We start from the raw sequence: 144,179 nt of genomic DNA on the forward strand, positions 1-144,179 counted from the left end.
TCCAGGCATGCATGCCAGAGAGCTCTGCTACCCAATCTTTCCACATGGGGAACCAGTAGAAGGAATCCTCGCTGTTGGGAGCATGTCACAAGCCTCAGCGTGGGAAACTTCCCATGGCCTCTTGATGCCACCTCTCCATTTGTTGTTCATTATAGACAAAAACTCCAGTGTGAGCAAACATCTGTCATCCGCCCTTCCTCAGGTGCTAGATATCTTGAATAAGCTGCTGCACATTGGAACTGCCTGCCGCTTGGCACTGAATTTTACCATAGCTTGAGTTTACAATTCCATCCTCACCCTACTGGTCCCCAATACCTCTTGATAGGGAATTCCGGAGGAACAACGCAGCATTCTGCCTTCCTCATGGAAAGAAGAAGTGTCTGGTGAGTCTTCCCAAAAACCCCACATGAGGATCAATCTGTTTAGCCCTGATGGTATCCCGATTTATAGGATGCCCTGGCCACTAGTGCTGTGTCTGACAGAGCCTGAGCCCCGTCCTCGTTTCAGCCACCCAGAGAGTGGGGACCATATGAAGCATGTGAGACAGGCCATGGCCCAGGTCCATCCTCTCTATCCATCCTTGTTATTCCAGCATCTATCCCTAGACCTTTGCTGGAATCCCTGCCAAGAGGGGAACCTGAAGCACAATAGAGAAATTCTCCTTCCCAATGGCAGGAAACCTGGCTGTTGGGATGGTTGTCCCACCCTCAGAGTGGGAGAGAGCTGCATCACCAATGTGACCAGGCCCACTCCTGAGGGCCTGGGAACAAACAGGCATTGTGCCCTCAGCCTGAGCATGCTTTCAAACAATCCATCTCAGTTTCACCACCAGGATCCCACATTGCAGGCCTGGGATGGCCCTAGGCAACAATCCTAACCCTTTTTGGGATTTCAAAGCACAAAGAACCAGAGCCTGTCTCTGGAATCCCTCTTCTGCGGCACCCCTAAGATGGAAAAAAGCACTCTCCCTTTCCCCCCTAAACCACCCAACTATTGGTAGCCGCCAAGGAAAAAAACTCCCATGGACTCATGAGACCACACCTGCATTCAGAGGTGATCCTAGACACACAATCCAGATATAAAAACCTGTGCTTCTGCCTTCGAGTCCCACTAATTATATTTCCTGAGGAGCTGCCCTACAGGTGTACACATTGGGCCTGTGATCATCTTGCCACTAACCCTAACCCGAGTTTGTGTTTGCAGACTTCTCTCCCAAAATTACGGCTCACATATCCTCAAGGATGTGGTCTCTGATGCCACACCACAAGACTGTGCCTGCCATCACCAAGGAAACTGTGCCCATCACATTGGCCTAAACCCTCCAGATTAGGAGAAACCTGCAAGGCCACTGAGCCCACTCCACTATTGGAGTCTGCTCTGGATGCAAATGCACAGTCTGAAACACCCTGATCACCTATATCCAGGCAGACAGCCAAGTCAATGGTCCTGAGTCAGAACTTTGAACCTGACATGCCCCTAGGGCCTCATTGGAAACCTAGATTAGATTTTCAGACATCTGTTCTCAAAGGGCTGTTTTGCAATACCAACTTATGATACAACATGTGGTCCATGAGCTACACAGCAGAACATCTCCTGTCCCCAGAAGGAAACCGTTTTCTTGGACCTGTGTCAAACCCTCAGGGTAGGAAAAACCTGCATGTCGCCTTAGTCACGAGCACATTCTAATATCTTCCTTGTAACACCAGCACTGTGACACATGTGCAAGAGATTCCAAGTCAACTCAAAGCCTTGTTAATTCTCCCAAGAGCGAAGCCCAGAACAAACCTGCCATGATCTTTAGCTGAAATGGTCAATGGAGGTGTGCTTTCCTGGCATCCATGCAGGGGAGCTCCGCTACCCAAACTTTCCACATAGGGGACCCGGGAGCAAACAAATCAGACTCCACCTGTCCAGATGAAGGAAACCTTGTTGTTTGGAGCATCTCACAAGCCTCAGCATGGGAAATCCTCTATGGCCTCTTGATGATACCTCTCCATTTGTCAGTCATCATAGACACAAACTTCAGTGTGTGTAAATGTTTGACATCTGCTCTTACTCAGGTGTTGGATGCTTTGAATAAGCCACTGCACATTGGAATGCCTTCCGCTTAGCACTGAATTTAATGGTAGCTTGTGATTACAATTCCATCATCAACCGACTGGTCCCCATGCCCTCTTGATAGGGAATTCTGGAGCCACAACACTGCATTCTGCCTTCTCCATAGAAAGAAGGGTCTGGTGAGTCTGCCCAGAAACCCCACATGAGGATCAATCTGCTCAGCCCTCAAGGGTACCCCAATTTATAGGCTGCCCTGGTCATTAGTGCTGTGTCTGACAGAGCCTGAGTCCTGACCTTGTGTCAGCCACCCAGAGAGTGGGGCCCATATCCAGCACGTTAGTCCGGCCATGGTACAAGTCCATCCTCTCTACCCATCCTTGATATTTAGGCACCAGTCCCCAGAACTTTTCTGGAATCCCTGCCAATGGGGGAACCTGAAGCACAATAGAGAACTGCTCCTTCCCAATGGCTGTGGGGATGGGTGTCCAAACCTCAGAGTGGGAGCCAGCTGCATGGCCAATGAGACCACGCCCACTCCTGAGGGCTGCCCTGGGCAAAGCAGGCATTGTACTCTCAGTCTGAGCATGCTTTTAAACAAGCCCTCTCAGTTGCACCGCCAGAATCCTGCATTGCAGTCCTGATATGCCCCTTGAGCCAAATCCTAATCCTTGGTGGAATTTCTTGGTGCCGATCACAGAAGCCATCTCTGGAATCCCTGTTTTAGGGCACCACTGAGATAGAATCAGCACTCTTCCATCCCCCGAATGTGCACCAATCTATTGGGAACCACCAGCATCCTTAGAGAGGAAAAATCTCCCATGCAACCTTGAGACCACACCTGAATTCCGAGGCCATCCTGGACCCACAATTCAGATACCACCTTCAGGTGTTACCACCTTCAGGTCACCCTAATTACAGTTCCTGACGAGCTGAGATCCAGGTCTACGGACTGCACCTGGGATCACCTCGCCACTAACCCTAAACTGAGTTTGTGTTTGCAGACTACTCTCCGAAACCACAGCTCACACGACCTCCAGTATGGGGTCTTTGGAGCCACACCACAGGCCTGGGCCTGCTATCTCCAAGAAAACTGTGCCCATTATTAAGAGAAACCTGCAAGACCCCTGAGCCCACCCCACTATTGGTGGCCGCTCTAGAAGCAAATGCACAGTCTGAAACACCCTGATCACCGACATCCAGACAGACACCCATATCAATGGTCCTGAGTCAGAAGATTGAATCTGACATGCCCCTTAGACCTCATTGGAATCCTAGATTTGGTTTCAGGCATCTGCCCTCAGAGGCTTGTTCTGGAATACCAATTTATGATACAACATGTGGTCCCTGAGCCACACAACAGAACATCACCTGTCCCCAGAAGGAAACCGTGCTCTTGAACCTGTGGCAAACCCTCTGCTTAGGAGATCCTGCATGTCATCTTAGCCACCAGCATATTCTAAGATCTCCCTGGGAAGAAACCAGCACTGTAACCCATGTGCAAGATATTCCAAGTCAAATAAAGGCTTTGGTAGTTCGCCCAGGAGCCACGAGAATGAACATGCCATGTTCTTAAGCTGAAGTGGTCAATGGAGGTGTGAATTCCAGGCATCCATGCGGGAGAGCTCTGCTACCCAAACTTTCCACATGGGGGACCCTGGAGCAAACCAAGCAAACTCCACCTGTCCAGTAGAAGTAAACCTTGCTATTTGGAGCATCTCACAAGGCTCAGCGTGGGAAATCCTCCATGGCCTCTTGACGCCACCTCTCCATTTGTAGGTCATCATAGACATAAACTGCAGTGTGAGCAAACATCTGACATCTGCCCTTACTCAGGTGCTGGATGTCTCAAAGCAGCAGCTACACATTGGAACTGACTTCTGCTTGGCACTGAATTTAACTGAAGCTTGTATATACTATTCCATCCTCACCAGACTGGTCACCAAGCCCTCTTGATAGGATATTCTGGAGGCACGACACAGCATTCTGCCTTAACCATAGAAAGAAGAAGTGTCTGGTGAGTCTGCCCAAAAACCCCACATGAGGATCAATCTGCTCAGCCTTCAAGGAACCCTGATTTATAGTCTGCCCTGGCCACTTGTGCTGTGTCTGACAGAGCCTGGACCCCGACCACGTATCAGCCACCCAGAGAGGGGGTACCATTTCCAGCATGTGAGACCAGCCATGGCCCAAGTTTGTCATCACTACACATCCTTGGTATTCAAGCACCTGTACCAGACCTTTGCTGGAATCCCTGCCAATGGGGTAAGCTGAAGCACTATAGAGAAATCCTCCTTCCATATAGCAGGAAACCTGGCTGTTGGAATGGGTGTCCAACCCTCAGAGTGGGAGACAACGGTCTCATCTGTCTCAATGAGACAATGGTCTCATCTGTCCTGACATCGGTCCTGAGGGCCGCCCTGGGCACAAACAGTCATTGTGACCCTCAGCATGAGCATGCTTTCAAACAAGCCCTCTAAGTTGCACCATGAGGATCCCACATTGCAGGCCTGGTACGACCTTAGGCCCAAATCCTAATTCTTGGTGGAATTTTCCAGGCACCCAAAACCAGAAATCATTTCTGGAATCCGTGTTTTGGGGCACCCCTAAGATGGAAAACAGCACTCTTTCCTTCCGTGAAAAAGCCAACAAACTATGGATAGCCACCAGGATCCTAAGTGAGGTAATGTCTCCCATGGACCCAAGAGACCACACCTGCATTCAGTGTCCATCCTGGACACACAATCTAGATAGAAAAGCCTGTGCGACTGCCTTCCAGTCACCCTAATAACAGTTCCTGATGAGATGAACTCCAGGTCTATGCATTGGGCCTGCAATCACCTCACCACTAACCCTAAACCACATTGTGTTTGCAGACTTCTCTCACAAAACCATGGCTCACATGCCCTCCAGGATAAGGTCTCTGGATCCACACCATAGGACTGTGCCTGCCATCCCCAAGGAAACTGTGTCCATCAATGTTGCCAAAATCGTCCATATTTGGAGAAATCTACAAGTCCCTGAGCCCACCCCAATATTGGAGGCCACTCTGGATGCAAATGCACAGTCTGAAATACCCTGATCACCTATATCCAGGCAGACAACCAAGTCAATGTTTCTGAGTAAGACGATTGAACCTGACATGCCCCTAGGACCTCATTGGTACCCTAGATTAGGTTTCCAGGCATCTGTCCTCAGGGTCCTGTTCTGTAATACCAACTTAGGATACAACATGTGGACCCTGAGCCACACAACAAAACATCTCCTGTCCCCAGAAGGAAACTGTGTCCTTCGAACTGTGCCAAACCCTCAAGGTAGGAGAATGCTGCACAGCACCTTACACACCAGCACACATGCTGATTTTGTGAGTTACTCCAAACCACAATGTTTCCTTCTTCAGGACAGTCAAGTGCTGTTGAATGGCTGCAGGACGTCCCATACAGAAGGACTGGAGAGCAGTGTTCGAAGGATGGATGTCTGTAGAGCATACCTCGTATTCCCATTGGCTATTAGCGACAAGACATGTTTGAACTGCTGGCTCTGGGGCGACCTAACCCGGGGGGCTGAGTTGAAATGGACTCTCCTGAGGATGGGTCGTAATGTGGGTTTGTGTCCATGGAGACCTTGGAATGTGCTGGTGGCTCAGGGGCCTTGCAGAATTCGCCTACCCGAAGGGTTTGATACAACTCCAATAAGAAGGAACCCCGTGTGGAGGTGAGATAGGTTCTGTTTGGTCCCTCAGAAAAGCCCAGATGCTGGTCTTCAAAACCAGTCCTCTGAGGAGAGAAACCTTGAAACCAAAGCTAGGGTTCAGATTAGGGCCTAGGGGCCTGTCTTTTTCAAACTTCTGTCTCTGGGGACACTGTCTGAGTGTCTAAGTGGAGCTAGTTGCTCAGCTGGTGTCAGAGTGTCCCTCTTAGTCCAGGGTGGCCTACAGTATTGGGATGGCCTCGGGGGCCTTGGAGGTTTCTTCTAATCTGCAGGGTTGTGGCCAAAGTATCGAGCACAGTTTCCTTGTAGAGGACAGGAAGAGTCCTTCAGTGTGGGTCCAGAGGCCCTATCCTGGAGGGTGTGTGGGTCCAGGCTGTGGGCACAGAAGTCTGAAAACACAAACTCGGCTTAAGTGTGGCTCTGAGGGTATGGCAGGCCGGATTCCTAGACCGTGAGGGGAGCTCCTTGGGCTATGAAAGAAGGGCGAGTGAGAGGCAGTCCCTCAGGCTTTTGTCTCTATATGTTGTGTCCAGGATAGCCGTGAAATGTAAGGGTGGCCTCAGGGGCTATGGACGAGTCTCCCTCTCTGGGGATTTGGCCCAGCTCTGAAGAGTTTGGGGTCATTTTGGGGGAATGTTGGAGTCCTGTAGTCTGTCTCAGGTGTCTCTGCAAGTGAGGAGTTCCAGATCACAGCCCTGGGTACGGGCAACTGGAAAACACAAACTCTGGTGAAGTTTGGGAGCATAAGGGCTTGGCAAGCCCCATATACGGACTCTTAGTCCAGGCCCTTAGAGGACTTACTTTGACATGGGGCTCACACTGAGGGTCAAAATGCGAGTTTGTGCACAAGGCCACACTCAAGTTCGGGCGTGGCCTCAGGGGACATGAAGGTTCTCCTACCCTGAAGGTGTGATTACATGCCAACAGCAAGATTTACAGCCATGGGGAAGGAGGAGTACTGATTTGTGAATCAGGTAGTCACATGATCAGGGATTGGATATAATGTCTAGGTTCAGATATCTGAAAACCCAGGTTGGGAAGAGATGACAGCAAAAGGCCATGGCCTGTCCTAGCTGCTGGGTGTGCTGCAAGCTGTCTCCTTGTCTGTCGAGATGTCTGGCCTCAGGCTGTGTCAGAGCATTAGTGCCCAGGGAAGCCTATCCAACTGGGGTGCGGTTGCGGCCCGAGCAGGTTGATACTCATTTGGCTTTGCTGAAGAGCCCCATAGGGCAACGTTTTCTTCTAGTGGGCTGGAAGATTGCTGTGTTGTGGTTCCAGAATTTCCAGTCTGGAGGGCTTGTTTGCCAGGAGTGTGAGGAAGGAAGTCTGAAAACACAAGCTAGTGTTAGGTTTGGGGACAAGGGTACGGCAGGCCCACTCTGCAGAGGCTGAATCTAGATCTCCTGCATCTGAGGTCAGGGTGAGTATCAGACGTTGCCTCAGGCTGGAGTTTGTGTCCATGATAGCCCCTCCCTGAAGGGATTGGGGGTGCCATGAGGCCAGAGAGGTTTCCCTACACTGGGAGTTGTGAGCTGCTCCAAACCTCAAGGTTTCTTTCTGCAAGATAGTCGAGTCTATTGGATGGTTCCAGGAGGCCCCATTCGGAAAGACTCGAGAGCAGGGTTATAAGCATGAATGCCTGGAAACGCCACCTCACATTCCCACTGGCTGGGTCAGGACAAGGCAGGCTCAATCTTCGGGCTCTTGGGCTATCTACCCAGAGGGCTGAGTTGAAATGGACTCTCCTGAGGATGGGTCATAATGTGGATTGGTGGCCATGGAGACCTTGGAATGTGGTGGTGGCTCAGGGTCTTTACAGGATTCTCCAACCCTAAGGGTTTGACACAACACCAACAAGGAAGCTTCCCATGTTTGGACGAGAAGTGTTCTGTTTGATGCCCCAGGACAGCCCCATATGCTGGTCTTCGAATCCAGGCCTCTGAGGAGTGACACCTGGAAACCAAAGCATGAGTTCAGATTAGGGTCTTAGGGGTCTGTCCAGTTAAATCTTCTGTCTCTGTGGACATCTGTCTGCATGTCTGCATGGAGGTAGTTCCTCAGCTTGTGTCAGAATGCCCCTGTTTGTCCATGGTGGCGAACAGTAGTGGGATGTCCTCGGGGCCTTGAGGTTTCTCCTATTCTGTAGGGTAGTGGCCAATGGAATGGGCACATTCTCCTAGGAGAGAGCAGGACAGTCCTCTGGTGTGGCTCCAGAGCCCCAAGCCCGGAGGCTGTGTGGGCCAGGGCTATGGGGACAGATGTCCAAAAACACAAACTCGGCTGTGGTTTGGGGTCGATGTTATGGAAGACCTGATCTACAGTCTGTGAGGGGAGCTCCTCGCGATATGAAGGAGGGCTAGCGGTCGTTCAGGCTTTTGTCTCTGGATGGTGTGCCCATGATGGTCGTTTAATGTAGGGGTGGCCTCAAAGGGCCGTGGGAAAGTCTCCCTTTCTGGTGATTTGCCCAGCTCCCAAGAGTTTGGGGTCATTCTGTGGGAAGGGAGGAGACCTGTTTTCTGCCTCAGGTGTCCCCCCAAGTAGAGGGATTCTAGAGCAGAACAGTGGGTATTGACAACTGGAATACCCACCCTCTGGTTAGGCCTGGGTGCCTATGGGTATGGTAAGCCCCATATGCAGGCTCTTGGTCCAGCCACTGAGAGGCGTTAGTTGAATAGGAGACTCACGCTGAGGGTCATAATGCATGTTTGTGCCCAAGGCGCCCCTCAAGGCATGGGCGTGTCCTCATTGGCCATGCAGGTTTCTCCTACACTGAACATTGGACAACATGCAAACCAAAAGGTTTCTCACCATGGGGAAGGAGGAGTTCTGATTTCTTCATCACGTTCACCTCTGCGCAGTGATTGGAGATAAGGTTTAGGTTCTGAAGCCTGAAAACCACGGTTGGGAAGAGATGACAACTTAAGGCCATGGCGGGTCCGATGTGTTCAGTTTGGGGCCAGCTTTCTGGGTGTTGTTCAGGAGGTCTGGGTCAGGCTGTGCCAGATAGGGCATTAGTACACAGAGAGGTTGTATAATTGGGGTACAGTCGAGTGGCGTGCAGAAGATAATCATTTGGGTTGTGTGGATAGCTCCATAGGGCAGTTTTTCTTCTGGAGGTTAGGCAGAGTGCTGCATTCTGGCTACTGAATTGCCATACTGGAGGGCTTTTGGGCCAGGAGTGGGAGGATGGAAGTCTGAGAACACAAGCTAGGCTTAGGTTTCAGGACGAGAGCACAGTAGGCACACTTTGCAGAGCTGAATTGAGATCTCGTGCATCTGAAATCATGGCGAGGATAAGACGTTGGCTCAGGTTGGAGTTTCTGTCCATGATGGCCCCTTCATGAAGGGGGGTCATCACGAGGCCATGGAGGTTTTTCTTTAATGGGATTTGTGAGATGCTCCAAAGCACAAGGATTTTCTGCGGGACAACTGAAACCTGTTGGATGGCTCAAGGATGTCCCATAAGGATGGATGCCTGGGCAGCCCGCCTCACATTCCAATTGTCTCCTAGCGAAAAGACACATTTGATCTGCTGGCTCTGGCGTAGCAACTGATTGGGCTGAGTTGAGATGGACAGTCATGAGGATGGGTCATAATATGGGGCTGTGTCCATGGAGACCATGTAATAGGTTTGTCGCACTGGGACCCTGAATAATTCTCCTAACACGAGGTTTTGACACAATTCCAATGAGAAAGTTTCCCATAGGGAGATGATATTTGTTCTCTTGGTGCTTCAGGAAACCCCCATATGCTGGTATTGGAAAACAGACCTCTGAAGAGAGATGCCTAGAAACCAAAGCAATGGATCAGATTAGGGCCTAGGGGCCTGTCCGTTCAATCTTATTCTCTGGGGACATCTGTCTACGGTATGAATGGAGGTAGTTGCTCAGCTGGTGTCAGACCATCCCTGTTTATCCCAGGCGGCCTACAATATTGGGGAGGCCTTGGGGACTTTGGAGGTTTCTTCTAATTTGTACAATTGTGGACAATGGAATGGGCAGAATTCCCCTGGAGTGGGCATGCACAGTCCTGATGTGTGGCTCCAGGGGCCACAGCCTGGAGGGTGTGTGGGCCAGTACTGTGGGGACAGAAGTCTGAAAACACAAACTCAGCTTAGGTTTGGGGACGTAGGTATGGCAGGCCCGATCTACAGACTGTGAGGAGAACACTTCTGGATATGAATAATGGGCGAGTGTGAGGTGCTTGCACAGACTTTTGTCTCTGGATTTTGTGTCAACGATGGCTGTGGAATGTCGGGGAGGCCTCATAGGCCATGGACGAGTCTTCCTCTCTGTGGATGTGGCCCGATCCCAAGAGTTTTCGTTCAATCTGTGGGATGGGAGGAGTCCATTCTGTTTTGTTACCTCAGGTGTCCCACCAAAAGAAGGATTCCAGAGAAGAGCCCTGGGGAGGGGTGACCAGACAACCCGAACTCTGGTTAAGAATTGGGGACTAGGGGCATGGCAAACCCAATATGCAGTCTCTTGGTCCAGACACTGAGAGGCCTTACTTGAGGACAGGACTCACGCTGAGGGTCACACTGCGTGTTTGTGCCCTCGCCGTGCTCATGCATCTGTGAGGCCTCAGGGGCCACGATGTTTTCTCCTACACCGAATGTTGAACAATATGCCAACCAAAAGATTTATTGCCATGGGGAAGCAGGAGTTCTGATTTCTGCATCTCTTTAACCCCTGGGCAGTGATTGGAGATAAGTTCTAGGTTCTGAAATCTGAAAACCGAGTTTTGGAACAGATGACGACCTAAGGCCATGTCAGGTACGATGTGCTCAGTGTGCTGTCAGCTGTCTGGGTGTCGATCGGGAGTTCCGGGCTCAGGCTGTGTCAAACAGGACATTAATGCCCAATGTAAATTGGATAATTGGGGTATAGTCGAGTGGTGTGCAGGTTGATCCTCATTTGGCATTTTGGGGTAGCCTTATAGGGCAACGTTTTTCTTCTGCAGGGCAGACAAAGTGCTGCATTGTGGGTCCGGAATTCCCAAACTGGAGGGTTTGTGGGCGAGGAGTGTGAGGACAGAAGTCTGAGAACACAAGTTAGGCATAGGTTTGGGGGTGAGGGCACGGCAGGCACCCTCTACAGATCTGAATCAAGATCTCATGCATTTGAAGTCACACGAGGATCAGACGTAGGCTCAGGTTGGAGTTTCTGTCCATGATGGCCCCTTATGAAGGGGGCGGCATCTCGAGGCCATGGAGGTTTTCCCAAGATGGCAGCTGTGAGATGCTCCAGACCGCAAGGATTCCTTCTTATGGACAATTGAGACCTGTTCGATGGCTCCAGGATGTCCCATATGGAATGACTCCAGAGCACGGTTCTAAGGATGGATACCTGGGCAGTGGGCCTCGCATTCCAATTGTCTCCTAGCGACAAGACGAGTTCGATCTGATGGCTCTGCGGGAAAAACCAATGGGGCTGAGTTGAAATGGACCCTCCTGAGGATGGTGCCTAATGTGGGTTTGTGTCCATGAGGACCTTGGAATGGGGCGGTGGCACCAGGGCCCTGAAGGATTCTCCTAACTGGAGGTTTTGACACAGGTCCAATGTGCAAGTTGCCCATGTGGATATGAGAATTGTTCTGCTGGATGCCTCAGGAGACCCCCATATTCTGGTTTTGGAAAGCAGGCCTCTGAGGAGAGATGACTGGAAACCAAATCAATGGATCCGATAACGGCCTAGGGACTTGTCTGGTTGAATCTTCTTCTCTGGGGACATCTGTCTATGGGTCTGCATGGAGGTAGTTGCTCATCTGGTGTCAAATCGCCCCTGTTTGTCCTGGGCAGCCTACACTATTGGGATGGCCTTGGGTACATAGGGGGTTTCTCTTATTTGTATGGTTGTGGCCAATGGAATGGGCAGAATTCCCTTAGAGAAGGCACACACAGTTCTGAGGTATAGCTCCAGTGGCCCCAGTCTGTAGGGTGTGTGGACCAGGCCTATTGGGATAGTTGTCTGAAAACACAAACTCGGCTTAGGTTTCGGGACATAGGTATGGCAGATATGATCTACCGACCATGAGGAAAACTATTAGGGATATAAACAAAAGGCGAGTGTGAGGTGCTTGCTCAAGCTTTTGTCTCTGGAGTTTTAGGCACTGATGGACTCAGAGGCAATGGATGAGTATCCCTGTCTGGGGATTTGGCCTGATCCCAAGAGTTTGGGGTCCTTCTGTGGGATGGGAGAAGACCTTTCTTTTTTTATACTTCAGGTGTGCCACCAAAAGAGGGATTCCAGAGCAGAGCCCTGGGAGGGGCGACTTGACAACCCGAAGTCTGGTTAACATTGGGGGCCTAGGGGCATGGCAAGCCCCATATGTGGGCTCTTGGTCCAGGCACTGAGAGGCCTTACTTGAGGACATGGCACACGCTGAGGGTCACACGGTGTGTTTGTGCCCATCAAAGCCCTCAAGCTTTGGCGGGGCCTCATGGGCCATGCTGGTTTCTCTTACACTTAATGTTGGACAATATGCCAACCACAAGATTTCTTGCCATGGGGAAGGAGTAGTTCTGATTCTGCATCACGTTCACCCCTGGGCAGTGATTAGATATAAGGTCTAGGTTCTGAGGCCTGAAAAGCAAGGTTGGGAAGAGATGACTACCTAAGGCCATGGCGGGTCTGATGTGCTCAGTGTGTGGTCAAGTGTCTGGGTGTTGGTCAAGAGGTCTGGGCTCACGCTGTGTCAGACAGTGCATTAGTGCCCAGGATAGACTATATAATTTGGGTACATTTGAGTGCCGTGTAGGTTTATCCACATTTGGAGTGTTTGGATAGCTCCAGAGGGCAAGAGTTTTCTTCTGGAGAGCAGGCAGAGTGATGCACTGTGGGACCGGAATTGCCAGACTGGAGGGCTTGGGGGCCAGGAGTGTGAGAACAGAAGTCCGAGAACACAAGCTAGACTTAGGTTTCAGGGCAATGGCAAGGCAGCACACTCTGCAGAGCTGAATTGAGATCTCGTGCATCTGAAGTCCAGGTGAGGATAAGACATAGGCTCAGTTTGGAGTTTCTGTCCATGATGGCCCTTTCATGAAGGGTGTGGCATCATGGAGCCTTTGAGGTTTTTCCACTTTGGGAGATGTGAGATGCCCCAAAACACAAGGATTCCTCTACAGTACAATTGAGACCTTTTAGATGGCTCTAGGACATCCCATACAGAACGACGCTAGAGCAGGGTTCTAAAGATGGATACCTGGGCAGATCGCCTCACATTCCAATTGTCTACAAGCGACTAGACAGGTTCGATCTGATGGCTCTGGGGGAGCAGCCAAGGGGACTGAGTTGAAATGGAATCTCCTGCGGATGGGTCCTAATGTGCGTTTGTGTCCATGGAGCCCTGGAGTGGGGCAATGGCACCAGGGCTTTTAAGGATTCTCCTAACCAGAGCTTTTGAGACAGCTCCATAGAGCAAGTTTCCAACGTGAAGACGAGATTTGTTCTGATGGGAGCCTCAGGAAACCCCCATATGCTGGGATTGGAAACCAGGCTTCTGTAGACAGATGCCTGGAAACCAAATCAATAGATCCGATTAGGGCCTAGGAGCATCTCCGGTTTAATCTTTTTCTCTGGGGACATCTGTCTATGGTATGAGTGGAGGTAGTTTCTTAGCTGGTGTCAGACTATCCCTCTTTGTCCCGGGTGTCCTACACGGTTGGGATGGCCTCGGGGACTTTGGAGGTTTCTCCTAATTTGGACAATTGTGGACATTGGAATGGGCAGAACTCCCCTGGAGTGGGCATGCACAGTCCTGATGTGTGGCTCCAGGGGCCCCAGACTGGAGGGTGTGTGGGACAAGATTGTGGGGACCCAAGTCTTAAAACACAAACTCCACTTAGGTTTGGGGACATAAGTATGGCAGGCCCGATCTACAGACCATGAGGAGAACTCTTCAGGATATGAATAAAGAGCAAATGTGAGGTGCTTGTGCAGACTTTTGTCTCTGGATTTTGTGTCTATGATGGCCATGGAATGTTGAGGAGGCCTCATGGGCCATCGACGAGTCTTCCTCTCTGTGGCTTTGGCCCGATCCCAAGAGTTTTGGGTCAATCTGTGGGATGGGAGGAGTCCATTCTGTTTTTTTACCTGATGTGTCCCACCAAAAGAGGGAATCCAGAGCAGAGCCCTGGGGAGGAGCGACTGGACCACCTGAATTCTGGTTAAAAATTGGGGCCTAGGGGCATGGTAAGGCAAATATGCCATCTCTTGGTCCATCCACTGAGAGGCCTTGCTTGAGGACAGGACTCACGCTGAGGGTCACACTCAGGCATGTGTGGGGACTCATGGGCCATTCTGCTGTCTCCAAACTAAACGTTGGACAACATGCCAACCACAGGATTTCTTGCCATGGGGAAGGAGGAGTTTTGATTTCTGCATCATGTTCACCCCTTGGCAGTGATTGCAGTTAAGGTCTAGGTTCTGAAGCCTGAAAAGCTAGGTTGGGAAGAGATGGCGACCTAAGGCCATGGCAGGTCCGATGTGCTCATTGTGCTGTAAGCTGTGTTGTTGTCAGTTGGGAGGTCTGTGCTCAGACTGTGTCAGACAGTGCATTATTGCCCAGGGTAGACTGTATAATTGGGGTACAGTTGAGTGGAGTGCAGGTTGATAATCCTTTGGGGTTTCTGGGTAGAACCCAGGCAACATTTCTCTTCTGGAGGGCAGGCAGAGTGCTGTATTGTGTGTTGAGAATTGCCAGACTGGATGGCTTGTGAGCCAGGAGTGTGAGGACGGAAGTCTGAGAACACAAGCTAGGCTTAGGTTTCGGGGCAAGGGCACGGCAGGCACACTCTGCATAGTTGAATCGCGATCCCGTGCATCTGAAGCCAGGGCGAGGATTAGACGTTGCCTCAGATTGGAGTTTCTGTCCATGATGGCCCCTTTATGAAGGGGGTGGGGCATCATCAGGCCATGGAGGTTTTCCCATGTTGGGAGTTGTGAGATGCTCCAAACCACAAGGATTCCTTCTGTGGGATAATTGAGACCTGTTGGATGGCTCCAGGACATCCCATACGGAAAGACTCCAGAGCAGGGTTCTAAGGATGGATGCCTGGGCAGCCCGCCTAGCATTCCAAATTTTTCCTAGTGACAAGACAATTTTGGTGGGCTGGCTCTTTTGGAGAAAGCGTGGGGGTTGAGTTGAAATGGACTCTCCTGTAAATGGGTCCTAACGTGGCTATGTGTATGTGTATATGTGTATGTGTATATGGAGACCTTGGAATTGGGCTGTAGCACCGGGGCCCTGAAGGGTTCTCCTAAGAGGAGGATTTGACACAGCTCCAATGAGCAAGTTTCCAATGTAGAGACGAAATGTGTTCTGATGGGTACCTCAGGAAACCTCAATAGGCTGGTACTGGAAAACAGGCTTCTGAGGAGAGATGCCTGGAAACCAAAGCAATGGATCCGATAACGGCCTAGGGGCCTGTCTGGTTGAATCCTCTTCTCTGGGGACATCTGTCTATGGGTCTGAGAGGAGGTAGCTGCTTATCTTGTGTCAGACTGTCCCTGTTTGTCCTGGGCTGCCTAAACAAGTGGGATATACTCAGGGAGTATTTGGAGGTTTCTCCTACTTGTATGGTTTTGGCCAATGGAATGGATAGAATTCCCTTGGAGAGGGCACATACAGTCGTGAGGTGTGACTCCAGTGGCCCCAGGTTGTAGGGTGTGTGGGCCAGGCCTATGGGGACAGTTGTCTGAAAACACAAACTCGGCTTAGGTTTCGGAACATAGGTATGGCAGACCTGATTTACCGCCCGTGAGGAAAACTCTTCGGGATATAAACAAAGGGTGAGTGTGAGGCACTTGCTCAGGCTTTTGTCTCTGGAGTTTGTGTCACCAATGACCGTGAATGTACAGGTGGCCTCAGGGGCCATGGACAAGTATCCCTGTCTGGGGATTTGGCCCTATCCCAAGAGTTTGGGGTCCTTTTGTGGGTTGGGAGAAGTCCTTTCTGTTTTTATACTTCAGGTGTGCCACCAAAAGAGGGATTCCAGAGCAGAGCCCTGGGTAGGGGCGACTGGACATCGCAAACTCTGGTTAAGATTGGGGGCCTAGGGGTATGGCAAGCCCTATATGTGGGCTCTTGGTCCAGGCACTGAGAGGCCTTACATGAGGAAACGGCTCACACTGAGGGTCACAATGCATGTTTGTGCCCAATGCAGCCCTCAAGCATGGACGGAGCCTCATGGGCCACACTGGTTTCTCATACCCTGCATGTTGGGCAAAATGCCAACCACAAGATTTCTTGCCATGGGGAAGGAGGAGTTCTGATTTCTGCATCACGTTCACCCTTGGGCAGTGATTGGATATAAAGTCTAGGTTCTGAGTCCTGAAATGCTAGTTTGGGAAGAGATGACGTCCTAAGGCCATGGCGAGTCCGAGGTGCTCAGTGTGCAGCCGCTGTCTTGGTGTTGGTCATGAGGTCTGGGCTCACGCTGTGTCAGACAGTGCATTAGTGCCCAGGTTAGACTATATAATTTGGGTATAATCAAGTGCCGTGTAGGTTTATACTCATTTGGGTTGTCTGGGTAGCTCCAGAGGGCAAGATTTTTCTTCTGGAGGGCAGGCAGAGTGCTGCACTATGGGTCTGGAATTGCCAAACTGGAGGGCTTGGGGGTTGGGAGTGTGAGTAGAGAAATCTGAGAACACAAGCTAGACTTTAGTTTCAGGGCAAGGGCAAGGCAGGCACACTCTGCAGAGCTGAATTGAGATCTCGTGCATCTGAAGTCAGGGCGAGGATAAGACATAGGCTCAGGTTGGAGTTTCTATCCATGACGGCCCCTTCATGAAGAGGGTGGCATCTCGAGGCCATGGAGGTTTTCCCACGATGGCAGCTGTGAGATGCTCCAGACTGCAAGGATTCCTTCTGATGGACAATTGAGACCTGTTCAATGGCTCCAGGATGTCCCATACGGAATGACTCCAAAGCACAGTTCTAAGCATGGGTGCCTGGGCCGCCAGCCGCACATTCCAATTGTCTCCTAGCGACAAGACAGGTTCGATCTGATGGCTCTGTGGAAACAACCGAGGGGGATGATTTGAAGTGGACTCAGTTGAGGATGGTTCCTAATGTGGGGTTTTGTTAGCACCACGGCTCATAAGGATTCTCCTAATGGAGTTTTTGAGACAGCTCCATAGAGCAAGTTTCCAAAGTAGAGATGAGAATTGTTCTGATGGGTGCCTCAGGAAACCCCCATAGGCTGGTATTGGAATACAGGCCTCTGAGGAGAGATGCCTGGAAATCAAAGCAATGGATCCGATTAGGGCCTAGGTGCCTGTCCAGTTCAATCTTCTTCTCTGGGGATATCTGTCTACGGTAGGAGTGCAGGTAGTTCCTTAGCTGGTGTCAGACCGTCCCTGTTTGTCCTGGACAGCCTAGACGATTGGGATGGCCTTGGGGACCTTGGAGTTTTCTCCTAATTTGTACAATTGTGGACAATGGAATGGGCAGAATTCCCTTGGAGTGGACATGCACAGTCCTGATGTGTGGTTCCAGCGGCCCCAGCATGGAGGGTGTGTGGTCCAGGACTGTGGGAACAGGAATCTGAAAACACAAACTCAGCTTAGGTTTGGGGATGTAGGTATGGCAGGCCCGATCTAGAGACCGTGAGGAGAACTCAGGGATATGAATAAAGGGTGAGTGTGAGGTGCTTGCTCAGGCTTTTGTCTCTGGATTTTGTGTCAACGATGGCTGTGGAATGTCGGGGAGGCCTCATGGGCCATGGACGAATCTTCCTCTCTGTGGATCTGGCCTGATCCCAAGATTTTTGAGTAAACTTGTGGGATGGGAGGAGTCCTTTCTGTTTTGTTACCTCATGTGTCCTACCAAAAGAAGGATTCCAGAGCAGAGCCCTGGGGAGCAGTGACTGGACAATCCGAAATCTGGTTAAAAATTGGGGCCTAGGGGCATGGCAAGCCCAATATGCCATCTCTTGGTCCAGCCACTGAGACGCCTTACATGAGGACAGGACTCACACTGAAGGTCGCACTGCGTGTTTGTGCCCTCGCGGCACTTAAGCATGGACAGGGCCTCATGGTCCACGTTTTTTTCTCCTACACTTAAGCTTGGACAATACGCCAACCAAAAGGTTTCTGGCCATGGGGAAGGAGGAGTTATGATTTCTACATCACGTTCACCCCTTGGCAGTCATTGCAGTTAATGTCTAGGTTCTGAAGCCTGAAAACCTAGGTTTGGAAGAGATGACGACCTAAGGCCATGGCGCGTCCGATGTGCTCAGTGTGCTATCAGCTGTCTGGGTGCCAGTCATGAGGTCTGCACTTAGGATGTGTCAGACAGGCATTAGTGCCGAGGGTAGACTGTATAATTGGGGTACAGTAGAGTGGCATGCAGGTTGATAATCCTTTGGGGTTTCTGGGTAACCCCATATAGCAAAGTTTTTCTTCTGGAGGGCAGGTCGAGTACTGCGTTGTGGGTCCAGAATTCCGAAACTGGAGGGATTGTGGCCCAGGAGTTTGAGAATGGAAGCCTGAGAACACAAACTAGACTTAGGTTTCAGGCCAAGGGCAAGGTAGGCACACTCTGCAGAGCTGAATCGAGATCTCATGCATCTGAACTCAGGACGAGGATGAGATGATCGCTCAGGTTGGAGTTTCTGTCCATGATGGTCCCTTCATGGAGTGGGGTGGGGCAACAGGAGGCCATGGAGTTTTTCCCTAGATGGGAGTTTTGAGATGCTCCAAACTGCAAGGATTCCTTCTGTGGGAAAATTGAGACATGTTGGATGGCTAAAGGAAGTCCCAGAACAGTGTTCTAAAATTTGATGCCTGGTCAGCCCTCTTCATATTCCAATTGTCTCCTAGAGACAAGAGAAGTTTGATCTGCTGGCTCTGGGGGAGCAACTGAGAAGGCTGTGTTGAAATGGACTCTCCTGTGGATGTGCCATAATGTGGGTTTGTGTCCATGGAGACCTTGAAATGGGGCGGTGGCACTGGGGCCCTGAAGGATTGTCCTAACCGGAGGTTTTGACACAGCTCCAACAAGCAAGTTTCCCTGTGGAGACAAGATTTATGCTGATCGGTGCCTCAGGAAACCTCCATATGCTGATACTAGAAACCAGGCCTCTGTGGCGAGATGCCTGGAAACCAATGCAATCGATCTTATTAGGGCCTAAGGGCCTGTCCAGTTCAATCTTCTTCGCGGGGGACATCTTTCTATGGTTCTCAGTTGAGGTAGTTTCTTAGCTGGTGTCAGATTGACACTGTTTGTCCCGGGCGGTCTACAGCATTGGGATAGCCTCTGGCACTTTGGAGGTTTCTCATAATTTGTACGGTTTGGCCAATCAAATGGGCAGAATTCCTTTGGACAAGGCAGGCACAGCCCTGAGGTGTCACTCCAGGCACCCCATCCTTGAGGGTGTGTGGTCCAGGGGTGTGGAGACAGAAGTCTGAAAACGCAAACTCGGCTTAGGATTGGGGATGTAGGTATGGCAGGCCCAATCTACAGAATGTGAGGAGAACTCTTTGTGATATGAACAAAGGTTGAATGTGAGGCACTTGCTCAGGCTTTGATCTCTGGATTTTGTGTCACTTATGGCCATGGAATGTCGGGGTGTCCTCAGGGCCCATGAATGAGTCTCCCTCTCTGGGGTTTGGTCCGATCCCAAGAGTTCAGTGTCATTCTGTGGGATGGTAGGAGTCCTTTTTGTTTTTTTTTACCTCAGGTGTCCCACCAAAAGATGTATTCCAGAGCAGAGCCCTGGGGAGGGGAGACTGGACAACCCGAACTCTGGTTAAGATTGGGGGCCTAGGGGCATGACAAGCCCCATATGTGGGCTCTTGATCCATCCACTGACAGGCCTTAATTTAGGACAGGACTCAGGCTGAGGGTCACAATGCATGTTTGTGTCCAAGGAGGCCCTCAAGCATGGGTGGGGCCTCATGGGTCACGCTGGTTTCTCCTACAGTGTACGTTGGACAACATGGCAACTACAATATTTCTGCCCATGGGGAAGGAGGAGTTCTGATTTCTGCATCATGTTCATCCCTGGGCAGTGATTGGAGATAAGGTCTAGGTTCTGAAGCCTGAAAACTGAGATTGGGAAGAGATGACACCTAAGGCCATGGGGCGTCTGATGTGCTCAGTGTGCTGCCAGCTGTCTGGGTGTCGGTCAGGAGGTCTATGCTCAGGCTGTGTCATACAGGGCAATAATGCCCAGGGTAGACTGTATAATTGTGGTATAGTCGAGTTGCCTGCAGGTTGATCCTCATTTGGGGTTTCTGGGTAGCCCCATAGGGCAACATTTTTCTTCTGGAGGGCAGGCAGAATGCTGCATTGTGGCTCCGGTATTGCCAAACTGGAGGGCTTTGGGGCCAGGAGTGTGAGGACGGAAGTCTGAGAACAATAGCTAGGCTTATGGTACGGGGCGGGGCCTTGGCATGCACACTCTGCAGAGCAGAAACGAGATCTAGTGCATCTGAAGTCAGGCGAGCATCAGACGTTGGCTGAAGTTGGAGATTCTATCCATGATGGCCCTTTCATTAAGGGGATGGGGCATCACGAGACCATGGAGCTTTTCCCACAATGGGAGTTTTGAGGTACTCCAAACTGCAGGAATTACTTCTGTGGTACAATTGAGACCTGTTGGATGGCTCCAAAACAACCCATTCGGAACAAAACCAGAGCAGGGTTCTAAAAATTGATGCCTGGTCAGCCTGCATCACATTCCAATTGTCTCCTTGCAACAAGACAATTTCGATCTGCTGGCTCTGGGGGAGCCACCGAGGGGCTTAGTTGAAATGGACTCTCCAATGGATGAGTCATAATGCGGGTTTGTGTTCATGGAGACCTTGGAATAGGGTGGTGGCACTGGGGCCCTGAAGGATTCTCCTAACCGGAGGTTTTGACACAGCTTCAATGTGCAAGTTCCCCATGTGGTAACGGGATTTGTTCTGAGGGATGCCTCAGGAAACCCCCATATGCTGGTATTAGAAACCAGGCCTCTGAAGAGAGAGGCTTGGAAACCAAAGCAATGGATCTGATTAGGGCCTAGGTGCCTGTCCGGTTGAATCTTCTTCTCTGGGGATATCTGTCTACAGGTCTGAGTGGAGGTAGTTGCTCAGCTGGTGGCAGATAGCCCCTGTTTATCTCGGGCAGCCTACACTCTTAGAATGGCCTTGGGGACATTGGAGCTTTCTCCTAATTTGTTCTGATTGGTGCCACATCGACATTTCATGGCCATCGGTGACACAAAATCTAGAGAAAAAGGCCTGAGCAAGAGCCTCACACTCGACCCTGTTCATATGCCGAAGAGTTCTCCTCATGGTCTTTAGATAGGGCCTGCCACACCTACATCCCCAAACTTAGCTGAGATTATTTTTTCAGCCTTCTGTCCCCACAGCCCTGACCCACACACCCTCCAGGCTGGGGCCCCTGGAGCCACACCTCAGGAATGTGGCTGCCCTCTACAAGGGAATTCTGCCCGTTCCATTGGCCACAAACTTTCAAATTTGGAGAAACATCAAATGTCCCCAAGGCCATTCCAATAGTGTAGGCCAACTGGGACAAACAAGGGCAATCTGACACCAGCTGAGCAACTAGCTCCACTCATACCCATAGACCGATGACCACAGAGAATTAGTTTGAACTGGAAAGGCCCCTAGGCCCTAATTGGATTCATTGCTTTGCTTTCTAGGCATCTCTCCTCAGAGGCCTGGTTTCCAATACCTGCATGTGAGGGTTACCTGAGGCACCAATCAGAACAAATCTTATCTCCACATGGAAAACTTGCTCCTTGGAACTGTGTCAAAACCTCAGGTTAGGATAATCCTTCAGGGCCCCAATGCCACCTCCCCATTCCAAGGTCTCCATGTACACAAACCCACATTATAACCCATCCACATGAGAGTCCATTTCAACTCATCACCCTCTGTTGCATGCCTAGAGCCAGTAGATTGAACCTGTCTTGTCGATAGGAGACAATTGGAATGTGATGCGGGTTGCTCAGGCATCCATCCTTAGAACCCTGCTCTGGAGTCATTCCGTATGGGAGGTACTAAGCCATCCAAGAGTTCTCAATTGTCCTGCAGAAGGAATCCTTATGTTTTGGAGCATCTCAAAACTCCCAACGTGGTAAAACCTCCATGGCCTCGTGATGCCCCCTCCCCCTTCATGAAGGGGCCATCATGGGCAGAAACTCCAACCTGAGGCAATGTCTGATCATCTCCCTGTTTTCAGATGCACGAGATCTCAATTCAGCTCTGCAGAGTCTGCCTGCCTTGACCTCCACCCGAAACCTAAGCCTGGCTTGTGCCTCATAATTCCGTCCTCACACTCCTGACCCACAAGATCTCCAGTTTGTAATTCCAGAGCCACAATGCATCACTCTGCCTGCTCTCCAAAAGAAAAACGTTGCCCTATGGGGTTACACAGAAAACCCAAAAGGAGGATCAACCTGCATGCAACTCGATTATACCCAAATTATACAGTCTACCTTGGGCACTACTGCCCTGTCTGACACAGCCTGAGCCCAGACCTCCCATCCGACACCCAGACAGCTGGCCGCACACTGAGCAAATAGGACCCGCCATGGCCTTAGGTTGTCATCTCTTTCCAACCTCGGTTTTCAGGCTTCAGAAACTAGACCTTATCTGCAATCACTGCCCAGCGGTGAATGTGATTAAGAAATCCGAACTCCTCCTTCCCCGTGGAAAGAAACCATGTGGTTGGCATGTTGTCCAACATTCAGAGTAGGAGAAACCCGCGTGCCCAGTAGTCCCCACCCATGCTTGAGGGCCGCGTTGGGAACAAACACGCATGGTGACCCTCAGAGTGAGCCCCGTCCTCAAGTAATGCCTCTCAGTGGCTGGACCAAGAGCCCTCATATGGGGCTTGCCATGCACCTAGGCCCCCATTTTAAACCAGAGGTCGGGTTGTCCAGTCACACCTCCCCAGAGCTATGTTCTGAAATCCCTCTTTTGGTGGGACACCTAAGGTTAAAAAAAAAAAAAAAAGAAAAGAAAAAAAAATCTCCTCCCATCGAACAGAATGATCTCAAACACTTGGGATCGGGCCAAGTCCCAAGAAAGGGAGACTCATCCATGTACCATGAGGTCATCCTGACATTTCATGGCCATTGTTGACACAAAATCCAGAGACAATGCCTGAGGATGTACCTCACACTTGCCCTTTGTTCATATCCAGAGGAGTTCTCCTCATGATCTGTAGATTGGGCCTGCCATACCTATGTCCCCAAACCTAAGCCAAGTTTGTGTTTTAGACTTTTGTCCCCACAGCCCTGGCCCACACACCCTCTAGGCTGGGACCCCTGGAGCCACATCTCAGGACTGTGCCTGCCCTCTCCAAGGGAATTCTGTCCATTCCATTGGCCACTACCATACAGATTAGGAGAAACCTCCAAAGACCCCGAGGCCATCCCAATAGTGTAGGCAGCCCGGGACAAACAGGGGCAATCTGACAAAAAGGGGCCATGTTACACAAGGTGAGCAACTACCTCCACTAAGACCCATAGACTGATGTCCCCAGAGAATTAGATTGACCCGGACAGGCCCCTATGCCTTAATTGTATCCATTGCTTTGGTTTCCAGACATTTCTTCTCAGAGGCCTGGTTTACAATACCAGCATATGGGGGATTCCTGAAGCACTTATCAGAACAAATCTCATCTCCACATTGGAAACGTACTCTTTAGAGCTCTGTCACAATCTCCGGTTAGGAGAATCTATCAGGGCCCCGGATCCACCGCCCAATTCCAAGGTCTCCATGGACACCAACACACAATATGACCCATCCTCAGGAGAGTCCATTTCAACTTAGCCACCTTGGTTGCTTCCCCAGAGCTAGGAGATAGAACCTGCCTTGTCGCTAGGAAATAATTGCAATGTGAGGCGGGAAAACACACATCCCGAAGCCATCCAACAGTTCTCAAGGGTCCTATGGAAGGAATCCTTGTGGTTTGGAGCATCTCACAACTCCCTTCGTGGGAATACCTACATGGCCTCTTGAGAACCTCCCCTTTCATGAAGGCGCCATCATGAATATAAACTCCAACATGAGCCAACGTCTGATCCTCGTGCTGATTTCCGATGCACGAGATCTCAATTCAGCTCTGCAGAGTGTGCCTGCCGTGCCTTTGCCCCAAAACCTAAGCCTAGCTTATGTTCTTAAACTTCTGTCCTCACACTCCAGGCCCACAAGCCCTCCAGTTTGGGAATTCTGAAGACAAAATTCAGCACTCTGCCTGCCCCCCAAAGAAAAACGTTGCCCTAAGGGGCTACCCAGAAATGCCAAATGAGGATCAACCTGCACGTCACTCGACTGTACCCCAATTATAAAGTCTACCCGGGGCACTAATGCCCTGTCTGACAACCTGAGTCCGGACATCCGACCAACACCCAGAAAGCTGGCCGAAAACTGAGCACATCGGACCCGCCATGGCCTTAGGGCGTCATCTCTTCCCAACTTCAGTTTTGAGGCTTCAGAACCTAGATCTTATCTCCAATTTCTGCCCAGGAGTGAAAGTGATGCAGAAATCAGAACTCCTCCTTACACATGGCAACAATCCATGTCATTATCATGTTGTAGAATGTTCAGAGTAGGAGAAACCAGCATGGGCCATGAGGCCCCACCCATACATGAGGACCAGGTTGGGCACCAACTCGCATTGTGACACTCAGCATGAGCCCTGTCCTCAAGTAAGGCTTCTCAGTGGCTGGGCCAGGAGCCAGCATATGGGGCTTGCCAGGCCCCTAGGCCCCTATTCTAAACCACATGTCAGGTTGTATAGTCGCCACTCCCCAGGGATCTCTTCTGGAATCCCTCTTTTGTGGACACCTGAGGTAAAAAACAAAAACAAAAACAAAAGCAAAAGGAAAAAAAAAAACCATAAAAGACACCTCCCATCCCAAAGAATGACCCGTAACTCTTGGGATCGGGCCAAATTGCCAGAAAAGGATACTCGTCCATGGCCGATGAAGTCACCTCGACATTCAACGGCTATCGTTGATAGAAAATCCAGAGACAAAAGCTTGAGGAAGCGCCTCCCATTCGCCCTTTGTTCATATCATGAAGAGTTCTCCTCACCGTCTGTAGATTGTGTCTTCCATACCCACATCCCCAAACCAAAGGCGAGTTTGTGTTTTCAGACTTCTGTACCCACAGCCCTGGCCCACACACCCTCCATGCTGGGACCCCTGGTGCCACACCTCAGGACTGTGCCGGCACTCTCCATGGGAATTCTGCCCATTTCATTGGCCCCAACACTACAGATCAGGAGAAACTTCCAAAGTCTCTGAGGCCATCCCAATACTGTGTGTCGCCCAGGACAAACAGGGGTGATCTGACACAAGCTTAGCAACCACATCCACTCAGACCCATAGACAGATATCCCAAGAGAAGGAGATTGAACCGGACATGCCTGTAGGCCCTAATTGGATCTATTGCTTTGATTTCCAGGTATCTCTCCTCAGAGGCCTGGTTACCCATACCAGCATATGGGGATTTCCTGAGGTACCTATCAGAATAAATATCATCTCCACATGGGAAACTTGCTCTTCGGAGCTGTGTCGAAACATCCCTTTAGGAGAATCCTTCAAGGCCCCATAGTCAATGCCCCATTCCATGGTCTCCATGGACACAAACCCACTTTATGACCCAAACGCAGGAGAGTCCATTGCAACTCAGAGCACTCTTTTGCTCCCCCACAGCCAGCAGATCAAAACTACCTTGTCACTAGGAGATAATTAGAATGTGAGACGGGCTGCCCACACATCCTTCCTTAGATCCCTGCTCTGGAATCGTTCTGTCTGAGACGTCCTGAAGCCATCCAACAGTTCTCGACAGTTCCACAGAAGGAATCCTTGCGGTTTGGAGCATCTCACAACTCCCATCATGGGAAAACCTCCATGGTCTCGTGAGATTTTCCCCTTCATGAAGGGGTCATCATGGACTTAAACTCCAACCTGAGCCAACGTTTGATCCTCGCCCTGACTTCAGATGCACGAGATCTCAATTCAGCTCTACAGAGTGTGCCTGCCATGCCCTTGCACCAAAACCTAAGCGTAGCTTGTATTCTCAGACTTCCGTCCTCACATTCCTGACCCACAAGACATCCAATTTGGTAATTCTGGAGCCACAAATGAGCACTCTGCCTGCCCTCCAGAAGAAAAATATTGCCCTCTGGGGCTACCCACAAACCCCAAATGAGGATCAACCTACACGCCACTCGACTGTACCTTGATTTTACAGTCTACCCTGGGCACTACTGCCCTGTCTGACACAGCCTGAGCCCGGACGTCTGGACTGAATCCCAGACAACTGGCCGCACACTGAGCACATCACCTGCCATGGCCTTAGGTCGTCATTTTTCCCAACCTTGGTATTCAGGCTTCAGAACCTAGACCTTATATCCTAACACTTCCCAGGGTGATCATGATGCAGATATCAGTACTCCACCCTCCCCATAGCCAGAAACGTTGTGTTTGACATATTGTCCAACGTTCAGTGTAGAAGAAACCAGTGTGACCCATGAAGCCCCACCCATTCTTGAGAGCCGTGTATTTGCACAAACACGAATTGTGATGCTCAGTGTGATCCCTTTCCTCAAATAAGACCTCTCAGTGGCTGGAAAAAGAGCCCGCATATGGAGCTCCCATGCCCCTAGGCCCCCAATCTTAACCAGAGGTCGGGGTGTCCAGTAACCTCTCCAGGGCTCTGCTCTGGAATTCATCTTTTCGTGGGACTCCTGAGGTAAAAAAAAAAAAAAAAAAAAAAAAAAAAAAAAAAAAAAAAAAACAACCAGGAAAGACTCCTCCCATCGCACAGAATGACACCAAACTCTTAGGATAGGAGCAATCCCCAGAGAGGGAGACTCGTCCATGGCCCATGAGGCCAACTCAACATTGCACGGCCATAGGTTACACAAAATCCACAGACAAAAGCCTGAGCAAGCTCCTCATACTCGCCCTTTTTCATATACCAATGAGTTCTCCTCATGGTCTGCAGATAGGGCCTGCCTAACCTAGCTCCCCAAACCTAAGCCGAGTTTGTGTTTTCAGACTTCTGTCCCCACAGCCCTGGCCCACACACATTCCAGGCTGGGGCCCCTGGAGCCCAACTCAGGACTGTGCCTTCCCTCTCCAAGGGAATTCTGACCATTCCATTGGTCACAACTGTACAAATTATAGGAACCTCCAAAATCCCTGAAGTTATCCCGATAGTGTAGGTCACCCAGGACAAACAGGGGCGATCTGCCACCAGCCAAACAACTACCTAGACTCAGATCTGTAGGCAGATATCACCAGAGAAAAAACATTGAACACAACAGGCCCCTAGGCACTAATCAGATCCATTGCTTTGGTTTCCAGTCATCTTTCCCCAGAGGCCTGGTTTCCAATAACAGCATATTGGGTTTCCTGAGGCACCAATCAGAACAAATGTCGTCTCCATATTTTAAATGTGCTCTTTGGAGCTGTGTCAAAACCTCCAGTTAGGAGAATCCTTCAGGGCCTTGGTGCCACTTCCCCATTCTAAGGTCTCCATGGACACAAACCCACATTATGACCCATCCACAGGAGGTTCCATTTCAACACAGCTCCTTCGGTTGCTCCTCCAGAGCCAGCAGATCAAACCAGTCTTTTTGCTAGGAGACAGTTGGAATGCAAGGCGGTCTGCCTAGGCATCCATCCTTAGTCCTCTCCTCTGGAATCGTTTCCTATGGGATGTCCTGGAGCCATCCAACCGGTATCAATTGTACTGCAGAAGGAATCCTTGTGGTTTGGAGCATCTCACAATTCCCATCATGGGAAAACCTCAATGGACTCCTGATTGCCCCCCCCCCCAATTCATGAAGGGGCCATCATGGAAAGAAACTCCAACGTGAGCCAACGTCTGATCCTCCCCTGACGTCAGATGCACGAGATCTCAATTTAGCTCTACAGAGTGTGCCTGCCCTGCCCTCTCCCCAATACCTAAGACTAACTTGTGCTCTCAGATTTTCGTCCTCACACTCCTGTCCAAAAAGCTCTCCAATTTGGGAATTCTGGATACACCATGCAGCACTGCTTGCCCTCCAGAAGAAAAACGTTGCCTTATGGGGCTTCCCAGAAAACCCAAATGATGATCAACCTGCAGGCCACTCAACTGTACCCCAATGATACAGCCTACCCTGGGCACTAATGCCCTGTCTGACACAGCCTGAACCCAGACCTCCTGACAGATGCCCAGACAGCTGGCCGCACACTGAGCACATGGCACCCGCCATGGCCTAAGGTCATCATCTCTTCCCATCCTAGGTTTTCAGGCTTCATAACCTAGACCTTTATCTCCAATCACTGCCCAGGGGTGAACGTGATGCAGAAATCAGAACTCCTCCTTCCCCATGGCAAGAAAGCTTGTGGTTGGCATGTTGTCTAACATGCAGTGTAGGAGAAAACAGCATGGCCAATGAGGCCCCGCCAATGCTTTGGGGCTGCGTTGATCACAAACATGCATTGTGTCCCTAATAGTGAGCCCTGTCCTAAAGGAAGTCCACTCAGTGGCTGGAACAAGAACCCACATATGGGGCTTGCCATGCCCCAAGGCCCCCCATCTTAACCAGATGTCGAGATTTCCAGATGCCCCTCCCCAAGGCTCTGCTCTGGAATCCCTCTTTTGGTGGGACAACTTAGGTTAAAAAGAAAGAAAGCAATCAAGAAAGAAAGAAAGAAAGAAAGAAAGAAAGAAAGAAAGAAAGAATTCCTCCCATCCAACAGAATGAGCCCAAATTCTTGTATTGGGCCAAATCCCCAGAGAGGGAGACTTGTCCATGGCCCATGTGGCCACGCTGACATTCCACGGCTATCTTTGACACTAAATCCAGAGACAAAAGCCTGAACAAGTGCGTCACTCTCACCCTTTCTTCATATGCTGAAGATTTCTCCACGTGGGCTGTATTTCGGGCCAGCCATACCTTTGTCCTCAAACCTAAGCCAAATTCGTGTTTTCAGACTTCTGTCCCCAAAGCCCTGGTCCACAAACCCTCCATGCTTGAGCCCCTGGAGCCACACCTCAGGACTGTGCCTGCCGTCTCCAAGGGAATTCTGCCCATTCCACAGGACAAAAAGGGGCGATATGCCACCATCTGAGCAACTACCTCCACTCAGACCTGGAGACAGATATCCCCAGAGAAGAACTTTAACCAGACGGGCCCCTAGGCCCTAATCGGATCCATTGTTTGGATTCCAGACATCTCTCCCCAGAAGTCTGGTTTCTAATACCACCATATGGGGATTTCCTGAGGCACCGATCAGGATAAATCTCGTCCCCACATGGGAAACTTGCTCTTTGGAGCTGTATCAAAACTTCTGATTAGAGCAGTCCTTCAGGGCCCCTGTGCCACTGCCCCATTAAAGGTCTCCATGGACACAAACCCACATTATTACTCATCCACAGGAGAGCCAATTTCAACTCAGCACACTTGTTTTCTCCCCCAGAGCCAGCAGATCGAACCTGCCTTGTTGCTAGGAGACATTTGGAATGAGAGCGGGCTGCCCAGTCATCCATCCTTAGAACCCTGCTCCCCAGTCATTTTATATGGGACAATTCGGGGCCATCCAACAGGTCTCGAATGTCCCACAGAAGGAATCCTTGCTGTTTGGAGCATCTCACAACTCTCATCATGGGAAAACCCCCATGGCCCCGTGATACCCGTCCCCCGCCTTCATGAAGGGGACATCATGGACATAATATCCAATGTGAGCCAAAATCTGATCCTCTCCCTGACTTCAGATGCACGACATCTCTATTCAGCTCTGCAGAGTGTGCCTGCCCTGCCTTCCCCCCGAAACTGAAGCCTAGCTTGTGTTCTCCGACTTCCGTCCTCACACTCCTGGCCCACAGCCCTCCAGTTTGAGAATTTTGGACCCACAATGCAGTACACTGCCTGCTCTCCAGAAGAAAAAATGTTGCACTATGGAGCTACCCAGAAACCACAAATGAGGATCAACCTGCACGCCACTTGACTATACCCCCATTATACAGCCTACCCTGAGTACTAATGCCCACTGTGACACAGCCTGAGCCCAGACCTCCTGATCGACACCCAGACAGCTGGCCGCACACTGAGCACATCAGACCCACCATGGCCTTAGGTCACCATCTTTTCCCAACCTAGCTTTTCAGGCTTCAGAACCTAGACCTTATGTCCATTCACTGCCCAAGGGTGAATGTGATGTAGAAATCAGAACTCCTCCTTCCTCAGGGCCACAAACCTTGTGGTTGACATGTTTCCAACTTTCAGTGTAGGAGAAACCAGCCTTGCCCATGAGGGTTCATCCATGCTTGCCGGCCGCGTTGGGCACAAACACGCATTGTGATCCTCAGCGTGTTCCCTGTCCTCAAGTAAGGCCTCTCAGTTGCTGGACCAAGGGCCCGCATATGGGGCGTTCATGCCCTTAAGCCCCCAATCTTAACCAGAGTTCGGGTTATCCAATCGCCTCTTCCCAGTGCTCTGCTCTGGAATCCCTCTTTTGGTGGGACTCCTGAGATAAAAAAGCAGAAAGGACTCCGTCCATCCCACAGAATTAACCCAAACTCTTGGAATTGGGCCAAATCCCAGAGAGGGAGAGTCGACCATGGCCCATGAGGCCACCTCTACATAGCACGGCCATCGGTGACACAAAATCCAGACACAAAACTCTGAGCAAGCGCCTCACACTAGCCCTTTCTTCATATCCCAAAGAGTTCCCTCACGGTCTGTAGATCGGGCATGCCTAACCTAGCTCCCCAAACCTAAGCTGAGTTTGTGTTTTCAGATTTCTGTCCCCACAGCCCTGGCCCACACACCCTTCATGCTGGGGCCCGTGGAGCCACAACTCAGAACTGTGCTTGCCCTCTCCAAGGGAATTCTGCCAATTCCATTGGCTGAAATCCTACAGATTAGGAGAAAACTTCAAAGTACCCAAGGCAATACCAATAATGTAGGCCGCTCGGGAGAAACAGGGGCGATCTGACACCAGCGGAACAACTACCACCACTCAGACCCATAGACAGATTTCCCCAGAGAAATATATTGAACTGGACAGGCCCCTAGGCCTTAATCAGATCCATTGCTTTGGTTTCCAGGCATTTCTCTCAGAGGCCTCTTTTCCAATACGAGCATATGGGGTTTTCCTGAGGCACCAATCAGAACCAATCTCATCTCCACCTAGGAAACCTGCTGGTTGGAGCTTTGTAAAAACCTCTGGTTAGGAGTATCCTTCAGTGTCCCGGTGCCACCTCCCCATTCCAAGGTCTCCATGAACACAAACCCACATTATGAGCCATCCACAAGAGAGTCCATTTCAACTCAACCCCCTCGGTTGCTCCCCCAGAGCCAACAGATCTAACCTGTCTTGTCGAAAGGATACAAGGAAAACCTCCGTGGCCTCATGAGACACTCCCCTTTAAAAAGGGGCCACCATGGACAGAAACTCCAACCTGAGCAAATGTCTATTATTTGCCCTGGCTTCAGGTGCACGAGATCTTGTTTCAGCTCTGCAGAGTGTGCCTGCCATGTCCTCACCCCAAAACATAAGCCTAACTTGTGTTCTCAGACTTCCATTCTCACACTCCTGGCCCACAAGGCATCCAGTTTAGGAATTCTGGAGACACAATGCTGTATTCTGCCTGCCCTCCAGAAGAAAAACATTGCCCTATGGAACTACCCAGAAACCCCAAATGAGGACCAACCTGCATGCCACTCGACTGCAACCCAATTACACAGTCTACTCTGGGCATGAAAGCCCTGTCTTACACAGCCTGAGCCCGCATCTCCAGACTGACACTCAACATTTGGCCACACACTGAGCTCATCGGACGCACCAGGTCCCTAGGTCTTCATCTCTTCCCAACCTCGGTTTTCAGGCTTCAGAACCTAGACCTTATTATCTGTAATCACTTCCCAGGGGTGAACGTGATACAGAAATTAGAACTCCTGCTTCCCCATGGCCGGAAACATTGTGTTTGGCATGTTCCCCAATGTTTAGTGTTGGAGAAACCAGCGTGGCCCATGAGGCCCCGCCCATATTTGAGGGCCTCATTGGGCACAAATACGTATTGTGACCCTCAGCATCATCCCTGTCCTCAAGGAAGGCTGCTCAGAGGTTGGACCAATAGTCTGCATATGGGGCTTGTCATGACCCCAGGCCCCAAACTTAACCAGAGGTGGGGTTGTCCAATTGCCCCTCCGAAGGGCTCTGCTCTGGAATCCCTCTTTTGGTGGGACACATGAGGTTAAAAAACAGAAAGGACTCCTCCCATCCCACAGACTGTACCCAAACTCTTGGGATTGTGCCAAATCCCCAGAGAAGGAAACCCGTCCATGGCCCATGAGGCCATGCCGACATTCCACCCACATTGTTGACACAAATGCAGAGACAAAACCTGAGCAATCACCTCACACTCACCCTTTGTTCATATCCGGAAGAGTTCTTCTCATGGTCTGTAGATCAGGCCTGCCATACCTACGTCCCAAATCCTAAGCCGAGTTTGTGTTTTCAGACTTCTGCCCCCACTGTCCTGGCCCACACACCCTCCAGGCTGGTGCCTCTAGAGCCACACCTCAGGACTGTGCCTGACCTCTCCAGGGGAATTCTGCACATTCCATTGGCCACACCCTACAGATTAGGAGAAACCTCCCATGTCCCCAAGGCCATTGCAATATTGTAGACCATCCAAAATAACAGGGGAGATCTGACACAAGCTGAACAACTACCTCCCTTCCGACACGTAGACAGTTATCCCCAGAGAAGAAGATTGAACTGGATAGGCACCTAAGCCCTAACCAGATCCATTGCTTTTGTTTCCCAGCATCTCTCCTCCGAGGCCTGGTTTCCAATACCAGTATATGGGAGATTCTTTAGGCACTCATCAAAACAACTCTTGTCTCCACATAGGAAAGGAACTCCTTGGAGCTCTGCCAAAACCTCCCGGTATGAATATTCTTCATGTCCCTGGATCTACCGCCCTATTCCAAGGTCTCCATGGACACTAACACACATTATGGCCCATCCTCAGGAGAGTCCATTTCAACTCAGCCCCCTCAGTTGCTCACCCAGAGCCAGCAGATCGAACTAGCATTGTCACTAGGAGACAACTGGAATGGGAGGTGGGCTGCACAGGCATCCATCCTTAGAACCCTGCTCTGGAGAACTTCCTTATGGGTCATCCTGGAGCCATCCAACAGGTCTCAACTGTCACACAGAAGGAATCATTGCGGTTTGGAGCATCTCACAACTCCCATCATGGGAAAACCTCCATGGCCTCGTGAGACCCTCCCCTTCATGAAGGGGATGTCATGGACAGAAACTCCAACCTGAGCCAACGTCTGATCCTCGCCCTGGCTTCAGGTGCACGATCTCGAATCATCTCTGCAGAGGGTGCCTGCTGGGCCCTCGCCTCAAAACCTAAGCCTCGCTTGTGTTCTCAGATTTTCGTCCTCATACGCTTGGCCCACAAGCCCTCAACCCTGGCCCACAAGACACTCAACCCGCCATGGCCTTAGGTCGGCATCACTTCCCAACCTCAGTTTTCAGGCTATAGAACTTAGAGCTTATCTCCAATCACTGTAGAGGGGTGAACATGTTGTAGAAATCAGAACTCCTCCTTTTCCATGGCCAGAAACCTTTTGGTTGGCATGTTGTCCAATGTTCAGTGTAGGAGAAACCAGTGTGGCCCATGAGGTCCCACCCATGTTGAGGGCCTCGATGGCTCAAACACGCTTTGTGACACTCAGTGTGACCCTGTCCTCAAGTAAGTCGTCTCAGAGGATGGACCAAGAGCCTGCTTATGGGGCTGGCCATGCCCCTAGGCCACCAGTCTTAACGAGAGTTTGGGTTGTCCAATTGCCCATCACCAGGGCAGTTTCCTTGGGGATGGCATGCCCAGTCCTGTGGTGTGGCTCCATAGACCCCGTCCTGGATGACATATGAGCCATTGTTTTGGGAGAGTAGTCTGCAAACACAAATTCAGGATAGGGTTATTGGGGAGGTGACCACAGGCCCAATGCATAGACCTTTAAGGCAGCTTGTCAGGAACTGTAATTAGGTGACTCGAAGGCAGAAGAACAGGCTTTTGTATCTGGATCGAGTATCCAGGATGGCCTCGGAATGCAGTTGTGATCTCATGAGTCCATGGGAGATTTTTCCTCTCAAGGATCCTGGCGACTCCCAAAAGTTTGGTGGCTTTTTTGGGGAAGGGACACATGCTGTTTTCCATCTTAGGGGTGCCCCAAAACAGGGATTCCAGAGATATGCTCTGGATCTGAGCACTTGCAAAATCCCACCAAGGGTTAGTATTTGGGCCTAGGGGTGTCCCAGGCCTGCAATGCGGGATTCTGGTGGTACAACTGAGAGGGCTTGTTTGAAAGCATGCTCAGATTGAGGGTCACAATCCCTGTTTGTGCCCAGGGCAGCCCTCAAGAGTGGGCATGTTCTCATTGGCCGTGTAGCTGGCTCCCACTCTGAGGGTTGCTCACCCATCCCAACAGTCCAGTTACCTGCCATGGTGAAGGAGGAGTTCTCTTTTGTGCTTCAGGTTTGCCATTGTCAGGGATTCCAGCAAAGGTCTGGGGACATATGACTGAATACCAAGGATAGGTAGAGAGGACGGACTTGGGCCATGGCCAGTCTCACATGTTGGACATGGGGTCTACTCACTGGGAGGCTGACAGGAGGCTGGGGCTCAAGCTCTTTCAGGTACAGCACTAGTGGCCAGGGTAGCCTATAAATTCGGGTTCCCTCGAGGGCTGAGGAGATTTTTCCTCATGTGGGGTTTTTGGGAAGACTCACCAGGCACTTCCTCTTTCTATGGGGAAGGCAGAGTGCTGTGTTGTGTCTCCAGAATTCCCTACCAAGAGGGCTTGGGTACCAGTCGGGTGAGGATGGTATTGTAAACACAAGTTATGGTTAAATTCAGTGCCAAGCGGAAGCTATTCCAATGTGCAGCGCCTTATTCGAGACATCCAGCACCTGAGTAAAGCCGGATGTCAGACGTTTGCTCACACTGGAGTTTGTGTCTATGATGACCAAGAAATGGAGAGGTGGTGTCAAAAGGCCATGGAGGATTTCCCACGCTGAGTCTTTTGAGATGCTCCAAATAGCAAGGTTTCCTTCTACTGGACAGGTGGAGTCTAGTTTTTTGCTCCGGTGTCCCCCATGTGGAAAGTTTGGATAACAGAGCTCTCCCGCATGGATGCCTGGAAAGCACTCCTCCATTGACCATTGCAGCTGAAGAACGTGGAAGGTTCATTCTGGTGGCTCTTGGGCGAAGTACCAAGCCCTTGAGTTGACATGGAATCTCTTTCCCATGGGTCACAGTGCTGGTTTGTTACCAGGGAGATCTTAGAATGTGCTGTTGGCTAAGGTGCCATGCAGGATTCTCCTACCCTGAGGGTTTGGTACAGGTCGAAGTGTGCGGTTTCCTTCTGGGGCCAAGGATGTTCTGCTCTGTGCCTCAGGGTCCACATGTTGTATCCTAACTTGGTATTCCAGAACAGGCCTCTGAGCACAGATGCCTGAAACCTAATCTAGGGTTCTAATGATGTCCGAGGGGCATGTCAGGTTCAATTTTCTGTCTCAGGACCATTGGCTTGAGTGTCTGCCTGGATCTAGGTGATCAGGGTGTTTTATACCATGCATTTGCATTGAGAGGCACTTCCATTATTGGGGTAGGCTCAGGGGCCTTGCAGGTTTCTCCTAATATGTAGGATTTAGGCAACTGTGATGGGAAAAGTTTCCTTGGGGATGGCAGGCACAGTCCTCTGGAGTGGCTCCAGATACCCCATCCTGGAGGGCATACGAGCCATGGTTTTGGGAGAGAATTCTGCAAATTAAAGCTCAGATTAGGCTTAGTGGTGCAGTGATTGCAGGCCCAGTGCATCGACCAGGAGGGAAGCTTGTCAGGAACTGTAATTAGGGTGATTAGATGGCAGTAGCACAGGCTTTTCTATCTGCATTCTTTCTCCAGGATGGCCTCAGAATGCAGGAGTGGTCTCAAGGGTCCATGCTAGATTTTTCCTCTCGAAGGATCCTGGTGGCTCCCAATTGTTTAATAGCTTTTTCGGGGAAGGAAAGAGTGCAGTTTTTTATCTTAGGGGTGCCTCAAATCAGGTCTCAAAACAGACGGGCTCTGGGTCTGGGCGCCAAGAATTTCCCACGAAGGGTTAAGATTTGGGCCTTGGGGCGTACTTGGCCTGCAATGTGGGATCCTGGTGGTGCAATAGAGAAGTCTTGTTTGAAAGCATGCTCATTCTGAGGGTCACAATGCATGTTTGTTCCTGGGCGCCCTTCAGGAGTGGGCATGGTCTCATTGCCCATGCAGCTGGCTCCCTCTCTGATGGTTGGACACCCATCCAAACGCTAGTTTTCCTGCCATGGGGAAGGAGCAGTTCTCTATTGGGCTTCAGGATCCACCATTGGCAGAGATTCCAGCAAAGTTCTGGGGACAGATGGCCGAATACCAAGGATGGGTAGAGAGGACGGATTGGGCTATGGCCGGTCTCACATGCTGGATATGGTCCCCGATCTCTGGTTGGCTGACACGAGGTCAGTGCTCAGGCCTTGTCAGAAACAGAACTAGTGGCCTGGGAAGCCTATAAATCGGGGATCTGCATGGGCTGAGCAGATGATCCACATGTGGGGTTTTTGGACAGTCTCACCAGGCACTTCTTCTTTCTATGGGGAAGTCAGAATGCTGTATTGTGGCTCCAGTATTCCCTATCTAGAGGGCTAGGGGACCAGTAGGGTGATGATGGAATTGTTAACACAAGCTATGGTTAGATTCAGTTCCAAGCAGAAGGCAGTTCCAATGTTAAGCAGCTCACTCAAGACATCCAGCACCTGAGTAAGGGTGGATGAAAGATGTTTGCTCACACTGGATTATGTGTCTATAATGACCGACATATGGAGAAGTGGTGTCAAGAGGCCATGGAGGATTTCCCATGCTGAGGCTTGTGAGATGCTCCAAACAGCAAGGTTTCCTTCTACTGGACATGTCTAGTCTGGTATGTTTGCTATCGGGTCCCCCATGTGGAAATTTTGGTTATCAGAGCACTCCCGTATGGATGCCTGGAAAGCACTCCTCCATTCCCCATTGTCGCTGAAGAACATGGAAGGTTCATTCTGGTTGCTCTTGGGCGAAGTACCAAGACCTTAGTTTACATGGAATCTCTTGCAGATTGGTCCCAATGCAAGTTTTACCAGGGAAATCTTAGAATGTGCTGGTGGCTAAGGGGCCATGCAGGATTCTCCTACCCTGAAGGTTTGGTACAAGTTGAAGAGCACAGTTTCCTTCTGGGGACAGGAGATGTTCGGTTGTGTGGCTCAGGGTCCACATGTTGTATCATAAGTTGGTTTTCCAGAACAGTCCTCCGAGGGCAGATGCCTGAAAACCTAATCTAGGGTTCCAATAGCTCCTAGGGGCATGTCAGGTTCAATCTTCTCACACAGGACCATTTACATGGCTGTCTGCCTGGATGTAGGTGATCTGGGTATTTCAGACTGCACATCTGCATCCAGAGGAGGCTCCAACAGTGGGGTGTGATCAGGGGCCTTGCAGGTTTCTCCTAATCTGGAGGGTGTGGGTAAATGTAAAGGGCAACGTTTCCTTGGGAATGGCAGGGACAGTCCTGTGGTGTGGCTCCAGACCCCATCCTGGAGGGCATGTGAGCCATGGTTTTGGGAGAGAAGTCTACAAACCCAAACTCGGGTTATGGTTAGTTTCAGGATTTTCAGAGGGCAATGAGTAGATCTGGAGGGCTGCTCATCAGCAACTGTAATTCGGGTGACTCGGAGGAAGAAGCACAAGCTTTTATATCTGGATTGTGTGTCCAGGATAGCCTCAGAATGCTGGTGTGTTATCATGGATCCATGGGATATTTTTCCTAAGTATCCTGGTGGCTCCCAATAGTTTGATGGCTTTTTCGTGGAAGGGAAGAGTGTTATTTTCCATCTTAGGGGTGCCCCAGGCCAGGGATTCAAGAGAAACGACTGGGTCTGTGCCACTGGAAAATCCCACCATGTGTTAGCATTTGGGCCTAGGGGCGTAGCAGGCCTGCAATGCAGGATCCTGACAGTGCAACTGAGAGCGTTTGTTTGAAAGCATGCTCAGGCAGAGAATCACAATGCCTGCTTGTGCCCAGGCTGCCCCGCATGATTGGGCGTGGTCTCACTGGCCATGCAGCTGTCTCCCACTTTAAGGGTTGGATACCCATGCCAACAGCTAGGATTCCTACCATGGGGAAGGAGGAGTCTCTATTGTGCTTCAGATTTCCACATTGGCCGGGATTCCAGCAAAGGTCTGGGGACAGATGCCTGAATACCAAAGATGGGTAGATATGACAGACTTGGGCCATGGCCAGTGTCACATGCTGGATATGGGCCCCGATCTCTGGGAGGCTGACACTACGTCTTGGCACAGGCTCTGTCAGACACAGCACTAGTGCCCAGGGCAGCCTATAAATCGTGGTTCCCTCGAGCATTGAGCAGATTGATCCTCATGTGGAGTTTCTGGGCAGACTCACCAGGCTTTTTTTCTTTCTATGGGGAAGGCAGAATGTTGCTTTGTGGCTCCAGAATTCCCTATCAAGGGAGCTTGTAGAACAGGAGGGTGAGAATGAAATTATAAACCCAATCTATGGTTAAATTCAGTGCCAAGCAATAGGCAGTTCCAGTGTGCAGTGGGTGAATAGTAAATCCAGCACCTGAGTAAGGGCGGATGTCAGATGCTTGCTCATGCTGGAGTTTGTGTCTATGATGACCGAGAAATGGAGGGGTGGTGTCAAGAGGCCATGGAGAATTTCCCACGCTGGGGCTTGTGAGATGCTACCAACAGAAGGTTTCCTTCTACCGGACAGGGCCAGTCTGGTTTGTTTGCTCCAGGTTCCCCCATGTGGAAAGATTGGGTAGCGGAGCACTCCTGCATGGATGCCTGGAAAGCACACGTCCACTGACCATTGCAGGTTAGGAACATGGCTGGTTCATTCTGGTGGCTCTCGGGCGATGTACCAAAGACTTGATTTGATGTGGAATCTCATGAACATGGGCAACAATGCTGGTTTGTTACCAGGGAGATCTTAGAATGTTCTGGTGGCTAAGGGGCCGTGCGGGATTCATCTACCCTGAGGGTTTGACACAGGTCCAAGAGTACAGATTCCGTCTGGATACAGGAGATCTTCTGTTGTGGGGCTCAGTGACCACATGTTGTATCAAAAGTAGGTACTCCAGAACAGACCTCTGAAGACAGATGACTGAAAAACTAATCTAGGGGTCCAATAAAGTCCTTGGGGCATGTCAGGTTCAATCTTCTGACTCAGGATGATATACTTGGGTGTCTGTCTGGATGGAGGTGATAAGGGTGTTTCAGACTGCGCATTTGTGTCCAGAGCGGCCTCCAGTATTAGGATGGGCTCAGGGGCCTTGCAGGTTTCTCCTAATCTGGAGGGTTTGAGCAACTGTGACGGGAATACTTTCCTTGGGGAAGGCGCCATAGTGCTGTGGTGTGACTCCAGAGACCCCCACCTGGAGGGCATGTGAACCATGGTTTTGGGAGAGAAGTCTGCAAACACAAACTTGGGTTATTGCTAGTGGCGAGGTGATCGCAGGCCCAATGCATAGACCTGGAGGGCAGCTCGTCAGGAACTGCAAACCGAGTGACTTGAAAGTGGTTTCACAGGCTTTTTTATCTGGACTGTGTGTCCAGGATGGCCTCGGAATGTAGGCTTGCTCTCATGGGTCCATGGGAGATTTTTCCTCTCTAAGGATCCAGGTGGCTCCCAATAGTTTGGTGGCTTTTTTGGGGAAAGGAAGAGTGGTATTTTCTATGTTAGGGGTGTGACAACACAAGGATTCCAGAGACGGGCTCTGGGTCTGGGTGCCTGGAAAATCCCACCAATATTTAAGATTTGGGGCTAGCAGAGTACCAGGCCTACAATGCAGGATCCTCGAGGTACAATTGAGAGGGCTTGTTTGAAAGCATGCTCAGGCTGAGGGTCACAATGTCTGCTTGTGCATAGTGCAGCCTCAGGAGTGAGTGTGGTCTCATTGGCCATGCATCTGGCTCCCACTCTGATGGTTGGACACTCATCCCAACTTCCAGGACTCCTGCCATGGAGAAGGAGGAATTCTCGATTGTGCTTCAGATTCCCCCATTGGCAGGGATTCCAGCAAAGATCTGGGGACAGATGCCTGAAAACCAAGGATGGTTACAGAAGACAGACTTAGGCCATGGCCAGTCTCACATGCTAGATATGGGCCCTGATCTCTGGGTGGCTGACACTATTCTTGGATCATGCTCTGTCAGACACAACACTAGTGCCTGGGGCAGCCTATAAATCGGGGTTCCCTCGAGCACTGAGCAGATTGATCCTCATGTGGAGTTTCTGGGCGGACTCACCAGGCCCTTTTTCTTTCTATGGGGTAGGCAGAATATTGTGTTGTGATTCCAGAATTCCCTCTCAAGACCGCTTGTGGACCAGGAGGGTGAGGATGGAATTGTAAATCCAGTCTATGGTTTAATTCAGTGTCAAGAGAAAGGCAGTTGCAGTGTGCAGCGTTTGAATCGAAAATCCAACACCTGAGTTAGGATGGGTGTCAGATGTTTGTTCATGCTGGAGTTTGCTCAGGCTATGATGACCAACAAATGCAGGCATGGTGTCAAGAGGCCATGGAGGATTTCTTATGCTGGGGCTTGTGAGCTGCTCCAGACAGAATGTTGCCTTCTACTGGAAAGGGCCATTCTGGTTTGTTTGCTCCAGGGTGCCCCATGTGGAAAGACTGGGTAGTAGAGCACTTCTGCATGGATGCCTGCATAGGAATGTCCAGGTTAGGAACATGCAGCTTAGGAACATGACAGGTTCATTCTGGTGGCTCTGGGGTGAAGTACCAAGGACTTGATTTGACATGGAATCTCAAGAACATGGGGAACAATGGTGGTTTTTTACCAGGGAGATCTTAGAATGTGCTGGTGGCTAAGGGGCCGTTCAGTAATCTTCTACCCTGAGGGTTTGACACAGGTCCATGAGCAAGGATTCCTTCTGGGGAGAGGAAATATTCTATTATGGGGCTTAGCGACCATATGTTGTAACATATTCGTATTCCAGAACAGGCCTCTGAGGCCAGATGACTAAAACCCTAATCTAGGGTTTATATGAGGTCCTAGGGGCATGTCAGGTTCAATCTTCTGACTCAGGATCATTGACTGGGTGTCTACCTGGATGGAGGTGATCAGGGTGTCGAATGCACATTTGCTTCCAGAGCAGCCTCCCGTATTGGGCTGGGCTCAGGGGAATTGCATGTTCTCCTAATCTGGAGGTTTGGGGCAACTGTAACGGACACAGTATTTTTGGAATGGAAGGCACAGTCCTGTGGTGTGGCTCCAGAGACCCCATCCTGGAGGGCATGTGAGCCATGGTTTTGGGAGAGAAGTCTCAAACCCAAACTCGGGTTAGGGTTAATGGTGAGGTGATCACAGGCCCAATGGGTAAACATGGATGGCAGCTCGTCTGGAACTGTAAATCAGGTGACTCAAAGGCGGTAGCACAGGCTATTGTATCTGAATTGTGTGTCCATGATGGCCTCAGAATGCAGCTGCGGTCTCATGGGTCCATGGGAAATTTTTCCTCTAAGGATCCTGGAGGCTCACAATACTTTGGTGCCTTTCTCAGGGTAGGGAAGAGTGATGTTTTCCATCTTAAGGGTGTGCCCAAACAGGGATTCCAGTGACAGGCTCTGGGTATGGGCGCCTGGGAAATCACACCAAGGGTTAGGATTTGGGCGTAGGGACATACCAGGCCTGCAATGCAGGATCTTGGAGGTGCAACTCAGAGCGTTTGTTTGAAAGCATGCTCAGACTGAGGGTCACAATGCCTGCTTCTGCCCAGGGTGACCCTCAGGAGTGGGCGTAGTCTCATTTGCCATGCAGCTGGCTCCCATTCTGAGGGTAGGACATCAATCCCAAAAGCCAGGATTCCTGCCATGGGGAAGAAGGATTTCTCTATTTTGCTTCAGGTTTCCCCATTGGTAGGGATTCCAGCAAAGGTATGGGACAGATGCCTGAATACCAAGGATGGTTAGTGATGTTATCCATTGGCCATGGCCAGTCTCACATACTGGATATTGTCTCCGCCCTCTGAGTGGCTGACAAGAGGTCGGGGCTCAGGATCTGTCAGACACAGCACTAATGCCCAGGGCAGCCTATAAATCAGTGTTACCTCTAGGGCCTAGCAGATTGATCCTCAGGTGGGGTTTCTGGGCAGTTCACCGGGCCCTTTTTCTTTCTATGGGGAAGGCAGAATATTGCGTTGTGGCTCCAGAATTCCCTCTCAAGAGGGCTTGTGGACCAGGAGGGTGAGGATGGAATTGTAAACCCAATATAAGGTTAAATTCAATCAAATGAAAGGCAGTTCCAGTGTGCAGCAGCTGATTGCAATATCCAGCACCTGAGTAAGGGCAGACGTCAGATGTTTGCTCATGCTGTAGTTTGTCTATGATGACCGACAAGTGGAGGGGTGGCATCAAGAGGCCATGGAGGATTTACCACGCTGGGGCTTGTGAGATGCTCTAAGCAGCAAGGTTTCGTTCTACCGGAGAGTGGCAGTCTGGTTTGTTTGCTCCAGGATCCCCCATGTGGAATGTTTGGGTAGCAGAGGACTACCTCATGGATGCCTGGAATACATACCTCCATTGACCATTGCAGCTGAGGAACATGGCAGGTTCGTTCTGCTGGCTTGGGGCAAAGTACCAAGGCCAGGAGTTGTTATGGAGTCTCATGAAGATGGGTCACAACGCTGGTTTGTTACCAGGAAGTTCTTAGAATGTTCTGGTGGCTAAGGGGCTGTGCAGTATTCATATACTCTGAAGGTTTGACACAGGTCCAAGAGCACGGCTTCCATCTGGCGACAGGAGATGTTCTGTTGTGGGGCTTAGGGACCATATGTTGTAACATAAGTTGGTATTCCAGAAGAGGACTCTGAGGACAGATGCCTGAAAAGCCAATCTAGGCTTCCAATGAGGTAGTGGGGACATGTCAGATTCAATCATCTGACTCAGGATCATTGACTTTGGTGTCTGCCTGGAAGGAGGTGATCAGGGTGTTTCAGACTGTGCATTTGAATCCCGAGCGGCCTCCAATATTGGGGTGGGCTCATGAGCCTTGCAGGTCCTCCTAATCTGGAGGGTTTGGGCAACTGTGATGGGCACAGTTTCCTTGGGGATGGCAGGCACAGTCCTGTGGTGTGACTCCAGAGAACCCATCCTGGTGGGCATGTGAGCCATGGTTTTGGGAGAGAAGTCTGCAAACAGAAATTTGGTTTAGGCTTAGTGGTGAGGTGATCGCAGGCCCAATGCATAGACCTAGAGGGCAGCACATCAGGAACTGTAAATCAGGTGACTCGAAGTGTGTAGCACAGGCTATTGTACTTGGATTGTGTATCCACGATGGCCTCAGAATGGAGGTGTGGTCTCATGGGTCCATGGGAGGTTTTTCCTCTGATGGATCCTGTCAGCTCCCAATAGTTTGATGGCTTTCTCAGGGAAGAAAAGAGTGCTGTTTTCGATCTGAGGGGTGCCCCCATCAGGGATTCCAGTGAAGGGCTCTGGGTATGTGTGCCTGTAAAATCCCACCAAGGGTTAGGATTTGAGCATAGGGGCATACCAGGCATGCAATGCGGGAATCTGGAGGTGCACCTGAGAGCGTTTGCTTGAAAGCATGCTCAAGCTGAGGGTCACAATGCTTGCTTGTGCCCAGGGCGGCCCTCAGGAGTGGTTGTGGTCTCATTGGCCATGCAGCTGGCTCCCCAGTGAGGGTTAGACACCCATCTCAACAGCCAGGTTTCCTGCCATGGGGAAGGCGGAGATCTCTATTTTGCTTCAGGTTCCCCCATTGGTAGGGATTCCAGCAAATGTCTGGTACAGATGCCTGAATACCAAGGATGGGTAGAGATGATGGCCCTGGGTGATGGCCGTTCTCACATGCTGGATAAGGACCTCACATGCTGGGTGGCTGACACGAGGTCGGGGCTCAGCCTCTGTCAGAAACATCACTATTGTCCAGGCAAAGTATAAATCGGGGTTTCCTCGAGGGCCAAGTAGATTGATCTTCATGGGGAATTTCTGGGCAGATTCACCAGGCCCTTCTTCTTTCTATGGGGAAGGCAGAATGCTGAGTTGTGGCTCCAGAATTCCCTATTAAGAGGGTGAGCAGACCAGTAGGGTTAGGATGGAATTGTAAACACAAGCTCCTTTAATTTAGTGCCAAGCGAAAGGCAGTTCCAGTGTACAGTGGCTGATTCAAATATCCAGCACCTGAGTAAGGGCGGATGTCAGATGCTTGCTCACTCTGGAGTTTGTGTCTATGTAGACGGACAAATGAAGGGTGGCGTCAAGAGGCCATGGAAGATTTCCCACGCTGGGGCTTGTGAGATGCTCCAAACACCAAGGTTTCCTTCTACTGGACAGGGGGAGTGTGGTTTGTTTGCACCAGCGTTACCCATGTGGAAAGTTTGGTTAGTAGAGCACTCCTGCATGGATGCCTGGATGCACACCTCCATTGACCTTTGCAGCTGAGGAATATGGCAGGTTCATCTGGTGTCTCTGGGGCAAAGTACCAAGGCCTTGATTTGACATGGAGTCTCATGATGATGGGTCACAATGCTGGTTTGTTACCAGGGATATCTTAGAATGTGCTGTTGACTAAGGGCTTGTGCAGGATTCATATACCCTGAGGGTTTGACACAGGTCCAAGAACATGGTTTCTGTCGGGGGACAGTATATGTTCTGCTGTGGGGCTCAGGGAACACATGTTGTATCATAAATTGGTATTCCAGAACAGGCCTCTGAGTACAGATGCCTAAAAACCTAAACTAGGGTTCGAAAGGTCCTAGGGGCATGTTAGGTTCAATCTTCTGACTCAGGACCATTGACTTGGGTGTCTGCCTAGATGTAGGTGATCAGGATGTTTCTGACTGCACATTTGCGTCCAGAGCGGCCACCATTATTGGTGTCGGCTCAGGGACCTTGCAGGTTTTCCTAATCTGGATGGTTTGGGCAACTGTGATGGGCCCAGTTTCCTTGGGGATGGCAGGCACAGTCCTGTGGTGTTGCTAAAGAGACCCCATCCTGGAGGGCATGTGAGCCATGGTTTTGGGAGAGAAGTCTGCAAACACATACTCGGATTATCGATAGAGGAGGAGTGATCGCAGGCCCAATAATAGATCTAGAGGGCACATCATCAGGAAATGTAAATCAGGTGACTCGAAGGTGATGGCACAAGTGTTTGTGTCTGGATTGTGTTTCCACAATGGGCTCAGAATGCAGGTGTGGTCTCATGGGTCCATGGGAGATTTTTCCTCTCAAGGTTCCTGACGCCTCCCAAGAGTTTGGTGGCATTTTAGCGGAAGAGAAGATTGCTGTTTTTCATCTTAGGGGTGCCCCAAAACAGGGATTCCAGAGACGGCCTCTGGGTCTGGGTGCCTGTAAATTCCCACCAAGGGTTTAGATTTGGGCCTAGAGGCATACCGGGCCTGCATGCGGGATCCAGGAGGTGCAACTGAAAGTGTTTATTTGAAAGCATGCTCAGGCTGTCGGTCACAATGCATTTTTATGCCCAGGGTGGCCCTCGTGAGTGGGTGCAGTCTCATTGGCCTTGCAGCTGCTTCCACTCTGAGGTTTGGAAACCCATCCCAACATCCAGGTAATGGGCCATCTGGAAGGAGGCATTCTCTATTGTGCTCCCGGTTCCCCCATTGTTGGGGATTCCAGCAACGATCAGGGAACAGATGCTTGAATACCAAGGATATATAGAAAGGATGGACTTGGGCCATGGCGGGTCTCAGATTCTGGATATGGGCCCCGCTATCTGGGTAAATGACATGAGGCCAGGGCTCAGGATCTCTCAGAAACAGCACTAGTGGCCAAGGAAGCCTATAAATCGGGTACCCTCTAGGGCCGAGCAGATTGATCCTCATGTGTGGTTTTTGGGAAGACTCAGCAAGCACTTCTTTCTATGGGGAAGGCAGAATGCTGCGTTGTGGCTCCAGAATTCCCTATCAAGAGGGCTTGCAGAACAGTGGTGAGGATGGAATTGTAAACACAAGCTATGGTTAAATTCAGTGCCAAGCAGAAGACAGGTGGTGGGCCCAGTTTCCTTGGGGATGGCAGGCACAGTCCTGTGCTGTGACTACAGAGACCCCATCCTGGTGGGCATGTGAGCCATGGTTTTGGGTGAGAAGTCTGCAAACATAAACTTGGTTTAGGTTTAGTGGCGAGGTGATTGCAGACCCAATGCGAACACCTGACCGGCAGCTCCTCAGGAAATGTAATTAGGGGGACTCGAAGGTGGAATCACAGGCTTTTCTATCTGGATTGTGTGTCCAGGATGGCCTCAGAGTGCAGGTGTGTTCTCATGGCTCCATGGGAGATTTCTCCTCTCTAAGGATCTTGATGGCTAACAAATTTGGGTGCCTTCTTCAGGGAAGGGAAGTGTGTTGTTTTACATCTTAAAGGTGCCCCCAAACCGGGATTCCAGAGATGGACTCTGGGTCTGAGTGCTTGGAAAATCCCATCAAGGGTTAGGATTTGGGCCTAGGGGCGTCCCAGGCCTGCAATGCGGGATCCTGGTGGTGCAACTGAGACAGCTTGTTTGAAAGCATGCTCAGGCTGAGTCACAATGCCTGTTTGTGCCCAGGGCGGCCTTCAAGTGTAGGCGTGGTCTCATTGGCCATGCAGCTGGCTCCCACTCTGAGGGTTGGACACCCATCTCAAAAGCCATGTTTCCTGCCATGGGGAAGAGGCAGTTCTCTCTTGTACTTCAGGGCCCCCCATTGTCAGAGATTCCAGCAAAGGTCTGGGGACAGATGCCTGAATACCAAGGATGGGTAGAGAGGATGGACTTGGGCCATGGCCAGTCTCACATTTTGGATATGGGCCCCGCTATCAGAGTGGCTGACATGAGGCCGGGGCTTAGGCTCTGTCAGACACAGCACTAGAGGCCAAGGCAGCCTATAAATCAGGGTGCCCTCGAGGGCCGAGCAGATTGATCCTCATGTTGGGTTTTTGGGCAGACTCACCAGGCACTTCTTCTTTCTACGGGGAAGGCAGATTTCTGTGTCGTTGCTCCAGAATTCCCTATCAAGTGTGCTTGCAGAACAGTGGTGAGGATGGAATTGTAAACACAAGCTATGGTTAAATTCAGTGCCAAGCAGAAGACAGGTCCAGTGTGCAGCGGCTTATTTGAGATATCCAACACCGGAGTAAGCACGGATGTCAGACCTTTGCTCACACTGGAATTTGTGTCTATGATGACCGACAAATGGAGAGGTGACATCAAGAGATCATGGAGGATTTCCCACCCTGAGGATTGTGAGATGCTCGAAATAGAAAGGGTTCCTTCTATTGGACAGGTGGAGTGTGGTTTGTTTGCTCCGGGGTCCCTCGTGTGGAAAGTTTGGATAGTAGAGCTCTCCTTCATTGATGCCAGGAAAGCACAGCTCAATTGACCATTGTAGCTGAAGAACATGGCAGGTTCATTCTGGTGGCTCTTGGCGAATTACCAAGGCCTTGCTTTGACTCGGAATCTCTTGCACATGGGTCACAGTGCAGATTTGATACCAGGGAGATCTTAGAATGTGCTGGTGTCTAACACACTGTGCTGGATTCTCCAAACCTGAAGGTTTGGCACAGGTCCAAGAGCACGGTTTCCTTCTGGGGACAGGAGATATTCTGTTGTGTGGCCCAGGGACCATATGTTGTGTCATAAGGTGGTGTTCCAAAAGAGTCCTCTGAGGACAGAGGCCTGAAAACCTAATCTAGGGTTCCAATAAGGACCTAGGGGCATGTCAGGTTCAATCTTCTTACTCAGGAGCATTGATTTGGGTATCTTCCTGGATGGAGGTGATCAGGGTGTTTCAGACTATGCATTTGCATCCAAAGCGGCCTCTAAAAGTGGAATGGGCTCAGGGGTTTTGCAAGTTTATCCTAATCTGGAGTATTTGGGCCACAGTGGTGGGCACATTTTCCTTGGGGATGGCAGGCCCAGTACTGTGGTGTGGCTCCAGAGACCCCATCCCGGAGGGAATGTGAGCCATGGTTTTGGGAGAGAATTCTGAAAACACAAACTCAATTTAAGGTTAGTGGCGAGGTGATCACTGGCACAATGTGTAGAACTCGAGGGCAGCTTGTCAGGAACTGTATATCGGGTGACTCGCAGGCAGAAGCACAGGCTTTTTTACATGGACTGTGTTTGCAGGATGGCCTCGGAATGCAGGTGTGGTCTCATGGGTCCATGGGAGACTTTTAATCTAAGGATCCTGTTGGCTCTCCATAGTTTGGTGGCTTTATTGGGGAAGGGAAGAATGCTGTTTTCCATCATAGGGGTCCCCCAAAAGAGGGATTCCAGAGACGGGCTCTGGGTCTGGGCCCCTGGAAAATCCCACCAAGGGTTAGGATTTGGGCCTAGGGGCGTACAAGGCCTGCAAAGCGGGCTCCTGGTGATGCAACTGAGAGGGCTTGTTTGAGAGCATGTTCAGGATGAGGGTCACAATGCCTGTTTGTGCCCAGTGCGGCCCAGAGGAGCAAGTGTGGTCTCAGTGGCCATGAGGCTGGCTCCCACTTTGAGGGTTGGACAACCATCCCAACAGCCAGGCTTCCTGCCATGGGGAAGGAACAGTTCTCTATTGTGCTTCAGGTTCCCCCATTGGAAGGGATCCCAGCAAAGTTCTGAGGACAGCTGACTGAATACCAAGGATGCATAGAGATGATGGACGGGGGCCATGTCCGGTCCCACATGCTAAATAAGGGGTGTGCTCACTGGGTGGACGATATCGGGTAGGGACTCAGGCTCTGACAGACACAGCACTAATGGCCAGTGCAGCCTAAATAGGGGTATCCTCGATGGCCGAGCAGATTGATCCTCATGTAGGGTTTCTGGGCAGACTCACCAGGCACTTCTTTTTTCCATGGTGAAGGCAGAATGCTGCCCTGTGGCTCCAGAATTCCCTATCAAGTGGGCTTGGGGACCAATAGGGTGAGAATGGAATTTTAAACAGAAGCTATGGTTTAATTTAGTGCCAAGCAGAAGGCAGTACCAATGTGCAGTGGCTTATTTGAGATATCTAGCACCTGAGTAAGGGTGGACGTCAGATGTTTGCTCACCTTGAAGTTTGTGTCTATGATGACCGAGAAATGGAAGGGTGGCATCAAAAGGCCATGGAGGATTTCCTGTGCTGAGGCTTGTGAGATGCTCCAAACAGCACGGTTTCCTTCTAATGGACAGGTGGATTCTGGTCTGTTTAATCCAGTCTCCATTGTGGAAAGTTGGGTAGCAGAGCTCTCCCACATGGAAGCCTGGAAAGCACACCTCCATTGCCCATTGCTGCTGAGGAACATGGCAGGTTCATTCGGGTGGCTCTGGGGTGAAGGACCAAGGCCTTGAGTTGACATGGAATATCTTGCAGATGGGCTACAATGCTGGTTTGTTACCAGGGAGATCTTAGAATGTGCTGGTGGCTAAGGTGCCATGCAGGATTCTCCTACCCTGAGGATTTGGCACTGGTCGAAGAGCACAGTTTCCTTCTGGGGACAGGAGATGTTCTGTTGTGTGGCTCAGGGTCCACCTGTTGTATCACAGTTTGGGATTCCAGAACAATCCCCTGAGGAAAGATGACTGAAATCCTAATGTTGGGTTCCAATGAGGTCTTAGGGGTATGTCAAGTTCAATCTTCTGACTCAGGATCATTGAGTTGGCTGCCTGCCAGGATGTAGATTATCAGGGTGTTTCAGACTGCACTTTTGCATCCAGTGCAGCCGCCAATATTGGTGTGGGCTAAGGGGCCCTGCAAGTTTCTCCTAATCTGGAAGGTTTGGGTAACTGTGATAGGCACAGTTTCCTTGGGGATGGCAGGTACATTCTTGTGGTGTGGCTCCAGAGACCCCATCCTGGAGGGCATGTGAGCCATGGTTTTGGGAGAGAAGTCTGCAAACACAAGTTCGGGTTGGGTTAGTGGCAAGGTGATTGCAGGCCATATGCCTAGACCTATAGGCCAGCTCATCAGGAACTGTAATTAGGTTTACTGGAAAGCGGTAGCACAGGATTTTCCATCTGGATTGTGTGTCCAGGATGGCCTCGGAATGCAGGTGTGGTCTAATGGGTCCATGGGAGACTTTTCCTCTCTAAGGATCCTCATGCCTCCCTATAGTTTGGTGGCTTCTTTTGGTGAAGGGAAGAGTGATGTTTTCCATCTTAGTGGTGCCCCAAAACATGGATTTCAGAGACGGGCTGTGGGTCAGGGTGCCTGGAAAATCCAACCAAGTGTTAGGATTTGGGCCTAGGGACATACCAGACCTACAGCACGGGATCCTGGTGGTGCAACTGAGAGGGTTTGTTTGAAAGCATGCTCAGGCTGAGGGTCACAATGCCTGTTTGTGCCGAGGGTGGCCCTCATGAGTGGGCGTGGTATCAGTTGCCATGCAGCTGGCTTCCATCTTGAGGGTTGGACACCCATCCCAAGAGCCAGGTTTCCTTCTATGGGGAAGGAAGGATTCTCAGTTGTGCTTCAGATTCCTCCATTGGTAGGGTTTGCAGCAGTTATGGGGACAGATGCCTGAATACCAAGGATGGGTAGAGTTGATGAACTTGGATCATGGTTGGTCTCACATACTGGTTATGGGGCCCTTTCTGTGCGTGGCTGACACTAGGTTGGGGCTCAGGCTATCAGACACAGCACCAGTGGCCAGGGCACCCTATATATTGGGGTTCCCTCTAGGACTGAGCAGATTGATCCTTATGTGGCATTTTTCGGCTGACTCACCAGGCATTTCTTCTTTCTTTGGGGAAGGTAGAATGCTGCGCTGTGGCTCCATAGTAACCTATCAAAAGGGCTTCAGGACCAGTAGGGTGAGGATGAAATTGTAAAATAAGCTACGCTTCAAATCAATGCCAAGCGAGAGGCAGTTAAAATATGCAGTGGCTTATTTGAGATATCCAGCACCCGAGTAAGGGACGATGTCAGATGTTTGCTCACACTGGAGTTTGTGTCTATGAGGACCGACAAATGGATGGGTGGCATCAAGAGGCCATGGAGGATTTCCCATGCTGAGGTTTGTGAGATGCTCCAAACAGCAATGTTTCTTTCTACTGGACAGGTGGAATCTGGTTTGTTTTCTCCAGGTCCCCCATGTGAGAAGTTGGGTAGAAGAGCTATCCAGCATGGATGCCTGGACAGCACCCCTCTATTGACCATTGCAGCTGAAAAACATGGCAGGTTCATTCTGGTGGCTCTTGGGCAAAGTGCAAAGGCTTTGAGTTGACATGGAATCTCATGAAGATGGGTCACAATGCTGGTTTGTTACCAGGGAGATCTTAGAATGTGCTGGTGGCTAAGGTGCTGTGCAGGATTCTCCTACCCTGAGTTTTTGGTATAGGTCGAAGAGCACAATTTCCTTCTGGGGACAGGACATGTTCTATTGTGTGGCCCAGGGACTACATGTTGTATACTAAGTTGGTATTCCAGAAAAGGCCCCTGAGGACAGATGCCTGCAATATTAATCTAGGGTTCCAATGCGTTCCTAGAGGCATGTCAGGATCAATTTTCTGACTCAGGACCAATGACTTGACTGTCTGCCTGGATGTAGGTGTTCAGGTTGTTTCAGACTATGCTTTTGCTTCCAGAGTTGCCACCAGTATTGGGGTGGGCTCAGGGGACTTGCAAGTTTCTCCTAATCTGGAAGGTTTAGGGCTATGTGATGGGAACAATTTCCTTGGTGATGGCAGCACAGTTCTGTTGTGTGGCTCCAGACATGCCATGCTGGACGGCATGTGAGCCATGGTTTTGGGAGAGACGTCTGTTAACACAACTTTGGGTTAGGGTTAATGGCGAGGTGATTGCAGGCCTATGCCTAGACCTGGAGGGCAGCTTGTCAGGAACTGTAATTAGGACAGATGCCTGAAAACCTAATCTAGTGTTCCAGTGAAGTCCTATAGGCATGTCACGTTCAATTTTCTGACTCAGGACCATTGACTTGCCTGTCTGTCTGGATGTAGGTGATCAGGGTGTTTCAGAATGCACATTTTAGTCCAGAGTGGCCGCCAGTATTGGCATGGGCTCAGGACCTTGCAGGTTTCTCCTAATCTGGAAGGTTTGGGCACCTGTGACGGGCACAGTTTCCTTGTGATGGCAGGCACATTCCTGTGGTGTGGTTCCATAGACCCCATTGGAGGGCATGTGAGCCATGGTTAAGGAGAGAAGTCTGCAAACACAAACTCGGTTTAGTTTTAGTAGCGGGGTGATTGCAGGCCCAATGCATATATGTGGAGGTCAGCTCATCAAGAACTGTAATTAGGGTGACTGAAAGATGGTAGCACAGGCTTTTCTATGTGGATTGTGTGTCCAGGATGGCATCGTAATGCAGGTATGGTCTCATGGGTCCATGGGATACTTTTTCCCTCTAAGGATCCTGGCTGTCCCCTATAGTTTGGTGGCTTTTTGGGGGGAAGGGAAGAGTGCTGTTTTCCATCTTAGGCATGCCCCATAACAGGGATTGCAGAGTTGGGCTCTTGTTCTGGGCGCCTGGAAAAATCTCACCAAGGTTTAGAATTTGGGCCTAGTGGTGTACCAGGTCTGCAATGCAGGATCCTGGTGGTGCAAATGAGAGGGATTGTTGAAAGCATGCTTAGGCTGAGGATTTTAATGCCTGTTTCTGCCCAGGGTGGCCCTCAGGAGTGGGCATGGCCTCATTGGCCATGCAGCTGGCTCCCACTTTGTGGGTTGGACACACGTCCCAACAGCCAGGTTTCCTGCCATGGGGAAGTAGGTGCTCTCTCTTGTGCTTCAGGTTCCCCCATTGGTAGGGATTCCAGTAAAAGTCTGGAAACAGATGCCTGAATACCAAGAATAGGTAGAGATGACGGCCCTGGTACATGGCCAGTCTCTCATGCTGGATATGGGTCCCTCTATCTGGGTGGCTGACACAAGGTCGGGGCTCAGGCTCTGTCAGACACAGCACTAGTGGCCAGGCCAAGCTATAAATCTGGGTTCCCTCGAGCACCAAGCAGATTGATCCTCATGTGTAGTTTATGGGGCAGAATTACCAGGCCCTTTTGCCTTCTATGGGGAAGGCAGAATGCTGCATTGTGGCTCCAGAATTCCCTATCAAGAGGGCTTGTGGACCAGGAGGATGAGGATGGAATTGTAATCCCAAGCTATGGTTGAATTCACTGTCAACCAAAAGGAAGTTCCAGTGTGCAGTGGTTGAATCGAATATCCAGCAACTGGTAAGAGCGGATGTCAGATGTTTCCTCACGCTGGAGTTTGTGTCTATGATGACTGAAAAATGGAGGGGTAATGTCAAGAGGCCATGGAGGATTTCCACTCTGGGGCTTTTGAGATGCTCCAAACAGAAAGTTTCCTTCTACCGGACAAGGACAGTCAGGTTTGTTTGCTCCAGGGTCCCCATTGTGAAAATTATGGGTAGTAGAGCACTCTCACATGAATGCCTGGAAAGCACAATTCCGTTGAGCATGGCAACTGAGGAACATGGCAGGTTCTTTCTGGTGACTTCGGGGCGAAGTATCAAGGCCTTGAGTTGACATGGAGTCTCATGTAGATGGGTCACAATGCTGGATTGTTACCAGGGAGATCTTAGAATATGCTGATGGCTAAGGTGCCATACAGGATTCTCCTACCCTGAGGGCTTGGCACAGGTCGAAGGGCATGGTTTCCTTCTGGGGACAGGAGATATTCTATTGTGCAGCTAAGGGACCACATGTTGTATCCTAAGTTGGTATTCCAGAACAGGGTTCAAAGGAGAGATGCCTGAAAACCTAATCTAGGGGTTCAATGAAGACCTAGGGGCATGTCAGGTTCAATCATCTGACTCAGGATCATTGACTTGGGTGTCTGCCTGGATGGAGGTGATCAAGGTGTTTTCAACTGCATTTGCATCCACAGTGGCCTCCAATATTGGGGTGGGTTCAGGGACCTTGCATGTTTCTCCTAATCTGGAGGGTTTGGGCAACTGTGACGGGCACAATATCCTTGGGGATCACAGGCACAGTCCTGTGGTGTGGTTCCAGAGACCCAATCCTGGAAGGCATGAGAGCCATGGTTTTGGGAGAGAAGTCTGCAAACACAAACTCAGGTTTGGGTTAGTTGTGAGGTGATTGCAGGCCCAATGCATAGACCTGTAGGGCAGCTCGTCAGGAACTGTAAATCGGGTGAATCAAAGGCGGTGGTACAGGCTTTTGTAACTGGATTGTGTGTCCAGGATGGCCGCGGAATGTAGGTGTGGTCTCATGGGTCCATGAGAGATTTTTCCTCTCTAAGAATCCTGGTGTATCCCCATAGTTTAGTGGCTTTCTGGAGGAAGTGAAGAGTGCTCTTTTCCATTTTAGGAGTGCCCCCAAACAGGGATTCTAGAGGCAGACTCTGGGTCTGGGCACCTAGAATCCCACCAGGCGTTAAGATTTTGGCCTAGGGGAGTACCAGGCCTGCAATGCGGGATCCTGGAGGTGCAACTGAGAGTGTTTGTTTGAAAGCATGCTCAAGCTGAGGGCCACAATGCCTGCTTGTGCCCAGGTCGGCCCTAATGTGTGGGTGTGGTCTCATTGGCCATACAGCTGGCTCCCACTCTGAGGGTTGGTCACCCATCTCATCAGCCAGGATTCCTGCCCTGGGGAAGGGGGAGTTCTCCATTGTTCTTCAGGTTCCCCCATTGGCAGGGATTCCAGCAAAGGTCCGGGGACAGATGTCTGAATACAAGGATGGTAGAGATGACAGCCCTGGGCATGGCTGGTCTCACATGCTGGACATGGGCCCCGCTCTCCTGGTGGCTGACACTAGTTCGGGGCTCAGGACCTGTAAGACACACTACTCTTGGTCAGGGGTGCCTATAAATCGGGGTTCCATCGAGGGCTGAAGCAAATGAATCCTCATGCGGAGTTTCTGGGCAGACTCACCAGGCTCTTCTCTTTCTATGGGGAAGTCAGAATGCTGCGTTGTGGTTCCAGAATTCCCTATCAAGAGGGCTTGGGGAGTACTAGGGTGACGATGGAATTGTAAACCCAAGCTACAGTTAAATTCAATGCCAAGAAAAAGGCAGGCCCAGTGTGCAGTGGCCTATTTGAATATCCAGCACCTAAGTAAGGGCAGATGTCAGATGTTTCCTCATGCTGGAGTTTGTGTCTATGATGAACGACAAATAGAGGTGTGGCGTCAAGAGGCCATGGAGGATTTCTCATGCTGAGGCTTGTGAGATGCTCCAAACAGCAAGGTTTCCTTCTATGGGACAGGGGCAGTCTGGTTTGTTTGCTACAGAGTCCCCCAGGTGGAAATTTTGGGTAGCAGAGCACTCCCACATGGAAGCCTGGAAAGGACACCTCTGTTGACCTTTGCAGTTGAGGAACATCACAGATTCATTCTCGTGTCTCTGAGGCGAAGTACCAAGGTCTTGATTTGACATGGAGTCTCATAAAGATGGGTCACAATGCTATTTTGTTACCAGAGAGATCTTAGAATGTGCTGGTGGCTAAGGTGCCAAGCAGGATTCATCTACCCTGAGGATTTGGCACAGGTCGAAGAGCACGGTTTCCTTTATGGGACAGGACATGTTCTGTTGTGTGGTCCAGGGACCATATGTTGTATCATAAGTTGGTATTCCAGAACAGGCCTATGAGGACAAATGCCTGAAAACCTAATCTGGGTTTCCAAAGAGGTCCTATGGACATGTCAGGTTCAATCTTCTGACTGAGGATCATTGACTTGGGTGTCTACCTGGATGAAGGTGATCAGGGTGTTTCAGAATGTGTATTTGCATACAGAGCGGCCTCCAATATTGGGGTGGTGTCAGGAACCTTGCAGGTTTTTCCTAATTCGGGAGGGTTTGGGCAACTGTGACGGGCACAGTTTCCTTGGGGATGGCAGGCACAGTCCTGTTGTATGACTCAAGAGACCCCATCCTGGAGGGCATGTGAGCCATGGTTTTGGGAGAGAAACCTGAAAACACAAGCTCGGTTTAGGGTTAGTCATGTCGAGATCACAGGCCCAATGCATAGACCTGGAGGGCATTACACCTGGAACTTTAAATCAGGGACTCAAAGTTGGTAGCACAGGCTATTGTATCTGGATTGATTTCCAGGATGGCCTCGGAATGCAGGTGTGGTCTCCTGGGTCCATGGGAGATTTTTCCTCTCAAGGTTCCTGGCGGCTCCCAATTGTTTGGTGCCTTTCTCGAGGAAGGGTATCATGCTGTTTTCCATCTTAGGGTTGTCCCTAAACAGGGATTCCAGAGATGGGCTCTTAGACTGGGTGCCCAGCAAATCCCACCAAGGGTTAAGATTTGGGTCTAGGGGCATACAAGGCCTTTAGTGCTGGATCCTGGAGGTGCAACTGAGAGCGTTTCTTTGAAAGCATGCTCAGACTGAGGGACAATATGCCTGGTTGTGCTCTGGGCAGCCCTCATTAGTGGGTGTAGTCTCATTGGCCATGCAGCTGGCTTCCACTCTGAGGTTTGAACTTCCATCCCAAAAGCCAGGGATCCTGCCATGGGGAAGGAGGAGTTCTCTATTGTGCTTCAGGTTCCCCCATTGACAGGGATTCCAGCCAAGTTCTGGGGACAGATGCCTGAATACCAAGGATGGGTAGAGATGACGGCCCTGGGCAAAGGCTTGTCTCACATGCTGGATATGGGGTCTCCTGGGTGGCTGGGTCTCCTGGATATGGGGTCCCCTCTGGGTGGCTGACACGAGGTCCAGGCTCAGGCTCTGTCAGACACAGCACTTGTGGCCAGGGCAGCCTATAAATCAGGGTTCCCTCGAATGCTGAGTTTCTCCACTCATGTGGAGTTTCTGTCCAGACTCTCCAGGCATTTCTTCTTTCTATGGAGAAGGCAGAATGCTGCATTGTGGCTCCAGAATTCCCTATCAAGAGGGTGAGCAGACCAGGAGGGTGAGGATGGAATTCTAAACACAGGCTCTTTTTCAATTCAGTGCCAAACAAAAGGCAGTTCCAGTGTGCAGTGGCTGATTTGAATATCCAGCACCTGAGTAAGGGTGGATGTCAGATGTTTGCTTATGCTGGAGTTTGTGTCTATGATGACAGACAAATCGAAGGGTGGAAACAAGATGCCATGGAAGATTTCCCACCCTGGGGCATGTTAGATGCTCCAAAGAGAAAGGTTTCCTTCTACCAGACAGGGTCAGTCTGGTTTGTTTGCTCCAGTCCTCAAAGTGGGAGAAAGGCTAAGGCTAAGGCCCTGTCAGACACAGATCCACATGGAGATGTGGCAAGTTTGGGTGGCAGAGCATTCCCGTATAGACGCCTGGAAAGCACACCTCCATTGACCATTGCAGCTGAGGAACATGGCAGGCTCACTCTGGTGGTTCTGGGTCGAAGTATCAAGGCCTTGAGTTGACATGGAGTCTCATGAAGATGGGTCACAATGTTGTTTTATTACCAGGGAGTTCTTAGAAAGTGCTGGTTGCTAAGGGGCCATGCAGGATTCATCTACCCTGAGGGTATGACTCAGGTCCAAGTGCATGGATTCTGTATGGAGACAGGAGATTTCTGTTGTGTGGCTCAGGGACCCCATGTTGTGTCATAAGTTGGTATCCCAGAACAGGCCTCTGAGGATAGTTGCCTGACACCCTAATCTAGGGTTCCAGTGAAGTCCTAGGGGCATGTCAGTTTCAATCTTCTGACCCAGGACCATTGACTTTGGTGTCTTACAGGATGGAGGTGATCAGGGTGTTTCAGACTGCGCATTAGCATCCAGAACAGCCTCCAATATTGGGGTGGTCTCAGGGGCTTTGCATGTTTCTCCTAATCTGGAGGGTTTGGGCAACTGTGACAGGCACATTTTCTCTCGGGAAGGTAGGCCCAGTCCTCTGGCGTGGCTCCAGCGAACCCTTTCTGGAGGGCATCTGAGCCATGGTTTTGGGAGAGAAGTCTGCAAACACAAACTTGGGTTAGGGTTAGTGGCGAGGTGATCACAGGCCCAATGCATAGACCTGGAAGCAGCTCTCCAGGAACTATAAATCGGGTGACTCGAAGGCAGTAGCACAGGCTTTTGTATCTGGCTTGTGGGTCCAGTATGGCCTCGGAATGCAGGTGTGGCCTCATGGTTCCATGGTAGATTTTTTCCTCTCTAAGGATCCTGGCGGATACCCACGTTGGGTGGCTTTTTCGGGAAATGGAAGTGTGCTGTCTTCCATTTTAGGGATGCCCCCAAACAGGGCATCCAGAGACGGGCTCTGGGTCTGGATGCCTGGAAAATTTCCCCAAGGGTTAGGACTTGAATCTAGGGGCGTACCAGGCCTGCAATGCGGGATTCTGGTGCTACGACTGAGAGGGATTTTTAAGAGCATGCTCAGGCTGAGGTTCAAAAAGCTTGTTTGTGCCCAGGGTGGCCCTCAACCCTGGGCGTGTTCTCATTGGCCATGAAACTTTCTCCCACTTTGAGGATTGGATAACCATCTGAACAGCCAGGTTTCCTGCCATGGGGAAGGAGGAATTCTCTATTCTACTTTAGGTTCCCCAATTGGCAGGAATTCCAGCAAAGGTCTGGGGACAGGTGCCTGAATACCAAGGATGGGTGGAGATGATGGACTTTGGTCATGGCCGGTCTCACATGCTGGATATGTGGACTGCTCTCTTTGTTGCTGACACTAGGTCTGGGCTAACGCTCTGTCAGACACAGCTCTAGTGGCCAGGGCAGCCTATAAATAGGGGTACCCTCGAGGGCTGAGCAGATTGATCCTCAAGTGGGGTACATGGGAAGACTCACCAGGCACTTCATTTCACTATGGGGAAGGCAGAATGGAGAGTTATGCTCCAGAATTCCCTTCAAACAGGGCTTGGGGACCAGTAGGGTAAGGATGGAATGGAAAACACAAGCTAGGGTTCAATTCAGTACCACGCAGAAGGCAGTTCCAACGTGCAGCAGCGTATTCGAGATATCCAATACCTGAGTTAAGGCTGATGTCAGATGTTTGCTCACACTGGAATTTGTGTCTATGATAACTGACAAATGGAGGGGTGGCTTCAAGTGCCTATGGAGGATTTCCCACGCTGAGGCTTGTGAGATGCTCCAAACAGCAAAGTTTCCTACTACTGGACAGTTGGACCCTGGTGTGTTTGCTCCAGGGTGCCCCATGTGGGATGTTTGAGGAGCGAAGCTCTCCTGAATGAATGCATGGAAAGCACACCTCCATTGACCTTTGCAGCTAAGGAACATGGCAGGTTCGCTCTGGTGGCTCTGGGGCGAAGTACCAAGGCCTTGAGTTGACATGTAATCTCTTACAGATGGGTCACAACGCTGGTTTGTTACCATGGAAATCTTGGATTATTCTGGTGGCTGAGGTTCCCTGCAGGATTCTCCAAACCTGAACATTTGGCTCAGGTCGAAGAGCACGGTTTCCTTCTGGGGACAGGAGATGTTCTTTTATGTGGCTCAGGGACCACATGTTGTATCCTAAGTTGGTATTCCAGAACAGGTCCCTGAGTACAGATGCCTGAAAACCTAATCTAGGGTTCCAATTGGGTCCTAGGTTCAGGTCAGGTTCAATCTTCTGACTGAGGACCATTGACGTGGCTGTCTGCCTGGATGTAAGTGATCAGGGTATTTAATACTGCACATTTGCATCCAGAGCAGCTGCTAATATGGGGGTGGTTTCAGGGGCCTTGCAGGTTTCGCCTAATCTGGAGGGTTGAGCAACTGTGACAGGCACAGTTTCCTTGGGCATGGTAGGGACAGTGCTGTGGTGTAGCTCCAGAGACACCATCCTGGAGGGCATGTGACCCATGGTTTTGGGAGAAAAGTCTACAAACACAATTTTGGGTTAGGGTTAGTGGCGAGATGATTGCAGGCCCAATGCCTACATCTGGAGGGCAGCTCATCAGGAACTGTAATTAGGGTAGTACAGGCTTTTCTATCTTGATTGTTTGCCCAAGATGTCCTGGAATGCAGGTGTGGTCTCATGTGTCCATGGGAGATTTTTCCTCTCTAAGGATCCTGGCAGCTCCACACAGATTGGTGCTTTTTCAGGGGAAGGGAAGAGTGTTGTTTTTCATCTTAGGGGTACCCCAAAACAGGGTTTCCAGAGACGGGCTCTGGGTCTTGACACTTTGGAAATCACACTGAGGGTTAGAATTTGGGTGTAGAGGCGCAGCAGGCTTTCAATGCGTGATCCTGGTGGTGCAACTTAGAGGGGATTTTGGAAAGCATGCTCAGGCTGAGGGTCACAATGCCTGTTTGTGCCCAAGGCTGGCCCTCAGGAGTCAGCGAGGTCTCAGTGGAAATACAGATGGCTCTGACTTTCAGGGTTGGACACCCATCCCAACAGACAGGTTTCCTGTCATGGGGAAGGAGGATTTCTTTATTGTGCTTCATGGTCCTGCATTGGCAGGGATTCCAGCAAAGTTCTGGGGACAGGTGCCTGAATACCAAGGATGGATAGAGATGACGGGCGTGGGCATTGACCGGTCTCACATGCTGGATATGGGGCCCTCTCTCTGGGTGGCTGACACTACGTCTGGGCTCAGGCTCTGTCAGACACAGAACTAGTGGCCAGGGCAGCCTATAAATCGGGGTTCCCTAGAGGGACGAGAAGATTGATTCTCATATGGGGTTTTGGGACAGACTCACCAGGCATTTCTTCTTTTTATGGGGAAGGCAGAATGCTGCGTTGTGGCTCCAGAATTCCTCATCAAGAGGGCTTGGGGATCAGTAGGGTGAAGATGGAATTGCAACCATAAGCTAGGGTTCAATTCAGTGCCAAGTGGAAGGCAGTTCCAATGTGAAGTGACTTATTCGAGATATCGAGCACCTGAGTAAGGGCGGATGTCAGATGTTTGCTCACACTGGAGTTTGTTTCTATGATGACCAACACATGGAGGGGTGCGTCAAGAAGCCATGAAGGATATCCCACGCTGAGGGTTGTGAGATGCTTCCATCAGCAAGGTTTCCTTCTACTGGACAGGTGGAGCCTGTTTTTTTTTTTTTTTTTTTTTTTTTTTGCTCCAGTGCCCTCCTGTGGAAAACTTGGGGAGCACAGTGGCGAAGTACCAAGGCCTTGAGGTGACATGGAATGTCTTGGAGAGGGGCCACAATGCTGGTTTGTTAGCAGAGAGTTCTTATAATGTGCTGGCGGCAAATGTGCCATGCAGGATTCTCCTATCCTGAGGGTTTGGCACAAGTAGAAGAGCACGGTTTCCTTCTGGGGACAGGAGATGTTTTGTTGTGTGGCTCAGGAACCACAAGTTGCATTATAAGTTGGTATTCCAGAACAGGCTTCTGAGGACAGATGCCTGAAAACCTAATCTAGGGTTCTAATGGGATCCTAGGGGCATGTCAGGTTCAATCTTCTGACTCAGGACCATTGACTTGGGTTTCTGCCGGGATGGAAGTGATCAGGGTGTTTCAGACTGCGCATTTGCATCCAGAGCAGCCACCAATATGAGGGTGGGCTCAGGGGCCTTGCAGGTTTTGCCTAATTTGGAGGGTTTGGGCAACTGTGACGGGCACAATTTCCTTGGGGATGACAGGCACAGTCCTGTGGTGTCCAGAGACCCCATCCTGGAGGGCATGTGAGCCATGGTTTTGGGAGGGAAGTCCGAAAACAGAAGATCGGGTTAGGGTTAGTGGCGAGGTGATTACAGGCCCAGTGCAAAGACCTAGAGGACAGCTCGTTATGACCTGTAATTAGGGTGACTGGAAGGCAGTAGCACAGGCTTTTCTATCTGGATTGGGTGTCCAGGATGGCCTTGGAATGCAGCTGTGGTCTCATGGGTCCATGGGAGATTTTCCTCTCTAAGGATCCTGGCGGCTCCCAATAGTTTGGTGGCTTTTACAGGGAAGGGGCACGTGCAGTTTTCAATCTTTGGGGTGCCCCCAAACAGGGACTTCTGAAACAGGCTCGGGGTCAGGGAACCTGGAAAATCCCAGCAAGAGTTATGATTTGGGCCTAGGGGTGTACCAGGCCTGCAATGCGGGATCCTGGTCGTGCAACTGAGAGGTGATGTTGGAAAGCATGCTCAGGTTGAGGGCCACAATGCTTGTTGGTGCCCAGGGCGGGCCCACATGAGTGGGCATGGTCTCATTGGACATGCAGCTTGCTCCAACTTAGAGGCTTGGATACCCATCCCAAAAGCCAGGTTTCCTGCCATGGGGTAGGAGGAGTTCTTTATTGTGCTTCAGGTTCCCCCATTGGTGGGGATTCCAGCAAATGTCGGGGACAGATGGCTAAACACCAAGGATGGGTAGAGATGCCAGATGTGGGCCATGGCAGGTCTCACATGCTGAATATGGGGCCCACTCTCTGGGTGGCTTAAACTAGGTCAGAGCTCAGGCTCTCTAAGACACAGCACTAGTGGCCAGGGAAGCCTATAAATAGGGGTACTTTTGAGGGGCTAGCAGATTTATTCTCATGAGAGGTTTCTAGGCAGACTCACCAGGCCCTTCTACTTTCTATGGGGATGGCAGAATGCTGGTTGTGGCTCCAGAATTCCCTATCAAGAGGGAATGGTCCTTGAGGACCATTAGGTTGAGGATGAAATTGTAAACACAAGCTAGGGTTCAATTCAGTGCCAAGTGGAATCCAATGTCCAGCGGCTTATTCGATATATCCAGTACCTGAGTAAGGGCGGATGTCAGATATTTAATCACACTGGAGGTTATGTATATGATGACCAACAAATGGAGGGGCAGTGTCAAGAGGCCATGGAGGATTTCCCACGGCGAAGCTTATGAGATACTCCAAACAGCAAGGTTTCCTTCTTCTGGACATGTGGACCCTGGTTTGTTTGCTCCAGGTTCCCCCATGTGGAAAGTTTGGGGAGCAGAGCTCTCCTGCATGGATGTCTGGAAAGCACACCTCCACTGACCATTGCAGCTGAGGAACATTGCGGATTCGTTCTGGTGACCCTGGGGCAAAGTACTAAGGCCTTTTGTTGACATGGAATCTCTTGCAGATGAGTCACCATACTGGATTGTTACTAGGAGATCTTAGAATATGCTGGTGGCTAAGGTGCCATGCAGGATTCTCCTAACCTGAGGGTTTGGCACTGATCCATGTGCCCGGTTTCCTTCTGTGGACAAGAGATGTTCTGTTGTGTGGATCAGGGACCACATGTTGTATCATAAGTTGGTATTCCAGAAAAGGCCTCTGGAGACAGATGCCTGAAAGCCTAATCTAGGATTCCAATGATGTCTGAGCAGCATGTCAGGTTTAGTCTTCTGACTCATCACCATTGACTTGGGTTTATGCCTGCATGTAGGTTAACAGGGTCATGCAGACTGCGCATTTGCCTCCAGAACGGTCTCCAATATTAGAAAGGGATCAGGGGTCTTGCAGATTTCTCCAAATCTGGAGGGATTGTGCAACTGTGACAGGCACAATTTCCTTGGGGATGGCTGGCCCAGTCCTGTGGTGTTGCTCCAGAGACGCCATCCTGGAGGGCATGTAAGCCATGGTTTTGGGAGAGAAGTCTGCTAACACTATCTTGGGATAGGGTTAATGGCGAGGTCATTGCAGGCCCAATGCATAGACCTGGAGGACAGCTCGTCAGGAACTGTATTTAGTGTGACTGGAAGGCGGTAGCACAGACTTTTCTATTGGGATGTGTGTTCAGGATGTCCTCGAAATGAAGGTGTTGCCTCATGGGTCCATGGGATATTTTTCCTCTCTAAGGATACTGGTGGCTCCCCATAGTTTGGTGGTTTTTTCGGGGAAGGGAAGTGTTCTGTTTTCTATCTTAGGGGTGCCCCAAATCAGGGATTCCAGAGACAGGATCTGGGTCAGGGCGTTTGGAAAATCCCAACAAGTGTTAGGATATGGGCCTAGGGGCTCCCCAGGCCTACCATGTGGGATCCTGATGGTGCCACTGAGAGGGCTTGTTTGAAAGCATGCTCAGGCTGAAGGTCACAATGTCTCTTTGTGCCCAGGGTGGCCCTCAGGAGTGGGCGTGGTCCCATTGGCCATGCAGCTGTCTCCCACTCTGAGGGTTGGACACCCATATCAACAGCCAGTTTTCATGCCATGGGAAAGGAGGAGTTCTCTATTGTGCTTCAGGTTCCCCCATTTGCAGGAATTCCAGCAAAGGTCTGGAGAGGTGCCTGAATACCAAGTACGGATAGTGATGATAGTCTTGGGCCATGGCCCGTCCCACATGCTAGATATGGTGCCTGCTCTCTTGATGGCTGACACTATGTCGGGGCTCACGCTCGGTTAGACACAGTATTAGTGGCCAGGGCAGCTTATAAATTGGGGTTTCTTTGAGGGCTGAGCAGATTTATCCTCAACGGGGGTTTCCAGACAGACTCACCAGGCACTTCTTTCTATGGGGAAGGCAGAATGCTGCATCGTGGCTCGAGAATTCCCTTTCAACAAGACTTGATGACCAGTATGGTGAGGATGGAATTTTAAATACAAGCTGGGTTCAATTCAGTGCCATGCAGAAGGCAGGTCCAATGTGCAGAGGTTTGTTTGAGATATCCAGCACCTGAGTAAGGGTGGATGTCAGATGTTTGCTCACACTGGATTTGTGTATGATGACTGACAAATGGAGGGGTGGAGTTAAGAGGCCATGGAGGATTTCCCACGCCGAAGCTTGTGAGATGCTCATAACATCAAGGTTTTCTTCTACAGGACAGTTGGAGTCAGGTTTGTTTTCTTCAGGATCCCCCATGGTGAAAGTTTGGCTAGCAGAGCTCTCCAACATAGATGCCTGGAAAGCACACATCCATCGACCATTGCAGCTGAGGAACATGGCAGGTTCGTTCTGGTGGCTCTGGGGCAAAATACCAAGGCCTTAGTTGACATGGAGGCTCATAAATATTGGTCACAGTGATGGTTTGTTACCAGGGAGATCTTAGAATGTGCTGGTGGCTTAGAGGCTGTGCAGGATTCATCTACCTTGAGGGTTTGACACAGTTCCATGAGCACGGTTTCCTCTGGGAATAGGATATGTTCTGTTGTGTGGCTCAGGGACCCCGTGTTGTATCATACGTTGGTATTCCAGAACAGGCCTCTGAGGACACATGCTTGAAATCCTAATCTACAGTTCCATTGAAGTCCTGGGGCATGTCAGGTTCAATCTTCTGACTCAGGTCCATTGACTGGCTGTCTGCCTGGATGGAGGTGATAAGGGTATTTCAGACTGTGCATTTGTGTCCAGAATGGTGCCAGTAATGCAGTGGGCCCAGGGGCTTTGCAGGTTTCTCCTAATCTGGAGGGTTTAAGCAACTGTGATGGGCACAGTTTCCTTGGGGATGACAGGCACAGTCCTGTGGTGTAGCTCCAGAGACCCCATCCTGGAGGATATGGGAGCCATAATTTTAGGAGAGAAGTCTGCAAACACAGACTTGGGTTAGGGTTAGAGGCGAGGTGATTGCAAGATCAGTGCATTGATCTGTAGGGCATCTCATCAGGAACTGTAAATCGGGTGACTCGAAGGCAGTAGCACAGGTTATTGGATCTGTATTGTGTGTCCAGAATGGCCTCAGAATGCAGGTGTGGTTTCATGGGTCTGTGATAGATTTTTCCTCTCTAAATATCCTGGCAGCTCCCAATAGTTTGGTGGCTTTCTCAGAGAAGGGAAGATTGCTGTTTTCCATCTAGGGGTTTCCCAAAAAAGGGATTCCAGAGACGGGCTATGGATCTGGGCGCCTGGAAAATCCCACAGAGTGTTAGGATTTTTGTCTAGGGGTGTACCAGGCTTGCAATGTGGGATCCTGGAATTGCAACTGAGAGGGCTTGTTTGAAAGCATGCTCAAACTGAGGGTCACAATGCCTGCTTGTGTCCAGTTCGGACCTAATGAGTGGGTGTGGTCTCACTGGCTATGCAGCTGGCTCCTACTCTGAGGGTTGGACACCCATCCCAACAACCAGGATTCCTGCCCTAGGGAAAGAGGAGGTCTCTATTGTGCTTAGGTACCCCATTGGCAGGTATTCAGGCAAAGGTCTGGTGACAGATGCCTGAATACCAATGACGGGTAGAGATGATGGCCCTGGGCCAAGGCCTACCTCACATGCTGGATATGGACCTCCCACTTTGGGTGGCTGACACTAGGTCGGGTCTCAGGCTCTGTCAGACCCAGCACTAGTGGCCATGGCAGCCTATAAACTGGGGTTCCCTTGAGGGTCCAGCAGATTGATCCTCAGATGGAGATTCTGGGAAGACTCACCAGGCACTTCCTATTTCTATGGGGAAGGGAGAATTCTGCATTGTGGCTCCAGAATTCCCTATTAAGTGGGCTTGGGAACCAGTAGGGTGAGGAAAGAATTGTAAACCCAAGCTACGGTATTATTCAGTCCCAAGAAGAAGGTAGTTCCAGGGTGCAGTGGCTGATTCCAGATATCCATCACAGGAGTAAGGGCGGATGTCAGATGTTTGCTCACGCTGGAGTTTGTGTATATGACGACCGACAAATGGAGGGGTGGCGTCAAAAGGCCATGGAGGATTTCCCACGCTTAGGCATGTAAGAGGCTCCAAACAGCAAGGTTTCCTTCTACTGAACAGTTGGAGCCTGTTTTATTTTCTTCAGGGTCCCCCATGTGGAAAGATTGGGGAGCAGAGCTCTCCTGCATGGATGCCTGGAAAGCACACCTCCATTGAGCATTGCAGCTGAGGAACATATCAGATTCCTTCTGGTGGCTCCAGAGAAAATTCCAAGGCCTTGAGTTGACATGGAATCTCTTACAGATGGGTTACAATGCTGTATTGTTACCAGGGAGATCTTAGAATTTGCTGGTGGCTAAGGTGCCATGCAGGAGTCTCCTACCCTGAGGGTTTGGCACAGATCGAGGGGCACGGTTTCCTTCAGGGTATAGGAGGTGTTCTGTTGTGTGGTTTAGGGACAACATGTTGTATAAGAAGTTGGTATTCCAGAACAGGTCCCTGAGGACAGATGCCTGAAAACAAAATCTGAGTTTCAATGAGGTCCTAGGGTAATGTCATGTTGAACCTTCTCACTCAGACCATTGACAGGCTGTCTGCCTGGAAGTAGGTGATCAGGGTGTTTCATACTGTGCATTTGAATCCAGATCATCCACCAATATTGGGGTGGGCTCTGGGTCCTTGCAGATTCCTCCTAATCTGGAAGGTTTAGGTAACTATGACAGGCACAGTTCCTTGGGAATGGCAGCCACAATACAGTGGTGTGTCTCCAGACCAATCCTGGAGGGTATGTGAGCCATGGTTTTTGGACAGAAGTCTGCAAACAAAAATTCGGGTAAGGGTTAGTGGTGAGCTGATTGCAGACCCAATGTGTAGTCCTGGAGGGAAGCTCATCAGGAAATGTATTTAGGGTGACTGGAAGGAGGTAGCACAGACTTTTCCATCTGGATTGTGTGTCCAGGATGGCCTAGGAATACTGGTGTTGTCTCATCTGTCCATGGGAGACTTTTCCTCTCTAAGGATCCTGGAAGCTCTCCATGGTTTGGAGGCATGGTTTGGGGAAGGGAAGAGTGCTCTTTTCCATCTTAGGGGTGCCCAAAACAGGGATTCCAGAGACGGGATCCAGATGTGGGACCCTGGAAATTCCCACCAAGTGTAAGGATTTGGGCCTAGGGGCATACCAGGCCTGCAAAGAGGGATGGTGGTGGTGCAACTGAGTGGTCTTGTTTGAAAGCATGCTCAGGTTGAGGGTCACAATGTCTATTTGAGCCCAGGGCAGCCTTCAGGAGTAGGCATGATCTCATCACCCATTTGGGTGATGGTTCCCAATTTGAGGGTTAGAAACCCATCCCAACAACCAGGGTTGCTACCATGGGGAAGGAGGAGTTCTCTCTTGTGCTTCAGGTTCTGCATTTGTAGGGATTCCAGCAAAGTTATTGGGACAGGTGCCTGACCATCAAGGATGGGTAGAGATGACGAATTTGGGCCATGGCCGATCCCACATGCTGGATATGGGGCACGATCTCTGGGTGGCTGACACTAGGTAGGGGTTCAGGCTCTGTCATTCACAGCTCTAATGGCCAAGGAAGCCTATAAATTATGGTTCCCTCAAGGGCCGAGCCGATTGAATCTTATGTGGGGTTTCTGGGCAGACTCAACAGGAACTTCTTTCTATGGGGAAGGCAGAATGCTACGTTGTATCTCCAGAATTCCTCATCAAGAGGGCTTGTGGACCAGTAGGGTGAGAATGGAATTGTAAACACAAGCAAGGGTTCCATTCAGTACCAAGGGGAAGGCAATTCCATTTTACAGCGGCTGATTCGAGATATCCAGCACCTGAGGAGAGGTGGATGTCAGATGTTTGCTCACAGAGGAATTTGTGTCTATGATGACCGAAAAATGGAGGGGTGCCATAAAGAGTCCATGGAGGATTTCCCACGCTGAGGCTTGTGAGATGATCCAAATAGCAAGGTTTCCTTCTACTGGACAGGTGGAGACTGTTTTTTTTTTGCTCCAGGGTCCCCCATGTGGAAAGTTTGGGTAGCAGAACTCTCCAGCATAGATGCCTGGAAAGCAAACCTCCATTGACCGTTGAAGCTGAGAAACATGGCAGGTTTGTTCTGGTAGTTCTGAGGCAAAGCACCAAGGCCTTGAGTTCACATGGCATCTCTTGCAGATGGTTCACAATGCTGGTTTGTTACCAGGTTGATCTTTGAATGTGCTGGTGGCTAAGGTGCCCGGCAGGATTCTCCTTCCCTGAGGGTTTGGCACAGGTCGAAGAGAACTGTTTCCTTCTGGGGACAGGAGAGATTCTGTTGTGAGGCTCAGAGACTACATATTGTATCATAAATTGGTATTCTAGAACAGACCCCTGAGGACGGATGCCTGAAACCTTAATCTAGGGTTCCAATGAGGTCCTAGGGGCATGTCAGGTTCACTTTTCTGACTTAGGAACATTGACTTGGCTGTCTACCTGGATGTAGGTGATAAGCATGTTTCAGACTGCGCCTTTGCATCCAGAGTGGCCGACAGTATTGGCGTGGGCTCAGGGGCCTTGCAGGATTCTCCTAATTGAGAGGTTTTGGCAACTGTGATGGACACAGTTTCCTTGGGGATGGTAGGCACAGTCCTGTTGTCTGGATCCAGAGACCCCTTTATGGAGGGTATGTGAGCCATGAATTTGGGAGGGAAGTCTGCAAACTCAAACTCGGGTTAGGGTTAGAGGCGAGATGATCAGAGGCCCAATGCATAGTCCTGGCGGGCAGCTTGTCAAGCACTGTATTTAGGGTGACTGGAAGGTGGTAGCACAATTTTTCTATCTGGATTGCGTGTCCATGATGGCCTCAGGATGCAGGTGTGATCTCATGGGTCCCTGGGAAACTTTTCCTAAGGATCCTGGTGGCCCTACATAGTTTGGTGGCTTTTTCGGGGAAGGGAAGAGTGCTATTTTTCATCATAGCAAACAAAATCCCTGTTTGGGTGCCCCCAAACAGGGATTCCATAGTCGGGCTCTGGGTCTTAGAGTCTGGAAAATCCCACCAAGTGCTGGGATTTGGGCTTAGGGGCGTACCAAACCTGCAATGCGGCATCCTGGTGGTGCCACTGAGAGGTCTTGTTTGAAAGCATGCTCAGGCTGAGGGTCACAATGCCTATTTGTCTGCAGGGCATCCCTACGGGGTGGATGGGGTCTCATTGGCCATGCAGCTGGCTCCCACTCTAAAGGTTGGACACCCATCTCAACAGACAGGTTTCCTTCCCTGGGGAAGGAGGAGTTCTCTATTGTGCTTTCGCTTCCCCCGTTGGCAGGGATTCCAGCAAAGGTCTGGGGACAGGTGACTGAATAACAAGGATGGGTAGAGATGACGGACTTGGGTCATGGCTGGTCTCACATGCTGAATATGGGGCCCGATTCTGGGTGGCTGACACTATGTCGGGGCTCAGGCTGTCAGACACAGCACTAGTGTCCAGGGCAACCTATAAATCGAGGTTGCATTGAATGCCAAGCAGATTGATCCTCAGGTGGGCTTTCTGGGCAGACTCAACAGGAACTTCATATTTCTATGCAGAAGGCAGAATGCTGCATTGTGTCTTCAGAATTCCTCATCAAGAGGGCTTGGGGACCAGTAGGGTGAGGATGGAATTGTAAACACAAACTAGGGTTCCATTCAGTGCCAAGCAGAAGGCAGTTATATTTTACAGCGGCTGATTCAAGATATCCAGCACCTGAGTACAGGGGGATGTCAGATATTTGCTCACACTGGAGTTTGTGTCTTTGATGACTGAACAATGGAGGGGTGGCATAAAGAGTCTATGGAGGAATTCACAAGCTGAGGTTTGTGAGATGCTCCAAATAGCAAGGTTTCCTTCTCCTGGACAGGTGGAGTCTGTTTTGATTGCTCCAGGGTCCCCCATATGTAAAGTTGGGTAGCTGAGCTCTCCTTCATGGATGCCTGGAAAGCACACCTCCATTGACAATTGCAGCTGAGGAACTTGGCAGATTCATTCTGTTGGCTCTGTGTCAAGTACCAAGGTCTTGAGTTGACATGGAATCTCTTTCAAATGAGCCACAATACAGGTTTTTTACCAGGGAGATCTTAGAATGTGCTGGTTGCTAAAGTACCATGCAGGTTTCTCCTACACTGAGGGTTAGGCACAGGTCGAAGAGCCTGGTTTCCTTCTGGGGACAGGAGATGTTCTGTTGTGTAGGTCAGGGATGACATGCTGTATCATACGTTGGTATTCCAGGACAGGCTTATGAGGACAAATACCTGAAAACCTAATCTAGGGTTCCAGTGAGGTCCTAGGGGCATGTCATGTTCAATCTTCTGACTCAGGACCTTTGACTTTGGTGTCTGTCTGGATGTAGGTGATCAGATTGTTTCACAGTGCATATTAGATTCCAGACCGGCCACCAATATTGGGGTGGGCTCAGGGGCCTTGCAGGTTTCTCCTAATCTAGATGGTTTGAGCAAATGTAATGGACATAATTTCCTTGGGAATAGCAGGCACATTCCTGTGGTGTGGCTCCAGAGACCCCTTTCTGGAGGGCATGTGAGCCATGGATTTGGGAGAGAAATCTGCAAACACAAATTCCGGTTATGGTTAGTGGCGAGGTGATCATAGGCCCAATGTGTAGACCTGGAGGGCAGCTCATCAGGAACAGCAATTAGGGTGACTGGAAGGTGGTAGCACAGTACTTTTTATCTGTATTATGTGTCCAGGATGGCCTCTAAATGCAGGTGTGGTCTCATGGGTTCATGGGAAACTTTTCCTCTCTAAGGATCCTCATGGCTCTCCATAATTTGGTGGCTTTTTCGGGGAAGGGAAGAGTGCTGTTTTCCATCATAGGGGTACCCCAAAACTGGGATTCCAGAGAAGGGCTCTCGTACTGGGGTCCTGGAAATCCCACCAAGTGTTAGGATTTGGACCATGGGGCATACCATGCCTGCAATGCGGGATCCTGGAGGTAGGATGGAGAGGGCTTGTTTGAGAGCATGCTCAGGCTAGGGTCACAATGCATGTTTGTCCTCAGGGTAGACTTCAAGAGTCAACGTGGCCTAATGTCCATGCAGCTGCCCCCCACTCTGAGGGTTGGACACCCATTCCAACAGCCAGGTTTCCTGCCATGGGGAAGCAGGAGTTCTCTATTGTGCCTCAGGTTCCCCCATTGTCAGGGATTCCAACAAATGTCTTGGAACAGGTGCCTGATCACCAAGAATGGGTATAAATGACGGACTCGGCCATGGCCTGTCTCAGATGCTGGATATGGGGCCCGCTCTCTGGGTGGCTAACTCAAGGTCAGGGCTAAGGCTCTCTCAGTCAAAATACTAGAGTCCAGGGCAGTCTATAAGTCGAGGTTCCCTTGAGGGCCGAGCAGATTGATCTTCATGTGGGATATATGGGCAGACTCACCAGGCATTTCATTTTTCTATGGGGAAGGCAGAATGCTGCGGTTTGGATCCAGAATTCCCTACCAAGAGGGCTTGGGGTCAGTAGGGTGAGGATGGAATTGTAAACACAAGCTATTATTCAATACAGTGCCAAGCAAAAGGCAGTTCCAATGTGCAGCGGCTGATTTGAGATAACCAGCAACTGAATAAGGGCGGATGTAAGATCTTTGCTCACACTAGAGTTTTTGTCTATGATGACCGACAAATGGAGGGTTGACGTCAAGAGGCCATGGAGAATTACCCATGCTGAGGCTTGTGATGTGCTTCAAACATCAAGGTTTCCTTCTACTATACAGGTGGAATCTGGTTTGTTCACTCCAGGGTCCACCATGTGGAAAGTTTAGGTAGCAGAGCTCTCATGCATGTATGCCTGGAAAGCACACCTGCATTGACCATTTCAGCTGAGGAACTTGGCAGGTTCGTTCTGGTGGCTCTGGGGCGAAGTACCAAGGCCTTGAGTGGACATGGAATCTCTTGCATTTGGGTCACAATGCTGTTTTGTTACCAGGGAGGTCTTAGAATGTGTTGGTGGCTAAAGTGCCATGCAGAATTCTCCTAAGCTGAGAGTTTGACACAGGTCAAAGAGCATGGTATCCTTCTGGGGACAGGATATGTTCTGTTGTGTGGCTCAAGAACCACATGTTGTATCATAAGTTGGTATTCCAGAACAGGCCTCTGAGGACAGATGCCTGAAAACCTAATCAAAGGATCCAATGAGGTCCTAGGGGCATGTCAGGTGCAATCCTTTGACTCAGGATCATTGACTTGGCTGTCTGCATGGATGTAAGTGAACCGGATGTTTCAGACTGCGAATTTGAGTGTAGTGTGGCCTCCAATATTGTTGTGGTCTCAGGATCCTTGCAGGTTTCTCCTAACCTGGAAGGTTTGGGCAACTGTGACGGGTACAGTTCCCTAGGGTATGGCAGGCAGAGTTCTCTGCTGTGGCTCCAAAGACCCCATCAAGCAGGGAATGTGAGCCAAGATTTTGGGAAACAAGTCTGCCAACACAAATCGGGTTAGGGTTAGTGGCGAGGTGATCACAGCCCCAATGTGTAGACCTGGAGGACAGCTCATCAGAAATTTTAATTAGGGTGACTCGAAGGTAGCACAGACTTTTCCATCTGGATTGTGTGTCCAGGATGGCCTCAGAATGCAGCTTTGGTCTCATGGGTTCATGAGAGATTTTTCCTCCTTAAAGATCCTGGCGGCTCCCAATAGTTTGGTGACTTTATCAGGGAAGGGAAGAGTGCTGTTTTCCATCTTAGGAGTACCCCAAATTAGGAATTCCAGAGACGGGCTCTGGGTCTGTGCACCAGGAAAATCCCACCAAGGGTTCAGATTTAGGCCTATGGGAATTCCAGGCCTACAATGCGGGATCCTGGTGATGCATCTGAGAGAGCTTGTTTGAAAGCATGCTCAGCCTGAGGTTCACAATGCTTGTTTGTATCCGTGGCTGCCCTCAGTAGTGGGTGTGGTCTCATTGGCCATGCAGCTGACTCCCACTCTGAGGGTTATACACTCAACAGCCAGGTTCCTGCCATCTGGAAGAAGGAGATCTCTATTGTGCTTAATGTTCCCCTGTATTGGTCTTGTTGTTCAGAGGGAGTCATTTTGTGTTTATGTAGTGAACTTAGATTGACCCTATGCAGTAAACTTAGATTGAACCCACCCCTCCCAGAGGAACTTACTTGCAAAATCTAGATACAAGGGTGAGTCAGGCCAGGTGAAGACATCCAATCAGTGGGGCACACATATATCCACTATGATAAATTGAAATTCAATTGGGCACCCGTGTGTTACCTAGCATTTTTTTTTGTGTGTTGGCACACTTAGCATGACTGTGCAGTATTCTCTGTGTACTGCAATCTCATTGGTCACCTGTGTGTAGTCTGTCTAAACTACCTCTATAAAAGTTAGTCTTTGAGGCTGGAAGGGATTGCCTCTTTGCAAGAGATGGCCCTGAATGGTCAGTTTGATTCTTGATGATTGGCGCAAAATAAAGCTTTACTTGACATTCGCTTTGTATCAGTCTCACTCCTTTGATTATGTCCCCAAACATTGGAGGGGGCACCCGGATTAAAACAACGAGAACTGAGCCAGCATCAGAATTTTTTGGAAAAGCCTCTGGAGGTAATATCACAGGATCCTATCTCTCTGTCTCTTTGGAGATCCAGGTCATTGCCCACCAGGGAGAAGATGGACGCAGCCTTGCTCCCCAGGGCTGGAGTGGATGCGGGGACAGCCCCTTACATTTGCTGGTAGATCGACGGGGGTTTCGAGTTCCCCTAGGCGTTTGGGGGCTTTGAGTCCCCATAGTTGGTCAGGGGATTTGGGTCCCCATGGGCGGTTGGGGGGTTCGTGTTCCCCTGGGCGGTTTAAGGGTTTGATTCCCCCTAGGCGGTTGGGGGATAAAGCCCCCACCAGTGGCAGGTTATGGGTAAGAATCCTTGGGCCTGTGGTTCTCTTTACCTGGTCATTTTGTTGTCTGTTGTGTTGTTTGTTATGATTGAAGAAATGGGGAAAGCAGAGAGTAAGGGGACTTTCTGACTTTCATCTCTCTGATCTTCATAATAGATGTGCGGCTTCTCGCTCACTCATTTTGTGTGTTAAGGACTATGACTGGAGCCAACTGGGGTTAGTCTCATGCTGGGTTAAGGTGCCCAATGCTGGCTCATTGGAACCAGGCGTGGAATATCAGTGCCTAGTGGGCCACTTTTGGTAAGCAGAACTGGCACTGCGGGATGAACCGACCTCGAGACAGAGACTATAAGGAATATACCCAAGAAGCTGCCAAAAATCCCTTTGTTTGGGGGAATTCCTTGCCTTTTCTGGCCCAACGAGGACTGCATAGCCCCTCCCCCTTGCTGGCGGGAGAGCATGGCATCTGAAGTGGAGATGGTTATTTGTCTGTACCATGGTTTTAATGGGTAATTGTTAAAGTGGTTTCCAAAGTGGTGGGGGGTGGGAGGTCTGGGTACCAGGTGGTGGGTATTATAGAGGGCACGGATTGCATGGGGCACTGGGTGTGGTGAAAAAATAATGATACTGTTATGCTGAAAATAAATAAATGAAAGAAAAAAAAAGGGCTTCCGAAGTCTTTGGTAACCTGAAACTGTGAAGGGGTGAAGGGTTGCTTGAATGACAAATGGAATTAAATTTGTTGGACATGTAGGTCTTAACCAAATGGGATCAAATGCTAGAGCGTTGGCTGCTGGAACTGGGTTTGTGCTTTTGAAATCTGGTGAACACGTTCTGTGATTAACTGATAAATTTGCCATCTAAAGAATTCTGTTGTAATAACTAACAATTGGTTTGTATTTAGTCTTCAGTAGAGGTTCAGATATTTCTAAGAGTACAAAATTCTGTTAAGTGTAATTAAGACTGATGCAAATGGGAAAAGCAACTCTGTATGTAAAAAGTAGGAGATATGTAAAAGTTTGAATATGAAGAGTGCCTGACTGTGTGAATGTGTCTGTATGGCTCCACTACTGCTAGGGAGTCCGAGTGGCCGGCACCCTGAATCTTGCAGGGCATCATATGGCATAATGGTCATCTACTCCACGGAGTAAATTGGTCCGGGGTTTTTAGGGACAGACCTTAGCTAAGACGCTCCTAAGTTCCCGCGAGGGACGTGAGCAGGACAGCATCTGAAAGATCCCCCTCTGTTTGTCTTCGACATCATTCACGATGGGAGGTAAACCTAGTAAACTCATTATCTGCATACTTAAAAAAAGACACTGGTATAGAAAAGCTGGTTTTTTGTCTGTTTAAATAGACAAAGTTTTCTTAATTTAATTGATTTGTTATGGTTTTCTCTTTGCCTGCCCAGAAATTTCAGTTTCTATGTTTTGTTTTATCAGCTGTTTAACATCTCTAATTATATTTAGGCATGTGTTTTAAAACTTTCTAAGGTTTTAGAAATTGTTCACAGGATTTGAACAATGATAAACCTTGGGTTACATTTGGGAAAATGTCATGCAATTCCTAAAGATTTTTTTTTTAATTCCTAAAGTTTTAATACATTGATGGATCACCACTTGATATTGTGATCATGGAAATGTTACGTGTCACAGAAGTAACCTGATTTTCTTGCCAGTTACATTGGAAATTCTCATCTCACCAGCTCTTTACCATATCTATTCTGAGTTTTTGTCATTGGTAATTGTTTTAATTCTCTTGTAAGATAAATTCCATCTCAAAGAAAATTCATATGGGAGACTTTCAGGATAAATACAGGTCTTTGGTATGTTGAAATTCTGGAACTGAAATGGTAAGAATTTACAGAATTAAAAGATGCATTCAGACTATACCAGAGTTATTAACATGGGACTAGGTGAACTGAAAGACTGTAGTGTTGTATCTCTTTATGTTTTGCTTTATGTTTGCTCTTCCAGACTAGGGAAACTTTTTCTTAAGTTATCTGTAACTTACAAAGATAAAATGTAGTCATTTGTAAACAAATCAAGGTATTCAACTTTTTCTCTCTATCTGAACCCTCTGAAACCAAAAAGTCTCAGAAAGTATTTTTCTCTTCTATGGCAATCAGTCATTTGCATAATTTCAATAAGAATCCATTCTCATTGTAACAGGACACCATTGGGAACATTGGTTATTTTATTTTACCATTGCTTTCACTGGGATGCATATTAGAAAAGACTCAGATATGACTAGACAGCTTAAAGGAACTAAGGTCGACTTTATAAAACCTGGAACCATATAGCCCTTTGGAACTGTTGGCCTGATACCTTGCTTACAGTGTTCCCAGCAGCCCACCAGGTGAGTAAAGGGTGATACTTCCTGGCAGGTGCAGGAACCTCAGGATTGTTTGGGGCCCTCAGGAAGAGGAATTCACCCAAATTGACAGGTATTGCAGGCATGTCTAATGGGAGGTATGTAGCTTGGCTTCTGGCCTGGAGAGGCTATCATACGTTCAACCTAGAGATTCCTTATGAGAGGTTCCAAGAGAGCAGATTCTAAATGATTTATATGATTCCTCACTGTTCTTGCTGAGCTTATTTAAATAATTAGGCCAAGTTTGTTAAAAGTGAACTTGATTTTCAAATAAATTAGTTCTGATTTGGCTATCACTGAAAACGAGAGTTATTTTAGAGAGAAAAATTATGTTTTAATAACACACCTTTTCGGATGTTAAATTCTAGATTTGATTGTCTTTAAATGTTTGTTTACTTAAGCTAGATAACTTGAGGTAAACGTTAGGGAAGTTGCATGATAGCTCAGTTAGACAAACTTGTTTGTCAGTCAGTCAGACCCAGAAAGAGGAAACTTCAGAAAATTGAAGGATTTGAAGGGAAGAATCTGACTGAGTTAGTGGGAATAGCAGAAAAGGTGTTAAACAACAGGGATGCACAAAAGGATCAAAATCAGACCAAAAAAACTGGTTAGGGTTTTGTCATTATATGAGGCATAGAGGAGATGGGTAGGGGATAGTAAATGGAAGGAAAAGCCTAAGCCCAGAGAAGGCAGGCAGGAAGACTTAGATTCAGATCAGTGTGCTTACTGTAAGGAAAAAGGATATTCGGCCAGGGAGTGCCCCAAAAGGAAGACAACAATGCTTGCCACCAGAGACTGAAGGGTTCATGGTTCAGAGCCCCTCCACGAACCTTGGGCAAAAAATTTAAGTGGAGGGGAAATCAGTTGATTTTTTGGTGGACACGGGAGCACAATTTTCAACATTACTTAAACCTATGGGAAAACTACTTGGAGAGGAAGTCTGGGTGCAAGGAGCAAATGGCACAGAGATACATAAATGGGCATCAGAAAGGACTAAATTTGGCCTCGGGATGAGTTAAACATCAATTTTTGGTCCTCCTTAATGCCCCTTATAACTTGATGTGAAGAGATCTCCTCTACAAGTTAAGAACTGGCATTCAGTTCTCAGAAGGAGGCATGCCTGTAACCTTGAGACAACCCATTTTCCAAGTGCTTATGGAAGCAGTAGATGAATACCTCCTTACGAGCCAGTCTCAAAACCAGAGTAAACATAGTTGGGGGAGCCTTCTCCAAAGCCTGCAGGATGAGTTTCCCGAGGTCTGGGCAGAAGGGTAGCCCCCTGGCTTGGCCAAGGAAATACCTCCAGTGGTGGTTCAGTTAAATATAAAGAGTGGGTGTGAGGCACTAACTCAGGCTTTTTTCTCTGGATTTTATGTTAACGATGGCCGTGTAATGTCGGGGAGGCCTCATGGGCCATGGACGAGTCTTCCTCTCTTTGGATTTGGACCAATCCCAATTGTCTTGGGTCAATCGGTGGGATGGGAGGAGTCCTTTCATTTTTATTACCTCAGGTGTCCCACCTAAAGAGGGATTCCAAAGCAGATCCCTGGGGAGGGATGAATGGTTAACCTAAACTATGGTTAAAAATTGGGACCTAGGAGCATGGCAAGTCCAATATGCCGTCTATTGGTCTACCCACTGAGAGGTCTTACTTGAGGACTGGGCTCACTCTGAGGGTCAAAATGCCTGTTTGTGACCAACGCTGCCCTCAAGCATGGGCTGGGCCTCATGGGACACACTGGTTTCAACTATACTGAACGTTGGACAACATGCCAACCACAAGGTTTCTTGCCATGTGGAAGGAGTTCTGATTTATGCATGATGTTCAACCCTGGGCAGTTATTGGAGATAAGGTTAGGTTCTGAAGCCTGAAAACCGAGGTTGGGAAGAGATGACCTAAGGCAATAGCGGGTCCGATGTGCTCAGTGTGCAGCCAGCTGGCTGGGTGTGGTTCGGGAGTTCCAGGCTTAGCTGTGTCAGAAAGGGCATTAGTGCCCAGGGAAGCCTTTATAATTGGGGTACAGTCAAGTTGATCCTCATTTGATGTCTCTGGGTACCCCCAGAGGGCTATGATTTTCTTCTATAGAGCAGGCAGAGTGCTGCATTATAGTTCTGGAATTGCCAAACTTGAGGGCTTGTGGGCCAGGAGTATGAGGACAGAAGTCTGAGAACACAAGTTAGGCTTAGGATTCTGGGCGAGGGCAACGCAGGCACACTCTGCAGAGCTGAATCGAGATCTTGTGCATGTGAAGTCAGGGCGAGGATCAGAGGATCGCTCAGGTTGGAGATTCTGTCCCTGATGGTCCTTTCATGAAGTGGTGGAGTATCACTAGGCCATGGATGTTTTCCAACAATGGGAGTTGTGAGATGATCCAACCCAAGGATTCCTTCTGCAGGACATTTGAGACCTGTTGGATGGCTCCAGGATGTATCATATGGAACGATGCCAGAGTATGGTTCTAAGGATGGACTCTTGGGCAGCCTGCCTCGCATTCAATTGTCTCCTAGGGACAAAACTGGTTCGATCTGCTGGTTGTCGGGGAGCAACCAGGGGGCATGAGTTGAAATCGAATCTCCTGCGGATGGGTCCTACTGTGGGTTTGTGTCCATGGAAGCCTTGGAATGGGGCGGTGGCACCAGGGCCTTGAAGGATTCTCCTAAACGGAGATTTTGAGAAAGCTCCAAAGACGAAGTTTCCCATGTGGAGGCAAGATTTGTTCTAATAGGTGCCTCAGGAAACCCCCATATGCTGGTATTGGAAACCAGACCTCTGAGGAGAGATACCTGGAAACCACAGCAATGGATCCAATTAGTGCCTAGGGGCCTGTCCGGTTCAATCTTCTCTGGCGCCATCTATGATATGAGTGGAGGTAGTTGCTCAGCTGGTGTCAGACCACCCCGTTATTCCGGGAAGCCTACACTATTGGGATGGCCTTGGGGACTTTGGAGGCTTCTCCTAATTTGTACAATTGTGGACAATGGAATGGACAGAATTCCTGTGGAGCGGACAGGCACAGACCTGATGTGTGGCTCCAGGGGCCCTGCATGGAGGGTATGTGGGCCAGGACTGTGAGGACAGAAGTCTGAAAACACAAACTTGGCTTAGGGTTGGGGACGTAAGTATGGCAGGGCTGATCTATTGTCTGTGAAGATAACTTTTTGGGATATGTAGAAAGAGCAAGTGTGAGGCACTTATTCAGGCTTTTGTGTCTGGATTTTGTGTCAAGGATGGCCGTGGAAGGTCGAGGAGGCCTCATGGACCATGGATGAGTCTTCCTCTCTGTGGATTTGGCCCTATCCCAATTTTTTGGGTCAATCTGTGGGATGGGAGGAGTTACCTCAGGTGTCCCACCAAAAGAGGGATTCCAAAGCAGAGCCCTGGGGAGGGGCGAATGGACAAACCCGAACTATGGTTAAAAATTGGGGCCTATCAGTGGGTTAAGCCGCTGCCTTCAGCTCAGGTCATGATCCCGTGTCCCGGGATCGAGTCCCGCATCGGGCTCTCTGCTCGGCAGGGAGCCTGCTTCCTCCTCTCTCTCTCTCTGCCTGCCTCTCTGCCTACTTGTGATCTCTCTCTGTCAAATAAATAAATAAAACCTTTAAAAAAAAAAAAAATTGGGGCCTAGGGGCATGGCAAGCCCAATATGCTGTCTCTTGGTCCAGCCACTGAGAGGCCTTACTTGAGGACTGGGCTCATACTGAGGGTCACAATGCCTGTTTGTGACCAACGTGACCCTCAAGCATGGGCGGGGCCTCATGGGCCACTCTGGTTTCAGGTACACTGAACGTTGGACAACATGCCAACCGCAAGAGTTCTTGCCATGGGGAAGGGGTTCTGATTTCTTCATCATGTTCAACCCTGGGCAGTGATTGGAGATAAGGTCTAGGTTCTATACCCTGAAAACCGAGGTTGGGAAGAGATGATGACCTAAGGCCATGGCTAGTCCACTGTGCTCAATGTGCGGCCAGCTAGCTAGGTGTGGGTTGGGAGGTCCAGGCTCAGGTAGTGTCAAAAAGGGCATTAGTGCCCAGGGCAGCTTGTGTAATTGGGGTACAGTCAAATGGTGTGCATGTTGATCCTCATTTGGGGTTTCTGGGTAGCCCCAGAGGGCAATGCTTTTTCTTCTGGAGGGCAGGCAGAGTGCTGCTTTGTAGTTCTGGAGTTTCCAAACTAGAGGGCTTGTGGGCTAGGAATGTGAGGACAGAAGTCTGAGAACTCAAATTAGGCTTTGGTTTCTGGGCGAGGGCACAGCAGGCACACTCTCCAGAGCTGAATGGAGATCTAGTGCATCTGAACTCAGGGCGATGATGAGAATATCGCTCAGGTTGGAGTTTCTGTCCCTGATGACCCCTTCATGAAGGGGGTAAGATCATGAGGCCATGGAGGTTTTCCCAATATGGGAGTTGTGAGATACTCAAAACTGCAGATTCTTCTGCAGGACCATTGAGACCTGTTGGTTGGCTCCAGGACTTCTCATAAAGAATGTTTCCAAGCAGGGCTCTAAGGATAGATGGCCGGGCAGCCTGCCTCTCATTCCAATTGTCTCCTATCAACAAGACAGGTTAGATCTGCTGGATCTGGGGGAGCAACCGAGGGGGCTGAGTTGAAATGGACTCTCCTGCGGATGGGCCCTAATGTGGGTTTGTTTTCATGGAGACCTTGGAACGAGGCGGTGTCACTGGGGCCCTGAAGGCTTCTCCTAACCAGAGGCTTTGACACAGCTCCAACGTGCAATTTTCTCATGTGGAGACGAGATTTGTTCTGATAGGTGCCTCAAGAAACAGCCATATGCTGCTATTGGAATCCAGGCCTCTGAGGAGAGATGCCTGGAAACAAAAGCAATGAATCTGATTAGGGCCTAGGGGCCTGCTTTTCCAATTTACGTCTGGGGATATCTGTCTATGGGTCTGAGTTTATGTAGGTGCTAAGATGAGCTCAGATTGCCCCTGTTTGTGCTGGGCAGCCAACACTATTGGGATGGCCTCGGGGACTTTGGTGATTTATCTTATTTGTAGGGTTGTGGCCAATGGAATGGGCAGAATTCCCTTGGAGAGGGCAGGTAGAGTCCTCAGGTTTGGTTCCAGGTGCCTGAGCTTCTAGGATGTGTGGGCCAGGGTTGTGGAGACAGTTGTCTGAAAACACAAACTCAGCTTAGGTTTCGCGTCTTAAGTATGGCAGGACTTATCTACAGACCGGGAGGAGAACTCTTCGGGATATGAACAAAGGGAGTGTGAAGCGCTTGCTCAGGCTTTTGTCTCTGGATATTGTGTCACTGGATATTGTGCCATGGAATGTCCGGGTGGCCTTATGGGCAATGGACGAGTCTTCCTCACTGGGGATTTGGCCCAATCCCAAGATTTTGGGGTCATTCTGTGGGATGGGAGGAGTCCATTTTGTTTTGTTTTACCTCAGGTGTCCCACCAAAAGAAGGATCCAGAGAAGAGCACTGCGGAGGGGCGACTAGACAACCAGAAAATGGTTAAAAATTGGGGCCGAGGGTCATGGAAAGCCCATTATGACATCTAATGGTTCTGCCACTGAGAGGACTTACTAGAGGACAGGACTCATGCTGAGGGTCACAATGCGTATTTATGCCCTCGCAGCACTCAAGCATGGATGGGGCCTCATGGTGAATGTGGTTTCTCCAAAACTGAACGTTGGAAAACATGCCAACCACAAGGTTTCTTGCGATGGGTAAGGAGGAGTTCTGATTTCTGTATCACGGTATCACGTTCACCCCTTGGCAGGGTTTGGAGTTAAGGTTTAAGTTCTGAAGCCTGAAAATCTAGGTTGGGAATAGATGACGAGCTAAGGCCATGGCGGGGCCTATGTGCTCAGTGTGCGGTCAGCTGTCTGGGTGTTGGTCAGGAGGCCCGGGCTCAGGCTGTGTCAGACAGTGCATTGGTGCCCAGGTTAGACTATATAATTTGGGTACAGTAGAGTGCCGTGTAGGTCTATTCTCAGTTGGGGTGTGTGGGAAGCTCCATAAGGTAACATTTTTTCATCTGGAGGGCAGGCCGAGTGTTGCACTGTGGGTCTGGAATTGCCAAACTGAGGGCATGGGGGCCAGGAGTATGAGGACAGAAGTCTGAGAACACAAGCTAGACATAGATTTCAGGGCGAGGGCAAGGCCGGCACACTCTGCAGAGCTGAATCGATATCTCGTGCCTCTGAAGTCAGGATGAATATCAGATGGTGGCTCAGGTTGGAGTTCTGGTCCATAATTTCCCCTTCATAAAGGGGAGGCATCACAAATCCATCGAGATTTTCCCACTTTGGAAGTTGTGAGATCATCCAAAACACAATGATTCCTTCTTCAGGACATTTGAGACCTGTTGGGTGGCTCTAGGATGTACCATACAGAACGACGCCAGAGCAGGGTTCTAAGGTGGATGCCTGGGCAGCCCGCCTCGCATTCTAATTGTCTCCTAGCGACAAGACAAATTCGATCTGGTGGCTATGGGGGAGCAACCACGGGGGCTGAGTTGAAATGGAATCTCCTGCGGATGGGTCCTAATGTGGGTTTGTGTCCATGCAGACTTTGGAATGGGGCGGTGACACCGGGGCCCTGAAGGATTCTCCTAACTGGATATTTTGAGTCAGCTCCAAAGAGCAAGTTTCCCATGTGTAAGCAAGATTTGTTCTAATTGGTGCCTCAGGAAACCCCCATATGCTGATATTGGAAACCATTCCTCTGAGGAGAGATACCTGGAAACCACAGCAATGGATCCGATTAGGGCCTAGGGGCCTGCCCATTTCAATATTCTTCTCTGGGGACATCCATCTATGGTATGAGTGGGGGTAGATGCTCAGCTGGTGTCAGACCACCCCTGTTTGTCCAGGCGGCCTGCACTACTGGGATGGACTTGGGGAAAATGGAATTTTCTCCTAAATTGTATGATTGTGGACAATGGAATGGGCAGAATTCCTGTGGAGTGGGCAGGCACAGACCTGATGTGTGGCTCCTGGGGCCCTAGCCTGGAGGGCGTGTGGGTGGGCCAGGACTGTGGGGACAGAAGTCTGAAAACACAAACTCGGCTTAGGTTTGGGGACATAGGTATGGCAGGCCCGATCTTCAGAATGTGAGGAGAACTCTTCGGGATATGAACAAATGGCAAGTGTGAGGTGCTTGCTCAGGCTTTTGTCTCTGGATTTTGTGTCAATGATGGCTGTGGAATGTTGGTGAGGCCTCATGGTCCATGGACAAGTCTCCCTCTCTGACGATTTGGCCTGTTCCCAAGAGTTTTGGGTCAATCAGTGGGATGGGATGAGTCATTTCTGTTTTGTTACCTCAGGTGTCCCACCAAAAGAGGGATTCCAGAGCATAGCCCTGGTGAGGTGCGACTGGACAACCCGACCTCTGGTTAAAGATTCGGGCCTAGGGGGATGTCAAATCCAATATGCCATCTCTTGGTCCAGCCACTGAAAGTCCTTACTTGAGGACAGGCCGCATGCTGAGGGTCCCAATGCGTGTTTGTGCCCTCGCGGCACTCAAGCATGGGCGTGTCCTCAAGGGCCATGCTGGTTTCTCCTACACTGAATGGTGGACAACATGCCAACCTCAAGGTTTCTTGCCATGGGGAAAGATGAGTTCTTATTTCTGCATTACGTTAACCCCTGGGCCTTCATTGGTGTTAAGGTCTAGGTTCTGAAGCCTGAAGGCTAGGTTGAGAAGAGATGATGAACTTATTCCTTGGTGGGTCCAATGTGCTCAGTGTGCAGTCATCTGTTTCTGTGTCAGTCAGGAGTGTCGGGCTCAGGCTGTGTCTGACAGGGCACTAGTGCCCAGCATAGGCTGTATAAATGGGGTACAGTCGAATGGCGTGCAGGTTCATAATCATTTGTGGTTTCTGGGTAGCCCCATAGGGCAATGGTTTTCTTCTGGAGGGCAGGCAGAGTGCTGCACTGTTGCTCTGGAATTCCCAAACTGGAGGGCTTGTGGGCCAGGTGTGTGAGGACAGAAGTCTGAGAACACAAGAGAGGTTTGGGTTTTGGGGCAAGGGCACGGCAGGCACACTCTGCAGAACTGAATTGAGATCCCATGCATCTGAAGTAAGGTCGAGGATCAGATATTGGCTCAATTTGGTGTTTCTGTCCATGATGGCACTTTCATGAAGGGGACAGGACAACAAGAGGCCATGGAGTTTTTCCCTCAATGGGAGTTTTGAGATGATCCAGACCGCCAGGATTTCTTCTGCGGGACAATTGAAACCTGTTGGAGGGCTCCAGAACGCCCCATACAAAATGACCCAAGAGCACGGTTCTAAGGATGTACGCCTGGACAGCCTGCCTCGCATTCCAATTGTCTCCTAATGACAAGACAGGTTCGATCGTTTGGCTCTTGTAGAGAAAGCGAGGGGGTTGAGTTGAAATGGACTCTCCTACAAATGGGTCTTAATATGAGTTTGTGTCTATGCAGACCTTGGAATGTGGTGGTGGCACCGAGGTCCTGAAGGATTCTCCTAACCGGAGGGTTTGACACAGCTCCGATGCACAAGTTTCCCATGTGGAGACGAGACTTGCTCTGATGGTGCCTCAGGCAACCCCCATATGCTAGAAACCAGGCCTCTGAGTAGAGATGCCTGGAAAACAAAGCAATGGATCCAATTACGGCCTAGGGTCCTCTCCGGTTCAATCTTCTTCTCTGTGGATATCTGTCTACAGTTCTGAGTGGAGGCTGTTGCTTAGCTGGTGTCAGATCACCCCTGTTTGTCCTGGGCGGTCTACACTATTGGGATGGCCTCGGGGACTTTGGAGGTTTCTTTTAATTTGTACGGTTGTTGCCAATGGAATGGGAAGAATTCCCTTGGAGAGGACAAGCACAGTCCTGAGTTATGGCAAGAGGGGCCCCAGCATGGAGGGTGTTTGGTCAGAGCTGTGGGGACAGAAGTCTGAAAACACAAACTTGGCTTGGGTTTTAGTACATAGGTATGGCAGGTCCGATGTACAGATTGTGAGGAGACATCTTCAGGATATGAACCAATGGCTAGTGTGAGGCGCATGCTCAGGCTTTTTTCTAGGATTTTGTGTCACCGATGGCCGTGGAATGATGGGGTGGCCTCATGGGACATGGACGAGTCTCGAAATGTGGGGATTTGGCCCGATCCCAAGACTTAAGGGTCATTCTTGGGATGGTAGGAGTCCTTTCTATTTCCTAACCAGGTGTCCCACCAAAAGGGGGATTCTTGGGCAGAGCCCTGGGGAGAGGCGACTGGACGTTCCAAACTTTGGTTAAGATTGGGGGCCTAGGAGCGTCGCAAGCCCCATATGCGGGCTCTTGCTCCAGTCACTGAGAGACCTTACTTGAGGATGGGGCTCACTCTGATGGTCACAATTCGTGATTGTGCCCAACACTGCTTTCAAGCATGAGTGGGGCCTCATGGGCCATGCTGGTTTCTCCTACACTGAATGTTGGACAACATGCCAACCACAATATTTCGTGCCATGGGGAAGAATGAGTTCTGATTTCTGCATCAGATTAAACCCTTGGCAGTGATTGGAGATAAGGTCTAGGTTCTGAAGCCTGAAAAACGAGGTTGGGAAGAGATGACGACCTAAGGACATCGGGGATCTGATGTGCTCAGTGTGCGGCCAGCTGTCTGGGTGTCGGTCGGGAATTCCATGCTCAGACTGTGTCAAACAGGGAATTAATGCCCAGGTTAGACTATAATTGTGGTACAGTCGAGTGGTGTGCAGGTTTATCCCCATTTGGGGTTTCTTGGTAGCCCCATAGGGCAACGTTTTTCTTCTGGAGGGCAGTTAGATTGCTGCATTGTGGCTCCAGTATTGCCAAACTGGAATGCTTGCAGTCCAGGAATGTGAGGACGGAAGTCTGATAACACAAGCTAGGCTAAGGTTTCGGGGCGAGGGCATGGAAAGAACCCTCTGCAGAGCTGAATCGAGATCCTGTGCATCTGAAGTCAGGGTGAGGCTCAAACGTAGGCTCAGGTTAGTGTTCCTGTCCAAGATGGCCCCTTCATGAAGGGGCCTGGTCATCAAAAGGCCATGGAGGTTTTCCCACGGTGGGAGTTCTGAGATGCTCCAAACCACAAGGGTGCCTTCCGCAGGACAGTTAGGACCTTTTGGATGGCTCCAGGACATCCTGTACGGAACGACTCCAGAGAAGGATTCTAAGGATGGATGCCTGGGCAGCCCATGTCACATTCCAATTGTCTTCTAGTGATAAGACATTTAAGATATGCTGGCTCTGGGGGAGCAACCAAGGGGATTGAGTTGACATGGCCTCTCCTGCATATGGGTCCTAATGTGGGTTTGTGTTCGTGGAGACCTTGGAATGGGGCAGTGGCACTGGGGCCATGAAGGATTCTCCTAACCAGAGATTTTGAGAGACCTCCTAAGAGCAAGTTTCCCATGTGGAGACTAGATATGTTCTGATGGGTGCCTCAGGAAACCCCCAAATGCTGGTATTGGAAAACAGGCCTCTGAGGAGAGATGCCTGGAAAAAAAAAAAAAAAAAGCAATGGGTCCGATTAGGGCCTATGGTACTATCTGGTTCAATCTTCTTCTCTGTGGACATCTGTCTACAGTTCTGAGTGCAGATGGATGCTCAGCTGGTGTCAGATCACCCCTGTTTGTCCTGGGCGGCCTACACTATTGGGATGGCCTCGGGGACTTTGGAGGTTTCTCTTAATTTGTAGGGTTGTTGCCAATGGAATGGGCAGAATTCCCTTGGAGACGACAGGCACAGTCCTGATTTGGGCAACAGGGGCCCCAGCATGGAGGGTGTTTGGTCAGGGCTGTTCGGACAGAAGTCTGAAAACACAAACTAGGTTTTGGAACGTAGGTATGGCAGACCCGATCTACAGTCCATGAGGAGAAATCTTCAGGATTCGAACAAATGGCGAGTGTGAAGCACTTGCTCAGGCTTTTGTCTCTGGATTTTGTGTCACCGATGGCCATGGAATGTCGGGGTGGCCCCAAGGGCCATGGACGAGTGTCCCTCTGTGGGAATTTAGCCTGATACCAAGAGTTTGGGCTTATTTTGTAGGATGCCTTAAAAAAAAAAAAAAAAAACCTTTGTTGTCTCACCAAAGTGGGATTGTAGAACAGAGCCCTGGGAAGGGGCGACTTGATAGCCCGAACTCCTGTTAAGGATGGGGCCTAAGGGCACAGCAAGCTCCATAAGCAGGCTCTTGGTACAGCCACTGAGAGGCCTTACTTGAGAACATGGCTCATGCTGAGGGTCACAATGCATGTTTGTGCCGAACGCTTCCCTCAAGCATGGGCGGGGCCTCATGGGCCATGCTGGTTTCTCCTACACTGAATTTTGGAAAACATGACATCAAACAATATTTCTTGCCAAGGGGAAGGATGAGTTCTGATTTCTGCATCACGTTCAACCCTGGGCAATGATTGGAGATAAGGTCTAGGTCCCGAAACCTGAAAAACGAGGTTGGGAAGAGAAGAGGACCTAAGGTCATGGCGGGTCTAATGTGCTCAGTGTGCGGACCACTGTCTGGGAGTCAGTCAGGAGTTCTGGGCTCAGTCTGTGTCAGATAGGGCATTAGTGCCCAGGGATAGACTGTATAACTGGGTTACAGTCTAGTGGTGTGCAGTTTGATAGTCACTTGACATTTCTAGGTAGCCCCAGAGGGTAACATTTTTCCTCTGGAGGGCAGGCAGAGTGCTGCATAGTGGCTCCAGTACAGCCAAACTGGAGGGCTTGTGGGCCAGGAGTGTGAGGACGGAAGTCTGAGTACACAAGCTAGGCTTAGGTTTCGGGGCGAGGGCACGGAAGGTGCCCCTGCAGAGCTGAATCTCATGCATCTGAACTCGGGGCTAGAATCAGACATTGTCTCAGTTTGCTGTTTCTGCCCATGATGGCCCCTTCATGAAGGAGGGGGGGAGAGCATCACGAGGCCATGGAATTTTTCCCATGGTGGGACTTGTGAGATGCTCCAAGCCACAAGGATTCCTTCTGATCGACAATTGAGACCTGTTGGATTGCTCCAGGACGTCCCATACGGAATGACTCCAGAGCACTTGTTCTAAGGATGTATGCCTGGGCAGCCAAACTCGCATTCCAATTGTCTCCTAGCTACAAGACAGGTTCATTCTCCTGGCTCTGTGAGAGCAACTGAGGGTCTGAGTTGAAATGGACTCTCCTGAGGATGGGTTCTAATTTGTGTTTGTGTCCATGAGGACCTGGGGATGGGGCAGTGGCACTGGGTTCCTGAAGGATTCTCCTAACCGGATGTTTTGACACAGCTCCACTGTGCAAGTTTCCCATGTGAGGATGAGATTTGTTCTGATGGGTGCCTCAAGAAAGCCCCATATGCCGGTATTGGAAACCAGGCCTCTGAGTAGAGATGCCTGGAAAACAAAGCAATGGGTCTGTTTAAGGCCTAGGGTCCTGTCTGGTTCAATCTTCTTCTCTGGGAACTTCTGTGTACATGTCTGAGTGGACGTAGTTGCTCAGCATGTGTCAGATCGCCCCTGTTTGTCCTAGGCGGCCTACACTATTGGGATGGCCTTGGGGACTTTGGAGGTCTCTCCTAATTCGTATGGTTGAGGCCAATGGAATGGGCAGAATTCCCTTTGAGAGGGCACACACAGTCGTGAGGTGCAGCTCCAAGGGCCCCAGTTTGCAGGGCTGAGGGGACAGAAGTCTGAAAACACAAACTCGGCTTAGGTTGGGGACGTAGGTATGGCAGGCACGATCTACAGACCGTGTAAATCTCTTCAGGGTAAACTCTTCGTGATATGAACAAAGGGCAAATGTGAGGCGCCTACTCAGCCTTTTGTCTCTGGATTATGTGTCACCAATGGCCGTCAAATGTTTGGGGTCATTCTGTAGGATGGGAGGAAACCTTTCTGTTTGTATACCTCAGGTGTGCCACAAAGGAGGGATTCCAGAGCAGAGCCCTGGGGATGGGCAACTGGACAACCCGAACTCTGGTTAAGATTGGGGGCCTAGGAGCATCACAAGCCCCATATGCTGGCACTTGGTCCAGCCACTGAGAGTCCTTACTTGAGGAAAGGGCTCATGCTGTGGGTCACTATGCCTGTTTGTGCCCAACGCAGCCCTCAAGCATGGGCGGGGCCTCATGGACTACACTGGTTTCTTCTACACTGAACATTGGACAAAATGCCAACCGCAAGGTGTCTTGCCATTTGGAAGGAGGAGTTCTGATTTCTGCATCACGTTCACCCCTGGGCAGTGATTGGAGTTAAGGTGTAGGTTCTGAAGCCTGAATACCGAAATTTGGAAGAGATGAGGACCTGTCTGGGTGTTGGTCGGAAGGTCCAGGCTCAGGCTGTGTCAGAAAGAGCATTAGTGCCCAGGGCAGCCTGTATAATTGGGGTACAGTCAAGTGGCGTGCAGATTGATCCTCATTTGAGATTTCTGGTTAGCAGCAGAGGACAAATTCTTTCTTCTTGAGGGCAGGCAGAGTGCTGCATTGTGGCTCCAGAATTCCCAAACTGGATGGCCTGCGGGCCAAGAGTGTGAAGACAATAATCTGAGAACACAAGCTAAGCATAGGTTTCGGGGTGACGGCACGGAAGGCACACTATCAAGAGCTAAATCGTTATCTCGTGCATCTGAAGTCAGGGTGAGGGTCAGACGTTTTCTCAGGTTGGAGTTTGTGGCCATGATGGCTCCTTTATGAAGGGGGATGACATCACGAGGCCATGGAGGTTTTCCCACGATGGCAATTGTGAGGTGCTCCAAACTTCAAAGATTCTTTCTGCGGGAAAATTGAGGCCTGTAGGAATGCTCTAGGATGTCCCATATGGAAAGACTACAGTGCAGGGTTCCGAGGATGGATGCCTAGGCAGCCCGCCTTACGTTCAAATTGTCTCCTAGTGACAAGACAGTTTCAATCTGCTGGCTCAGGGGGAGCAACAGAGGGGGCTGAGTTGAAATGGACTCTCCTGTGGATCGGTCCTAATGCAGGTTTGTGTCCATGGAGACATTGGAATGGGGAGAATTTCCTTCTAGGGAAAGGAGATGTTCTGTTGTGTGACTCAAGGAACAGATGTTGTATCATAAGTTGGTTTTAGAGTACAGCCATCTGAGGACAGATAGGACAGATGCCTGAAAACCTATTCTTGTGTTCCAGTAATGTCCTAGGGGCATGTCGGGTTCAATTTTCTGACTCAGGATCATTGGCTTTGGTGTCTGCCTGGATGTAGATGATCAGGGTGTTTCAGAACGTGCATTTGCATACAGAGCCGCCTCCAGTAATGCCGTGGGATCAGGGGCCTTGTTGGTTTCTCCTAATCTGCAGGGTTTGGGCAAATGTGATGGGCAAAGTTTCCTTGGGGATGGGAGGCACAGTCCTGTGGTGTGGCTCCAGAGACCCCATCCTGGAGGACATATGAGGCATGGTTTTGGGAGAGAAGTCTGCAAACGAAAACTAGGTTTAGGCTTAGTGGAGTGGTGATCACAGCCCAATGCTTTGACCTGGGGGGGCAGCTCGTCAGGAATTGTAACTAGGGTGACTCGATGACGGTAGCACAGCCTTTTCTATCAACATTGTGTGTCCAGGATGACCTCGGAATGGAGGTGTGGTCTCATGGGTCCATGGGAGATTTTTCCTCTCTAAGGATCCTGGTGGCTCCCAATTGTTTGGTGGCTTTTTCGGGAAGGGAAGAGTACTGTTTTCCATTTTGGGGTGCTGCAAAACAGGGATTTAAGGGACGGGCACTGGGTTTGGGCACCAAGTAATTCCCACCAAGGGTTAGGATTTGGGCCTAGGGACGTACCGGGCCTGCAATTTGGGATCCTGGTGATGCAATAGACAGGGCTTGTTTGAAAGCATGCTCAGGCTGAGGGACACAATGCCTGTTTGTGCCCAGGGCTGTCCTTAAGATTGGGTGTGGTCTCAATGCCCATGAAGCTGGCTCCCTCTATGAGGGTCGAACAACCATCCCAACAGCTAGGTTTCCTGCCTTGGGGAAGGAGCAGTTCTCTATTGGACTTCTGGTTCCCCCATTGGAAGGGATTCCAGCAAAAGTCTGGAGATAAATGCCCGTATACCAAGGATGTGGAGAGAGGATGGATTGGGTCATGACCAGTCTCACATGCTGGATATGGGCCCTTTCTAGGTGGCTGACTCGAGGTTGGGTATCAGGCTCTGTCAGACACAGCACTAGTGGCCAGGGCACCCACTAAATCCGAATTCCTTCGAGGGCTGAGCATATGATCCTCATGTGGGGTTTCTGGGCAGACTGTCCAGGCACTTCTTCTTTCTATGGGGAAGGCAGAATGCTGTGGTGTGGCTCCAGAATTTCCTATCTAGAGGGTTTGGGGATAAGTAGGGTGAGGATGGAATTGTAAACACCATTTACGTTTAAATTCAGTGCCAAGCAGAAGGCAGTTCCAATGTGCAGCTGCTTATTAGAGATATCCAGCACTGGAGTAAGGGAAGATGTCAGATGTTTGCTCACACTGGAGTTTGTGTCTATGATGACTGACAAATGGAGGGGTGGCTTCAAGATGCCATTGAGAACTACCCATGCTTAGGATTGTGAGATGCTCCAAATAACAAGGTTTCTTTCTACTGTATGGGTGGAGTCTGGTTTGTTTGCTCCGGGGTCCCCCATGTGGAAAGTTTGGGTAGCATATCTCTCCCGCATGGATGCCCATCAAGCACACGTCCAATGAACATTGCAGCTGACGAACATGACAGGTCAGTTCTGGTAGCTGTGGGACCAAGTGCCAAGGCCTTGAGTTGACAAGGAATCTCTTACAGATGTGTCCCAATGCTGGTTTGTTACCAGGGAGATCTTAGAATGTGCTGGTGGCTAAGATGCCATGCAGGATACTCCTACCCTGAGGGTTTGGCACATGTTGAAGAGCACAGTTTCCTTCTTGGGACAGGAGTGTTCTGTTGTGTGGGTCAGGGTCCACATGTTCTATCATAAGTTAGTATTCCAGAGAAACTGTGCTCATCGACCTGTGCCAAACCCTCAGGGTAGGAGAATCCTGCTGGTCACATTAGCCACCAGCACATTCTAAGATCTCCCTGGTAACAAACCAGCATTGTGACCCATTCCTGCAATTAGCGTGACTGGAAGGCATTAGCACAGGCTTTTCTATCTGGATTTTGTGTCCTGGATGGCCTCGGAATGCAGGTGTGGTCTCCTGTGTCCTTGGGGATTTTTCTTCTCTAAGGATCTTGGTGGTTCCCCATTGTTTGGTGACTGTTTCGGGGAAGGGAAGAGAACTGTTTTCAATCTTAGGGGTGCCCCCAAAAGGGATTCCAGAGACAGGTTCTGGGTCTTTGAGCCTGAAAAATCCTACTAAGGGTTAGGATTTGGGCCTACAGGCATACCAGGCCTGCAATGCGGGATCCTGGTGGTGCAATTGAGAGGGCTTGTTTGAAAGCATGCTCAGGCTGGGGGTCACAATACCTGTTTGTGCCCAGGGAGTGGGTGAGGTCTCATTGGCCATGCAACTGGCTCCCACTTTGAGAGTTGTACATCCATCACAACAGCCAGGTTTCATGGGGAAACCATGGGGAAGGAAGGGTTCTCTATTGTGCTTCAGGTTCCCCCATTGGCAGGGATTCCAGCAAACGTCTGGGGACAGGTGCCTGCATACCAAGGATGGGTAGAGATGACGGATTTCTGCCATGGATGATCTCACATGCTAGATAAGGAGCCGGCTCTCTCGGTGGCTTACAATAGGTCGGGGCTCATTCTCTGTCAGACACAGCACTCGTGGCTAGGGCAGCCTATAAATCGGGTTCCCTCGAGGGCCGAACAGATTGATTGTCTAGTGGTGTTTCTGGACAGACTCACCAGGCACTTCTTCTTTCTATGGGAAAGGCAGAATGCTGCATTGTCACTACAGAATTCCCTTTCAAGAGGGCTTGGAGACCAGTAGGGTGAGGATGGAATTCTAAACACAAGCTTCGGTTCAAATCAGTGCCAATTGGAAGGGAGTTCCAATGTGCTTCAGCTTATTCTAGATATCCAGCATGTGAGTAAGGGCAGATGTCAGATGTTTGCACACACTGGAGATTGTGTCTATGATGACAGACCAATGGAGGGGTGATCTCAAGAGGACATGGAGAATTTCCCACGCTAAGGCTTTTGAGATGCTCCAAACAGCAAGGTTTCCTTCTACTGGACAGGTGGAGTTTGGTTTGTTTGCTCCAGGGTCTCCCATGTGAAAAGTCTGGGTAGCAGAGCTCTCAGGCATGGATGCCTGGAAAGCACACCTCCATTGACCACTGCAACTGAGGAATATCCAGGTTCGTTCTGGTAGCTCTGGGGTGAAGGACCAAGGCCTTGAGTTGACATGGAAAGCTTTGCAGATGGGCCACAATGCTGGTTTGTTACCAGGGAGATCTTAGAATGTGCTGGTGGTTAAGGTGCCAGGCAGGATTCTCCTTCCCTGAGGGTTTGGCTCAGATCGAAGGGCACGGTTTCATTATGGGGACAGGAGATGGTCTGTTGTGTGGCTCAGGGACCATATGTTGTATCCTAAGTTGGTATTCCAGAACATGCCCCTGAGGACAGATGACTGAAAACCTAAACTAGGGTTCCATTGAGGTCCTATGGGCATGTAAGGCTCAATCTTGACACAGGAACATTGATTTGGCTGTCTGCCGGGATGCAGGTGATCAGGGAGTTTCAGACTGGACATTTTCGTAGAGAGTGGCCGCCAATAAAGGGGTGGGCTGAGGGGTCTTGCAGCTATCTCCTAATCTGAAAGGTTTGGCAAATATTAAGGGGACAGTTTCCTTGGGGATGGCAGGCACAGTCCTGTTATGTGGATCCACAGACCCTATCCTGGAGGACACGTGACCCATGGTTTTGGGAGAGAAGTCTGCAAAGACAAATTTGGGTTAGGGTGTGTGGAGGTGATCACAGGCCCAATGAATAGACCAGGAGGGCAGCTCATCAGGAACTGTAATTAAGGGTCCTGGAAGAATGTAGCACAGGCTATTTTATCTGGATCGTGTGTCCAGGATGGCCTCAGATTGCAGATGTGGTATCTTGGATTCATGGGAGACATTTTCTCTCTAAGGGTCCTGGCAGCTTCCCATAGTTTGGTGGTTTTTTCGGGAAGGGAAGAGTGCTGTTTTCCAATTTAGGTGTGACACAAAAAAGGGATTCCAGAGGAGGGTTCTGGGTGTGTTTGTCTAAAAAAATCCCACCGAGGATTACGATTTGGGCCTGAGGCATATCAGACCTGCAATGCAGGATCCTGGTGGTGCAAATGAGAGGGCTTGTTTGAAAACCTGCTGAAACTGAAGGTCACATTGCCTGTTTGTGCCCAGGGTGTCCATCAAGTGTGGGCATCGTCACATTGGCCATGTAGCTGTCTGCCACATTGAGTGTTGGACACCCACCCCAATACCCAGGTTTCCTGCCATGGGGTAGTAAGAGATCTCTATGTGCTTCAGGTTCCCCCATTGGCAGGGATTCCACCAAAAGTATGGGTAAAGGTGCCAGAATACCAAGGATAGGTAGAGATGACGGACTTGTCCTAGGTGTGTCTCATATCATGGATATGGGGCCCACTCTCTGGGTTGCTGACACTAGGTCGGGACACAGGCTCTCTCAGACACAGAACTAGTGGCCAGGGCAGCCTAAAAATAAGGGTTCCCTCCAGGGCCGAACAGTTTGATCCTCATGTGAGTTTCTGGGCAGACACAACAGGGACTTCAATTTTCTATGTGTAAGGCATAATGCTGCCTTGTGGCTCCAGAATTCCTCATCAAGAGGGCTTGGGGACTACCAGGGTGAGGTTGGAATTGTAAACACAAGCTCCAGTTCAATTCAGTGCGAAGTAGAAATCAGTTCCAATGTGCAGCTGCTGATTAGAGATATCCATCACTTGAGTAAAGACGGATGTCAGATGTTAGCTCACACTGCAGTTTGGTTCTATGATGACCTACAAATAGAGGGGTGTCGTCAAGAGGCCATGGAGGATTTCCCATGCTAAGGCTTGTGAGATGCTCCAAACAGAAAGGATTTCTTCTACTGGGCATGTTAAGCCTGGGGTTTTTGCTCCAGGGTTCCCCATGTGGAAGGTTTGGGTAGTAGAGGTCTCTGCATGGATACCTGGAAAGCACACCTCCATTGACTATTGCAGCTGAGGAGCATGGCAGGTTCGTTCTGGTGGCTCTGGGGCGAAGTACCAAGTGCCTTGAATTGACATGGAGTCTCTTGAAGATGGGTCACAAGGCTGGATTGTTACCAGCGAGATCTTAGAATGTGCTGGTGGCTAAGGTGCCATGCAGGAGTCTCCTACACTGATGGTTTGGCACAGGTCAAAGAGAACAGTTTCCTTCTGGGGACAGGAGATGTTCTGTTGTGTGGCTCAGGGACCACATGTTGTATCATAAGTTGCTATTCTAGAACAGGTCCCTCAGGACAGATGCCTGAAAACCTAATCTAGGGTTCCAATGAGGTCCTAGGGGCATGTCAGTTTCAATCTTCTGGCTCAGGACCATTGACTTGGCTGTCTGCCTAATGTAGGTGATCAGGGTGTTTCAGACTGTGAATTTGTGTCTGGAGCAGACACCAATCTTAGGGTGGGCTCAGGGACCTTGCAGGTTTCTCTTAATCTGTAAGGTTTGGGCAACTGTGATGGGCACAGTTTCCTTGGGGATAGCAGCCACAGTCCTGTGGTGTTGCTCCAGAGACCACATCCTGGAGGGCATGTGAGCCATGGTTTTGGGAGAGAAGTCTGCAAACACAAATTCAGTTAAAGTTAGTGGCGAGGTGATTGGTGGCCCAATGCGGAAACCTCGAGAGCACCTCGTCAGGAACTGTGATAGGGTGACTGGAAGGTGATTGCCCAGGCTTTTCTATCTGGATTGTTTGTTCAGGATTGCCTCGGAATGCAGTTGTGGTCTCATGGGTCCATTGGAGATTTTTCCTCTCTAAGGATACAGGTGGCTCCACATAGTTTGGTGGCTTTTTGGGGGAAGATAAGAGTGCTGTTTTCCATCTTAGAGGGGCCCCAAAACAGGGATTCCAGAGACTGGCTCTGGGTCTGGGCACCTGGAAAATCCAACCAAGTGTTAATGTTTGGGCCTAGAGGCATACCAGGCCTGCAATGTTGGAAGCTTGTGGTGGAACTGAGAGTGTTTGTTTGAAAGCATACTCAGGTGAGGGTCACAATGCCAGTTTGTGCCCTGGGAAGACCTCAGGAGTTGGTGTGGTCACACTGGCCATGCACCTAGCTTCCACTTTGAGGGCTGGACACCCATCGCAACAGGCAGGTTTCCTTCCATGGGGAAGGAGTAGTATTCAATTATGCTTCAGGTTCCCCCATTGGAAGGATTCCAGCAAAGTCTGGGGAAAGGTGCCAGAATACCATGATGGGTAGAGATGATGGACTTGGGCCATGGCCTGTCCCACATGATAGATATGGGGCCTGCTCTCTGGGTGTCTGACACTAGGTCGGGGCTCATGCTCTGTCAAACACAACACTAGTGGCCAGTGCAGTCCATATATCGGGGTTCCTTCGAGAGCCGAGCAGATTGATCCTCATATGAGGATTCTGGACAGACTCAGCAGGCACTTCTTCTTTCTATAGAGAAGGCAGAATGCTGCAATCTTTCCCCAGAACCTGGCTGGAATCCCTGCCAATAGGAGAACCTGAAGCACAATAGAGAATGCCTACTTCTCCATGGCAGGAAACCGAGCTGTTGGGATGGGTGTCCAACCCTCAAAGTGGGAACCAGCTGCATGGCCAATGAGACCACGCCCACTCCTGAGGACCGCCCTGGGCACAAACTGGCATGGTGACCCTCAGCCTGAGTATGCTTTCAAACAGTCTCTTTCAGTTGCACCACCATGATCCAGAATTGCAGTACTGGTATGCCCCTATGCCTAAATCCTGACATAAGATGGGATTTTCCAGGGGCCCTGACCCAGAGCCCGTCTCTGGAACCCCTGTTTCGGGGCACTCTTAAGATGCAAAACAGCCACAAAACTATGGGGAGCCACCAGGATCCTTAGAGAGGAAACGTGTCCCATGGACCCATGAGACAACACCTGCATACCGAGGCCATGGTAGGACACACAATCCAGATAGAAAAGGCTGTTCTACCACCTTTCCATTGCTCTAATTACAGTTCCTGACGAGGTCCTCTCCAGGTCTATGCATTGGGCCTGCAACCTCCACGCCACTAACCTTAAAACGAATTTGTGTTTGCAGATTTCTCTCCAAAAACCATGGCTCATATGGCCTCCAGAATGGGATCTCTGGAGCCACACCATAGGACTGCTGCCATCCCCAAGGACACTGTGCGTGTCACAGTTGCCCAAACCTTCCAGATTATGAGAAACCTGCAAGTCCACTTAGCCAACCTCAATACTGGCGGCCGCTCTGGAAGCAAATGCACAGTCTGAAACAACCTGATCACCTACATCCAGACAGACACCCATGTCAATGGTACTGAGTCAGAAGATTGAAACTGACATGACAGTAGGAATGCACTGGAACCCTAGATTAAGATTTAAGGCATCTGTCCTCAGTGGTATTTTCTGGAATACGAACTTAGGATACAGCATGTTGTCCCTGGGCCAAACAACAGAACATCTCCTATCCCCAGAAGGACACCGTGCTCTTTGACCTATACCAAACCCTAAGGGTAGGAGAATCCTGCAAGGCACCTTAGACACCAGCACATTCTAAAAACTCCCTGGTAACAAACCAGCATTGTGACCCATCCGTAAGAGATTCCATGTCAACTCAAGTCCTTAGTTCATCGCCCCTGTTATGTGCCTCAGATGGAAAGGACAATGGAGGTGTGCTTTCCAGGCATCCATATGGGAAAGCTTTCTTAGCCATACTTTCCACATGGGGGGCACTGGAGCAAACAACCAGACTCCACCTGTCCAGGAAAAGGACCTTGCTGTTTGGAGCATCTCACAAGCCTCAGCATGGGAAATCCTCCATGACCTCTTGACACCACCCCTCCATTCCTCAGTCATCATAGACACAAACTCCAGTGTGAGCAAATATCTGACAGCCACCCTTACTCAGGTGATGGATATCTCGAATAATCTGCTGCACATTGGAACGGCCTTTGGCTTAGCACTGAGTTGAACCATAGCATGTGTTTACATTTCCATCCTCACCCTACTGGTACCAAATCCCTCTCGATAGGGAATTCTAAAGGCACAACGCAGCAGTCTGCCTTTCCCATGAAAGAAGAAATGCATGGTGAGTCTGGCCAGAAACCCGACATGAGGATCAATCTGCTCAGACTTCAAGGGAACCCCAGTTTATAGGCTTCCCTGGCCACTAGTGCTGTGCTTGACAGAGCCTGAGCCCCAACCTAGTCTCAGCCACACAGAGAGTGGGACCCATATCTAGCATGTGGGACTGGCCGTGACCCTACACCATCACCTCTACCCATCCTTGGTATTCAGGTATCTGTCACCAGACCTTTGCTGGAATCTCTTCCAATGGGTCAACCTGAAGCCCAATAGAGAACTCCTCCTTCCCCATGGCATGAATCCTAGATGTTGGGAAGGGTGCCCAACCCTCCAAGTGGGAGCCAGCTGCATGGCCAATGAGACCACGCCCACAGATGAGGGCCACCCTGGGCAAAATCAGGCATTGTGGTCCAAAACCTGAGCATGCTTTCAAACAAACGCTATCTGTTTCACCTTCAGGATCCCACATTGCAGGCCTGGTATGCCCCTTGGCATACCTAACACGTGGTGGAATTTTCCAATGGCCGAGACCCAGAGCCCTTCCATGAATCCCTGTTCTGGGGCACCCATAAGATGGAAAACAGCACTCGTCCCTTCCCCGAGAAAGCCACCAATCTATTGGGCGCCGCCAGGAAACATAGGAAAAATCTGCCATGGACCCAAGAGATCACACCTGCATTCAGAGGCCATCCTGGACACAAAATCAAGATACAAAAGCCTGTGCTACCACCCTCGAGTCATCCGATTTACAGTTCCTGACGAGCTGCTCTCGTCTACATTTGGGCCGGCAATCACCACGCTGCTAACCCTAAACCGAATTTGTGTTTGCAGACTTCTCTCCCAAAACCATGGCTCATATGCCCTCCAGGATGGGGTCTCTGGATACCACAGGACTTTGTCTGTCATCCCCAAGGAACTGCGCCTGTCACAGTTGCCCAAATCTTCCAGATTAAGAGAAACCTGCAAGACCCCTGAGCCCACCCCAACATTGGCGTCTCCTCTGGAGGCAAATGCACAGTCTGAATCATCCTGTTCATCTACATCCAGGCATACAACCAATTCAATGGTCCTAAGACAGAAGATTGACCCTGACATGCCCTTGGACCTCACTGGAACCCTAGATTAGGTTTTCAGGCATCTGTACTCAGGGTTCTGTTCTGGAATACCAACTAATGATACAACATGTGGTCCCTGAGCCACACAACAGAACATCTCCTGTCCCCAGAAGAAAACCGTGATCTTTGTCCTGTGTCAAACCCTCAGGGTAGGATAATCCTGCACAGAACCTTACCCACCAGCACATTCCCTTGTAACAATGCAGCAATGTGACCCATCTGCAAGATACTCCATGTCAACTCAAGGCCTTGGAACTTTGCCCCAGAGCCACCAGAACGAACATATCATGTTCCTCAGCTGCAGTGGTCAATGGAGGTGTGCTTTCCAAGCATACATGCAGAAGAGTTCTGCTACCCAGACTTTCGACATGGGGGACACTCGAGCAAACAAACCAGACTCCACCTGTCCAGTAGTAGGACCTTGCGGTTTGGAGCATATCACAGGCCTCGGCGTGGGAAGTCCTCCATGGGATATTGACGCCACCCTTTTGTGTGTGTGTGTGTGGGTCATCAAAATAGAAACTCTAGTGTGAGCAAACATCTGACATCTACCCTTACTCGGCTTCTGGATATCTTGAATAAGCTGCTGCACATTGGAAGTAGATTCCGCATGGCACTGAATTGAACTGTAGCTTGTGCTTACAAATCCATCCTCACCCTACTGCTTCTCAAGGCCTCTTGATATTGAATTCTGGAGCCCCAATGCATTATTCTGCCTCGCCCATAGAAAGAAGAAGTGCCTGGTGAATCTACCCAGAAACCCCGCATTAGGATCAATCTGCTTGGCCTTGGAGGGAACCCCATTTTAAAGGGTGCCCTGGCTACTAGCATTGTGTGTGACAGAGCATTAGCCCTGAAAGAGTGTCAGCCACACAGAGAGTGGGTCCCATTACCAGAATGTGAGAAAGGCCATGGACCAAGTCCATCATCTCTACACATCCTTGGTATGCTAGCACCTGTCCCCAGAACTTTGCTGGAAACACTGCCAATGAGGGTACCTGAAGAATAATTGAGAACTACTCCTTCCCCATGGAAGGAAACCTGACTGTTGGTATGGGTGTCCAACCCTCAGAGTGGGAGCCAGGTGCATGGCCAAAGTGACCATGCCCACTCCTTCAGTCCGCCCTGGGCACAAACAGGCATTGTGACCTTCAGCCTGAGCATGCTTTCAAACAAACCCTCTAAGTTGCAACACCACGATCCTGAATTGCAGACCTGGTACTCCACTAGGCCGAAATCCTAACCCTTGGTGGGATTTTCTATGCGCCGAGACCTGAGCCCGTCTCTGGAACCCCTGTTTGGGGGCACCCCTAATATGGAAAAGAGTACTTTTCCCTTCCCCGAAAAAGCCATCAAACTATGGGGAGTCACCAGGATCCTTAGAGAAGAAAAATCTCCCAATGACGCAGGAGACCACACCTGTCTTCCGAGGCCATCCTGGACATACAATCCAGATAAAAAGTGTGTGCTACCGCCTTCCAGTCACCTTTACATTTCCTGACGAGCTGCCATCCAGGTCTACGCACTGGCACTATGATCACCTCACCAATAACCCTAACCTGAATTTGTGTTTGCAGACTTCTTTCTCAAAAACATGTGTCACATGTCCTCAAGGATGGGGTCTCTGGGGCCAAACCACAGGAATGTGCCTGCCATCCCCAAGGAAACTGTGCTTGTCACAGTTGCCCAAACCTTCCAGATTAGGAGAAACCTGCAAGGCCCCTGAGCCTACCCTAATATAGGGGGATGCTCTGGACACAACTGTGCATCTGCTACACAAACTTTCCACATGGGGACCCTGGAGCAAATAAACCAGACTCCATCTGTCCAGTAGAAGGAAACCATGCTGTTTGGAGCATCTCGCAAGACTAAGCAGGGGAAATCCTCCATGGGATTTTTTTTTTAAGATTTTTTTTATTTGATAGACAGAGATCACAAGTAGGCAGAGAGGCAGGCAGAGAGAGAGGGGGAAGCAGGCTCCCCGCTGAGCAGACAGCCCAATGTGGGGCTCGATCCCAGGACCCCGAGATCATGACCTGAGCTGAAGGCAGAGGCTTAAACCACTGAGCCAACCAAGCGCCCCCTCCATGGGCTTTTGATGCCACCCCTCCAACTGTTGTTCATCACAGACAAAAACTCTAATGTGAGCAAAAATCTGATATCCGCCCTTACTCAGGTGCTGGATATCTCAAAAAAGACGCTTCATATTGGAAGTGTGTTCCGCTCGCACTGAATTGTACAGTAGCTTGCGTTTACAATTCCATCCTCACCCTACTGGTCCCCAAGGCCTCTTGATATTGAATTCTAGAGCCACAGTGCAGCATTCTGCCTCCTCCATTGAAAGAAGTGCCTGCTGAGTCTGTCCAGAATCCTCATATGAGGATCAATCTGCTCGGCTCTCGAAGGAACCCTGATATATGGACTGCCCTGGCCACTAGTGTTGTGTTTGACAGAGCATGAGCCCCGACCTAGTGTCAGACACCCAGAGAGCAGGCCCCATATCTATCATGTGGGACAGGCCATGGCCCAAGTCCATCATCTCTACCCATCATGGTATTCTGGCACCTTTCCCCAGACTTTGCTGGAATCCTTCCAATGGGGGAACCAGAAGCATAATTGAATACTACTCCTTCCCCATGGAAGGAAACCTGCCTGTTGCGATGGGTGTCCAGCCCTCAAAGTGGAAGCTAGGTGCATGGCCAGTGTGACCACACCAACTCCTGAGGCCTTCCCAGGGCACAAACAGGCATTGTGACCCTCACCTGAGTATGCTTTCAAACAAACACTCTCAGTTCCACCACAAGTTCCAACATTGCAGGCCTAGTATGCCCCTAGGCCTAAACATTATCCCTTGGTTGGATTTTCCAGGTTCCCAGACCCAGAGCCCATCTCTGGAATCCCTGTTTTGGGGCACCTCTAAGATGGAAAACAGCACTCTTATGTTCCCCTAAAAAGCCACCAAACTATGTGGAGCCGCTAGAACCCTTAGAGCAGAAAAGTCTCCCATCGACCCATGAGACCTCACCTCCATTCAGAGGCCATTCTGGACACACAATCCAGATAGAAAATTCTGTGATACCATCTTCCAGTCACCCTAATTACAGTTTCAGTCGAGCTGTCCCCCAGGTCTTTGTATTGGGCCTGTGATCACCTCTCGACTGAACCGGAATTTGTGTTTGCAGACTTCTCTCCCAAAACCATGGCTCACATGCCCTCCAGGATACGGTCACTCTAGGTGCACCAAAGGACTGTGGCTGCTATCCCCATGGAAACCGTGCCCATTACTGTTGCCGAAACCTTACAGATTAAGAGAAACCTGCAAGGCCCCAGAGCCCACCCCAATATTGGAGGCCACTCTGGATGCAAATGTGCAGACTGAAAAAATCTGATCCCCTCCTTCTAGGCAGACAGCCACGTCAATGGTCCTGAGTCAGAAGATTGAACCTGACATGCCCTTGGACCTCAATGGAACACTTGATTTGCTTGTCAGGCATCTGTCCTGAGGGACCTGTTCTGGAATACCAACCTATGATACAACATGTATCCCCTGAGCCACACAACAGAACATCTCCTGTCCCCAGAAGGAAACCGTGCTCTTTGACCTGTGCCAAACCCTCAGGATAAAAGAATCCTACACAGCACCTTAGCCACCAGCACATTCTAAGATCTCCCTGGTAAAAATCCAGCATTGTGACCCATCTGAAGGAGATTCCATGTTAACTCATCACCCTTGGTACTTCGCCCCAGAGCCAACAGAACAAACCTGTCATGTTCCTCAGCTGCAATGGTCGATGGAGGTGTGCTTTCCTGGCATCCATGTCGGAGAGCTCTGCTATCCAGAATTTCAACATGTGGGACCCCGGAGCAAACAAACCAGATTCCACCTGTCCAGTAGAAGGAAACCTTGCTCTTTGAAGCATGTAACCAGTCTCAGCATGCGAAATCCTCCATGGTGATTGACACCACCCGCCCATTTGTCGGTCATCATAGACACAAACTCCAGTGTGAGCAAACATCTGACATCCGCCCTTACTCAGGTGCTGTATATCTCGAATAAGCTCCTGCACATTGGAAGTGCCTTCCGCTTCACACTGAATTTAACCATAGTTGTGTTTAGAATTCCATCCTCACCCTAATTGTCCCCAAGCCCTCTTGATAGGGAATTCTGGAGCCACAACACAGCATTTTGCCTGCCCCATAGAAAGAAGTGCCTGGTGAGGCTGCCCAGATCCCCCACATGTGGATCCACCTGCATGGCCCTCAACAATGCCCTAATATCATAGGCTACCATGGGCACTAAAGCTCTGTCTGACATAGCCTGATCCATAACCTCCAGTCAGTCACCTAGACGTGGGCCCCATATCCTGCAAGTAGGACCTGGTGTGGCCCAAAACTGTCATCTCTGCTCAACCTTGTTATTCAGGCATCTGTCCTCAGAACTTAGCTCAAATCTCTGCTTATGTGGGAACCTGAAGCACAAGAGTACTCCCCCTTCCCAATGGTAGAAATCTCGCCTGTGAAATGGGTGTCCAACCCTCAGAGTGGGAACCAGCTGCATGGCCCTTGAGACCACGGTCACTCGTGGCAGGCGCCCTGGGCACGGAAAGGCATTGTGATCCTCAGTGTGAGCCTGTTTTCAAAAAAATACCCCTCGTTAGCTGAACCAGAAGTCCGCAGAGTGGGCCTACCAGGTTGCTACGGCCAAATGCTCTCCTTCGTTGGTGTTTTCCAGGCACCCAGACCCAGAAACTGTCTCCGGAATCTCTTTTAGGGTTCCCCTGAGAATGTAAACAGCAGTCTTCTCTTCCCCAGGGACACCAAACTCTTGGGGGCTGGGCAGCTTACCCAGAGATGAAGAATCTCCCATGGCCCAATAAAGCCACCCCTATATTTTGCAACCATCCTGGACAAAATAGGCTTCACTACCCCCTCCATGACACCTTAATTACAGTACAATATAAGCTGCCTTCAGGGCCTGCAGATTGGGCCTGTGAACACCTCGGCCCTCACTCTAACCCTAGTTCACATTGGCAGATTTCTGTCCCCAAAGCCCTGGCCCACATGCCCTCCAGGATGGGGTCTCTAGAGCAACACCAGATGATTGTACCAACCATCCCGAAGAAATCTCTACACTTCACTGTTGCCCAAACCCTGAAGATTAAGAGCAAAGTAAAAGCCCCTGAGTCCATGTCAATTTCAAAGGATGCTCTTGACCAAAATGCCTATTCGGACACACAATGAGCACCTGCCTCCAGACAGACATCCAGGTAAAAGGCCCTGAGTAAGAAGATTGAAACTGACATGCCCCTAGGACTTCATCAATATCCTATCTTAGAATTTCAGGTGCCGGTCCCGAGAGGCCTGTTCTCCAATACCAATTTATATTCCAACATGTGGTAACTGAGCCACACTACATAACCCATCCTGTCCCCAGAAGTACCATTCTCTTGGTAGATTTGTCCAAGACTCAGTATAGGAGCATCCTGCATAGCCCCTGAGCACCCCAACATTCTAACATCTGCCTGGATAAAAACCAGTATTGTGATCCAACAGCATTAAACTCCATGTCAGTTCAAGCCATAAGGAACTTATCCCCAGAACCAACAGATCGTACCTGCCATGTTCCTCAGCTGCAATGGTAAATGGAGGTGTGCTTTCCAGGCATCCATGAGGGAGAGCTCTGTTACCCAAACTTTCCATATGGGGGACAGTGGAGCAAACAAACCAGACTCGCCCAGTCCAGTAGAAGGAATCCTTGTTGTTTGGAACATCTCACAAGTCCCAGTGTGGGGAATCCTCCATGGCCTCAACACCATCCCTCCATTTGGTGGTCATTATAAACACAAACTCCAGTATGAGCAAACATCTGACATCTGCCCTTACTCAAGTGCTGCATATCTTGAATCAGCCACTACACACTGGAACTGCCTTCTGCTTGGCACTAAATTTAACTGTAGCTTGTGTTGACAATTCCATCCTCACCCTCCTGGTCCCCAAGCCCTCTTGATAGGGAGTTCTGGAGCCACAACTCAGAATTCTGCATGGCCCACAGAATGAAGAATTGCGTGGTGAGACTGCCCAGAAACCCCACATGGGGATCCACCTGCATGGCCCTCGATGGCACCCTAATATCATAGGCCGCCAAGAGCAGTCAGACAGCCACGACCTATAGACTGGCAATGGTCAGTTGGCCATATAACCTGCTGGTGGGACCTGCCATGTCCCGAAGCCGTCGCATCTACTCAACCTGGATATTCAGGCATCTCTCTCCAGAACGTAGCTCCCTGAGTATGGGAGAACTTGATGCACAAGAGTACTCCTCATTCCAGATGGCAGAAAACCTGACTGTTGAGATGGGTGTACAACCCTCAGAGTGGGAACCAGCTGCATGGCCCATGAGACCACAGCCACTCTTGGTATCTTCCCTGGGCACAAACAGTCATTGTGACCCTCAGTGTGAGCCTGATTTCAAACAAACGCCTCCGGTAGCTAGACCAGGAGCCTGCCGAGCATTCCTGCAAGGTCCCTAGAGCCAAATTCTCACCCTCGTTTGTGTTTCATGGGGCAGAGACCCCGAAACTGTCCCTGGAATCCCACATATGGGTATTCCTTGAGACGGAAAACAGCAATCTTCCCTTCCCCCAGAGACACAAAACTCTTAGGAGCTGGGCAGAATCCCCATAGACGAAGAATCTCCCATGGCCTCATGAAGCCACCGGTACAATTTGCGACTGTCCTGGAAATACGATCCCGACAGAAAAGCCAGTGCTACTGCCTCCAAGACACCTTAAATTCAGTACACTAAACACTGCCCTCCGGGTCTGTAGATCGGTCCTGTGATCACCTCGGCTCTCACCCTAACCCTAGTTCCCATTTGCAGATTTCTGTCCCCAAAGCCCTGGCCCACATGCCCTGAGGAAGTGGTCTCTGGAGCAACACCAGACGAATGTGCCCAACCTCCCGAAGGAAAATATGCCCTTCACTGTTGCCCAAATCCTGAAGATTAAGAGCGATGTACAAAGCACCTGAGCCCACCACAATTGCGAGGAAAACTCTGGACCAAAATGTGCATTCTGGCACAACATGAGCACCTGCCTCCAGGCAGACAACCATGTCAAAGGCCCTGAGTCAGAACATTGAACCTGACATGCCCCTAGGACTTCATCAATACCATAGATTATATTTTCAGGCGCCTGTCCCTAGAGGCCTTTTCTCCAATACCAACTTATATTCCAACATGTGGTCCCTGATCCACACAACAGAACCTCTCTTGTCCCCAGTAGGATAGCTTGCTCTTCGTAGCTTTGTCCAAGACTCAGTGTAAAAGAATCCTCCATGGCCCATGACCACCCCAACATTCTAACGTCTCCCTGGATACAAGCAATCATTATGATCCAACACCATGAAACTCCATGTCACCTCAGGCCTCTTGGAACTTTTCCCCAGAGCCACCAGAACGAACCTGCCACATTCCTCATCTGCAATGGTCAATGGAGGTGTGCTTTCCAGGCATCCATTTTAGAGAGCTCTGCTACGTCAACTTTCCATATGGGGACCCTGGAGCAAAAAAAAAACAAAAAACAAAAAACAAAAAACAGACTCCCCCTGTCTAGTACAAGGAAACCTTGCTCTTTGGAACATCTCACAAGCCCCAGCGTGGGAAATCTTCCATGGCCTTCTGAAGCCACCCCTCCATTTGGTGGACATCATAAACACAAAGTCCTGTGTGAGCAAACATCTGACATCCGCCCTTACTCAGGTGCTGGTATCTCAAATCAGCCACTGCACACTTGAACTGCCTTCCGCTTGGCAATGAATTTAACTGTAGCTTGTGTTTACAATTTTATCCTCACCCTCCTGGTCACCAAGCCCTCTTGACAGGGAATTATGGCGCCAAAATGCAGCATTCTGCCTACCCCACAACAGAAGACGTGCCTGGTGAGTCTGCCCAGAAAACCCACATGAGGATCCACCTGCATGGCCCTCGATGGCACCCTAATATCATAGGCCACCATGGGCACTCAGGCTCTGTCTGACACAGCCTGAGCCTCGACCTCTAGTGAGACACACAGACAGTTCACCCCATATCCTGCAGGTGGCACCTGGTGTGGCCTGAAGCTGTCACATCTACTCAACCTGGATATTCAGGCATCTCTCCCCAGACTGTAGCTCAAGTACCTGTCTATGGGGGAACCTGAAGCACAGGAGTATTCCTCCAAACTGATGGCAGGAATCCTGGCTGTTTAGATGGGTGTCCAACCCCCAGAGTGGAACCAGCTGCCTGGCCCATGAGACCACAGCCACTTATGGAAGGTGCCATGGACACAAACAGGCATTGTGACCCTCAGCGTGAGCCTGCTTTCAAACAAACCGCCTTGGTAGCTGGACCAGGAAAACACAGGGCAGGCCTGCCAATTCCCTAGGGCCAAATACTCACCCTGGTTCATGTTTTCCAGGCGCCCAGACCCATAAACTGTCTCTGGAATCCCTTTTTTGGGGGTCCCCTGAGACTGGAAACAGCAGTCTTCCCTTCCACCAGAGACACTAATTTCTAGGGAGCTGGACAGAATCCCCAGGGATGAAGACTCTCCCATGGACCCATGAAGACTTCCCTACATTTTGCGACTGTCCTAGACACACAATCCAGACAGAAAAGCCTGTGCTACCGACTCCATGACACCTTAATTTCAGTAAACTATGAGGTGCAGTCACGAACTGCAGATTAGGCCTGTGATCACACAGGCCCTCACCCTAACCATAGTTTGTGTTTGCAGATTTCTGTCCCCAAAACCCTGGGGCACATGCCCTATAGGATGGGCCTCAGCCACACTAGACGAGTGTGCCTACCCTCCTGAAGAAAACTCTGCCCTTCACTGTTGCCAAAACTATGAATATTAGGAACAAAGTACAAAGCCCTTGAGCCCAGCTCAATTTCGAAGAATGCTCTGGACCCAAGTGCATATTCTGACGAACAATGAGTACCTGCCTCTAGACAATCATCCACGGAAAAGGCCCTGAGTCAGATGTTTGAACCTGACATGCCTCTAGGACTTTATCGATAACCTAGCTTATGTTTTTAGGCTCCTGTACCCAGAGGCCTGTTACCTAGTACCAACTTATATTCCAACATGTGGTCCATGAGCCACACAACAGAACCCCTCCTGTCCCCAGAAGGACACATTGCTCTTCGTAGCTGGGTCCAAGATTCAGAGCAGGACAATCCTGCATGGACCCGTAACTACCCAAACATTCTAACGTCTCCCTGGATAACAACCAGCATTGTGGCCCAACAGCATGAAACTCGATGTCATGTCAGGCCTCTTGAAATTTTGCATCAGCAGCACCAGATTGAACCTGCCATGTTCCTCAGCTGCAATGGTCAATGGAGTTGTGCTTTCAGGCATCCATGAAAGAGCTCTGCTACACAAACTTTCCATATTGGGGGCCCTGGAGCAAACAAACCAGATTCCACCTGTCCAATAGAAGTAAACATTGCTGTTTGGAGCATCTCACAAGTCACAGAGTGGGAAATCCCCCTTGGCCTCGTTATGCCACCCTTCCATTTGGCAGTCATCATAGACACAAACTCCAGTGTGAGCAAACATCTGATATCCATACTTACTCCAGTGCTGGATATCTCATATCAGCCATTGCACACTGGAACTGTCTTCCGCTTGTCACTGCATTTAACAGTAGCTTCTGTTTACAATTCCATCCTCACCCTCCTTTTGCACACGCCTTCTTGATATGGAATTCTTGAGCCACACACAGCATTTTGCCTTCCCCATAGAAGAAGACGTGCCTGGTGAGTATGCACAGAAAACCCACATGAGGGTCACCCTGCATATCCCTTGACGGGACCCTTATATCATAGGCCGTCATGGGCACTGACGTTCTCTCTGGCATAGCCTGGGCCACGACCTCAAGATAGCCACTTAGACAGTGGGCCCCATATCCTGCAGGAGGGACCTACTGTGGAACGAAGCCATGACATCTACTCAACCTGGATATTCAGGCATCACCCCCAGACCGTAGTTCAAATCCTAGTCTATGGGGGAACCTGAAGCCCAGGTGTACTACTCCTTCCCGGTGGTTGGAAACCTGCCATCAGGAAGGATTGTGTCCAACCCTCAGAGTTGAGATTGGTGTCCAACCCTCAGAGTGGAGCCTGCTGCATGGGTGTCCAACCCTCAGAGTAGAAAAGCTGCATGGGCCATTAAGTCCACGGTCACTCATGGGAGCCACCTTGGGCACAAACAAGCGTTGTGACCCTCAGCATGTGCCTGCTTTCAAACAAACCCCCTCAGTAGCTGGGCCAGGAGCCTGCAGAGTTGGACTCTCAGTTTCCTAGGGCCAAATCCTCACTGTCTTTCGTATGTCCAAGTTCCCACCCAGAACCTGTCTCTGGTATCCCTCTTTTTGGGGACCCCTGAGACCGAAAACAGCAGTATTCCCTTCCCCCAGAGAAAACAAACTCTTGTGATCCGAGCAGAATCCCCTGAGATGAAGAACCTCCCATGGCCCCATGATCCACCCCTACAATTTGAGACCGTCCTGGACACACAATCCAGACAGAAAAGCCTACTCTACTGCCTCAATGACACCTTAATTTCAGTACAATATGAGCTGCACTCAGGGACTGCAGATCGGGCCTGTGATTACCTCGGCCCTCACCCTAACCCTAGTTTGTGTTTGCAGATTTCTGTCCCCAAAGCCCTGGCCCACATTCCTTCAGGAAGGGGCATCTGGAGCCACACTGGATAACTGTGCCATCCTCCCGAATGAAACTCTGCCCTTCACTGTTGCCCAAACCCTGAATATTAGGAGCAAAGTACAAAGCCCCTAAGCCCACCTTCATTTTGAAGAACGTCCTGGACCCAAGTGTGCATTCTGACACACAATGAGCAACTGCCTCTAAGCAGACATTCAAGTCAAAGGCGCTGAGTCAGAAGATTGAACCTGACATTCCTCTAGGACTTCATCGATACCCAAACTTAGGTTTTCAGGTGCCTGTCCACAGGGTCCTATTCCCCAATGCCAACTTATATTCCAACATGTGGTCCCTGAGCCACTCTAAAGAACCCCTCCTGTCCCCAGTAGGATACCTTGCTCTTGGTAGCTGTGTCCCAGATACAGTGTAAGAGAATCCTGCATGGCCCTCTGATGAATCAACATTCTAATTTCTCCATGGATACCAACCAGCATTGTGATCGAACAGCATGAAACTCCATGTCAATTCAAGGCAGAAGGAACTTTTCCCCAGAAACACCAGATTGAACCTGCCATGCTACTCAGCTGAAATGGACCATGGGGGTGTGCTATCCAGGTATTCATACGGGAGAGCTCTTCTATGCAAACTTTCCATATGGGGGATGATGGAGCAAACAAACCAGACTCGCCCTGTCCAGTAGAAGGAAACATTGCTGTTTGGAGCATCTCACAAGCCCCAGCATCGCACATCCTCCATGGCCTTAAGACCACACCCCTCCATTTGGTGGTCATCATATATACAAACTCCAGTGTGAGCAAGTATCTGACATCCGCTCTTACTCAGGTGCTGGATATCTCGAATCAGCCACTACACACTGGAACTGCCTTCTGCTTGGCACTGAATTTAACCGTAGCTTGTGTTTACAATTCCATCCTCACCCTCCTGGTTTTCAAGTCCTCTTGATAGAGAATTCTGGAGTCACAATGCAGCATTCCACATGCCCCACAGAAAGAAGTGCCTGGTGAGTCTGCCCATAATCTCCACATGAGGATCCACCTGCGTGGCCCTCAGTGGCACCCTAATATCATAGGCTGACATGGCACTCAGGCTCCGTCTGACATAGCCTGAGCCACTACCTCCAGTCAGGCACAGGGGGCCCCATAACCTGCTGGTGGTACCTGTCTTGGCCCGAAGATGTCACATCTTCTCAACCTGGGTATTCAGGCATCTCTCCCCAGACCGTAGCTCAAATTCATGAGTATGGGGAAACCTGATGCACAAGATTACTCCTCCTTTATGATGGCAGGAAACCTTGCTGTTGAGATGGGTGTCTATCCCACAGAGTGGGAACCAGCTGCATGGCTCATGAGACCACGGCCACACATGGGAGCCACCCTGGGCACAAACAGGCATTGTGTTCAACATGATTCTGCTTTCAAACAAACCCCCTCAGTAGCTGGACCAGGAGCCCACAAAGTGGGCCTGCCAGGACCCTAGGGGCAAATCCTCACCCTCATTTATGTTTGCCAGGCGCCCAGACCTAGAGCCTATCTCTGGAATCCATCTTTTGGGGAGTCCTTTGAGATGGAAAACCGCAGTCTTCATTTCCCCCAGAGACACCAAACTCTAGGGAGCTGGGCAGAATCCCCAGAGACGAAGAATCTCCCATGGCTGCATGAAACCAACCCTGCTTTTTGCGACCATCCTGGACACAGTCCAGACAGAAAAGCCTTCCCTATTGCTTCCGTGACACCTTAATTTCAGTATACTATGAGCTGCCCTCAGGGCCTGTAGATCGGTCCTGCGATCACCTTGGTCCTCACCTTAACCCTAGTTCGCGTTTGAAGATTTCTGTCCCCAAAGCCCTGGCCCACATGTTCTCCAGGATGGGGGCACTGGAGCCACACCGGACGATTATGCCTAACCTCCCGAAGGAAACTCTGCCCTTCACAGAAAATCCTGAGATTAGGAGCAATGTACAAAGCCTCTGAGACCACCTCAATTTCGAGGAAAACTCTGGACCAAAATGCACATTCTGGCACACCATGAGCACCTGCCTCCAGGCAGACATCCATGTCAAAGGACCTGAGTCAGAAGATTGACGCTGATACACCCCTAGGACTTCATCAATACTATAGATTAGATTTTCAGGTGCCTGTCCCCAGAGGCCTTTTCTCCAATACCAACTTATATTCTAACATGTCGTCCGTAAGCCGCACAACAGACCCACTCTGTCCCCAGTAGGATACCTTGCTCTTGGTAGCTATGTCCAAGTCTCAGTGTAGGAGAACCCTGCATGGCCCCTAACCACCCCAACATTCTAACGTCTCCCTGGATACAAACCATCATTATGATCCAACAGCATGAAATTCCATGTCAACTCAGGCCGCTTGGAACCTCGCCTCAGAGCCTCGAGATCGAACCTGCTATGTTCCTCAGCTGCAATGGTCAATGGAAGTGTGCTTTCCAGGCATCCATTTTAGAGAGCTCTGCTACCCAAACTTTGCATATAGGGACCCTGGCGCCAACAAACCAGAATCCCCCTGTCCAGTACAAGGAAATCTTGCTCTTTGGAACATCTCAGAAGCCCCAGCGTGGGAAATCCTCCATGGACTTGTGATGCCAGACCCTCCATTTGGTGATCATCATAGACATAAAGTCCGTTGTGAGTCCATTGTGTGCAAGCATCCGCCCTTACTCAGTTGCTGGTATCTCGAATCAGCCAGTGAACACTGGCTGCCTTCCTCTTGGCACTGAATTTAACCATAGCTTGTAATTACAATTCCATCTTCACCCTCCTGGTCACCAAGCCCTATTGACAGGAAATTCTGGACCTAAAACAAAGCATTCTGCCTACCCCAAAGACAGAAGTTGTGCCTGGTGAGTCTGCCCAGAAACCACAGATAAGGATCCACCTGCATGGCCCTTGACAGCACCCAGATATCAAAGGCCGCCATGGGCACTCTGGCTCTGTCTGACACAGCCTGAGCCATGACCTCAAAACAACCACAAAGACAGTGGGCCCCATATCCTGCAAGTGGGACCTACTGGGGCTCGAAGCTGTTAGCTATACTCAACATGGGTATTCAGGCATCTGTTCCCAGACCGAAGATCAAATCCCTGCCTAAGGGGGAACCTGAAGTACAAGAGTACTCCTCCTTCACGACAGCAAAAAAAAAAAAAACTGGCTGTTGAGATGGGTGTCCAACCCTCAGAGTGGGAACAAGCTGCATTGCCCATTAGACCACGGCCACTCATGGGAGCCGTCCTGGGCCCAAACAGGCATTGTGACTCGCAGCGTGAGACTGATTTCAAAAAAACCCCTCGGTAACTGGCCCGGGAGCCTGCCGAGCAAGCCTACCATGTCCCATTGGCCAAATTATCACCCTTGTTCGTGATTTCCTGGCACCAAGACCAAGAACCTGTCTTTGGATTCCCTCTTTTGGGGGTCCCCTGAGACGGAAAACGCAGTCTTCCCTTCCCCCAGAGACACAAAACTCTAGGGAGCTGGGCAGTACTCACAGAGACAAAGAATCTTCCATGGACCCATGAAGACTCCCCTATGTTTTGTGGCCGTTCAGAAAAAAAAAGCCTGTGGTACTGCCTCCATGACATCTTGATTTCAGTACACTATGAGCTACAATCACGGCCTGCAGATCGGGCCTGTCATCACCTCGGCCATCACCCAAACCCAGGTTCACGTTTACAGATTTCTGTCCCCAAAGCCCTAGCGCAAACGCCCTCCAGGATGGGGCCTCTCGTGCCACAACGACGAGTGAGCCTACCCTCCTGAAGTATACTCTGCCCTTCACTGTTGCCCAAACCGTGAAGATTAAGAGTAAAGTACACAGCCCTTGAGCCGACTTCAATTTCAAAGAACGCCCTGGACCCAAATGCACGCTCTGACTCACAATGAGCACCTGCCTCCAGGCAGACATCTAAGTCAAAGGCCCTGAGTCAGAAGATTGAATCTCACATGCCTCTAGGACATCATCAATACCCTAGTTTATGTTTTCAGGCGCCTGTCCCCAGAGGTCTGTTCTCCAATATCAGCTTATATTCCAACATGTCTCTGAGCCACAATAGAACCAAACCTGTCCCCAGAAGGATACCTTGCTCTTGGTAGCTGTGTCAAAGACACAGTGTAGGAGAATCCTGCATGGACCCCTGACTACACTAACATTCTAACATCTCCCTGGATACCAACCAGCATTGTGATCCAACAGCATGATACTCTATGTCAATTCAGGCCGCTTGGAACTTTGCTCCAGAGCCACCATATTGAACCTGCCATGTTCCTCAGATACAATGGTCCATGGAGTTGTGCTTTCCAGGCATCAGTATGGGAGAGCTCTGCTACCCAAAGTTTCCATATGGGGGACCCTGGAGAAAAAAAATACAGACTCCCCCTGTCCAATAGAAGGAAATCTTGCTGTTTGGAGCATCTCACAAGCCCCAGTGTGAGAAATCCTCTATGTCCTCATCATGCCCCCCCTCCAATTGGTGGTCATCATAGACACAGACTCCAGTGTGAGCAAACATCTGACATCCGCCCTTACTCAGGTACAGGATATCTCAAATCATACGCTGCACCCTAGAACTGCCTTCCACTTGTCACTGAATTGAAACGTAGCTTGTGTTTACAATTCCATCCTCACCCTCCTTGTCCCCAAGCCCTCTTGATAGGGAATTCTTGAGCCACAATGCAGAATTTGTGTGTACAACAGAAAAAAGAAGTGCCTGGTGAGTCTGCCTAGATTTCCTACATGAGGATCCACCTGCATGGCCCTCGACGGCAGCCTAATATCTTAGGCTGCCATGGGCACTCGGGCTCTGTCTGACACAGCGTGAGCCATGACCTCCAGACAGCCACGCAGACAGTGGGCCTGATATCCTGCAGAAGAGACCTGCTGTGGAACGAAACCATAACTTCTACACAACCTGGATATTCAGGCATCTCTCCCCAGACCGTAGCTCAAATCCCTGCCTATGGGGGAACCTGAATCCCAGGTGTACTCCTCCTTCCCGATGGCAGAAAACCTGGCTGTTGAGATGGGTGTACAACCCTCAGAGTGGAACCAGCTGCATGAGACATAATACCACAGTCACTCATGAGATCCTCCCTGGCACCTTGGGCACAAACAAGCTTTGTGACCCTCAGCATGATCTTGCTTTCAAACAAACCCCCTCAGTAGCTGGGCCAAGAGCCTGCAGAGCAGGCCTCCCAGGTTCCTAGGGCCAAATCCTCACCGTCTTTCATTATTTCCAGGATCCCACCCATATACTATCTCTGGTATCCCTCTTTTGGGGATCCCCTGAAACCAAAAAAAGCAGTCTTCCCTTCCCGCAGAGAACCAAACTCTTGTGATCTGAGCAGAATCCCCTGAGGCGAAGAACCTCCTATGGCCCCATGATCCACCCCTACATTTTGCGACAATTCTGGACACAATCCAGACAGACAAGCCTGTGCTACTGCCTCCATGACACCTTAATTTCAGTACAATATGAACTACACTCAGGGACTGCAGATCGGGCCTGTGATTACCTCAGCCATCACCCTAACCCTAGTTCGCATTTGCAGATTTCTGTCACCAAAGCCCTGGCCCACATTCCCTCAGGAAGGGGCCTCTGGAGCCACACAGGACAACTGTGTCATCCTCCCAAAGGAAACTCTGCCCTTCACTGTTGCCCAAACCCTGAATATTAGGAGCAAAGTACAAAGCCCCTGAGCCTACCTTCATTTTGAAGAACGTTCTGGACCCAAATGCGCATTGTGACAGACAGACACAATGAGGACACAAATGCGCATTGTGACAGACAGACACAATGAGCACCTGCCAAGTGGACATTTAAGTCAAAGGCCCTGAGTCAGAAGACTGAACCTGACATTCCTCTAGAACTTCATCGGTACCCGAGCTTAGGTTTTCTGGTGCCTGTCCACAGGGGCCTCTTCCCCAATACCAACTTATATTCCATCATGTGGTTCTTGAGCCACACTAAAAAACCCCTCCTCTCCCCAGTAGGATACCTTGCTCTTGGTAGGTTTGTCCCAGATACAGTGTAGGAGAATTCTGCATGGCCCTCTGACCAATCAAAATTTTAATTTCTCCATGGACACCAACCAGCATTGTGATCCAACAGCATGAAACTCCATGTCAACTCAGCCTGCTTGGAATTTATCTCCAGAGACACGAGATCGAATCTGCCATGTTACTCAGCTGAAATGGACCATAGAGGTGTGCTTTCCAGGCATCCATCCGAGAGAATTCTACTACCTAACTTATCATATTGGAGACCCTGGAGCAAGCAAACCAGACTCCACCTGTCCTATAGAAGGAAACTTTGCTGTTTGGAACATCTCACAAGCCCCAGCGTTGAAATCCTCCATGGCCTCTTGATACCACTTCTCCATTTGTCGTTCATCTTAGACACAGACTCAAGTGTGAGCAAACATTTGACATCCTTCCTTACTCAGGTGCTGGATATCTCACAGAATCCGCTGCAGATGGGGACAGCCTTCTACTTGGCACTGAATTTAACTGTAGCTTGTGTCTGCAATTCCATTCTCACCGTACTGGTCCCCAAGCCCTTTGGATACAGAATTCCAGAGTCACAACACAGTATTCTGCCTTCCCCCCCAAAAGAAGAAGTGCCTGGTGAATCTGCCCAGAAAACCCACATGAGTATCAATCTGCGAGGCCCTCGAGGGAACCCCTATTTATAGGCTGTCCTGGATTCTCGTACGATGTCTGTCAGAGCCTGAGCCCCAAACTAGTGTCAGCAACCCAGAGAGCGGACCCATATCTAGCATGTGGGACTGAACATGGCCTTACTCCATCATCTCTACTCATCCTTGGTATTCAGGCATCTGTCCTCAGACCTTTGATGGAATCCCTGCCAATGGGGGAACCTGAAGCACAACAGAGAACTCCACCTTTTCTAAGGCAGGAATCCTAACTTTTGGGATAGTTGTCCAACTCCCAGAGTTGGAGCCAGCTGCATGGCCAATGAGACCACAACCGCACATGAGGGCCACCTAGGGCCCAAAAAGGCATTGTGACCCTCATCCTGAGCATGCTTTCAAACAAGCCTTCTCAGTTGAACCACCAAGATCCCGCTTTGTTGGCCATGGACGCCCCTAAGCCCATATCCTAACCCTTGGTGGGATATTCCAAGCATTGAGATCCAGAGCCCGTCTCTGGAATCCCTATTTTGGGGCACCCATAAGATAGAAACCAGCAGTCTTCCCTTCCCTGAAAAGCCCACCAAACTATTGGGAGATGACAGGATACTTAGAGAGTAAAATCTCCCATGGACTAATGGGACCACACCTGCATTCTGAGGCTATCCTGGATACAGAATCCAGATATAAAAACCTGTGGTACCGCCTTTGCATCACCCTAATAACAGTTCCTGATGATCTGCCCTCCAGGTCTACACATTGGGACTGCGATCACCTCACCATTATCCCTAATCGGAGTTTGTGTTTGCAGACTTCTCTCCACAACCATGGCTCACATGCTCTCCAGGGTGGGGTCTTGGAATCACACCACAGCATTGTGCGTGCCATCAACTAGGAAACTGTACATGTCTAAGTTTCCCAACCCTTCAGATTAGAAGAAACTTGCAAATCCCCTGAGCACACCACAATATTGGAGGCCGCTCTGGACGCAATTGCACAGTCTGAAACACTCTGATAACCTACATCTAGGCAGACACCCAAGTCAACTGCCCTGAGACTGAAGATTGAACCTGACATGTTCCTGGGACTTCATTAGAACCCTAGATTAGGTTTTCAGGTATCTGTCCTCACAGGCCTGTTCTGGAATATGAACTTATAATACAACATGTGGCCCTTGAGCCACACAACACTACATCTCCTGTCCCCAGAAGGGGACACAGCTCTTTGACCTGTGTTAAATCATCAGGGTAGGAGAATCCTGCATGGCACCATCTCTCTGGTAAAAATCCAGCATTGTGACCCATCTGCAAGAGATTCAATGTCAACTCAAGGCCTTGGTACTTCGCCCCAGAGCCACCAGAAGGAACCTGCCATGTTCCTCAGCTGCAATGGTCATTCAGGGTGTGATTTCCGGGCATCCATGTGTAAGAGCTCTGTATTCATACTTTCCACATGGGGGACTCTGGAGCAAACAAACCAGACTCCGCCTGTCACTAGATAAAACAACCTTGCTGTTTGGAGCATCTCACAAGCATAAGCGTGGGGAATCCTCCATGGCCTCTTGACGCCACCTCTCCATTTTTTGGTCACCATAGACACAAACTCCAGTGTGAGCCAACATCATTCATCCGCCCTTATTCAGGTGCTGGATATCTCGTTCGTTGGCCATCATAGATACAAACTCCAGTGTGAGCAGACATCTGACCTCGCCCACACTCAGGTGCTGGAGACCTCCAAAAAAACCGCTGCACATTGGAACGGCTATGTGCTTGGCACCGAGTTTAAATGTATTTTGTCTATTCAGACTTCTGTCCTCACACTCCTCGCCTATAAGCCCTCCATATTGGGAATTTGGGAGCCACAATGCAGCCTTCTGCCTGCCCACCAGAAAGAAGTGCCCTATGGGTCTGTGCAGAAAATCCACATGAGGATCCACCTGCATGGCCCTCTATGGCACCCCAATATAATAGGGCACCCTGTGCACTAATGCTCTGTCTGACACAGCCCGAGACCTGACCACCTGGAAGCCACACAGATAGTGGGTCCCATATCCTACAGGTGTGAGCTGCCTTGACTTGAGTCTTTCATCTCGAACCAACCTGGGTATTCAGGTACCTGTTCCAGAACATAGTTCAAATTCCTGCCCATGGGGGACCCTGAAGCACAGAATAGTACTCCTCCTTCCCCATGGCAGGAAAACTAAATGTTGAGATGTTTTCCAACCCTCAGATTGGGATCCAGGTGCATGGAATAAGAAACAGCGCCCACTCAGGTTGGGGAGCTGGGCACAAAAAGGCATTGTGACCTCCCAGCACCTGAGACCCCATTGTGACCCCCTCCCAGCCATACCCTGAGACCCATTTCCAAAAAGCCCCAGCAGTAGCTGGACCAGAACCCTACAGAGCAGGCCTGTCAGGCCCCTAGGCCCAAATCCTAAGCCTTGGTGGGGTTACCCAGGCACCAGGACCCAGAACCCATCTCTGGAATCCATGTTTTTACAGGAAGCCTGACATGGTAAAACGCGGTCTACCCTTCCCCAATAAGACACCAAACTTCTGGGTGCCGGACAGAAACCCCAGATAGGAAGAAACTCCCATGGGCACATGAGGATACCCATCCATTCTGGGGCCATCCTAGACACAATCCAAATAGAAAAGCCTGTGCTCCTGCCTCCCAGCCACCTGAATTTCAAATCCTGAGGAACTGCCCTCAGGGTCTGCAGATCAGGCCTGCCATCACCTCACCCCTAACTCATACCCAATTTTGTGTCTGAAGATTTTAGTCCCAGAGCCCTGACCCACATGCCCTCCCGGATGGGGCCTCCAGAACCACACCACATCACTAGGCCTGATCTCTGGAGGAAATTATTCATGTCTCAGTTTCCGAAACCCTCCAGATTAGGAGAAAACTGCAAAAACCCTGAGCCCACCCCAATTTCATCGGCTGCTCCTGAAAGAAATATACAGTCTGTCACAGCCTCAGCACCTACCTCCAGGAAAGACATGCAGGTCAATGGCGCTAGGTCCAAATATTGAATCTGCCATGCCCCTAGGAACTCATCAGAACCCTAGCTTAGGTTTTCAGGCTTCTGTCCCCAGAGGCCTGTTCTGGAAAAACAATATATGGTCCAACCTGTGGTCTGTGTGCCATACAAGAGAACCCCTCCTGTCCCTAGAAGGAAACCTTTCTCCTGAGAACTGGGTCTAACCCTTAGGATAGGAGAATCCAGCATGGCCCCAGGGCCTCCGCCACATTCTAAGGTCTCCCTGGACATGAAGCAGCATTGGGACCTGTTAGACTGAGAATTTCCATCAACTCAGATCACTTGGGACTTGGAACCAGAGACAGCTGATCAAGCCTGCCCTATTCCTCAGGTAATGGGAGTTGGGCTTCCCAGGCCTCCATTCAGAGACCTGTGCTATCGAATCTTCCTTATGGGGGAACCTAGAGCCCTCTTAGCAGACTTCCCCTGTCACGCAGTCATACACCTTGCTGTTTGGAGCAGCTTACAACGTCCAGCTTGGGAAAACCTCCAAGGCTCTTGAGAAAACCCCACTATTCATTGGCCATCTTGGTTACAAATTCCAGCGTGAGCAGACATCTGACCCTCGACCATACTCAGGTGCTGGAGATCTCAAAACAACCGCTGTACATTGAAGCGGCCATGTGCTCGGCATGGAGATTAACCATAGCTTGTGTTTTCAGGCTTCTATCCTCACAGTACTCGCCTGCAAGCCCTCCATATTGAGATTCTGGAGCCACAACGCAGCCTACTGCCTGCCCGCCAGAAAGAAGTGCCCTATGGGTCTGCACAGAAACCCCACATGAGGATCCAGTTGCATGGCTCTCAACGGCACCCCAATATCATAGGCCTCCGTCTGCAAAAATGCTCTGTCTGACACAGCTCGAGCTCCGACCTTCGGTCAGCCACCCAGACAGCGGGCTTCATATCCTGCAGGTGAGTCTTGCCTTGGCCCGAGGCCATCATCTTGAAGCAACCTGGGTAATCAGGTCCCTGTCCCAGAACTTAGATCAAATTCCTGCCCATGGGGGACACTGAAGCAGAAATGAGTACTACTTCTTCCCCATGGCAGGAAACTGAATGTTGAGATGACAGTCCAACCCTCAGAGTGGGAGCCAGGTGCATGGCCAATGAGACCACGCCCACTCAGGATGGGCAGCTGGGCACAAACAGGCATTGTGACCCTCACCCTAAAACCCTTTCCAAGAAGCCCCCTCCCTAGATGGACCAGGCGCCCACAGAGCGGGACTTTAATGCTCCTAGGCCCAAATCCTAAGCCTTGGTGGGGTTATCCAGGTGTCTGTACACAGAACCAATCTCTGGAATGACTGTTTGGATGGGACTCATTCCCCCCTGAAAGACACCAAACTCTGGGGTGCTGGGCTGATTCCCCAGAGAGGTAGAATCTCCCATGGACCCATGAGGCTAAGCCTCCATTCCATGGCCATGATAGACACACAATCCAGACAGAAAAGCCTGTGCTCCTGCCTCCCAGCCGTCCTATTTTCAAATCCCGAGCAGCTGCCCTCAGGGTCTGCAGATCGGGCTTGCCATCACCTCGCCCTTAAATGTTACCTGAGTTGGTGTCTGAAGACGTTGGTCCCAAAGTCCTGACCCACATTCACTCCAGGATGGGGCCGCCAGAACCACATCACATCACTGGGCTTGCTCTTCCAAGGAAACTCAGCTGGTCTCAGTTTCCCAAGCCCTCCAGATTAGCAGAAACCTGCAAGGCTCCTAAGACCACCCCAATTCCATAGGCTGCTCTGGAAAAATGCATAGTCTGACACAGCCTCAGAAGATACCTCTTGGAAGACATGCAGATCAATGGGAAGGAATGAATGCCCTAAGACCATGGTGGGTCCAAGGTGCTGGTTGTGCGGCCAGCTTTCTCGTTTGTTGGAAGGTCTGGACTCAGGCTATGTAAGACAGAGCATTAGTGCTTAGGGTAGCCTATGTAATTGGGGTGTTGCCGAGGGCCGAGCAGGTTGATCCTCCTTTTGGGTTTCTGGGCAACGCCATACACAATGTATTTCTTCCAGTGGGCAGGAAGGGTGCTTCGTTTTGGCCCCATTATTCCCAACCAGGAGGGCTTGTGGGCCAGGAGTGTGAGGACGGAAGTCTGAAAACACAAGCTAGGGTGAGGTTTGGTGCCAAGGGTGTGACAGGCCCACTCTGCAGAGGCTTAATCGGGATCTCCTGCATCTGAAGTCAGGGTGAGGATGAACCATTGGTTGAAGCTGGAGTTTGTGTCCATCATGGACCCTTCATGAGGCGGGGGCCTCATGAGGCTGAGGTTTTCCCACACTGAGTTTGTGAGTTGCTCCAAGCCACAAGGTTTCCTTCTGTGGTACAGTCAAGTCATGGTGGATGGCACCAGGACATCTCATACGGAAGGACTGGAGAGCAGGGTTCGAAAGATGGATGCCTGTACAGCATACCTCGCATTCCCATTGGCTCTTTGTGACAAGACATGTTTGAACTGCTGACTCTGGGGCGAGCTACCCATGGGGCTGAGTTGAAACGGACTCTCCTGAGGATGGGTCATAATGAGGATTTGTGTCCATGGAGACACCCTGCTGGTGGCTCAGGGGCCCTGCAGAATTCGCCTGTCTGAAGGGTTTGATACAGCTCCAATAAGAAAGCTCTCCATGTGGAGATGAGAGAGGTTTTGTTTTTGCCTCAGAAAAGCCCCAGATGCTGGTCTTCAAAATCAGTCCTCTGAGGAGAGACACCTGGAAACCAAACCTAGGGTTTGGGGATAGGGCATAGGGGCCTGACAGTTTCAATCTTCTGTCTCTGGGGACACTGTCTGAGGGTCTATGTGCAGATAGTTTCTCAGCTAGTGTCAGAGTGCCCCTCTTAGTCCAGGGAGGTCTACACTATTGGGATGGCCTCGGAGGCCTTGGAGGTTACTCCTTATCTTTAGAGTTGGGAACAGTTAACTTGGATAGAACAGGCACAGTCATTCGGTGTGTCTCCATAGGCCCTAGCCTGAAGGGTGTGTTGGTCTGGGCTGTGGGCACAGAAGTCTGAAAACACAAACTCGGCTTAGGTGTGGCACCGAGGGTATGTTAGGCCGGATCTACAGACCGTGAGGGGAGCTCCTCTGCTATTGAAAAAAGGGCGAGTGGGAGACGGTCCCTCAGGCTTTTGTCTCTGGATGTTGTGTCCAGGATAGCCGTGGATTGTAGGGTGGCCTCAGGGGCTATGGACGAGTCACCCTCTCTGGAGATTTGGCCCAGCTCCCAAGAGTTTGTGGTCATTTTGTGGGAAGGGTGGAGTCCTGTTGCCTGGCTCAGGTGTCTCTCCAAGATAAGGATTCCAGAGTAGAGCCCCAGTTATGGGCAACTGAAAAACTCGAACTCTGGTGTGGATTGGGAGCATAGTGGCTTGGCAAGCCCCATATGCTCACTCGTGGTCCTGGCCCTGAGAGGCCTTACTTGGACATGGGGCTCACCCTGAGGGTCACGATGCAAATTTGTGCCCAAGGCAGCACTCAAGTTTGGGCGTGGCCTCAGGAGCTATGAAGGTTTCTCCTACCCTGAAGGTGTGACTCCACGCCAACAGAAGCTTTTCAGCCATGGGGAAGGAGGAGTTCTGATTTGTGCTTCAGGAACCCACCTGTGCGGGGATTTGATATAATGTCTAGGATCAGATGTCTGAAAACCCAGGTTGGGAAGAGATGATGGCCTAAGGCCATGGCGTGTCCAATGTGCTGTGTGAGAGGCCAGCTGTCTCCTTGTCTGTCGGGACGTCTGGCCTCAGGCTGTGTCAGACAGAGCATTTGTGCCCAGGGTAGCCTATCCAATTGGGGTGCGGCCATGGCCCGAGCAGGTTGATCCTCATTAGGGGTTTCTAGAGAGCCCCATAGGGCAAAGTTTTTCTTCTGGTGGGCAGGTAGAGGACTGCGTTGTGGTTCCAGAATTCCCAGTCTGGAGACCTTGTTTGTCAGGAGTGTGAGGAAGGAAGTCTGAAAACACGAGCTAGCGTGAGGTTTGGGGTTGAGGGCACGGCAGGCTCACTCTGCAGAGGATGAATCAAGTTCTCCTGCATCAGGGAGAGTATCAGACTTTGCCTCAGGCTGGAGTTTGTGTCCATGATGTCCCCTTCCTGAAGGAGGTGGGGCCGTCACGAGGCCAGAGACATTTCCCTATGCTGGGAGTTGTGAGCTGCTCCAAACCTCAAGGTTTCCTTCTGCAGGACAGTCGAGTCTTATTGGATGGTTCCAGGATGCCCCATATGGAAAGACTCGAGAGCAGGTGTCTAATCATGGATGCCTGGAAACGCCACCTCACATTCCTATTGACTGGTCGGAATAAGGCAGGCTCAATCTGTGGGATCTTGGGCGAGCTGCCCAGAGGGCTGAGTTGTAATGGACTCTCCTAAGAATGGGTCATAATGTGGGTTGGTGGCCATGGAGACCTTGGAATGTCATGGTGGCTCAGGGTCTTTGCAGGATTCTCCAACCCGAAGCATTTGACAAAGCTCCAACAAGGAAGCTTCCCATGTGGAGACGAGAGCTGTTCTGCTTGGTGACTCAAGAAAGCCCCATATGCTGGTCTTCGAACCCAGGCCTCTGAGGAGTGACACCTGGAAACCAAAGCCAGAGTTCAGATTAGGGCCTAGGAGACTGTCTGGTTCAATCTTCTGTCTCTGTGGACATCTGTCTGCATTTATCTGTGGGGGTAGTTGCTCAGATTGTGTCAGAATGCCCCTGTGTGTCCAGGGTGGTTTACAGTAATGGGAAGTCCTCAAGGACCTTGAGGTTTCTCCTATTAAGTAGGAGAAATGGAATGGGCAGATTTTCCTAGGAGAGAGCAGGCACAGTCTTGTGATGTGGCTCCAGAGGACCCAGCCTGGAGGCTGTGTGGGTCAGGGCTGTGGGGACAGACATCTAAAAACATAAACTCAGCTCAGGTTTGGGGTCGAGGAAATGGTAGGCCTGATCTACAGTCCGTTAGGGATATTCTTGGCATATGAAATGAGGCGAGTGAGAGGCGGTCGCTCAGGCTTTTGTCTTTGGATGTTGTGTCCATGATGGCCGTTTAATGTAGGGGTGGCCTCATGGGCTGTGGAAGAGTCTCCCTCTCTGGTGATTTGCCCAGCTTCCTAGAGTTTGGTGTCATTCTGTGGGAAGGGAGGGGTCCTGTATTCTGCCTCAGGTGTCCCCCCAATAGAGGGATTTTAGAGCAGAGCAGTGGGTTCTGACATCTGCAATATCTTCCCTCTGGTAAGCCCTGGGGGCCTATGTGCTTGGCAAGCCCCATATGCAGGCTCTTGGTCCAGCCACTGAGAGGCATTACTTGAATACGGGACTCACGCTGAAGGTCACAATGCGTGTCTGTGCCCGAGGCGGCCCTCAAGCACTGGCGTGGCCTCTCAGACTACGCAGGTTTTCCTACACTGAATGTTAGGCAACATGCCAACCACAAAGTTTCTTACCACGGAGAAAGAAGAATTCTGATTTTTGCATCACATTCACCCCTGGGCAATGATTGGAGATAAGGTTTAGGTTCTGAAGCCTGAAAACCGAGGTTGGGAAAAGATGACGACTTAAGGCCATGTCGGGTCCGATGTGTTCAGTTTGGGGTCAGCTGTCTGGGTATCGTTTGGGATGTCTGGTCTCAGGCTGTTCCAGACAGGGCATTATTACACAGTGTAGGCTGCATAATAATTGCTTTACAGTCTAGTGGCGTGCATTAGATAATCATTTGGGGTTTCTTATTAGCAGCATAGGGCAAAGTTTTTCTTCTGGAGGGCCCGCAGAGTGCTGCATTGTGGCTCTGGAATTCCAAAACTCAAGGGCTTGTGGGCTAGGAGTGTGAGGACAGAAGTCTGAGAACACAAGCTAGGGTTAGGTTTGGGGGCGAGGGCAAAGCCAGCACACTCTGCAGAGCTGAATTGAGACCTCATGCATCTGAAGTCAGGGCAAGGATCAGACGTTGGCTCAGGTTGGAGTTTCTGTCCATGTTGTCCCCTTCATGAAGGGGGAGGTGCATTATGAGGCCATGTAGGTTTTCCTAGGATGGGAGTTGTGTGATGCTCCAAACTGCAAGGATTCCTTCTGAGAGACAATTAAGACCTGTTGGATGGCTCCAGGATGTCCAATAATGAAGTTCCCCAGAGCAGGGTTCTAAGGATGGATGCCTGGGCAGCCAGCCTCACATTTCAATTGTCTCCAAGTGACAAGAAACGTTTGATCTGCTGGCTCTGGGGTAGCAACCGAGGGGGCTGAGTTGAAATGTACTCTACTGAGGACTGGTCATAATGTGGGTTTGAGTCCATGGAGACCTTGGAATGGGGCAGTGACACCAGGACCCTGAAGGATTCTCCTAACCAGAGGTCTTGACACAGCTCCAATGAGCAAGTTTTCCATGGGGAAACGAGATTTTTTCTTATTTGTGCATTAGGAAACCACCATATGCTGGTATTGAAACCAGGCCTCTGAAGAGAGATGCCTGGAAACCAAAGCAATGGATCGAATTAGGGCCTAGGGGCCTGTCCAGTTAAATCTTCTCTGGGGACAGAGAAGAGCAGAGCAGTGGGATATCCCTCGATGGGGACATCTGTCAATGGGTTTGAATGGATGTAGCTGCTCAGCTTATGTCTGATCAACCCTGTTTGTCCTGGGCGGCCTATGCTATTGGGATGGCCACGGTGACTTTGGAGGTTTCTCCTAATTTGCAATGTTGTGGCCAAAGGAATGGGAAGAATTCCCTTGGAGCGGGAAGGCACAGTCCTGAGGTGTGGCTCCAGGGACCCAAGCATGGAGGGTGTGTGGCCAGGCCTGTGGGAACAGAGGTCTGAAAACACAAACTCCACTTAGGATTGGGGACATAGATAAGGCATGCCCGATCTACAGACCATGAAGAGAACTCTTCGGGATTTGAAAAAGGGTGAGTTTGAGGTGGTTGCTCAGGTTTTGTCTCTGGATTTGTGTCAACAATGTGGGTGGAATATTGGCGTGGCCTCATGGGCCATGTACATTTTTCCTTCTCTGAGGATTTGGCCCAATCCCAAGAGTTTGGGTACATTCTGTGGGATGGGTGGAGTCCTTTCTGTCTTTTTTTTTTTTTTTTTTTTTTTTTTTTTTTTACCTCCTGTGTCCCACCAAAAGAGGGATTCCATAGTAGAGCCCTTGGGAAGGGCACCTGGACAACCCCACCTCTGGTTAAGTTTTGGGGCTTAGGGGCATGGCAAGTCCCATATGCGGGCTCTTGGTCCAGACACCGAGAGGACTTCCTTGAGAACAGGGATCACGCTGAGGGTCACAATGCCTATTTGTGCCCAACAAGGCCCTCAAGCATGGGTAGGGCCTCATAGGCCACGCAGGTTTCTCCTACACTGAACGTTGGAGAACATGCAAACCACAAGGTTTCTGGCCATGGGGAAGGAGGAGATCTGATTTCTACATCACGTTCACCCCTGGACAGTGATTGGAGTTTAGGTCTCGGTTCTGAAGCCTGAAAACCGAGGTTGGGAAGAGATGAAGACCTAAGGACCTGTAGCGTCCGATGAGCTCAGTGTGCAGCTAGCGGTTGAGTGTAGGTCTGGAAGTGGGGGCTCAGGGTGTGTCAGACAGGGCATTAGAGAGTGTAGCTGTGTAATTGGGGTGCAGTCAAATGGCGTTCAGGTTGATTCTTATTTGGGGTTTCTGGATAGATCTATAGTGCAACGTTTTTCTTCTGGAGGTCAGGGAGAGTGTCGCATTGTGTCTCCAGGATTCCCAAACTGGAGGGCTTGTGGGCCAGGAGTGTGATGACAGAAGTCTGAGAACACAAGCTAGGCTTTGATTTCGGGGCGAGGGCAGGGCAGGCACACTCTGCAGAGCTGAATCGAGATCTCATGTACCTGAAGCCAGGGCGAATATCAGACATTTGCACAGGTTGGAGTTTCTGTCCATGACTGCCCCTTTATAAAGTGGAGTCTCTCATGAGGCCATTGATGTTTTCCCTCGAAGGGAATTTTGAGATGCACCAAACCACAAAGATTCCTTCTGTGGGACACTTGAGACTCGTTGCATGGCTCCAGGATGTTCCATATGGAACGACTCCAGAGCAGGGTTCTAAGGACGGATGCCTGGGCAGCCTGCCTCCCATTCCAGCTATCTCCTAGCAACAAGGCAGGTTTGATCTGCTGACTCTGGGGGAGAAACCAAGTGGGTTGAGTTGAAATGGACTCTCCTGAAGATGGGTCATAATGTGGGTTTAAGTCCATGGAGACCTTGGAATGGTGCACTTGATCTGGGGCCCTTAAATATTCTCCTAACCACAGGTTTTGACAGAGCTCTAAAGAGTACATTTCCTATGTGGAGACGAGATTTTTCTGATGAGTGCTTCAGTAGTCCCCCATATGCTGGTATTGGAAACCAGGCCTCTGAGGACAAATGCCTGGAAACAAAAGCAATGTATCTGATTAGGGCCTAGGTGCCTGTCCGGTTCAATCTTCTTCTATGGGGATATCTATCTCTGAGTCTAAGTGGAGGTAGTTGCTTAGCTTGTGACAGATCACCCCTGTTTGTCCTGGGTGGCCGTCACTATTGGGATGGCTTCGGGGAATTTGTAGGTTTCTCCTATTCTGTAGGGTTGTGGCCAATGGAATGGGCAGAATTCCCCTGGAAAGGCCAGGCACAGTCCTGAGGTGTGGCTCCAGGGGCCCAAGCTTGGAGGTTGTGTGGTCCAGGACTGTGGGGACAAAAGTCTGAAAGCACAAACTCAGCTTAGGTTTGGGGACATATGTATGAAAGGCCCGATCTACAGACCATGAGGAGAATTTTTTGGGCTATGAACAAAGGGCGAGTGTGAGGCACTTGCTCTGGATTTTGTCTCTGAAATTTGTGTCAAGGGTGGCCGTGGAATGTCAGGGTGGCCTCAAGGGCCATGGGCGAGTTTTTCTCTCTGGGGATTTGTCACGATCCCAAGTGTTTGAGGTCATTCTGTAGATGGGAGGAGTCCTTTCTGTATTATTTTTTTTAACTTCAAGTGTCCCACCATAGAAGGATCTCAGAGCAGAGCCCTGAGTAGGGGTGACTAGACATCTCAAAATCTGGTTGAGATTGGGGGAACAGGGGCTTGGCAGGCCCCATATTTGGGCTCTTGTTACAGTCACTGAGAGGCTTTACTTGAGGATAGGACTCACTCCGAGGGTCACAATGTGTGTTTGTACAAATTGAGGCCCTCAGGGATAGGCAGGACCTCATGGGCCATGCTGCTTTCTCCTACAAAGTATGTTGGACAACATGCCAACCACAAGGTTTCTGGCCATGGGGAAGGAGGAGTTCTTATTTCTGCATCACATTCACTCCTGGGCAGTCAGTGGAGATAACATTGAGGTTCTGAAGCCTGAATCCCAAGCTTGGGTAGAGATGATGCCCTAAAGCCATTGTGTGTGCCATGGACTCAGTGTACGGCCAGCTGTCTGGGTGTCATATCGGAGGTCTGGGCTCAGGCTGAGTCAGACAGGGCTTTAGTGCACAGACTACAGTGTATAATTGGGGTACAGTCGAGTGGCATGCAGGTTGTTCCTCATTTGGCATTTCTGGTTAGCCCTATAGGGCAACGTTTTTCTTCTGGAGGGCAGGCAGAGTACTGCATTGTGTCTCCAGAATTGCCAAACTGGAGGGCTTGTGGCCAGGATTGTGAGGATGGAAGTCTGAGAACAGAAGCTAGGCTTAGGTTTCGGGGCGAGGACATGGCAGGCACACTCTGCAGAGCTGAATCTAGATCTCGTACTTCTGAAGTCAGGACGAGAATCAGACTTTGGCTTAGGATGTAGTTTTTGTCCATGATGGCCCGTTCCTAAAGGTGGAGGGGGACATCATGAGGCAATGGAAGTTTTCCCACGGTGGAATTGTGTGATCCTCCAAATAGCAAGGATTCATTCTGCAGGACAGTTGAGACCTGTCAGATGTATCCAGGACATCCCATCAGGAAGTTCTCCAGAGCAGAGTTCTAAGGATGGATGCCTAGGCAGCCGACCTCGCATTCCAATTGTCCCCTAGCGACCAGGCAGGTTTGATCTGCTGGCTCTGGGGGAGCGACCGAGGGGGCTAAGTTGAAATGGACTTTCCTTGGGACGCCTGGGTGGCTCAGTTGGTTAAGCAGTTGCCTTTGGCTCAGGTCATGATCCCAGCGTCCTGGGATCGAGTCCCACATTGGGCTCCTTGTTCCGCAGGGAGCCTGCTTCTCCCTCTGACTCTGCCTTCCACTCTGTCTGCCTGTGCTCGCTCTCGCTCGCTCTCTCTCTGACAAATAAATAAATAAAATCTTTAAAAATAAAAAAAGAAATGGACTTTCCTGAGGATCGGTCATAATGTGGGTTTGGGTTCATGGAGACCTTGGAATGGGGCCATGGCGCCAGTGCCCTGAAGGATTCTGTTAACCGGGGGTTTTCACACAGCTCCAAAGAGCAAGGTTCCCATGTGGATACGAGATTTGTTCTGATTGGTGCCTCAGGAACCCCAATAAGCTGGTATTGGCAATCAAGCATCGAGGAGAGATGCTTGGAATCCAAAACAATTGATCTGATTCAGGCCTAGGGGCCTGTCTGCTTCAGTATTCTCTGGGCACATCTGTCTATGGTTCTCAGTGGAAGGCATTGCTCAGTTTGTGTCAGATAGTCCCTGTTTGTCCCAGGAGGCCTACACTACTGCGATGGTCTCAGGGACTTTGGAGGTTTCGCCTAATCTGTAGGGTTGTTTCCATTGGAATAGGCAGAATTCACATGGAGAGGTCAGTCAGTCCTGAGGTGTGGCCCTAGCTGTCTGGGTGTCGGTTGGGAGGTCTGGGCTTAGGCTGTGTCAGACATGGTATTATTGCCCAGACTAGACTGTATATTTTGGGGTACAGTCGAGAGGTGTGCATGTTGATCCTCATTTGTCATTTCTGGGTAGCCCTGTAGGGCAACGTTTTTTTCTGGAGGGCAGGCAGAGTGCTGCATTGTGGCTCCAGAGTTCCCAAACTGGAGGGCTTGTGGGCCAGGAGAGTGTGAGGACGAAAGTCTGAGAACACAAGCTAGGCTTAGTTTTCGGGGTGAGAATACGGCAGGCACACTCTGCAGAGCTGTGTTGAGATCTCATGTATCTGAAGTTAGGGTGATGATCAGATGTTGGCCCCGGCTGGAGTTTCTGTCCATGATGGCCCATTTATGAAGGTGGTGGGGGGGCATCACAAGGCCATGGAGGTTTTCCCATGATGGGAGTGTGTGACGCTCCAAACCACAAAGATTTGTTCTGTGGGACAGTCGAGACCTGTTGGATGGATCCAGGACGTCCCATAAGGAAGTTTTCCAGAGCAGGGTTCTAAGAATGGATGCCTGGGCAGCCCACTGTGCATTCCAATTGTCTTCTAGCAATGAGGTAGGTTTGATCTGCTGGCTCTGGGGGAACAACCGAGGGGCTTGAGTTTAAATGCACTCATCTGAGGATGGGTCATAATGTAGGTTTATGTCCATTGAGACCTTGGAATGGGGTGGTGGCTCTGGGGACCTCAATGTTTCTCCTAACTGGAGCTTTTCACAAAGCTACAAAGAGCAAGTTGCCCATGTGGAGACAATATTTATTCTGATTGGTACCTCTGGAAACCCCCATATGCTAATATTGGAAGCCAGTTCTCTGAGGAAAGATGCCTGGAAACAAATGCAATGGATCCAATCAGGGTCTAGGTGCCTGTCCGTTTCAATTTTCTTCTCTGGGGATATCTGTGTATGGGTCTGAGTTGAGGTAGTTGCTCAGCTTGGGACAGATCACCCCCGTTTGTCCTGGGAGGCCTACACTATTGGGACGGCGTCGGGTACTTTGGAGTTTTCTCCTAATATCTAGGGTTTTCTTCAATGGAATGAGCAGGATTCCCTTGGAGAAGCAGGCACAGTCCTGAGATGTGGCTCCAGGGGCTCTATCCTGGAAGGTGTGTGAGCTAAGACTGTCGTACAGAAGTCTGAAACAAAAACTCGCCTTATGTTTGTGGACGTAGGTATGGCAGGCCCGATCTACAAACCATGTGGAGAATTATTCGGGCTATGAATGCAGGGCGAGTGTGAGGCACTTGCTCAGGCTTATGTCTCTGGATTTTGTGTCAACAGTGGCCGTGGAATGTCAGAGTTGCCTCATGGTCCACGGACGAGTCTTTCTCTCTGGGGATGTGGCCCTATCAAGTGGTTGGGGTCATTCTGTGGATGGGAGGAGTCTGTCCTGTATTTATTTACCTCAGGTGTCCCACCAAAGAAGGATTCCAGAGCAGAGCCCTGAGTAGGGGTGACTAGATATCTCGACCTCTGGTTAAGATTGGGAGACTTGGGGCATGGCAAGCCCTATATGAATCTCATGATCCAGCCACTGAGAGGCTTTACTTGAAGACAGGTGTCACACTGAGGTTCCCGATGTGTGTTTGTATCCATCACTCAGTGTGCGTCCAGCTGTCTGGCTGTCGGTCATGAGGTCTGGGCTCAGGCTGCATTAGACAGGGCATTACTGCCCAGGCTGGACTGTTTAATTGGGTTACAGTCTAGAGGCGTGCAGGTGGATCCTCATTTGGAGTTTCTGGGTAGCCCCATAGGCCAACGTTTTTCTTCTAGAGGGCAAGTAGAGTGCTGCATTGTGTCTCCAGAATTCCAAAACTGGAGGACTAGTTAGCCAGGAGTGTGAGGATAGAAGACTGAGAACACAAGCTAGGCTTAGGTTTTGGGGCGAGGGCACGGCAGGCACACTCTGCAGAGCTGAATTGAGATCTCGTGCATCTAAAGTCAGGGCGAGGATCAGACATTGATTCACGTTAGAGTTTCTGTCTATGATGTCCCCTACATGAAAGTTGGGGCATCATGAGACCATGGAGGTTTTCCCAAGGTGCGAGTCTGTGATGGTGCAAACTACCAGGATTCCTTCTGTGGGACAGTCCAGACCTGTTGGATGGATCCAGGACGTCTCATAAAAAAATTTCTCCAGAGCATGTTTCTAACGGTGGATGCCTGGGCAGCCCATCTCATATTCCAGTTTTCTCCCTGCAACAAGGCAGGTTTTATCTGCTAGCTCCAGGTTAGCAACGGAGGGGGTGAGTTGAAATGGACTCTCCTGAGGATGGGTCTTAATGTGGCTTTGTGTCCATGGATACCTTGGAAGGGGGCGGTGGCTCTGGGGACCTGAAGGTTTCTCCTAACTGGAAGATTTGACACAGCTCCAAAGAGCAATTTTCCCATGTGGAGACGATATTTGTTCTGATTGGTATCTCCAGAAAACCCATATGCTGATATTGGAAACCAGGCCTCTGAGATGAGATGCCTGGAAACAAAAGCAATGGATCCAATTTGGGCCTAGGTGCCTGTCCAGGTCAATCTTCTTCTCTGGGTATATCTGTCTATGGTTCTGAGTGGAGGTCATTGCTCAGCTTGTGACAGGTCGCCCCTGTTTGTTCTGGGAGGACTATACTCTTGGGATGGCTTTGGGGACTTAGGAGGTTTCTCCTTTTGTAGAGTTGTAGCCAATGAAATGGGAAGAATCCCCTTGGAGAGGGCAGGCACAGTCCTGAGGTTTGGCTCCAGGGGCCTCAGCCTGGAGGGTGTGTGAGCCAGGACTCTGGGGACCAAAGCCTGAAAGCACAAACTCGGCCTAGTTTTGGGGGCATATGTATGACAGAACCAATCTACAGACCGTGAGGAGAATTTTTCGGGCTATGAACAAAAGGTGAGTGGAGGTGCTTGCTCAGTCTTTTGTCTCTGGATCTTGTGTCAACAGTGGCCGTGGAATGTTGGGCTGGCCTCATCGGCCATGGACGAATATTACTTTCTGGGAATTTGGCCCAATTCTAAGTGTTTGGGTTCGGAGTGTTTGGATGGTAGGAGTCCTTTCTCTTTTTTTTTTTTTTTTTTTTTTTTTTTTTTTGCCTCATGTGTCCCACCAAAGAGGGATTTCAGAGAAGAGCTGTGAATAGGGGTGACTAGACCTCAAGCTCTGGTTAAGATTGGGGGACTAGCGGCATGGCAAACCCCATATGTGGGCTTTTGGTCAAGCCCCTGAGATGCTTTACTTGAGGACAGGGCTCACGCTGAGGTTCGCAATGTTTGTTTGTATCCATCGCTTCCCTCAAGCATGGCTGGGGCCTCATGGGACACGCTGGTTTCTCCTACAATGAACATTGGACAATATGCCAACCACATGTATTATTGTCATGGGGAAGGAGAAGTTCTGATTTCTGCATCATGTACACCACTTGGCAGTGAATGGAGATAAGGTGGAGGTTCTGAAGCCTGAAGACCGAGTTTGGGAAGACATGACGACCTAAGGCCATGGCGTGTCCAATGTGCTCAGTGTGTGGCCAGCTGTCTGGGTGTCGGTCAAGATGTCCGGGCTCAGGCTTTGTCAGACAGTGCATTACTGCCCAGGCTGGACTGTATAATGGGGGTACAGTTGAGTGGTGTGCAGGTTGATTCTCATATGGGGTTTCTGGGTAGCCCCCTAGGGCAATGTTTTTCTTCTGGAGGGCAGGCAGAGTGCTGCATTGTGTCTCCAGAATTCCAAAACTGGAGGGATTGTGATCCAGGAGTATGAGGACGGAAGTTGGAAAACACAAGCTACCCTTAGGTTTCAGGACAAGGGCATGGCAGGCACACGCTGCAGAGCTGAATCGAGATCTCATGCATCTGAAGTCAGGGTGAGGGTCAGACATAGCCTCAGGTTTGAGTTTCTGTCCATGATGTCCCCTTCATGAAGGTGGGGGCATCACGAGGCCATGGAGGATTTCCCACAGTGGGATTGTGTGATGCTGCAAACCACAAGGATTCCTTCTGTGGGACAGTCGAGACCTGTCAGATGGATCAAGGTCGTCCCATAAGGAACTTCTCCAGAGCGGGGTTCTAACGATGGATGCCTTGGCAGCCCAACTCGTATTCTAATCTTCTCCTAGTGAAAATGCAGGTTCGATCTGCTGTCTCTGGGGGAGCAACATAGGGGGGTGAGTTGAAATGGAGTCTCCCGAGGATGCATCATAATGTGGGTTTGTGTCCATGGAGACCTTGTAATGGGGCAGTGGCGCCAGCACCCTGAAGGATTCTCCTAACCAGAGGTATTGACACAGCTCCAAAGAGCAAGTTTCCCATGTGGAGACGAGATTTGTTCTGATTGTTGCCTCAAAAAACCCTATAAGCTGGTATTGGAAACCAGGCCTCTGAAGAGAGATGCCAGGATACCAAAGCAATGGATCATATTAGGGCCTAGGGGCCTGTCGGCTTCAATCTTCTTCTCTGGGAACATCTGTCTACGGTTCTGAGTGGAGATCGTTTCTGAGCTTGCATCTAATTTCCACTGTTTCTCATGGGAGGCCTACACTATTGGGATGGTCTTGGGGTCTTTGGAGGTTTCTAGTAATCTGTAGGGTTGTGGCCAATGGAATGGGCAGAATTCCCTTGAAGAGAGCAGGCACAGTCCTGAGGTGTGGCCCCAGCTGTCCGGGTGTCAGTTGGGAAGTCTGGGATCAGGCTATGACAGACAGCACATGAGTGTGCAGGGTACACTGTACAATTGTGGTACAGTCGAGCTGGGTGAAGGTTGATACTCATTTGGGGTTTCTGGGTAGTCCCATAGGGCAAAGTTTTTCTTCTGGAGGTCAGGCAGATTGCTGCATTGTGGCTTCAGAATTCCCAAACTGGAGGGCTTGTGGCCCAGGTGTGTGACGATGGAAGTCTGAGAACCGGAGCTAGGTGTCGGTTTCAGAGTGAGGGCACAGCAGGCACACTCTGCTGAGCTAAATCGAGATCTCGTGGATATGAAGTCAGGGCGATGATCAGACTTTGGCTTAGGGTGGAGTTTCTGTCCATTTTCCCCCTTCACGAAGGGGCGGATGCATCATGAGGCCATGTGGTTTTCCCAAGATGGTGGTATTGAGATGCTCCAATCCCCAAGGATTCTTTCCAAAGGACAGTCGAAACCTGTCGGATGGCTCCAGGACGTCCATTATGGAACAACGCCAGAGCAGGGTTCTAAGGATGAATCCTGACCAGCCCGTCTTGCATTCCAATTATCTACTTGCAATAAGGCAGTTTCAATCACTGGCTCTGGGGGAGCAACCAAGGGACCTGAGTTGAAATTGGCTTTCTTGAGGATGGGTCATAATGTGAGTTTGTGTCCATGGAGATCTTGGAATGGGGCAGTGGCTCCATGTACTTGAAGGTTTCTCCTAACCAGAGGTTTTGACACAGCTCCAAAAAGCAAGTTTCCCATGTGGAGATGAGGTTTATACTGATTGATTCCTCTGGGAACCCACATATGCTGGTATTGGAAACCAGGCCTCTGAGTAAAGGTGCCTGGAAACAAAAGCAATGGATACAATTAGGGCCTAGGTGCCTGTCCGGTTCAATCTTCTTCTTTGGGGATATCTGTCTACGGGTCTGAGTGGGGGTAGTTGTGCAGCTTGTGAACAGATCAGCCCTGTTTGTCCTGGGCGGCTGACACTATTGGGATCGCCTCGGGGACTTTGGAGGTTTCTCCTAATATGTAAGGTTGTGTCCAAAGGAAGGATCAGAATTCCCTTGAAGAGGGCAGGCACAGTCCTGGGGTGTTGCTCCAGGGGCCCAAGCATGGAGGGTGTGTGGGCCAGAGCTGTGGGGACAGAAGTCTGAAAACACAAACTCTGCATAGGTTTGGGGACATAGGTATGGCAGGCTCAATCTACAGACTGTGAGGATTTTTCAGGCCATGATCAATGAGCGAGTGTGAGGCGTTTTATCAGGATTTTGTCTCCGGATTTTGCATCAGTGGTGGCCATGGAATGTCGGGCTGGCCTCATCAGCCATGGACAAGTTTTTCTTTCTGGGGATTTGGCCCAATTCCAACAAGTGTTTGGGGGGTCACTCTTTGGATAGTAGGAGTCCTTTCTATAAATATATATATATTATTTTACCTCATGTGTCCCACCAAAGAGGGATTGCAGATAAGAGCTCTGAGTAGGGGTGACCAGACTTCTCGAGCTCTGGTTAAGATTGGGGGAATAGGGCCATGCCAAGCCACATATGCGGGCTCTTGTTACAGCCCGTGAGAAGCTTTACTTGAAGACAGGGTTCAAGCTGAGGGTCCCAATGTGTGTTTGTGTCCATCACGGCCCTCAAGCATGGCTGGGGCCTCATGGGCCACACTGGTTTCTCCTACACTGAATGTTTGACAACATGCCAACCACAAGGGTTCTGGTCATGGAGAAAGAGGAGTTCTGATTTTTGCTTTACGTATATCGCTTGGCAGTAGGTGGAGATAAGGTCTAGGTTCTGAAGCCTGAAAACCAAGGTTTGGAAGAAATAACGACCTAAGGCCATGGCATGTCTGATGTGCTCAGTGTGCGGCCAGTTGTCTGGGTGTCGGTCATGAGGTCCGGGCTCATTCTGTGTCACACTGGGCATTACTGCCCAGGATAGACTGTATAATGGGGGTACAGTCAAGTGGCATACAGGTTGATCCTCATTTGGGGTTTCTGGGTAGCCCCATAGGGCAAAGTTTTTCTTCTGGAAGGCAGACATAGTGCTGCATTGTGTCGCCAGAATTCCCAAACTGGAGGGATTGTGTGCCAGAAGTGTGAGGATGGAAGTTGGGAAACACAAGCTAGGCTTAGGTTTTGGGGCGAGGGCATGGCAGGCACACTCTGCAGAGTTCAATCGAGTTCTCACCCATCTGAAGTCAGGGCGAGGTTCAGACATTGCCTCAGGTTGGAGTTTCTGTCCATGATGTCCCCAACATGAAAGTGGGGGCATCACGAGGCCATGGAGTTTGCCCACTGTGCGAGTGTGTGATGCTGCAAACCACAAGGATTCCTTCTGCGGGACAGTCGAGAGCTGTCAGATGGATCAAGGACACCCCATAAGGAAATTCTCTAGAGCAGGGTTCTAATGATGGATGCCTGGGCAGCCCAACTTGCTTTCCAATTGTCTCCTAGCAACAAGGCTGGTTCAATCTGCTGGCTCTGGGGGACCCATACGGAGCCCTGATCTCCTGAAGCCTAATGGAACCACCTACCAAAGTCCCTGAGGCACTGGGGGTGATGTGGAGGCAATATTTGCAGATTTAAAAACCATTCCGCTGAAGATTCTGGAAGCCAGAGACCCTTAATACTGGAAAACAGCAAGAGTACATCTTTCTGTATCAGATGTCTCCAACCAAGTAACTCTGGTAGTGGACTACAGTAGAATGTGAGTACCTGGTTGCAGTTTTCCAAATTCTATTGGGGTCTGCGGTCAAGGAAGGGACTACATTGCCTAAGATCACCTACCCAATTATGCCCTAGATTATCACCTACACAAACAGTTCTCAGGGCTGCTGTCTTCTCATCTCCTTTCTGCATGTGAGACCACATCTGTACACAGTGACACCAACACACACATCAAAGGCCCACAAGGAAAGGCTAATTGCAGCCAGGGACCCACCTGGCTTCAGACACAACTCTCCACTCTTACCTGTTTGTGACCCTGGATAAGCCATTAGGCCTGTCAGGGGTGGTCGGCATCTTGTCTGTACAATACAGATGATTGTAGCATGGACTTCCTCCACATGTCCACCAGCATATGTGGAATAATATCTATGATATTGGAGGAGTGGTGTCACATGCAGGAAATACCTCCAAGCAGTTTCCTACTCTTCTCAATTTCTGTGAGTCTGCTACTCGTCAGATCCCACCCTACAGTCTCTAATCCTAAGAGTGTGTGTGTGTGTGTGTGTGTGCATGCACAGTCGCTACTGTGGGCACACATCTATTCATCAGTGCTCATATTCTGGCGTCCGAGAAGGTGACAGCTCCATCTACAGAGGGGTGGGCCATACTTTCTCAAGACCTTAGGCATTCTAATTCTCAAAGCAAACCCTAAAGAAAGGATTGGAGCTTTGACACTTGATGATCAGAATCTACCCTTACCACTAGAGACTTTATATCCTGTGCTGAGACCTATTAAATCCTTTCCAATGGGTGTGATGTGGACAGGGGCCCACACAGTGGGTTGCCATGACTTGGGCTTCCCCTCAGATAAGAACTTGCTGGAATACCTCCTGTCTACAGAATCAATTCTCTCCCTCACCCTGAAGCCATTTCCATGTCTGTAGTCCTTGCCTTCAACACAACTTTTTCCAGACCCTCCAGTGGGTCTTAGGTGCATCCAAGGCCCCTACTTTGAGGACACTCACAAAGAGCTGGGTTAATGCCTGGTTCAGCCTTCTTAACAGCCTGTGGTTCTGGGCAAGGCACTAACCATGCAGAACCATGCAGAGGTCTTCACCTTATCTTCCCAGTACTTCCCTGAAATCTCATATCCTGTTTAATAATCTTTGTGTTTAATAATCTTTGTGTAACCTGACCCTTGGAGTGTGGTTTAGACTGAATGATTCCTTCCATTTCACAGAACCTGGCCAAATGACCAAAAGCCCAGTCTGAGATTTAGCTCTAAAAACTGATTTCCCATCCATGTACTGCCTCTGACCTGTGTTCTCTCTCATATCCTCACCCTGGAGTACAAGCCCCTATGGTGAACCTTGACACACACACACACATGGGTCCAGGTCCTAGCAAGGATGACCAACAACAGACAGAAGAACTCGGGCCTTTTGAGATGGACGGAATCCTGCTAACACCCCTACATGAACTCAGATTCTCAGTGAAGGAGGTCCTGCACCGATGTTTTCACAGCCAAAGTACTGTGGTTCTCTGTCAGGAGCTTCTAGGTAAGCACTCCTAGATTCCTGTATGTAAAGACTCCTCATAGAATGTGAGATAGTGTTTGTTGGTAAGGCACTGAGTGTGGGGCAATGTGGTCACACAGCACTAGGAGCAGGGTACTGATAGTGTCAGGCCATGGTCCTCCTTCCTTTCCTCTGCTCCCCCCTCAGGACCTTTCTCTCTAGCACCCTAGTTCCTTTCTAACCCCCACAACAGTAACATATTCTGCTTCCAGTCTTCTGCACAATGGTACCCTCTTTTGGGATAAATACAGTGGGATCCGTGCAGGGCTGCCTTCTTTCTTCTTTTCCTGCCACAGAAATTCTCAATGTCATCTCAGCATAGCCTTGTTGGATCCCTTCCCTGGTGGAGTTCAGAACCCAGTTTAGTTCTGACAATTTTAGTCCTGACAGTTTAGTCCTTACAATTTTCCCATGGAGCAAATGCTCCTTTCATTCACCTTTTCAGTTCATGTTTATACATCTGCTCCTCTAAACCCTGAGCTCCTAGAGGGAGGAACTGTTTGCCTGATAAGGACTGGCACCACCTGAGTGCTCAGGGCCCAGTGGCTGAATGAACAGGAGAGAGGAGAGAGGATCGAGCCCAGCACCGACCAGCTCTATTGTCCAAGCGCAACTGATTTAGATCAAGTCCTGTTTTTTTTTTTTGTTTGTTTCCTATATCAACTCTGTGTTCCATGTGGGCTCAAACTCTGAGATCAAGTACCTCATACCTTACTGAGGAAGGCAGGTGCTTCTTTGCTCATTTTCTCTAGGTTCTAGGCTGATAAGTATGGACATTAGTTTGCTGATTTCAACAAGCTCTAGTTATATTCCCTTATGCTGAATTACTAAATAAGTCACCTAATTATGGTGGCATTTTGCCATAGATTTTGTCACATGACAGTGCTGAGTGGATCTTCATATTGAAGACTGAGCTCATTCATGTGGTCTTTCAGGAGCCCAGAGTCCCTCCATCAAGGGCCTCATCACTCCTTTGATTGTCAAGCACTTCTGACGCCATCAGTACAAGGGGAATGTAACTGAATTAAAGTATTCAAGTGGTGAAACTTGAAGGAATCAGACAGAAGGAAACAGATTTGTAGCACAGATGTATTTAGCACTTGAATGATGAGAGTCAAATAATTGGAAATGGCTCAGTTGTTCAATGATGGGTCTTTGAGTGCTGTCACTCAAAGAAGAGAACTCAAAGAGAACGCCCAAGAAGACAGCAGTGACAGTGCTAGTCCACTGTGGGGACATCAGGTAGAAGAAGAGCCCAGCCCGAAAACTCACTTCTTTCCCCACAGAGACACACAAACAACTCAGAGGGAAAATCATTGGAATTGGGACAAAAATCCATTATGGGCGATTATTTCTTGGAGAAGGAACTTGTCTTCTTTTTGTCATATTTAAGTCATTATTTTACTACATAAACACCTTCTGGCTTAAAACTAAAGAACTATTTACTCTATAACCTGACTTTTTAGTAATAAATGGGAAGATTTAAGGTGTGATTTTAATTTTTTTATAAATTGCCCACTAGAATAATTTAAACATGGCCTATGCAGGATAATGAAAGAATTTTAACGTGTCTCATAGACCCAGATTTCCCCAGCCCTATTTCTGCCATTCAAGATATATTTATGAAAGAGAAAAGTACCCCAGGTAATGAAAGTAGCTTATTTTGGGGCATCCCATGATGATAGTTCTTTCAAGAACATTTGTTTGTAATAAAATGTTACTTTATAAAACAAGGAAAAAATTATATATATTTCTCATATTCTGTATCCAGATAGAGAAGGTCATCTTGTAGGACTCAAGACACATTAAAATCCCAGACAAGATATAGTACCAGAGACAGAGTGAAGAGCAGTGGTTGCAGGGACTAGGGCACGGTAATGAGCAGTGAGTGATAAGTAGTCCAGGTTTCTCTGTGATGGAAATGTTCTACAAGTAATTAGTTGTACAACACTCTTAATGCACTTAAAAGCACCTCAATATACCATTGAAGAGGATCAGAGTAAACTTTTAAGTAAACTCTAATAATACTTTATTTAATGAACAAAATCTATTAAGCCATTTTACAAGTGTATACAAAACAGAGAAATTACAAAGAGGGCAAGGAACCCTGTCCTTGGGGTTCCAGCCAGCATGAGCTGCAGCTTGAAGGCTGAATCTGGTTATTCCACTGAGACAAGTGCTGACTCGAGCCCCTCAGGAACCAAAAAGGAGCATAGGAAAAACCTGCTGGACCTTTGGGTCAGGTGAAAGGGCTGATAGTTCTTCCACCTCAGGAGAGCTGATTAGAGCCCTGACTACCACCTGCACTGGCCCCAACAGGGCAGGTGGCGCCATTGCTCGTGCTGAGGGTTGAGCTCCAGCACCAGGGATGGGGTTGGCCAGCTTTGTGTCTGAAGATACAGTGGGCGCCACAGTGGGAGTTGGGCAACTTTCTGAGGTGGTTCAGGATTTTCCTCTGGGCCTAGTGCTGTAGGTCCTTGAAGAGAAGATGTCATCAGCATGACAGACTTCCCATGTCTCTTCAAAATAAAGGAAAATTTGAGAGGGGGACAAGATGGCGGGGAAGTAGGAGGAGGCGCTTTTTCAATTGTACCCCAAAGTGAGCTGATTACCTACAACAGAACTCCAATCACCCATGAAATCAGCCTTAGATCAGAATTATACATGTTTGGATCTCTACAGGGGGAGAAGACACCAGTGGGCATGTAAAGTGGAGTGGGAATGGTGACTGATATCTGAAGATAAACAAAAGGGGGAGGGAGCCACCAGAGGTGACCGGTTGGAAAGTAATACCCCAGTACAAGTGAGAGTGCCCTGTGTCTGGGGACCAGCTTTAACTTGGAGACTGGTTGAAAGCACTCCAAAAGAGCAAAGGATCTTGGGGGGAAATTGTGGGAATCGGGAAGGCTAGGGACAGGGGCTTAAGTCCCTGGTCCCAGGGCAGCTGGGAGAAGAAGAGCCCAGCCCGAAAACTCACTTCTTTCCCCACAGAGACACACAAACAACTCAGAGGGAAAATCATTGGAATTGGGACAAAAATCCATTATTGCCTGGTGCTTAGGCAAAGAGAGTGTGGCGGAGAAACCAGCTCTTGGTCCCTAAGCTGCCAGCACGCCCCAGAACTCGTGGGGTCCATTTCCTGTGAGGGGATGGGAGACACACCACGTGGCAGAATGCGTGAGCCCTGCTATAGAGCCTGAGATACTCCCCTGAGAGAGGTATAAAGGCCCAGCCAGTGCCCTTTGATAAGTGCCATTGTTTCAGAGCCTGCACCAAACTCTACCCCCAGAGATGTGCGTGAAGGCCCAGCCTGGTGCTCTCAGACCTGCACCCCGTTCTCAGAGCCCGAGACCCCTGCATGAATCTCAGCCTCCCCTGAAATTGGTGCGTGCAGGCCCGGTGCTCTTAGACCCAGAAAGACCAGGCACTCCCAGCTCGGGCCAGCGGGAAAATCTCAGTGTGCAATCACTGCTCAGAACCTCTCTGGTGGTCTGGAGCTGCTCAGACAGCCGCCACTGCCTTGGCTTTGGGTACCAGCAAAATATCCTGCGTACCCAGGGACCGAGACTTGGAACCTGCTCTGCCAGCAGCCAAGGGGGAACTTATTTAGGCTCTGCAGCCAGACGGAGGCTTCTCACTGAGAGGGAGATCAGGGTGCGGTTTGTTTTCCTCTAAAACTACAATAACCATCAAAAGCAGACAAAGTGAGAAAAAAAAAAAAGGTGAACAAAGATAAAAACCGCCAGAGAACAAAAGCCAAAAAAAAAAAAAAAAAAAAAAAAAAAAAAAAAACAGTTTCCTCAGAGCCCACCCCCTTGAGGGGGACCGGAGGACTTAAGTCAGGGTACATCATTGACTGAAAACCAATGTGGCAGGCCCCTTCCCCAGAAAACAAACCAAGAAAGAAAAAAAAAAAAAAAGAGGAAAAAAAAAGGACTACAAGAGAACAACGACTACTTCATAGGAAGACTTTTATTTTTCATTCATTCCCACCATTCTGGTTCATTATATATATATATATACATACATATATGTATGTATATATATGTAATGTTTTTAACCTAATAACTATCACAGTGAGTGTACAGTACATCAAATTCCATAATAACCTTCTTTTTTTTAAAGATTTTATTATTTATTTGACAGAGAGAGATCATAAGTAGGCAGAGAGGCAGGCAGAGAGAGAGAGGAGGAAGCAGGCTCCCTGCTGAGCAAAGAGCCTGATGCAGGACTCGATCCCAGGACCCTGAGCTCATGGCCTGAGCCAAAGGCAGCCGCTTAACCCACTGAGCCACCCAGGCGCCCCCGTAATAACATTCTAACCTGAACCTTTTGATACATACATCTAGGTTTTTCTTTTGCATTTCTATTTTTTTAATTCCTTCCATTTTTCTTTTAAATTTTAGTTTAGTTTA

Source organism: Mustela putorius, unplaced genomic scaffold (genome assembly GCF_011764305.1).
Source record: "Mustela putorius furo isolate JIRA1106 unplaced genomic scaffold, ASM1176430v1.1 tig00001009_pilon_pilon_pilon, whole genome shotgun sequence".
In the NCBI taxonomy this organism is placed as follows: domain Eukaryota; kingdom Metazoa; phylum Chordata; class Mammalia; order Carnivora; family Mustelidae; genus Mustela; species Mustela putorius.